This window comes from Rhodnius prolixus, unplaced genomic scaffold, assembly GCF_049639745.1.
Source record: "Rhodnius prolixus isolate KJV_2025 unplaced genomic scaffold, Rpr scaffold_8, whole genome shotgun sequence".
NCBI lineage: Eukaryota > Metazoa > Arthropoda > Insecta > Hemiptera > Reduviidae > Rhodnius > Rhodnius prolixus.
Window position 1 is genome coordinate 39,642,787 of NW_027411593.1, and position 144,179 is coordinate 39,786,965.

The following is a 144,179-nucleotide window of genomic DNA, read 5'->3' on the forward strand; positions in this document are numbered from 1 at the left end:
CTTATATTAACCATTAAATAAAATACAAGGCCTAAGACCGGGAATCGAACTCACATTATATGTATTCTTGATATGTGTTGTAAATATGAATCAAGTTTTATCTTTAATACAGATTAAAAAAAAAGAATAAAATATAATTATGAAGGAATTTTTTGGTGATAATGCCCTCTTCTTTCGCTATGTACAATTCGGGTTCCTGACTAGAACGAACATTTTAACTTGCACTTCAAAATGCCAAATACGAACAGATTCCTGATACAATGTAGCAGCATTAAGGGTACTTACTATTAGACCACATCCAAAAAAACTTACCTTTATTCGCAACAGTCCATCAACCATTGTCCACTGGATTGCCTTGGAGTATTATTGATCACAGAAGTGATTAAGGAAATTAAAATTCACTATCTTTGGATAAATCACTATTGTATTTTTGCTATAAGAAGTTCAGATTGCAATAAAAAGAAGAGTTGTTGAATCGTCCGCTTCAAACAGAATTGAAGAAATATTGTTTAATTTTAATATAGCTATTTCTAGGCCAGTCATACTTAAACTCGAAACTGTCAGTAATATTCGTTTATTTATTTAAAGTAATAGTAATAATAAAATTAAAGTTAAATTTACATACATATACATCGCTTGTATTAGATTATTTCATATTTTCATCTTCCTTTATATTACATGTTTGTTAAAGTAATATTAATATGTTAATATGTTTAGTTTACAAGAGGTGTATCCATTAACCTTCATTAAGAAGAGGCCACAGCCTTACCGGCTGATTTGAGCTAATTAATTAAAACTGTATTATTTGCTAAAAACTTTAAATTTTTTAGTAGCCAAATAAATGGTTTATTTATTTATATTACATTACTTTAAATTTCATTTAAATTACTTGGCTGTAAATTACCTTTTTCTCGAGGTTCATTAATGCTACTGAAAACCAGGGCTAAAAATCCAGCTCTAATTGTACAAAATTATGTCAACAGAAAATAATGTTTAATTCGTTAATGTTTTTGGGACTCGCTTATATCTTAATTAGCTAAATTAATAACTAGAGGATTTATGCTGCGTAACATTTTGAAAGAAATTGATACAAATTTCATTCAATAAGTCTCTCATATTTTTCACGTCAGTAATTTCTTGCAAGTTAACAATAGGTGTAACATCTTGGAGCATCAATGGCACATCTTAAGAACTTTTTTGCATTCTTTACAATTTCTTTAAGTTGGTCCCACATGGATCTCTCCAACATCGAGCTAAATTAGTCAATACAGGATCTTGTAAAATAACATTAGCAAAACTCGGAGAGGAGTTTCTATTTAGAAGGGAAACAATTGAATTATTTGGCTTTTATTGTTAATGTGGGAAATGAATACGAGAGTTCTGTTAGTGTGACTCCTTCACTTAACCGTGGGAGCCCATATGACAGTATTGTATGTAATGATTATTTTGTGGCGAACATTGGGGTCTGCTTTTTGTAAACAGTATTGCTTGCGTTTTTTTTTTTATATTCATTCTAATTTTCCTTCCCTTACCAGGAGGAATAAATTTTTCACCTCTGGAGGACAGGCCCCTCGCGTTTTGCAACTGTTTTATTTTTTAGGTGTTTGGATTTTAATTTAACATTCAAAAATGATACACAAATTTTTGACAAATAGAAAACAGAGTGTAAAATGAATCAATAATTTACAAATCAATGAAGGTATAATTTATCCTACGTTTCTTAAATGTACATAGGATACTACTATGTATACTTAAATTTTGATTATAAAATAAAATACAGAAGCAAAATCTATACATATACAATATCTTTGTACATATTATATACAAAACTATAGTTATATATACGCATAAAACTGCGAAAAATGAATAGACGTAAATTATACTCTTCTTTAAATAAATACTGTTTAGGTTATTAAAATGATCGATATTAAGCCAATGAGGCCTTATAAATATGTAATGTTCATAACTTTGGAGTGGGTATTCACCATGAAGGGGGTACAGAGTTCGTTACAGTTAATCATTGAAAAGTACAGTCAAACCTCCAGCGAACTTATTGGCCAAGAATTTCACTTTCTAGACAATACTGCAACACTCCACAGAGAAAGAAACGTTATTCAAAGGCTAGGAAATTGAGCAATTCCAAATCTTTCTCTAATCTCTCACCAAAGTTCTTAACACTGGTGAGCAATTTAAGTGAATTGCAAACAAAGCTAATGAAGCACCATTCTCATCCTTTAAAACCAAGAGGATATGTTTGAAAAATAAATTTAAAAAAAAATCTTGCAGACAATATAATGCAAACGCTATCTTGCTCACTTTAATTTAATAAATCAAATTTAATTAAAGCAATCATTAGTAAACTAAAAATGGGCTTACTTTATTTGCACAAATCTTATTACAGGCTTATGGATTAAAACTGTCCGGTAGGACAGTTGTATAAGGGTTGATCGTCAAAAACTGCACGAAAATGCGTAACGTTGAAAAACACCCAACTTTGACAATTTTTTTTCTTTTTATTGTCTTCATAGCTAATCATTAACCTTTTACAAAATATTTGGCTATTTCGGCTAAAGTTTTACCAAACGTTTCCGGTAAATAGAAATATGTAAAAATAATAGTTAAAACTGACATTAATGAATAACTACCAAAAACCATTGGTAAAGTTATACGGTCAGTTAAAAATGGAAATGTTTTAATCATAATAAATAAAATGATTGCAGTAAAGGCTCTAACTAGTCCATTGCCGGAAGCTCTTATCTTGGTCGGTAGCAATTCGCCAATCATTGCCCACGGAATTACCATTTGACCTAGAGCACTGCCGCACAAAAAAGTGAGCATAGAAATTAAAATCCACCAGCTGCCTACAGCTATTTCAGCAGGAGCTACATTTTCACCTATAATAGTTGCTTCTTCTGACTGCTTTAAATGCTGAGAAGTTGAATTGGTTGCTTCAAACAGAACTGTAGAAATATGGTTTAATTTTAAAAATAAGGCAGTTGCAAGAGCTGATAAAGCCATTATTGCGCTGGAAATTATGAGTAATATTCGTCTACCTAATTTCTTGGACAGCACAAGAGTTATGAAACTCATGATAAACCTCAATATTCCTAAAGTGGTTGTTGCGTTGTATTCATTAAATCCCATACCAAAATCACCTCCAATAGATTTAAAAATGTTAACCGTATAAAAGATGACTACATAAGTACCGCTAGTTTGTTGTAGAAAAAATAATACTCCCAATATTGACATTGGTATGTAAGAGGTCCTTTCTAAAAAGCCTTTAATGAATCTTAAAGGATTTGATGCACTTTCTTCTTGATTTAAACCTTTTTTTCTAACACTGATATCATCTTGAATACGAGTCCATTCTTCTTCTATCAACTGAAATAATAAATTTCTTGTTATTTTAAAACTTGGTCAAGGCATAAATTTCCTACACAATGTCGAATTAAGGAGCATCTAATAGTTTGGCCACCTTAAGAGAATTTTGGAAGAGGGACGGCCTAAGAAATAGAGGTAGAGTACAAGCCAGAAGAAATGAGAACGAGTGGGCGTCCGAGGAGAGTTTTGGATGGATGATGTCCCAGGACCCGCGTTTGGCCACCACAAAAAAGGCAGCGACAGAAGAAAATTGATTTTGGGAATTGCTACATGAACGTAGTTCACCAACAGCGAAAAAACAATGGTTTCGCAGTGATCCAGAATATATTGAAATACCAGGCTCTGACCTTCGCTTTTTTTGGTGTTGATATGCCGTACACACTATTTCAGTACTTTGGAATGAAAAGTCGTAGTAAAAGTGAAAAACTAAATGAAAATAATGCAAGGATGGCCGCTGCAGAGAAGATTTTCTCCGCAAAAAACAAATTTCTGAGGAAAAAGAAGTGGCCAAAAAGAGAAAATGGCAATTTACCGCTCCACTTTTTCCTCATTTTCATATATTAAAAGAAAGGAAAGTCCTACTCACTTTGGAAATGAAGTTGTTAAGAAGGTTGATAGGTAAAATTAGGAGAGACCAGACTCACAATTCGATGATATAGGCCGCGCTCAAAAGCGAATCTCTTCTTCAAACAACTGAGAAGGGGCAGTTTCGATGGTGATGTGAACCCAATCGATGATATCTGGCAACCCAAAAGAGTCAAGCAGATAAGGGTGCGTGGGAAACTACCTTGAATATATATAATAATTTAGAAGGAAAACTTCCAAAGTATTACAAAAAAGAAGACGCTTCCATGGCAGACGGTGCGACTTATGTAGGATTTACATAACACCCCTACACCGGATGTTAGATGAATTAAAGTTCCGATTAAAGCAAATGAATTGTGTCACATCTGTTTTTTAAAAAAAATCATTAATACAAATCTGCACGGACTTCTGAAAACAATAAATAATCTACAAAATTACAAGAATATAATTCAAGTAAGATAACTACTTGTTGTATATGCTAGTTATTCTTACCCATTCAGCACTGTAGAGATATTTCATTTGAGCTTTAATTTTTGTATTAGAAGCATCAGTAAAATTAGCTAACCAATGTGGACTTTCTGGTACAAAAAATGACAATATCAAACTTATTAAAGCAAGAAATCCGTAAGTTACGGCAGCCGTATGCCATTCAAGATAGACGCCCACAATGGTAACAATTAATATACCAAGTGACGCGTCAACAGTACCTAATGTCAGAAGCATTGATCTAAATTGGGCATGAGAAATTTCTGACGTATAAATCATACCCACTGCTGCCATACCTGCAAAGTTATAGAAATACTAAATAAAAAATATTTCAAATAAAAATAAATGCTCTCGCATTTACTATTTTCTAATAAGGCATCGTATATCTCTAATCGAATTGAATTTACCGGAAGATAAACCAGCTAGAATCCTTGCTATATAAATTGGCCACAAAGAGTATTCAGTAAAGTAAATCATCATCCAACTAACCAGCATTGGAATATTTGTAATTATGCCAGCTTTCTTTCGTCCCAGATAATCCATTAAGGGTCCAGCAAGTAAGGCACCAATTGGTTGGGAAATTATAACCAAACTTGCTATAAAATATAATGTCATCAATTACAAATTTTAGATATAATAACTAATAATTGAATAACTCTTCTATTCTTAAGAACAAATGCTATTCTACAATAAAACTTTATCATGGCTGTATTTTGGGGAATACTAGAAAAAGGTGTATCACCTACTTACAGAGATTATCTTAATTCATTGTATTAGGAATATGAAGCGATAATGACGAAAGTTGGTGATGGGATTCCCTCTCAAATTACACAATTTGAGAGCATTACGAGGAGGTAAAATGTATTTATATAAGTTCTTAGGCTCTTTTAATTAATTAAATAATTACTTATCTTAATAAAATTAGACGCACAAAATTAAACATTTTATATTTATGTTTTTTATTTATAAGTTCATTATCTTTCTATATGTTTCGTTTCTCTTTGGAAGTACCTCAAACTTTCGTTTTTGTCATAAAAAGTCGAAAGAGAAATGCGACCAATTACTCCAAATAGCATATTTTTTCACGCATGACATAACGGAACCAAATTAGTTGTCTTGAATGGGGGCGGAATCTCACACTTTACTTTCTACTTTATTCCAAGGGACATAACACCCGTGAAATACGATCTGGGGCCCCACACTCACTATCCCGCGCTTAAATCAAGAGCACAAAAACAACCCCATTATTCAATGTATATTAATGCACCAAAGAGAACAGTTTGACTTGTAAATGTGACTAGATTTGTTATCCCTTTGTTTATTATTTTCTTGGGATAAAACTGTACCACAGCCACTTTCTAAACGTCACAATAAGGTTAAGTCCAAAGAGTGTTGAAACGGTGCTGACATTGTAAAAAAGTAAAAGTTAATTTTGGTCTAAGACTGCTTTTAACCTGCTTTGATATAATAAGTATTTCTTCAAGAGATTCTGGATTTTATAAAAGCAACCACTTTGAACAAAGCGGTTTTGAATTTTCAGGGACTTGCTATTAAACCAGAATTTCTAATTAAGAGTAAGTTTGCCTTTATCGATAGAGGTATGGATTTGAGAAATGGTCTAAAATGGGTCCCAATACTTCTTTCCATAATAGACAGGATCACGAAACGGTGTTTCCATAAAAACAATCAAGGATGCAAAACTGATATAATACACCAAACCGAATTCTTACCAATCCATGATGCCTGATGTTTTGTAAATTCTTCAATATTTGGGTCGTCGGCTAATTGTGGTATTAATACACCTGAATATCCCATGTGGACGCCAACTTGTATAAATATACTTAATGATATTGCACTAGCCAGAATCTGTAAAGAGATTAAACTAATAAAGTAAAAGAGATTTAAAACTTTAAGTCTTAGGCAGCTGATTCTAATCTTGCTAAGAGGAGGATGTATTGAAAACTTGGATATGATAACATTGCTGTTTTCTTAATTTGGATTAAATTTAGTTTCTGTAAAGTAGATACTGAATTTGTTGTTTTCTCTAATTTTTTTTTGGAGCAAGAGAAATTTTTAGAGTTTACTGGTACACAAAAAGGTATTAACATTCGTACTTTTATATGAAGAATAAGCAGCTGTTTTAGCCAAAACACTGAAAAATATATGATTTTCGTACTTTTGGAGATCGCTTAAATACATCATTCTACGTGTAAATAATAAAAAAATACAGCAAATTTGGCAGTTGTAAATTTAAAACATGTCGATCAGTAGATATCTGCCAGTACAGAATGCTTTAATGAATTGAAAGGTACTGGAAAAAAGTCCATTTACTAAAGTATTCTCGCAAAAACAATTCTTTAGAACTTGATATCTTTATTGTAGATTTTATCATTCGTAGCCCGCACGTTATTCGTAATACTGACCGTTGTTGGATTTTTATCCATTATTTGAGATAGATTCATAAATTTTGGTAAAGATTCTTAAAAACCACATTGTTTTTATCATAGGACATTTTCTGAATTAGAAACAATTACATTTTCAAATCCTCTGCACCAAACTAATGAACTAACTTACAATGAAGGATGAAAATCCGAAATAGATAAGAAACAGGAAAAACATTCATGCTACGCCGAATAAATCAACGAAATTTTCAGCACAACGATCTCAATCACATTTTGAAATATTTATGTCGTATGATACATTTTTTTTTTTGAAAAAAATCTCTACTTCAACTTATACGATATGGTTTTATAAACAGAGAGGCCTTTAAGAGCAATCTCAATATTGACAATGGGACACGAATGCAACAATATATTCTTCTGATAGATATCGAGTGTCCGGGTATTTATATAGATATATATTTTCAAGTAATCTTATCATATTTACTAGATGCTTATTGAGCAGTTGTAAATATCTCAAAAAATGTTTATTTTTAAAACAAGTGTAATAATTAAAAAAATTAAACTCCAAATTGAAGTGACTGACCTTGAGAAAGTGATAAGATACAAATGCAAATATCTTAATAAAAAGTGAACCAATTATCTATACTCAGAGAATCCGAAAGTATTATAAGTCAAAAAGATGTGAGACAAATTTAATTCTTAATTCTTATAGTACAGTAAAAGATTAACTCTTTCTGTAACATGCAACTTTGTATAAATACAGAAATAAATAAATAATAATAATAATAATTTAAGTACTTCGTTGGGTTCCATGAAAATTACGGTTGATTATAATGACTAAAAGTTGCAAAGGTGTTGTTATATTTGAAAACTCAATAGCAAAAAGTGAAATGATTTATAAAAAAAAATTACCTGTGGCGAGACTTCCAACCAAGTAGGGTTTCGACGTACCTCAGTTAGTAAATGTTGTTCTGGATCAGATCGACACCTGCGCAAATATAAAGAACAGGTAAGATAAAAAAATACATATTTTTTTTAAAAAATACATAATATTCATAGACTACATACTTATATTTAACACTAGATTCACCCTCTAATTTTCTGTTTAGAGGATCTGTTAATGTGGCAGGCATTAATTTAGTTGCTTCCATTTTTTTTGTTTTTTTTTTTTGTTTAGGTGTTAACACTAAATTCTTGATTTTCTTAAATATTATTCAGAAACCTAGAATTAGAAAACAAATTAAAATTAAAGTGATTTAATAACATTTGAGAAGACACTGTTTAAATAAGTAATGAAAATAAAATTACAAAAGTGTTCGATAAAAATTGTAAAAAAAAAAGGAGTTAAGTACCACACCGCCAGCAATCATCATCAAAATATCACACTGAAATGGCAACTAATGTCGCCAAGATGTTGAGGGTTCATCCCTACCAGGTGCTGTTAAACAATAATAAAATTATTTTCATTTTTGTCCGTTTTTAAATGGCTCTACAACATAAAATCGAAGGAGTTCTATCATACCGTCTTTCTCTCTAAATGATTCTCGAAATTCTAACTTATTTTTTTTAAGTTCCGAATTTTAAGACAAACAACATTTTTACCGGTATCTAAATTTTAAAGCTGCACTTAATTGAAATGATTCTTCAAACCAAATTCTATCCCTCTCAGAATGCCATAAAACAAATAGCTCAAGAAAAATTATTCTGATAAAACTTATAGATTTTCATGTAAGATGAACGTAAAAATTTTAGAGAAAATCGTAAGAGGCATTTTCCAAAAAAAATCTTTCTATAAAATAGAACTTTCGTTAAGAGAGTTTGATCGCTAAGTTACAGTAGGGCTTCCCTGGCGAGATATACCCACGATAGGGTATACCCACAGGGAAGTGTGTAACAAAGGTTGTGGTTTGTTGTTAATTTTTATTTAACACTGATATTTTATTGGACACTATCGAGGAGTGTTGCACTGTTTTACATTATCTCTTAAATAATAACATGTGTGCTAGTTTGAGAGTTCGTAGGTCAATAGCTTTAATTTATTGAAGCGTACCAAAACTTGTTTGTGGCGAAATGCTATAAAATGTGCAATACTAATACCCAAGAATATAAATAGGTCATTTAGAAACACTTTTCCAAGAAAATTCACTTTTGAAGAGAAAGATGTATTTTCTAAAGTTTAATGCTTAGATTACATTATTCCATGTAAATTGGCAGAAATCATACGTCACCGCGACTTAGGAGGTCTGTTGTGGTACTCGCTAATTAGAGAACCCCCACCAGTCCTGTCTGTATAACTAGACTTGGAAGTCTGATGAATATGATGATGTTGAGTTAAATTTCAAATTTGAAGTAAATTTTTTTCACCAGAAGTGCAAGTTTCTGAAAAGATTTTTTTTTATTCGAAATGATTTCCATTAGTGTACATGCAGTTCTGTAACTTCGAAACATTTTTCAGAAAACGTTTTTTCATGGAGTTGGAACGGTGAAGTTAAGCTCTCTTCTACAGTGCCGTTTCAGTGTATTGTACGATTGTATCACCTGTATAGAGTGTGAAATTTCTAAGCAAATTTTGGAATTGAAAGAATAAATTCAACTTCACAATCCGCTTTACAAGTTTTCTATAATTTTCAAAGCGGTTATGTAAACTTAATTTAAACTTGGAATTTACATTAGGTCTATTTTTTAAAAAATTAAAATTTTAAATCCCTTTCCTAGAGCGTACTGATTTTTAGTGGGGTTCAGTAGAGCTATGACGCTTCCTTCAACATCATTTTATAAACTAAATGTTTGCAATATGAAAAATTTGAAATAAACTATTTTTTTTTAGTAAAAATACTAAATTTCAAAAAATTTAAGTAAAATTGCTACAAAAGAATGTGGTCAGTATACTTGCCAGATGTCTAACGCTCCAACTAATGTCACCTAACATCTGCTTAGCTCATGTCTCAGAACAAAAATTTAATGCATTTTTTATTATTACTTCGTGCTATACAATAAATATGCATAGTTCCTAATGATAATGCTGTAATTAGACCCTACAAATGCATTATAACAACCTTATCTCCAAGAAACCATTCAGCACATCTTCGCTCAAGAAATTCAAACTTATTAAATTTCTTCAAATACTAATCCAGTTTAAAACACTGTTTTCCAATAAATTTTATACTGCCAGCTTGGCAGAGAATCGTATTTAATAAGAATTTCAACTATAGTCTGCATTGCAATGATAAATTGTTACATTTGAATTACCGATAATGAAAATTTTTGCAGTTTTAGCTGTCGTTAACCTTTTTATTCTTATTCAAAGCACTAACTCTTTTTCTTCATTTTTAAATAAGTAATTAATTAATTACTAATTAATATAATCTACTTTTATGTACTTAAACGAAATGCCATTAATGCAAGGATTAATCTCGTTCCCGAAGAATTACTTTTTTTAAAAAAATTGATATTTCAAAATAAATTCAAATTAAAAAAAAAGGGAAAGGCAGATGCAAATCTAGCATAACGTGCAATGCCAATTGCTTTGAAAAGTATACCAACAAAGTCTTCTGAATATAAATCTAGCGCCTGAGCCGTTGTAAGTTAGCACAGCTGCTGCAGTTCATCTTGTCATAGGAAACTCATTAGTTTATATATCCCCCTTCAAGAGTAAATCTTCCATTCCATAAAGAGTTTACCATCACCACACTTTACTGCCCAACACTTAATTGGAAATGAGATCACAGAGGTTGCTGGATGTGAGGAAATTATTTTATTAGCAAACCTTCAATAAAGTAATAGACCTTCCATAAAATACTTCCAACAGTCTTTTAATTATTCAATTATCATTTAACGTCAATCACATCACAAAAAGACTATAGAAAATGAAAATAATAAGAATTTTTTTTCGTATTGAATAAGTAAAATTATTGTTAAGATTTGGGGGAGAAAAATCAGATTAAAGACATTTTCTAAATAAATTAGCTAAATCTAAAGAGCATTTACGAATGGAATAATTGTATAATTTACGAATCTCTTATGAACAAGATCTAATCTCTGCTGCTTGCCACGACCAAGTCTTCATTCTCAACATTCATGTGATGAAATGTGAAGTTAAAATAAATAATAAATAGAAACAAAATAAATATTTTTCTTCCAAGTAAAAAATAAAGCTAACAAAGTTTTCAAAAACATTTAAATATTTAAGAAAATATGTGAAAATTGTTTGCGCAAATTCGCAAAAACATTCTGCGAATAACTTGAACTATATATTTAAATGTCAGGTGGATAGCCACATTTTATTCGGGTGCTTGTATACTCACTAATTTTGTATATTCGTACATTTTCTTATTGAGATTTCTATTCATATGATTTAAACATTTAGATATCTATGATCTGAAAATCTAAGACGTTCAATTTAATACTGCAATGTGACTTCAATTTAAACTTCAACTAAATAAAAGTTTACGTTTTTACTACAATAAAAAAATAATGTGTAATGGCATTAACTAAATAAAAAAAAGTAACCACAGTATAAAAAAAAAATCAGTAGCTTAGAAATGTATGAAAACTGTACACCATAACTTATTGTATAAATCAAATAACACTTCCTAAGAAATTATTTTAAATAATTAAAATTTGGACTTAACGGAAATGAATAATTCGGATAATTCACTGGCTTTAGAATAAGTTAAATGAGTATCAACTTTTTTCAAAATATTTCGCTATCTCGGCTAAATTTTTACCCAAGGTTTCCGGTAAATAGAAATATGTGAAAATAATCGCTAAAACTGATATCACAGAATAACTAACAAACACAAATGGCATAGTTATTAAGTCTGTAAGATATGGAAACGTCTTAATCACAATAAACAGTATAACTGAGGTACAGGCTACAATTAGTCCACTGCCTGAAGCTCTTATATTAGTCGGAAGTAATTCACCAATCATTGTCCATGGAATTACCATTTGCCCTAAAGCACTAGCGCTCACAAAAATCAGTACAGAAATTAAAATCCACCGACTGTCTACCAATAAATCAGTATTAACTACTTCTTTTACAATAATGGTTGCATTTCCGGATTGTGATAAAAGATAAGTAGACGAATTGTCCGATTCAAATGGAATTCTAGAAATATTATTTAATTTTAAAAATATGGCGGTTGCAAAAGCTGATACTGCCATACCTGCACTGGAAGATATTAGCAACACTCGTCTACCCAACATTTTAGAAAGTACAGCAGATATTAAACTCATGATGAACCTCAGAACACCTAAGGTAATTGTTGCACTGTATTCGTCGAAGCCAGTACCGAAATCTCCACCAATAGTTTTGAATATGTTTACAGTATAGAATATCACTACATAAGTACCACTGGTCTGTTGCAGAAGGAACAACATCATCAATAGTAAAAATGGTACATAAGAAGTCCTCACACAAAATTTTTTAATGAATCCTAAAGGATTCTCTTTCCTTTCTGATGCTCTTTCCTCTTGAATAACACCTTTCTTTCTTTCATCAATAATGCCTTGAATAACTGCCCATTCTTCATCAAATAACTGGAATAAAGAAGTTTAATTTATCATACGAAAATTTAATGGTACTGTGTGAGCATAATTTTGAACCGTTAATCTATTGATATATGTATATTTTTTTTCTTAATATCATTTTTATATATCATCTTAAATAACTACCTATAGCTTTTATTTGAAATTCATTCTGTGAAAATAGATTTTAAGAAAAAGGTATTTTGTTTCAGAGAACCTACAATGAAGCAATAGGACATTTATTAAAAATATAATGTAAGTAAAAATTGTATTTGTGATGTGACCTTTGGAAATATAAGTTATTTTTTCCAATGCAATAACTACAGGTTTGCAGGCTAGATTCGGCTTAAGAAAAAGATTACCTACACGAGAATGTTTCCTACTGGGAATGCCTACCAGAAATTATATAATTTATCTTTATTAACCTAAATTCTTACCCATTTATTTCTGTTGAGATATTGTACTTGATTCTTTACTTTTTTACTGGGAGTGTCCGTTAAACTGGCTAGCCAATAAGGACTTTCTGGCAAAAAGAATGATAACCAAAAACTTATTAACGCAAGTAATCCATAAATTAAAGCTGACAAATGCCATTCGACATAAACACCACAAATTGTAGCAAGCAGTATGCCAAATGCTGTGTTAACACTATTAACTGATAAAAGCATTGGCCTGAATTGGGCATTAGCTATTTCTGCAGTATATACCGTTCCTACCGTTGCCATGCCTGTAATTTAATAGATATTAAAATAAATAAATAAATTAAAGTATTGTATTTTTTATTATTTGAAGAAGTAGATTAACTCATTTATTAATGTCAAATAATTTGTTATAAATAAGTAACTAACTGCACCTCACCTCCAGCTATACCAGCTAGCATTCTAGCTACATAAACTGGCCACAAAGAGTGTTTGGTAAAATAAATCATGGTCCAACAAACCACCAAGGGAACGTTTGACATTATACACGTTTTCTTCCTTCCAAAATAGTCCATCAATAATCCAACAATAAAGGCACCAATTGGTTGACAGATTGCTACCAAACTTGCTGAAAAATTGTAACAATTTTCTTTCTTTTAGCCCACAAAAGAAGAAAGTATTAAAATAGAACAGGTTTTAGTTTTTTGAAATTTGTATTTTAACGCAGTTTTATGGGATGGGTGGATCTACTAAGCGAAGTATGGAATTTGATCTTTTGGCTTTCATTTTTGATTCGGTAGGTACACAAACATATACACAGATCAAGTTGTTAAATCTACTTTTCGTTATCAGAGGAGATCTGTATTTTCTGGGATAAAAATAATGTTTGGATACAATGATAAGGCTTTATAACTTATTTAAAATTCATAATGCAGTTTTAATTGCAAGTTATAAATCTACCTCTGTGGAATGAATGTACGATGCTTCAAGCAAATCATGAAAACTAATATATATTTTTTTTTTAATCTTAATATTCGAAATATACTATATATTGAGTGTGATTTACGGCGCGTCCCGAGCGAATTAGAAATTCAGTTTACAAATTACGTATGTTGAACAGACGTGTAAACGCACATATCTTACACAAATATAGACCAACACATAAAAACTACTTTTTCGTTATCAAGGCATACCTAATCTTAGATTTCGTTAATATTAGGGATTTCACTGATACATCGATTTCCTATTATTATTCTTATGTTGTAAAAGCCGTACATGACACTTTTGGGAGCCCAGCCCTTCTCTAAAAAACAGCCTTTCCGGAGAAAATACTTTTAAAAAGTTCTAAATATGCAATTAGCTAACAAAGTTAAAAAAAACTGTAATAATTTTCGGAAAAATCCCTAAATATACTCAAACAGATTCAGTCAAGTGACACTTCGGATTGCAGAATTTATCCAAAAATCCTGTATGTTATTAGCTAGTCGATATATAAAATTTGAATTTTCAGCGAATTTTAAAATGTCAGATTGAAACGAAGTGAAAGTCCCTAAACTCCTTGAAATAATTAAATTACTCCCCAAAAATAAAGTCTGAAAGATCACTTATTATTTATTTTATACATATTACTAAATATGACGCAGTTACGTATTTGAACTAAGTTGATTTAGTTTGCTGGAAAAGTACACAAATCATCGCAAACAGAAGATTAGAAAACAAAGACTATTATCATGAAACAAACACACAGGACTGTAACCAAACTAATGTCATAATCATTGATAGAATAACATTCTTACCAATCCAAGATGCCTGTTTTTTTGTAAATTCTTTAATATCTGGATCTTCAGCTAATTGTGGTATTAATACACCAGAATAAGCCATATTAATTCCTACTTGAATTAATGTGCCCAACGCAATGAAACTTGCCAGTACCTGTAATGAGAATAAATTAAATTTATGGATCTAAGAATAAACCGAAGTACACAGAAACGTTGTACAGACCAAATAAATTATTCAAGTTCTTTAAAGATATCTCTATCAACACAAAGTGTCATTAACGATTTCGCAAAATATAACTCATAAACCTTAATTTATTGGGAGGAGAAGAAATTACGTGCACTGGAGTCCAGCAAAATTCCAGATTCAAGCCACCTGCCTGCCCTTAGATTTTCTCTTCCCAGGAAACTCCAGAATGTTCCAGATTTCAAACACATGTTGACATGCTTCAATACATACGAAGAATCTACACCCCTCTCGTTAAATAAACTTACTTTATCTACCAGTTTAAGACATATATAAAATGTAGTGCGTATAATGAAATAAAAAATCATTTACATATCGTAATTCAAAGGCCGCAGATATGGTTGTTAGATATTCCCACAGGTCACATAATAATTAAATATCAGGTTGGCCAGTACCGATTAGTCAATACTGCCCAGGTCAATTATCCATTGCATTTTCATCGGAACTCGCACCAGCTACAGAAAACTCTTTTTTACCAAACTTTTCCCGGAAAAAATGAATACACTTTTTCTAAATTATGGTCTTCTTGCATTCGACCTATATTGCTTATTTTATGTTGATACATTTCGTACCAAATTATGGAATCTATAGTCAAAGCAATTTTTCCATAGTTATCAAAAGCAATTTTATGAGAAGCGAGGCTTGTCAGAATACCTCCTCTCATTTTTCATGTGAAGAATTTCAGACACAAGCTAACTTGAGAGAACGGTCAAGATATTCGATCTTCCTTCAAGCGGTTCTCTTCAAACTCAGAATTTTAGTAACGTATCGATTTCAATTCAAACTAATGCTACATCCTGAAAAAGTATGCTTTAGAGAGATGCTTACTATTCCCTAGAATTTTCGCTAAATTGAATTTTAAACTAGAATAGTTTAAATTCGTGGAAAACTTTTTAGGGCATAAGCACTTGTAGACCAAGTAATTTTTTTTTAAGTTTGGGATTCTAACATGGCACTTTATCGGAAAAAATAACCAGCTACCTTCCCTCAGAACTAGCCTAAACTGACTTTTATTATGGAAAAGTATTTAAAATTAAATGTATACATATACATATTTGCAATCAGTACATAATTTAAAGAAAATGTCTACATACCAAAAAGTTTATTTTAAAATGGTTCTTAAGGTTGAAGGATTTCGATCGCTAATCTCCTGTCAAGTGCCATGAAAATACTCAAATATAAAGAAGTATTTGTTTTCACTTATAAATAGAAACTTGTATATTTATAGTTGAAAATCTAATGTAATACGTAATACAAAAATTTACTTGAGGCCAGACGTCAATCCAAGAAGGACTTTTTGGTGCCAGCGTGATTGCATCTGGTTCTGGATCTAATTGGGATCTATGAAAAGGTAAATACAAGCATAAAAAAAAATATATATATATATTTTATTCGCATAACATATTCTAAGAAGTCATACCTATATTTAAAACTAGTTCCAACTTCTGCTTTTGACTTTAACACTAGAGGAGTATTCACGGTCATTAACTTTGATGATTCCATTTTTTATGATTAATCTAAATTTATTCTTAAAAAAATATTATATAAAAACTTAAATAACTTATAAAATACATATACTGTTTTAAAAACGTTTTTAGATGCATTTCAAATGATAAACTAAATAAATAATAAAATTCATTGGTCGTAAAAAGAATTACCAGCAACAGTAGCAAAATCTAAAGCTGTACATTGGTAGCAATACGTAGTGAGAGATGATAACATTCTCAAGATAAAAGACATCCAGAGAATATATCCCCACCTAATACTAATCACAATAAAATTTATGTTCAAAATTCATTTGCGTGAAAAAAAAAAATCATTAAAGCTAAAGCCTTTGTTTCAATTTCAAATTGATTAAGGAGGTTAATCTTTATGTTTAGCTAAATACTTAAAATTACTCCTAGCTGAATACTTAAATGAATTAATGTAAAGAAGATCTTTTACAAGTTACGTACTAATTTGGTGTATACGAAAATGAAAACAGAAATATAGGATGGATAGAGGTAAGTCAGGACAATTAAGAGTTTATTATATTGGGCTAAGCTTAATTTTGGCAAGAAACGAATTCATCGACGATTCTGTCCATCACTGACCAAATTTTCAAATGAAGACATGTTTCAAGATTGATTGGCAGTTAGATCAACATTCATAGGAAGTGCTTCGGGGCAATCCCGTTCAAGATACGCCTTCGTAGATTCATTAAACGCACAATATCGACCCTCTTCTCACACAGCGTTTTGACACAACCGGAATTGACTTTTTGTTACAATCAAACAATTGACAACTCTCAATATGAGGCCAGAAAATCCATTCTTCACATTACTATTTTACGAAACACAAGTGAGGTAGCATTTTAAGAAAGAAGTGCAAGATCTATTCCGCATTTGGCCAGTTGAGGTCTTAGTTCTTGAGCTATATAAACATATTTTTATCTTTTCCATTGTAAGATTGTAGTCCAGAAAACAGTGTCTTAAGACGGTCTGACTTTTGCAGCAAGAGCATCTTGTTTGGTTAATCAGTTTCCTTTAAATTCTCTGATTAATATAATTAATCATTTTAAAATTTTAATATAATAATTAATCAATTGTAATTAAAATAAAATCAGATTTTGGGCTCATTACATGCCTTTGATTCCAAGGTCCTAAAGCCATTATTTACATTTCGAACCCCAAAGACATCTTTGCATACGATTTGACAAGGAGCGAGCATAACTTCAGTTTTTTCTTTCTTACTACTGTTAAGAAAAGTATTGCAAACATTTTCGTGACCGAAATATCCATTTGACGGTTCCTTGAGGCAGAAAAAATTGACTCATCAATTGTCAGACACTATCTTGTTTCTTAAACTAGTTAACACCTGATCTCGACTATATGATGATAATATAGTGCACAGGAACTCATTAAAGTGTCTAAAAAGATTAATATAATATCATGTTTGTAAATATTAACCATATCTGAAAGGTTTTACACTCTGCAGAAATTTCTTAAGTAGTTCCTTTCTTATACATCTGATTATTATTATTTTTGTTTAATGTTTTTAGATTTTAGATTCCTGACTAAATTGTTAGGTTTGAATTTTAGAGTTAAATTTACGACGCAACTACCAACTCACAATTATTCTTTAATGAAAAATATTTTAATATTTATTGTAAATTTAAGTTTGAAGAATGCAGCTTTTTTCTAGGAAATTTCGATAACTCAAAATAATTTCAGTTAATTTGCACTTTCGGTGCAAACCGATTTTCTTACAAATCTAACTAAAGTGTTAATTAGACTTTGATACAACATAAGTTTCAAATCTGTGCAATGGTGCAATGTAGTGGCACGTTAGACAGAAGTTTAAGCATTTAGAAAACGTTATTAATAAAACTGTTCACTATCGTTAAAAATAGGTTGTTGTTTTTTTTTCAAAAACCGCAATGGTTACTAAAAAAAAAAGATAGTTACTTTTATTTCTTTTTAAATTGATAACTGAACAAAAGTTTTACTTTTATATATTAAAGAACTATTTTTTCAACGCTCAAAAACTTCCATTTTTATTGCTTGTTATCTTTGTATTTTGAAAAATAAATAAATTATGAAAAGAAATTAATGAGTTGGTTGTGGATATATGTGTATCTTATCAAATGTGCCTATTTTGTAAATGCTTTTTTCTTAGTTGAAGTTTTATTCTGCAAAGTTGCGAGTGATGCTGCAATTGTTTATTTCTTTCGAAATACACTTATTATCCATATTTGGCTTTAAGAGCGGCCTTGTCTATCGGTTCGCTAAACTCAAATAGTTGAACAAATCTACAGATTCCATATTTTTTGTGTTGTTTGGTACGAAAACCCCGGTATACGCCAAATCCCTCAAGAAGTGGCTAAAAAACTTAATTAAAAAAAAAGAAAGAAAGAAAAAAAGATCTCTCAAAACGATAATAACTAAATGTATAGAAAGGGATGATCGGCATTAGATTATCTAGGCTTCAGATTGGGAGGAAATCCAACCCTCCCTACATCTTCGCATATCTCGGCGGAGTTTTGTGCTCGGTAAGAATGACAAAGAAAAACGTTCGGCCAAATGTTTTTTTTTTCATACAATTTTTATTACAAAAGAGCTAATTTTGTATTGAACTAATACATTTTTCTAAATAAAAAAAAAATATTAAAAAAACAATAAAAATAAAATATATACAACTCAGAAATCAATTGGACATCAGTTATAAAAATTCGCAAAAAAAAAAGTATAAAATCTCATATATTTGAATGTCCATTATTACTTAATTATTCGTTGACTTAATTTAAAGGATTTGTACATTTTCCGTATTAATTATTGAACACAAATTCGCTTAAACACTGCGTAGTACATTTGAAAAATCAATCCAATGGAGAGTAGTGATGTGATTGCTTTGTTATGTGAAATATATCATTTTTTATTGTTATTTAACTTCAAGAATGTGATGTTAGCAAAGTTGATGCAATTTATTGCTTTTTCATGCGTTTTTATTTTAACTTCCGTTCAACAGTAGTGGACGGAAGCGGTTCACAATACAAGCGAATGCTTTGTCATATATTTTTCCACAATCAATCCTTATATAAATTTTGAAGCCAAGAAAAGGAGTCAAAAACATAGAATTCCAACACGTTTAATCAAAATATTTCGCTATTTCGGCAAAATTTTTACCAAACGTTTCCGGTAAGAAGAAATATATAAAAATAATCGCTATAACAGACATCACAGAATAACTAATAAAAACAAAAGGTAAAGTTATAAAATCTGTAAAAAAGGGAAATGTTTTTATCACAATAAATAGTATTATTGAAGAATAGGCCACAACTAGTCCACTTCCTGAAGCTCTAACCTTAGTAGGTAGTAATTCACCAATCATAGTCCATGGAATTACCATTTGTCCCAAAGCACCAGTACAAACAAACGCAAGCACAGAAATTAAAATCCACCAACTGTCAACGGCTAAATCAACATTTTCTACGATACTAGTTGCGTTTTCTGATTGCTTTAAAAGAAGTGCCGTTGAATTGTCCGCTTCAAATGGAATTGTAGATATATTATTTAAAGTTAAAAATATGGCAGTTGCAAGAGCTGATACTGCCATTCCTCCACTGGAAATTATTAGTAATATTCGTCTACCCATTTTTTTGGATAGTACGGCCGATATTAAACTCATTATAAACCTCAGCACTCCTAGGGCGGTTGTTGCGTGGTATTCATCAAATCCCATACCAAAATCACCACCAATTGTTTTAAAAATGTTTACAGTATAAAAAATCACAACGTATGTACCGCTAGTCTGCTGTAGAAAAAATAATATCACAAGTAACAACAAAGGTAAGTAAGAGGCCTTCTCACAGAATGCTTTAAGGAATCCTAGAGTAGTTGATGAATTTTCTTCTTGATTAACACCCTTGTTTCTTTCATCCATAACACCTTGAATCACTATCCATTCTTCGTCGAATAACTGAAAATAAATAAATAATTAAACTAGTAGAAAATATTTTTAATTTTTTTAGCCCATAAATAAAGCAATCTTCAAATAACTCACTTAAAAACCATTCAGGATTTCTTGGTGTTCAATTTAATAACTTCTAATTATTGTAAGTACTTAGGAATTGTTTTATTTCTAATTGAAATCAACCTGGAATTTGTAACTGAATTGTAGAGCCCAAGTGTTGTTGAGTTCTTAAGAGAAAACTTTTTTCATCTTAATTGTCTTAATCCCAATTATTTTTATTTTCCCGTTTTTAAAAAACTTTTTTAGAAATATTACTATTCTTTTTTAATTATTTATTTTATTAATTTTTTGCAAATAATTAATGGTTTATCGTACTATTAATACAATACAGAAACAGTAGAATTATTTCTATGTTTTAAATGCAAAATAATATCAGTTATCCTTCATTAAACTATGCAGAACTCCTTTTGCCGTTATATGTAATTCCTAAGAAAACACAAGTAAAAGAGAAATTGCTTCTCTTTCCAGTCAGCACTTCAAATAATGGTTGATATTAGGATTAACTTTCTCAATAAATACTGTCCTTATTTGGAAAAATTGTTGACTACATTTCACATGAAAGGTATGAGTAGTTTACATAAAGTTAAGAGAAAATCGTAGAGAACATTTTTAAATTTTAAAGAACATGAAGAATTAATTGAATTAAAATGTGGTTAGTTCTGGATAATACCTTTGATTTTATTCATCACAGCACTTTTTTTTTTTGTAACCACGATCATTTTTGGATTTTTATTTATCACTAGAGGTAGATGTAACCTGCAACATACAGTTAGCAAGTGTAGTGCGAAACGGTAACGTAAGTAAAGTCGAAATCTCTACATCAAACTGATCAATCTACCTCTGATGATGCAATAAATATGTGTACTATGACGGATAGAATCAAAGAGACTGACTAATAAGTTTACTTGGTTGAGAGAGATTATACTTTTGAAAATCTGACCACATCATTTCTCCCTCCGTTATTCTCAGATATTTGACTAGGTGTAATATTCAACTAGTATTTTATCATTGAATTTGCTGAATAATGATGCTGTTTTTCCCTAAACTAGCTCATCAAATCTTTCGAGATGTTTTTATAACCCCATTAACGGAATATGGGTGCAATCACGTAAGTTTTCCTATAGCTGCATTCTCTGTTCTCAGAATTCATAAAAGGATAATTGTTGAATATTTTATCTACGTATTTAAATTATTCTTACCCATTTAGTTCTGTTCAGGTACTCAACTTGACTTTTAATTTGTTTAGTTGAAGCATCAGTAAAATTAGCTAACCAATAAGGACTTTCTGGTATAAAAAATGACAATATCAAACTTATTAAAGCAAGCAAGCCATAAATTATAGCTGCAACATGCCATTCAATATAAACGCCAAGAATGGTAGCAATCAATATGCCAAGCGCTACGTTAACACTGTTCAATGACAGGAGCATTGGCCGAAACTGGGCATGAGATATTTCTGCTGTGTAAACTACACCAACTGTTGACATACCTGAAATTTAACGAATATTATAAAATAAATAGCAAGAAAGTGGATAAACATATATTTGGTAAGTTCACTTCTTTCTCAAAATTCTATCTCTACATCTACAAAAATCGAGTATAAAACGTATAAATTATGCATGAATACCTGCAGATATACCAGCCAGAATTCTTGCTACATAAATTGGCCATAGTGAATGTGTAGTGAAATAAATCATGATCCAACCAATCACAATTGGGCTATTCGTAATTATGCTAGTTTTCCTCCGTCCAATGTAATCCATTATTGGTCCAACAAAAAAGGCACCAATTGGTTGAGCAATGACAACCAAACTTGCTAAAAATTATTATTAATTTTAATTACATAAAACTAAAATAAAAAAACTTTATTTTAGATTTTATTTGTACATAATTTTATTTCAAGCGTTCAGAAAATTTTCAAAGGAAAGATTATGCTTCTAATCTAAACTGCAAGCCGAAAAAGTTGCAACATCTAAACGGAATAAAATTACAGTCATGAAACTTTGATAGTTTATTTAAGGTAACAAAATTAAGTTTAATAATACATAATACCACCGTGGACAACAATGGATCCTTAACACGACAAGGATTCTGATCTAAATGAGTTTATCGATCACACCAAATTTTATCATCTCCAGTCTTTCTGAAGGAGGCGATGTTCCTCCACTGTTTGCTGAGTGGTCTTAAGTGCCGACCCATCTATCCCTCAAATGTTCAGAAGATTAGGTTAAACAGATTGTGTCCTCGAAGTTTCGAAGTTTCTGAAGTAGGTAAATTGAGAAAGGACGGTAGAGAACCAAACTGAGGTGGAGATGTGATTCCAACAATTCTAGAATTCCCTTGGGTATTCAAAATTGGAGAGAGCTTCATCAACTAGGATTGCTGAAAGAACTATCTAAAAAGGCTATTTCTAAAAAAATCTATGTGGTTGAATCTAGGAGCTATGAAAGAATTGTAGGTTATTGATTTCGGTTCCAAGTCTAGAACTTTATTTACCTAATTTATTTACACAACATTTATTTTTAGAATTTTTGTTTCTATTTTTCCAGAAAACTATGCTACTCTCAATATTTTCGACTTAGTACCATACTGCCACTCCAGTAGGGTAAGAGACAAAAAACAAAAAATTTCTGGACGCTAATTGCAAGTTTTATCGCTCCTAACAAAAGTGCCAGCTGGACTTTGGTCCAGGATTTATGGAGGCAATCCTTAAATGACTCCTTCCAAAAAACATTTTAAATTTTCTTTGTTCTATACAGTGAACGTTCATGAAGGAACAGGTGAGCTGTGAAGACCAGTATTGTAAGCAAAATTTACACAATGCAACTTTATTATGTGCTTAAATAAAGTGAACGAACTTTTGAGAATAAATTAGAAAAGAAACGTCCTAAGGATCATCTTAAAAAGAAATAAAGTATGACAAATAAAAGTTTAACAATTACCTATCCATGATGCCTGAGCTTTTGTAAATTCTTTTATGTTGGGATCTTCTGCTAATTGTGGTATCAGAACACCTGAATAGGCCATATTGATCCCAACTTGAATTACCGTACTTAATGATATTACACTTGACAAAATCTGCAACAAGATAAGTTACAATATAATTAGTTACAATTGATAATCTCTTTTTTTTTTTTTTGGCGCATCAACAGCTGAGGTCATTAGCGCCCGGAGCTTTTTCCAGTGCACTGCCGGCCTCCGGACAGTGTTCTCTCGTTACAGACAACACTGTCCATCACCGGACAGTGAGCTGTAAGAAGCTCCTAGGAAGAGAAAATCTAAGGGTCAGCTGCTGGATTCGAACCCGGGACCTCCGCGTGGGAGTCCAGTATGCTAACCTCATAGCTAATCCCTTCCCTTGATAATCTCTCTTGGCAGTCGAAGAATTGAAACTTTTGTGAAATCTCTTGTCTTACTCCTATTGTTGTAATTATGCTTTAAATAAGCACTTAAAAATGCCATTCGGAGATACTCTTGAATGTATCATTGTACTAGGAGCTTCTACGAAGAAATGGTTGAAGTGTAGTTGTTAGATTGAGAAGGAAATGTCACAAGAATGTAAGTAAGCGGGATATCAAAAGGTTGGAAAAAATTAGTTGATAGAAAGATCAGTTGGCTTGTATTGTTTGGAACGTCTTGAATGAAAGATAATTATTACTTATTGTCAAACGTTTTGAATATGTAAAACTTAAGAGAGGCCATAGAAACGTTTGGAGTCAAAGTAAATGACGTCATGGTACATGAAAAAGAAGAACTTACAAATTTTCATTTTTTATTGCCTTGGGAAGAACCTTAGACTTTGTACTAAATTTTTCAAATTTATAAAACTTAATAGTGATAAATAGAAATTTACCTGCGGCCAGACATCAAACCAAGAAGGGTTTCGACGCGACGGCGTTGAGACAGCTGCTTCTGGATCCGATGGAAATCTATGACCACAAAATTATACAAAAGAAAGAAGCTAAATATTATAATACAAAATATTTCAAGGTCTAAGTGTACCTATATTTAACACTAGATTCACCATCTTCCTTTGGTTTTACTAGCATTGTAGTATTGGTAGTCATTAACTTTGTCGTTTCCATCTTTAGTCATTAAAATTCTGCTTTATAAGATTTAACTGTGATTAGAAAACAAATAACATTAAAATGATTAAACGACGTTTCAATGAATTTAAAATGGTCAACAATCAAATATATTGTAAATCGCTAAAAAGCAGTAAACTTTTCAAACAGCATATCTGAAGACGGCTGATACTAACAGCATTCCACACCAAACTGAAATGACAACTGTCAGCGTCAAGGTAATCGGAATATATCCCCACCATATTTGAGTTAAAATTCATATTAATTTATCTCAAACTACTAGCTAAAAGTACTAGTATTTAGCAATGGTAATATAATGTTCTTATCATACGTTTTTCGTTCTCAGCAGAGTTTTGTTATATTTGTGTGTGATAAAAGTTGTTCCACAAAATATATTTTCATCGAAATAGCCCAAAAACGAAATTTCCTAGGAAAATTAATTTCAATAAAACTGATGGAACACTCACATGCTTTCTCTGATAACAATTTTTGAGCTGTTGACTTAACATACCTTCAAATGCCCAAAACGATTTTACCAAAACAGATTCAAAAAATAATTATTCAAATTAAAAATTTTGATCTGAATACGAAGTTGAAAGAAAATTTAAGAGGCACTTAAAAAAAAAAATCTTAGTAAAGAGAAAAATCCATTCACAGTAATGTGGCACCTTCGGACACTTCAGTGGTACTTTCGGAAGTTCCTTCTAACTCTGAATTTTATAATATAAAATACGCATAGTCATACTATTCTGAAATAATACTGGAAATAAAAAAATAACCATCCCTCTACAAAGATCATATTATCCTGTGACAATTTCTGAAAAAAATAGTTGTGGGCCAACATTAGTGCAATGAGGTTTATAGAAAATAGCTTGTAACCTTTGAGTAAATAAATGAAAAAATAAAAAATCCATGAAGTCGAAATAGTGTTCATTCCAGTTGAGGAATTATCTTCAAACACAAATTTTGGAAAGGATCAATTCTTTTTCACCGCAGCGCTCGAACTCAAGCCTGACATTTAAAAAATGATCCGGGAGTTCGGATATGAGACTCTGTGTCACCCATCCTACTCTCCAGACCTCTCGACCACAGACTACCACTTTTTTAGACATTTGAACCACCTCCCAGCAAAAAAATAAAAATAAAAACGGAGGAAAAGGCTGTTTTAGAATTCGTAAATTCTAAGGACATCAATTTTTCTTCAGAGGGTTTACAAAAGTATATTAAGTGTAATGGAGACTATTTTCATTAATTAAATATTATTTAAATTAGAAATTTTTGTTTTTTAGTTTTTGCCCGTAACGTGCATTATTTTCCAGGCAACCCAATATTAATTTATAGATGTCAAGGTAATAATATTGACAGCGACATAGTAACATTTTAGTTTTTGAATTTTTTTAATAAATTATAAAAATGTTAAAATATTTTGAACATAATCAAAAAGGCCTATAGAAATTATTAAAATCTAACTGTAATAAAGAGAGGAACGGAATACATATCATTGTTTTTCTTATTAAAACAAGACATTCAATTAAATCTGTCAGATTTTGCTATTTACCCTAGGCTCAGGATACATTGACCTCTTTTGCTTTTCAGCGTTATGACGGAAATGTCAAAATGATATTTCATTGAATGTTTGCATACTATATGGCTGACCTTTGACGAATACCATGAATCATCTGTTTTGTTTAATAATAATAATAAAAAAATTATTTGTGAGTTGAATTTTATCTTATCAACTCTAGATTTGTTCATTCTTTCGTAGCTAGCAATCAGTACTTCTAAAATTAAATAGAATATCACAAAAAAAAAAATCTGCCTGCAAGGCACAATTGCACTCGTTGAAAAGATTTACTAAAGAATGAATTACACATGGTCCGAAAAATGGTTGAATAAAGCTCTTGAAATTTTCTCGGTTCGATAAAAAAAATATGGTGAGTTTATAAAAACTGAAATACGGATGCCATAAATAAAGAAGACAGAAAAGAAGTAGGTGTTCTAACTAATCTTCGGGTCATGGTGTGGACGCTACCTGCATAACCGGCGTGAAACCTGATATAGTCTGTCTACTGGATAACACTAGTTTATAACGCACGTATACAAATATAACAAAAACAAAACTTCATTGATAGCTGCGCGAATATTGTGCACAATCTTGCTCCTGGACATTTAACGCATTGCCAATGTTTCAAATTTATCGAAAATCAGTTAGCCGTAAATACGACTTTAAATGCAATAAAGCAGGCTTTCTGACCAACACTACCTGAGTCTATTAAAACCTCATGAATCTAAGCAGAAAAAAAAGAACGTACAATCATAGGGCAAATACATAAGAGATTAGATAATTTCTCGAAAATGGATTATGAAAAAATTTCTTTTATGAGAAAATTCACAAATAGAAAAATGTTTCATTTAAGTCCTTCCGGGCTTCTTATTTTCTTAAAATTCTACATTTTTGCCAGATTTCTACTTTTCCCAGTGGCCGTGGTGTGGTGTTAGAAAACAACCATCGTAAGTGATGCGGATTGTTAAATACGACTAAAAAGTTTTCGCTAACTAATGGATAGGAGTGGAAGTTAAGGGGGAAACCCTGAAAGATAAACAGGTTCTACAGGTTGGAGATAGGTGCAGCTTGCTAGATTCTCGCTCAGCAGAACAAAAAAAAAAGAAATAAAAAAAAAAAATAAATAAATAAAATGGTAAAAGATCAAACGAAACACTATTTGGGGAGAAAATGAAAAGGAAGACCAAGAAATTTCTTGTTAAAAAAATTATTATATTTCTATTTTTACCTCACTGTAAACCTTACTGGTTACCTTACTGTAAACTGAAACGGCACTTTAAAATATTAATACAGAAATGTCTGCAATTTTGAATCGAGTTTACGCTGACAAGCAATATACATATATGTAGTAGATTAATGAGAAGAATTATAATAGAGAATGACAAATTAATCGCTTTTTAAGGCATACGTAAACTTTATCACGTATACCTTTACTTTACTTACGACTTTGAAAGCAAAAGAACTTTATTAGGAATAAAATAGTCTTCCCCCCTCCCAGTCACCTTGTCACACAATAACGCAGGAAAATTATGAACTGGACACATCGAACAATAATAAGTCAAATTAACCAGTACCAAGCAACATCATATTTACTATGCCAAAGAAGTAGAAAATTCAACCAAAAGTTATCCAAATTGTTCGAAAAATAAATAAATCAAAAAAGAGATCACAATAAAACTATTCCTAAAGCTTTAGGAAGAACATTTATATTTCTAATGATTTTAAAGATTATAAATTTAAAATAAAATGTATATTACTCATTCAGTTGGTAAGTTGAACAACTTTCTTCACCAATGATTTCTCGATGAAGATTGTGATCTTAATTGTACTTAAGAAATGTTGCAAAAAAAAAAATTAAAAAATATTACTCACTGTAGTGGTTATAATATAATCTGTAATGTAGATTACGAAACATACAATGGCTTAAATTCACTAATTACTAAACTAAATAAAAATAAATGTGTGACGTGCAAGCAAAAAGCACGAAGGGGCACTTGGAGCTCATGCACCATTGTCGAGGCACACTGTTAAACAGAAAAGGTTATGATAGTTAAAAGGTTATTGTTTCAGTAAATTAGTTGCATGGTGTGACGGTTAAAAAGTATTGATTTGGAAGAAATAAAGTCTTTAATAATCATTTCAATATGTCTATGCTAGCCGAGAAACGACGAAAGCAGACTTGGATTTTAAACCCAAGATCCACGGCTTGGAGTGAAGGTAAATAATAAAAACTTGAATTAATTTTTTTGGGTTTTAAATTGTATGTTATAATTTTGTATCATTATAAATAAAAATAACTATAAGTTAATTAACGTACAAGGAACTAATTCTTGGTGACTTGTTTAATTTGGTTTGATATTTTGTATTTGATCTTTACAATAAATGATGTTTTGTAGATTCTAGTAAATATGGTCAAAGAATACTTGAAAAAATGGGTTGGAAGCCTGGAAAAGGTTTAGGTGTTAATGAACAAGGAATTGTAAATGCTTTACGAGTAAAGTACAAAAGCGATTTGAGAGGTAATTATAAAATATATTTCCATATTACTTTTAGTGACTCAGAAATAAGTTGGATTAAAAGTAACTTTCCGTAATTCTTGTATATAGGCAAGAGATTAGGTTAGTGATGCCCCAGCCTTATCCTTGAAAACTTAACTATAATTTGCAATAAATTGTATTGTTTGAGATAATCAATCTGCGTGGATGAGCCAGATAGTAATCAAGACTACGAAAAGGTTTTCAGATTTATCTTAACTTTAAAGTTTTTATTACCAATTAAATTATAAGAAGCTTTAGTTCTTGCATTTATATCTAAATCAAGTGATTTTAGTAGGGAATGAAAAATTTGTGTCATCTCGGAAAGTTAATTATATGTGCTTACTAGTTCAAAGAATTTCAGTAACTACTTGAATCGAAAATTGAGCCGAAAGGAAGTTTGGCAGGCCAGATTCTCGGATTTGCCGATGATATCGCAATTCTCGTAAGAGAAGAGTTTTCTGTCCTTGAGAGAAAAATCAACAATATTGGGCTGCAATAAGGAGTCGAAGACCAAGTACTTGGCGGTATCAACATCCGAAACAAGAAGACCGCGTATTTGGCCATGAATAATTATACTTTTGGAGCCCTCGAATGTTACTGTGGAACCGAAATAAACAGTCAAAACAAAATTAATGATGAGGTAAGAAAAGAATTATGGCTGGTAACAAAGTATATTACGGCGTCGTCTTAAAGTTGTTCAAATCAACTCTTATCAAACAAGTATCATATGAGACAAGCATAGAATATACTCGTAGTACATTAAAGCCGAAAGAGTTGCACAAATATGCTCTTGATGTTTTATGTAAATACTTGATGTCAGGACAAGGGAAATTCCTGTTCTTAGATCACTTAGAGACTAATGTCCCTGAAGAAGAAAGGAGTTTTTTCTTCTAAACTAGCTCAACGATCCATGGTGCACTTTGGCCTCCCTTAGAATTCCTCTCCTAGTATCACTACTTTTTGTCTCTATTCGGTCACTCCGATTTTATACGGATAATCTATAAATGATGAGTTTATTTGAAGAAGTTTAAGACGCTGTAATATGCTTTGTTACCAGCCATTATTCTTTTCTTACCTTATCACTACCTTTGTTTTCGCTGTTTAAAAACTAAAAACAAAAACCGTCACTTAAGGACATCCGTGGAAGAACTTATTCGAACTTATTATGTACTTTGACTGAAGAGACCTACAGATGAGGTTTCATTCGATTTTAGCGTCATTCGCTGTTCTTTCTTTATGTCCAAGTTAGTGAATATTGTAACGTTCATAATTTGGCTTTAATTAGTTCTGAAAAATATTCTTAAAGAGTGAAAAACTCAATGAATTAATCTAGAAACAGAAAGATTATTTCATGTTCTTCATAACCACAAGATTAAACATCCTAAGTTTAATTTGATTCGCAAAGTTTTAAAATGTATTGAAAAAATATCCATTAAAACTGAGACTATATTAATTAGTATTTAATATTATGTTAAAATGTGTAAAGTAATAAAGTGACGGTGCTATAACTATAATACTAATCCTGTTAGGATGCCAAAGATGATAAGCACAGGCAAAAATTTTCAAATTACGTTTATTTGAAATCAGAGGCAACAACCTGACAACTTGCACCATAATTGATTTTTTTCTTTCTGTTAAAGGTTTAGGATGTGATAAAAGAGTAGAAGAATGGACAAAGACCCAACAGGAATTTAATTCACTTTTAGGGGAACTTACTGGAGGTGAAAAAAATAGTACAGTAGGTTCTCTTGAGAAAACTTCGAAAAAAGTAAAAAATAGAGTGCAGTAAGTAATATATTTATATTCTATGCTTTGTTTTAGTAAGTTGGCAGCAGCTTCAAAATATTTTATTGTTAATATTATAAATTTTTTTGGTAATTAGTACCTAAGTAAGTAAGAGATGTAAGTGGTGCATGAGGAAACAATGGTCCAGCTATAAATCTCAAAACAAGTGTTGATGTTCAGCTCCAAAGAAGTCTGAGAGCCACTGGTGATTGGGTCAGCACGGTGGACTGTCAAACATTGTTATGGAGACGAGAGAATGTTAAAGGAACAGCGCAATATGTAATTTGTTGTCTTGGAGAGTTGATGAACATGTTAGGTTTGTCACGAACAAAAGGAGCATCCACTATCTACCGGAAAAGTTTTGATTGCAGTGTCTGAATGGTTCGTACGTTTGGCTGATCGCTAAAGCTCCAGCTCGTGAGTTTAAATTGGTTTGGGGCAGTAGATTAATATCAGTTATGCTTTTTGAGCAATAGAGAGTTATCCAAGTGTCACGTAAAGCAGTTTTGTATGTTGTTTTTTTAATGTTGAGCGTGGGTTTTGTGGCATTTTATATATAAAAAGCCCCTTGAAACATCTCCAGGTCAGTAAGAGGAAGATTGCTATTCAAGAAGACAGGACTCCTGGAATGTAAGTGACGCATTTCTGTGGGTTCATTTTAATTCAGAATTTCTTACTTCGCTCCAAATTCTGTCTTATTATAGAGAGTCATTGGCTTAAATGAAACTGGTCTTAAACGTGTGGCTACTCAAAAGAAGTATTGAGTATGTGTAGTGAGTAAATATCAAATAAAATTATTATGTTTATTGTAACTGTATTTTTTTTTTTTTTAGTTATCACAAATTCACTCGGGGAAAAGATCTAAGCAGATATTCAGCTAAGGATCTAGAATGCGTTTTGGGATTAAATAGTTTAATTAGTTCAAAAGATACCGCTGAAGAGTCAGTTAATGATTTGAATAGTGAAACTCAAAATTTAGCGAGTTGTGATAGAGACTTTTTAAATAATCAAGAAAAAGATGAGACTGTATTAAATGAAAGCAGTCAAAATAACTTTGAATCGACTAAAAAAAAAAAACAAAAGAAAAAAACGTAAATTAGTGGAGAATGGACCATCATTCACAGAATTCTCGTTGGAAGAAGTAACAGAAAATTATGAGTGTATCAACGTCGATGCGTAAGAAAAAAAAAAAAAAAGAATGATGTATTTTTATTAAAATTAATTGAAATTATGAAATTTATACATAAAAGAGCGTTTCAATTTGAACCTTGCTCCCTCTCACTATTAATCAATTTATTTATAGAAAAAATAATACAAGAAAAGCCCCTACATAAATCGAAATGTAACTTTTTTGAATGCTTTCATTACTATCGCAATGACAGGGCCCTTAATTTAATAATATGATTTGTGTCGACCATTACTTTAAAGCTGTTCCCCATAATATTTAAAAAAAAGTAAAATATTTAATAAACATTTTTATAAAGACTAACAGCCATGTATTTGTTGACAGTTAGGCAATATTATCATAAATATTTACAATATCTGGATGTTCTTCTAATTTATCAATTAATTTACTTATTCCTTCTAATTGTTCATCGGTTAAAACAACTTTCAGCTTTGGTACAAACTCAAATTCTGCAGATTTTATGTTATATTTTAAAGATTGCAGTCTTCCTTTAACTATATGCATTTGATCTACATTACAAACAAACTGAAACAAAAATGTATATTTTAAAACAAAAATGATTGTTTAAAGTATTTCAACTTAATCTAATTGAAACCACACCTTAACTTATTATATTTTGTTCAAATTTGTAACAGTGCATTGAAGAGGATTTCATACCAGGTTGATTAACTGACTATATTATCCCCAAAAGTCTGTTTAATTATACCTAATAGACAGCAGAATAGCTTCTTGAATTTGCTATTACTTTTCAAAATAGTCGCCTGGGAGTTTCAATTAATTGCAAAATATATGCTACGTGCCAACAATTTTAAGTGAACCTTTTTTCAGAGAATATAAATGTTGGTGGGTTTTAGGGAAACTATGACCACATTCTTAAAAAAAATCTCTTATTAGATCAGATAATTCAGAAAACGCGGCAAGCCACTTGTCTTTCCCATTGACTTCAGGCCCTTGGCGTACCTTGAAAGAAGGTCTGAAGGATTGATTTGTATAACTAATAAATGTACAATAAATGTAATTTATTGTGGTTTAAAAAAAACCACATTTCTCGCCGAAGTAGATACAGGAATATAGAGTTATTTGAATGGAAAACATTTTTTTTTATTCATCTTAATACATACTTAAGACAAGACGCGATATGAATGTGAGATAGAGCACTGAACATAATGAGTGCGTTTTTCGAAAAGGCTTGCTGGGTCAACCCCATTTTTCAGGATTTACTAGTATTTGGCTAAGCAAAGGCCGCAAACTTTCATTTTCAAATTGCACCTGAAATAATGATTACGTTGAACATACGACAATATTGCAATATACCTTAAAAACACCATCTTGTATTTCACAGGGTGAAACCTCTTCGGCTCCGCATTCAATCGCATGGTCCTCAATTATTTCAGCAGAGTTTGTAATATATTCAGGGGGTTTTGCACTGATTATCCCTTTATGATGGAAATTATGTTTGAGACTACTATTTGCAAAAATAGCACTGAAACGACGATAATATTTAGGGTTAAAATTCATACATTTATTATGACTTACAAAACAACTATTCTTAAAGTTAAGTCTTAAATCAATACTTATCAAACTTTATAAATTAAATAGGAAAATTAAGTTCTACACTAGTCATAAGTACTTGTTTTTACGCAGAATTGGAGCTATGGAGTCTTTTGTTCTCTTTAGATTTTCAGTCCAGGCAAGAGCAATAATTAAACTGCCATTTGGTCCACGAATTTCATACCAGACACTCTGTGCTTTAGATTTATCTTGCTGAAACGAATTAAATACAATTAAAACTTTTTCTGTAGGTAGCAAAAAAGAGCTTGTTTTAATTTACTTAAGTATTCTCTTACCTGAACGGATTTGATACAATTATTTATTGATGTTACCGGCATTGATTGTTTTTTAGCGACTTCTATAGCTTGTGCTAGATGTAAATTACGATCTGGATTTGAGCTTCCTCCTTCTACAGTTATTATAGATACTTATACATTTGATACAAAATAAGTCACGTCTCAATAAGCTACTTTACTTCATACCTTGAATAGCAACTTTTATTCTTTGGCACAGTTTCATAAATAACTTCGATTTCTGACCATCTTTGGCTGCTTTTATGTGTTTAATGTTAGCCCATTTACTATGCCCGGCGTTTCTTTTGATTAATAATAAACTGCTAATTTCGATTGTACAGTTCTGAAGTGACCTTATAGTGCAAAACATCTTTTTTCTCGTAAACTTAACAAAACTACTTGATACATTAGTAGGAAGCTAACCTATCAATTGCCAATACAAATTTTGAATTGCTAATTTTATTATAGTTTAAAATTAAAAATTTTAATTTTATTAAAAATTAATTAGCTTATACCTCTATCTTTCTTTTCTTAAAAGTAGATACAAAGATAAAATGGATAAAAAGACATTTACTCAAATCTATAACAATTTTTTACAGTGAGGGGGACATTTTATTTCCACTGTGGTTCACATATGAAGAATACTGAATACTTGAAAGATGACGGTAGGATGTTCCATCATTTCATCAGGATAAAAAGAGTACGGATTCGTTTTCATTTTAAATAATTATTCTGATATCTTTTCTAACCTTGAGGATTTCAGATGTTTTTTTTTCGTTTTGATAACAAAAAACTTCTTCAAAAAAACAAAAAAAAGTAGGTGAGCAGTTTCAATAATTTTCTGTTCTGGCTGTTTAAAAAAAAAAAAAAATGCACTCATTGATCTGATGGCATTTTCAATTTATAAAACCCAGCTAGAATGAAAAAAAAAATTAAAGAAAATAGGCTGGTTACTGTAAAATATGACAGAATGTATGTGAAACGACTGTTAAAAAGTATTGCAGTTGACAGAATACCAGATCCCAACGCTAAACCAAAAAGATGAAACGCTCGAGTCATCGCTCTCAAGTCTGGAGGTGACTGCGTGTAAACCAATGCATGCATGGGTACCCAAGCAAATGTATCTCCCAGTGCGCTAAAAAAAAATTGAAGTACTATCCAATGAAGGGTAACAGAATATGCACTCACCACTTCATACTCTCTCAGTGAAACACCTGATTCGTTGAAATAGATTAAAATACTGTAAATCCCTCCATTTTTTAATTTCTTGGTAAGTTCTTTACTATTATTGAGATATATATTATATCTTCCTGGATATTTAACCTTGAACACTGTTCTTTTAAACACTTTGGGTGATTGTTTTGTTGCATTCCAGTAATGTTGTGTAGTATTAATCTTAATGACGGTATCATAGCATAATTCATCGCCACATAAGAAGACTACTATAGGATGAACATGAAACGGTTTTCTTTCTGGAGCATCATCTTGAATTTGGACAAGTTTGTCCCTCATAATTATATAACTTACTGTTTTACCTCTTACAGCTTTAATATGAGATGTCCAATTTGGACAACCCTGTGTTGCTAGGTAAATAAGTTGCTGGTCGTTAATTGTTTCCAAATAATAAAAGGTTTTCATTTCATAGGCACTCATTGTAATTTTACCGGTCCAATCGCTGTCAAGAACTGTTGGAACAGGAAGAGAATTATAAAATCGAATAGATGAAGTGCCAAAGTGGTAATAAGATTCTCCTTGTTCAACGGCTACCTGTAGAAACGTAGATATGCTTGAAGCTATAAACATGAATACGAAACCAGCGCCAATCCACTTTAAATAATCATTCCATATTTTTTTGAGCGGGACTATAAACATATATACAATCGGTATTAATATTAAATTAAAAAACGTATTTAAAAGAATAATATCTTGTGGAGGAAGATCAGTGAAATAATCTGCTTGCAGGTATATGGCCTGCATGACCCAAATTGTATTTATCTGAGCTCTAGTTATCCAATACGCTATGAATGACAATATTAAAGGCACTAGATCGTGCATTCTTTTAGCTGTTTTTATAGAAATTCGATCATAGTGATCATCAGCGTAGTCAAGAATCTGTCGTCTTCTTTCATCATGATATCTTTTTCTATTGCATATATATTGCCCATAGGCAAGAAAATTTAGATGGATTTGCTGCTCCACTACTTTGTATTTAATGTTTCTAAACTGAAATTTCTTTCTAAATATTATTATTAAGAATAAATATATTGAATCAGTAAACACGGATGCGATAAAAGGTACTGCAATGATTTTATCTTCGATACTCGACACCCTTCCTAGTTGCAATGAGAAAAGCAAAGTACCGATTAAAAAAGAAAAATTTTTTAACCAAAAAACAATTATATAAAAATCTCTCAATTCTGTCTCTTCTTCGGGTAAAAAAAATTGTTCTGAATAAAGTGGAATTGCACATCCCATGCCAAACGAAGCCATACTGTCCATAAAGATTGCTACTATAAGCAATAATCTTTTCTGTTCAATTGTAATCGATGTAAGAAGCACTGCTGAACATTGGATTGGATTTATGATGCAGCAAATAAGCGTGAAACTCGCTATATAAACATAATACTTACCGATATATGAATCGGCTAACCAACCTCCCAGTAAGTAGAAAAATCCTCTACTAAATATTGATCCATGTATAATAAAAATAAAATGGATAAAATGAAGCTCGAACACTTCCATTGCTAAACTTAATACGGTGGTAGAAATGCCGGCCAACACTGTATTGCGTAAAAATTCCATTGGCAGCACAATCCATATTATTGTCGGAAAGTTTGGACATTTAGAAAATAATCTGTGTACAGGTTGTATCGCTCTTGCTAACATGGTTAAAGCAGTACAGTTAACTAATCTTACTATTTTTGTCGTTTTTATCCCGATTTTAAGCAAACAGAAAAAAAAAAACTAGTTCGTATGGTTCTTTTTCTTCACTTAGCAATTGCCAATCTAAATAAATAAGTGAAGTTCCAGATATTTCATAAACAGCTGAGATATTTTATGAATTTTAACTTTTTCTTACTGTAGATTTCTTAAGGGAAGTTTTATTTCTTGATAGTATAGCGACTTTTCAATCATTTAAATTAATTTTTAGTTAAAAATCGATTCGAATATTCCATTTTTTGAACTTTCTGCGATTTGTTTCTTTTTAAATTATGTTTACCAAACGCTCATAGTCAGTTAAACTTTCTCTCCTTTGCGCGCTCTTTTACTCTCTTAAATTTACAAACCAACTTGTGAAAATCACTTTATTGGACCCTGAAGACCTCAGAACGGATATTTCCAATAAAAACTCGTATTTTGAAAAAAACTTCACTATTGCAAAACTTTCTCTTAATACTTACTACTAAAGAAATAAGAAAGAAACATCTTGGATGAACAAATGACTTAAGAAAATTTTACAAACTTATAACTTTTAACAAAAGTTAGTTTTTTTTTTTTTTTTTTTTTTTTTTTTTTTTTTTTTTTGTTTGTTTGTTGGCTTCCTGTCTGTGCAGATTAGCCAGGCAAAAGTTAGTTGAGAACAATGTTAAAGAGATTACTACAACCACGTGGTTTTTTCCACGTTACCGGTGTTACAGGTGGTTTTCGATAACCACCCACTGGAGTGTCTCATAAGAAAAATTACTGTACCGTTCCTCCATCTCAAATTTCAGGAAAATTGGTTAACCAGAAAAGTGATTTTACGGAAAAGAATTAATGTTATTTTGAATTTTCTTTGAAAAGTTTTAATCGAATTCGATTTCTCTTAAAATTGGTATGGTAGTATCACTCTTTAATAACATATGAATCTCTGAAAACTTTGATATTCTATAGGACTCCAGTGGGTTAGATTGTATTTTAAAAATTTGATTAAAAGTTTTAAAATAATGGGGACTGGCAGTAAAAAATAATCCATAAAAGATAAAATACCTTACAATCCCGTACGCCAGGTAATTATGCAAAAGTGGCAAAGTTTAAATATGGAGTTCACCCAGGAAACATCCGATTGTGTGACTGGTGGTGTACACTAAAAATCAAACAAATTAAAAGTGTTTATTTCGGTTGATTTTCACCAGCGGACCTAATTTCGCGATTCAATCCCCTTAACTGGAATAGAATTTTCAGTTTTTCTCAAAAGTGGCTCCTATGAATTTCTTTAAACTTTGTACACACATTGTGCTTACGTAAATACACAACTTTCATTCGAAATAAACCAATATATAATAAATAAAATATTATATTATTATTGGTAATTTCCGACAATACTTAATTTACAATTTTGCTAATGTTCGTAAAAACTGAGATTTTTTTTTTTAAATTGGCAGTGTGAAAATAATATTTAAGTTAGAATCTTGATAATTGCAGTAAGAGTAAGTCGTGTGCATGTTTAATTAAAATCTTTATTAATTTTATTATAGTCATATTAGTAAGTTTAAGATTACAAAAAATCATAGAAAACAACAAATCATTAGTTCACTAAGCCGCCGATAGATGGCACAAGCATTCACTGGTATTCCCTTTTCGTTTGGCCAAGTTTTGTGATTAATGTGTCCAGAGCTGAGTTTAATTTTTTATTATTTCTTAATTTGAGCCAAACACTCCTATTTTGCTTTCACTTCTAATAAAATACTTTTGGGCGTGAGAATTTATTTTTTATGGTGTTCACTATGACCAACATGCAGGACTTAAGGGTATCATGACCTCAGAAATGTGTCCCCAAAACAATACTTCTATGTCTACTGTAATTAGTTTCCTCCTCGGTTATTGGAAGTTATTCTGGCGTTAACACTGGCACAACTACCTCTTACCTCAATTAGTAACGAAATTACAATTTTCTTAAAAATTACAAATACGTACTTCTTTTTTTTACAGATACCTCTTTAAGACTTGTGTTAATAGTAGACAACGTCCGGCAGGGGCAACGAATACTCCAGCAAACTCAGGATAATCTTTCAGAATGGTCTTTACAAACTGGTTTGGGATTTTCTCCAGGAAAAACTAAATGAAAATAGATCCGTGTTACATTTATGAATTAAGAACAAGCCTAAACACTATTATTTTGGACTTATTCAGATTAATTTTCAAATTCCAAATCGCTGAGTATTCCCTAAGCCTATCATTAATTGAAGCACACCGGGATTAGAACTAAGGAGCACCATGTCATCTGCATATAATAGACATCTGATTTTATCAATACTTATTCCTCCACCAATGTATTCGGGCAACTTATTGTCACACAGAGAGAATATGACAGGTGAAAGCAGACATCCCTATTTAAAGGCCTTGTTTAGTTTTGAAGCTTGGTGTAACCCCATCTCTAACCCTTACCGATAAAATATAAGTATAATATTTATAATCATATTTAATCGAAATCTAATATTCAATACAAATTCACACATAATTTCTATTTGTATTTTGGTTAATACATATGCAAAAAATAAATAAACAAATAAAAGCCTTTGTTTTTGTAATCAATTAAGATTTGAAAAAAAATGGAAACAATAGTAGAAACAGATAAAAATCTAACTGATAGTGATACCAAAGAGGTCAAATCGATAAGTAAAACAAAAAAACAACCTACCAAAAAAAAGAAAGTACAAGATAGTAATAAACCAAAACGTCCATCATCTACCTATATTCTATGGTTGAAAGAATCTAGAGCAAAGATTAAAGCTGAAAATCCTGGTATCTCGTTCAGCGCTCTAGCCGCAAAAGCTGGTGAACTGTGGAAGACAATAAAAGATAGAAGTGAATGGGAGGCGAAAGCGTTCAAATTAAAAGAAGAATATTTCGAGGCTATGACTAAATTCAAAGCGACCGACAGTTTATCAGGGGACGCTACGAGCAGTGTTGAAACTGTATCTGCAGCTGAGGTACCAGTGAATGCGGAGATAATCAGTACCCAGCAGCACACTAGTACTTTAGGTAATAATAACCTGCAAAAGAGTTACCTAAAAAACCAGGATCTGGTAAAAAGAGAAGAAAGAAAGAAATACACTGATCAATAGATCAGTAAACAATATTCACATAAATTTTAGAGAAAGATTCAAATATGTGCATAGAAAATTTACAATTCGGTGAAGAAATAAAAAATAAATAATAACTCTTTATTTCTTTTTAAATTAAATTAAACTCAGGCTGAAATTCAGGGTTAATGTAGGGGTTAAATGTAGAGTAGGGTGTTTCAAAAAATGATGACTTTTAAATTTTAAAGAGCGCCGGGCGGAAAATCAAAGTTCATTTAAAAACAAAAAGTTTCGTCCATATTAGAGCGAAATCGATTAATATTTAGAGGTCGCTACCATCGATCAAAAAATTTTTGTTTTGCTTTTTTTCATAAAAAATCCTTATTAAATGTTTTGTATCTTCTAAAATTATTAGCAAAACATTTAATTGATCAAAGTTTATTTAAATATAATTTACTATAAAGGACAATGCAGTTTGGAATCATTTTGATGGCCTTTTTATTTTCAAAGTTATGAATAATTAAAGAACCTGTATTTTTGAAAAACAAAATATTAAGAAAAATATACATTTTTGAAAAATTTCGATTAAATAACGTTAAAATCACTTCATTTTTTATGTATTTCGTACAGAATTTAAAAAACAAATAATTTTGGTTACTGAAACGTCTAAATTAGGGAATATTTTGCATTTATTGTTATAATTTGAAATTGATTGATTGATAGTAAATTAAATGCAAAATATTCCCTAATTTAGAAGTTTCAGAAACCAAAAAAGGCCATCAAAATGATTCCAAACTGCATTGCCTTTATAGCAAATTATATTTAAATAAACTTTGTTCAATTAAATGTTTTGCTAATAATTTTAGAAGATACAAAACATTTAATAAGGATTTTTTATGAAAAAAAGCAAAACAAAAATTTTTTGATCGATGGTAGCGACCTCTAAATATTAATCGATTTCGCTCTAATACGGACGAAACTTTTTGTTTTTAAATGAACTTTGATTTTCCGCCCGGCGCTCTTTAAAATTTAAAAGTCATCATTTTTTGAAACAGCCTAATGTAGAGGTTAAAGAGAACCCAAAGAAAGTTGTCTACCAAAATAATATTGCAGGGGCCAAGCCATTCTAAGCACTACAGAGCACAGTAAGCTCTCGACATCTAGCATCAGCACTATCTATCAACACGACAGTCAAAACAATAAGGTAGTCTTTCAATAACTTTACAAATAATACTTATTTCCACTTTTTTTTTTGAAATCCTTCCATAATAAAATTATAAACGTTTCCTAGAGTTTATTGATATTCACAAATCATACTTCTCTCAATTGTACATTTGAAGAATGCAGTGGAAATAAGGTAATAATTGGAAGTTTTGAGATAAGCTTTATAGTTTTCACGTCTCGTTCATATCAGCAATGAGGAAGTGCAGAGGAACTCCAGTAATACGAAGCCCAAGGAAACAAGAAGCGAAGGCCGTCTAAGTAAGGGTTGATCACTAAAATGCAAGATAGGCACATAGCGGAGAGCTGTTAAAATCTAGGCGAATGATCCTTGGAAATTCGAGCAAAAAGCAATTTAATAAGCAAAGCTTGTGTAATTTACACATTTTAATTTCAGCGGGGTATAAAAAGCACCAGCGGTAAATGATCCGACTGTGCTGATAACGGGTATGTTTCATTAATTGCACTGTAATGTAATGCTAAAAAAAGTTAAATCATTTTAAATTTGTCGGAAGGGTACAAATCAGCATCGTATGTTTTAGAGTTGTTGTTGGAAATGTTGATGCACATTGGCAAATTGTGTTTCTAACGTCGAAGTTGTATTTATGCTACGGACGTTTCGGCACAGAGCAATTGACTCATGCCACATTGTTTGCGCTAAGTTACAGCTGATCACAAACGAATATGAAGTTTGTGCTGGAGTGTTTTCATTACATACACATTCCTAACATGCACATAAACACAATGGAATATTTTCTAAAAATATTTTTATTGACCATTGGATTTTTTTATTTCGAGCTTATGTAAAAAATGCCAGTGAAAATAAACATTCAGTAACCAATCAAAATGTTTAGTTTCTTGTCTTCTTGTCTATGCAAATAAGAGGAAGTTGGTAAGTAAGAGTTGTGTACAGTCAGTTCTGAAAAGAACAAAGTTAAAAGTAAATAGGAACACAATACCAGATGTTAGCCTATGTACAATACCCCATTTATGGTCACTAAAATGGAGACATCATTAGGGAGGTATTGTAGTCCAGTCACTTGTCGATTTAATGATTTGTAAATATGTACTACCGTCCGGCTTCAACAATTTAAGTAATAATCTCTGGTTAAATAAATTATACATTTTTAATACGAATAATGGGGGCATGCTTACCCGTAAATTCTGGTTGATACTGCTTCACGGAAGAATGACAAAGTTTATTAATCCGCACATCAGAAATGCATAAATCTCATCCTGGAAGATAGTTGTCCATCGCTACGAGATCCTGTAATGAGTATTTATTCATTTAAGCATTTGTTAAATACAACAATTAAGTTAAATGCCTTGAACGAAACCGTCAGGTGAGTTTTGGAAAAAAACTAAATTCAATTAAGTAGTAAACAAACATGCACAGAACTACTAGAAAACGGGAAACAGCAGTGAACAAAAAGAACTAACTACCAACAAAATGATTGATTGTAATATTAATACAGGGTGGGGGGCAAAAGGTATGAACCGGTTTTAAAGGGATGTAAAACAAAAACAATTCAACTTACAGAAATTATGTTCATATTGTTTAATTCAGTACAGAATCTAGTTTTTTTACATTAAGTTTGAAAGATGATATCACGTAGCCGCGATGCACTCTTGAAGGCGAATTCTGAAGTTTTCAACCGCTCTTCTGCACATTTCGATGGGCATTGCCGTAACTTCCTCTCTGATTCTGCCCTTAGTGACTGTATGGTGTGCAGTATCCCAATTTGGGATTATTGGTCCTTACTTTTTCGAGAATAATGGGCGAACCGTCACAGTCACCGCTGAGCGCTATGTGACAATGTTGGAAGAGTTTTTTGAACGTGAGCTGGAAGAATTGAGGGAAGCAACTAATCTGGGAGACATCTGGTTCCAACAGGACGGGGCTACATCCCACTCTGCTAGGATTTCAACGGCGAGATTGAGGCAAGTGTTCCCCCAGCGCCTCGTCTCTTTAAGGGGTGATGTGGAGTGGCCTGCGCGCTCACCAGATTTGAGCATTTGTGATTTTTTTTCTTTGGAGGTACATAAAGGAAAAAGTTTTTAAACATCGTCCACATGCCCAGGAAGAACTTAAGGACAGAATCAGAGAGGAAGTTACGGCAATACCCATCGAAATGTGCAGAAGAGCGGTTGAAAACTTCAGAATTCGCCTTCAAGAGTGCATCGCGGCTGACGGCCGCCACCTACGTGATATCATCTTTTTAAACTTAATGTAAAAAACTAGATTCTGTACTGAATTAAACAATATAAACATAATTTCTGTAAGTTGAATTGTTTTTGTTTCACATCCCTTTAAAACCGGTTCATACCTTTTGCCCCATCCTGTATAAGACTGGAAAAAGAAGATATATTTGGAGTAGGCGTTGAGCTAACAGACGCCCATAATGTTTTAATTAAGATGCTAATAATTTATTTGATAAGTGGGTATACAAATATTTATGTCGAGTTATGATTCATTTTTTTGCCACTGCGATGGTCATTAGCTCCTTTATTTGGTTAATATTTCCTTTTAAGTGTTTTTATAAAACAGAAATTGAAAATAACATTCCAAAAGAATGAATTAGTTCAGAGGTAAGCGTATATTCAAATCCCCACGCGGAGATTCTGGCTTCGAATCCACCTGGTTGTCTTTAGATTTTCTCTTCCTAGAAGCTTCTCACTGCCCGGTGATGGATAGTGTTGTCTGTGATGAGACAACATGAAGGCCGACAGTACACTGTAAACAACTCCGGGCCGCCAATGGCCTCAGATATTGACGCTTCTTATATATATAAAGAAATAATTTAGAAAAGAAAATATTTGAAGGAAAAAAAAGGGCGATTTATTTTTCAGAAAGAGTTACCCCCAAACATACGATTAGCGTGTTCTCTCATTGAAGATTCAATTAGTATTGTTAAGAGATTCATGGCGATAGTTTTTAACTTTTTAGTTATGACTGTTCTATAATGTTTCGTAAAGAAAATGTTTCTATAAATACTACAATTTATGAATATTTCATTTTCATTTAATTTTAAGTTAGCTGAGAATTGCTTTAGGTCATCCTATCAAAGTGGATAGGATGACAGAGCGCTCTCTCTGGTAATGGCGGCAGTAATGTAGATTTAATGCTCCACTGCTTTCTGACGAGTTTTTTCAAAAGGTAATTTAAAAAGTAAGGGTAAATCTCCTCACTTCATCCTGTCGGAAATTTTATATACCATTCCAAGGTGCTGCTGCACGTTTTTCACTTATTAAATTCAGTCCCACTTAAAAAAAAAGAAGAAAAAATGGTCTGATATTTAGGTTATCCGTATTTTTTCAGGGGTTACAAGCGGAAGGAGTTACTAAGCTATGAAACCTTATGTAAACAAGAACATTAATTTCTTTTAGACTGAGCGATCATCTTTTGTTTAAGTTTACTGTAGTAAATCGCAGCTTGAAACAATTATTGTATTTTGTTTTAAAACTGTTCTTTGTTGAATACGTAGTTAAAACAAAATAATCATCAAGATGCTACAGAATAATGCTATTTACTCAAGGATTCTGTTTCCTGTTGGAGGAGAAATGAAGGGAGATAAACAAAATTACATTTTCTGTCAGTCAGGCTATGCCAAAGAATTTAACATAAATACGTACAAATAACTGGGAGATTGCTGGAGAAAACATAATGCTCTCGGAGGAATCAAGTCAAGATGGGGAACACGAAACTATTTCGAGAGCTCGAGCTGGCGGTTGCATTCACAATGCAGTTTTGTGACCAAGAAATTAGAGGCATAGAGACGATTACGGTAGTTGGGTCAAATGTGTTTAAACATACTAAAACTCTTATATAACATCTCTGGTATTATAAGAATCGTTTGAGGTCTAGTGACAGTTCTGATCTGTAGTCTAATTGTCAATACTTTTTTTTAATGTTTAAAGCAAAAAGCATATTTTTTTCAGGAGGGACCTAACGTCCAACTAGCAATTAGATGTCGTGGACTGGAGTGGAAGCACATACTTTACTAAAAACAATTTTTTCTAACAAATAAAAAGTAGTCATACATTGGGATTCGAACTGGGGATCTCCCAATTACAAAGCCATGCTTCATAACCACTAGACTAACACCCGCCCCATTTATCTAGTATTTACGAGGGTCGTTTGAAAAGTCCGTGCAAAAATAAAAACTACTTAATTTTTGGGGGTAAACCTTTTTTATTTTTCAACATAGTCTCCTTTTAGGCTTATACACTTCGTCCAACGCTACTCTAGTTTGTTGATCCCTTCCGAATAATAGGATTTGTCCAAGTCTGAAAAATAGCCATTCGTTTCTGCAATCACCTCCTCGTTTGAATAAAATCTTTTTCCCGCCAGCCATTTCTTCATATTGGGGAACAAATAGTAGTCCGAGGGAGCCAAGTCTGGAGAATAGGGGGGATGTGAAACGAGTTGGAACCCTATTTCCATTAATTTTGCGACCACAACTGCTGAGGTGTGAGCTGGTGCGTTGTCGTGATGGAAAAGGACTTTTTTGTGAGCCAATCGTGGGCGTTTTTCTTGCAGCTCGGTTTTCAAACGGTCCAATAACGATGAATAATATGCACCTGTAATAGTTTTACCCTTTTCCAGATAGTCGATGAGGATTATTCCTTGCGAATCCCAAAAGACAGTCGCCATAAACTTTCCGGCCGAAGGAACGGTCTTCGCCTTTTTTGGCGCAGATTCCCCCTTGGTAACCCATTGTTTAGATTGTTCTTTGGTCTCAGGATGTATCCATGTTTCATCCACAGTGACGAAACGACGCTTAAAGTCCTGCGGATTCTTCTGGAACAGCTGCAAACCGTCCTTGCAACACTTCACACGATTTCGTTTTTGGTCAAGCGTGAGCAATCGCGGCACCCATCTTGCGGATAGCTTTGTCATGTCCAAATGTTGATGCAAAATATTATGTACCCGTTCATTCGAGATGCCCATAGCACTAGCAATCTCACGCACCTTCACTCTTATGTCATCCATCACCATATCATGGATTTTATCAATGATTTCGCTCAACAGGGCGTCCAGAACGTTCAGCGTCACTTGTGCCCATATGGCCACTCCGAAAATTTTGAAACCACTTATAAACTGTTCTAATCGAAGATGCAGAGTCACCATAATGTTTATCAAGCTTCTCTTTAGTCTCCTCAGGCGTTTTGCCTTTCATAAAGTAGTGTTTAATCAACACACGAAATTCTTTTTCGTCCATTTTTTGAAAATCACTCGACTTCCTCGATTCAAACGAATGCCAAACACAAAGAAATAGACCGATCTGGCTGAAACTTGGTGTGTGTTCTTCCAAGAGATGCTACTAACTAAACATAACCTCGATACGCGCCAGTAGTGCTATCTCTCTGACTTTGCACGGACTTTTCAAACGACCCTCGTATTTCTTGACCCTTAAGATGGATGTAACGGTTGCTTGTTAGTTTTCTATAGAGGCATGCCCAATGCAGCTGTTGTCGTAAAAATTGAGCGAGAAATTTTATTATAATTCAGAAGGAAGAGTTATTTTTCCAAGGCATGAAAGTACCAAGCTGATATTTTTAGGTATTTTTCTGAAAGTCAAAATTATATCTTTAAAATCATTTAAACTAGTGCCGTCATGAAAGAATTTTGTGCCAGGAAGATTCAGGATTGAAAGGATGAAGAGTTTGGAGAAGCAATGGAGATGGACTATCCCTCCAGGCTTAAAAGTTTATAAAAAGAATTCAGCAGGGAACTTGCTAGTTTTTTCCCTACCTAAATAGGATACTATTGAGAATTCTAGAATGTGTGAGGATTAAGACTAATCAGTAATCAGTCAGTGATGATTGTTAAAATAGTAAAGTGGGAGTAAGTAGGTAAAACAGTTCATCACGACCGTTTAAAGACGACTATGGAGAGGTCACGGCGTGTAATTTCATAATGGAATATGGATGTTTAAAAACAAACAGTTCAGATGAAAAAATAAAGCTCACGACAACTGCAAGAAAATTGTCTCCTTTCAGTGGTTCTGAACTTCTTATTCAGTACCAACCAACCAATCTTCTCTTATTTTTTTGTCTTCATTCATTCTGCAATCAGATGCGAAAGAGTATTGTTTGGTCTTTGCAAACAAACGTGGTAAGTGGATTGTATAGAATAGAGAGTAGTTCTTAATGCGGGCAATCAAATGAGATTATACAAATGAAATGAAATAATAAAGCTTACCTTCCAAGATGTGGACACTGGCGTGACAAAGCTCTAAGGAAATGGAAACCCCAAAGGGAAAAGAGAGTCGACTCCCCCACCCCCTGGCCACAGATACCTTTATGAGCGTAGATTATGTCCTCTTGACTAAAGGCGAGCTGATTGAAGGCCAAATAGGCGTTAATATTCTTTATAGCGGTGAACATGCGGTGTAGCGAGAATAGCGGAAAACTGCGTACCCGTGAACATGCGGTGTAACGAATAGAAGTGAACACGGGATAACACTTGAAATTGCGGTGTAACAGAAAGAGTAGAAAACTGGACACTCGTACAGTTGCGGTGAACGTGCGGTGTAGCGAGAATAGCGGAAAACGGAAAACACTTCCGTACGAGTGCCAGAGAACAAACGTTACGAACAGACTGCGGTAAACGACGAAGAGAGACTCCGAGAGGGGACTGAACAGAGCAATGAGCAGTCGGAAGTTGCCGTAAGCACGACAACTGCCGAGGTCGATGCGTGCGATGCGGTTAGCATACATTGAGGGACAGAAAGGAGTTAGAATGAGCCGAAACAAGTATATTGAAGTTTAAAGAAAGGAGAGGTACTCATTCTGCTCGAGGTGGCCGGTGGCCCTGTTTAGACTTAGCGACTAAACTAAAGCCGCGGAAATAGGCTGATAATTAAACCTTAACAAAAACTTACAGTTTAAAATGTTAAGTATAAGGGTTGATTAAACGCCAAAAGGTACACAAATCAGCAAGTACCCATCATTTCATTTATACTTCATTGATATTATTTAAGTAATTTTACTGCATTAACTTTTCCTTCACATTTTTAGAATTTATTAGATGTCACAGACCCTCATGCTGGCCATTTTCGTCTACAAAATATATGTTCAAGTAGCACTTTAGATTGACTGTAATATCTAGTTATTTATAATAATCAAACTGTTAAATACAGGTTAAAATTACTTAAATAATATCAATGAAGTATAAATGAAATGATGGGTACTTGCTGATTTGTGTACCTTTTGGCGTTTAATCAACCCTTATACTTAACATTTTAAACTGTAAGTTTTTGTTAAGGAGATTTTTGTACCTTTTGGATAGATTTTTCTTTTTGTCTATTTTGCAAAGTTACATATCTGCTTTACAGATTTTTTTAAAATTTGGAATAGGCCATTCTATCATTATAACCTGATACGCCGTTAAGTCGGAACCGTAACTACTGGAGAGATCTTTTTAAAGAATGATTATAATTGCGGTCCCATCCTCAATAACAATTTTTTTGAGAAAGCGTTTTTAATAAAATAGGAAGGTATTTGTGCGTAAATAGCAAAATTAAACTGCGATTTCAGTACTTCCTTTTAAGAGGAGCAAGAAAAATAAACTGCGATTGCAGTACTTCTCCCTAAATGGCAAAGATTTTGAATCGAACGACAATTCATTGATGAAAATCGGTTCACTCATTGATAATTTTAACGAGTGCAGTACTTCCTCTTAGTAGGCGTAAGAGCATGATGGCACTTCACAGCCACGTAGAGGAGCTTTAATCACTTCGTGCTAAATTTTATCAAAATCGGAATAAGCTTTATAGAAATATTGGTAATAATAGTTTTAGAAAGGGCCTTATTTAGGTAGGGCCAACTCCCCTCCTTATGAGGCATGGCGTCGAGACTTTTAAAGCACAAATCTGCACAAAATTTCGATTCGAATGACACTTCATTCATGAAAATCGGTTCACGTCTCGATAATTTGAAACGATTGCTATACTTCCTCTTAACAAGTGTAAGAGCTGGTCGCCGCTTTATTGTTACGTAGGGGAGCCTTACCCCATCATCCTACCAAATTTTATCAAAATCGGGCCAAGATTTACAGAGTAATTAGTAATAATAATTTTGGAGGGGGCCTTACATAAAGGGGGCTTATTCCTCTCCCATTCGATGTACAGCGTGGAGACCCCCAAAAAGCACATCTACATAAAATTCCGAATCGAATGACACCTCATTCATGAAAATCGGTTCCCGCGTTTAGGCGCTACGTTGTTTACAAAAAAGGTAACAAACAACAAGAACAACAACAACAAGAACAACAACATTTTTTGAAAAAGCCGTTTTTGCTCATTTTCGGCAACTTTTTTCTCAAAACCCATTAGATCTGGGTTGTTGCAAAAAAATTACAGTCATAAAGGAGGGTTTGCCCTTTATTTTAAAGAAAATTTGGGAATTTTATCTTTTATAGAAAAAGAGAAAAAAATGGTCAAAGTTGGGTGTTTTTCAACGTTACGCTTTTTCGTGCAGTTTTTGACGATCAACCCTTATACAACTGTCCTAGCGGACAGTTTTAATAGTACAAACAGTACAGCAAGTTCTGATATGGAAACCATAGTGAATGTCACAGGGGCAGAACCCTCTTTCTGGGAACGGAAGCAAAAGTAGGATAAATGTATTATCCTACTATGGCAGAAGCAGCTCAAACAGGAGATGGAAGACTAATAACGAAGTCCTAGAGCCTCTATGTTAGGTGACGCAGTGTGAAAGGTTCCATTTCCTGATTAGATATTACATCACAAAACCTGTTCTCAAACTAAAACCTGAATGGTTTGGAAGTGTGGTGTATTCAAGAGCATCCAAAAGCTACTTGGATGAAAAGGATAAAAGTGCTCGAAAGCAGTAGTTGGCTTTGGGAAGAGCTAGAACGATGAGAAGGTCCGCGACTTTAAGACCTTCCGAGGAATGCACAGAACAAGGGTTGCAAACAAAGACCACTCCAGCCGCCTTTTAGTACAAGACATTAAATTAATTCTATAGAAAATAAACACCATGAATAATGCTAGTAAAAGAGAAAGAGAAGGTTAAATTAAATTTAAACTGGGATCAGCTGTTTACAACCAACTAGTTTCAAATGATTTTACACACAAGTGACTAACCACATAGAAACCGCGCAAATTATCAAGAACATATTTTACCACTTTTAGTAAACAAAATAAAATAATTTGCCCTAAAACATACAAAATCCATAACTACCAATAATCTATTATGTTGGTAGATTTTATTAATGCAATACCATACCTCACGGTATAAATAATTACCAAACCCATTTTACCAGTTTAATTACGGTATGAATTTGATTTTAATGGTTGGGTTTTCTATTCACTAATTGTTCTAAGGATTATTAGTCCCAGTGATTAAGTGTTTAGTCTCTAAATTAGAGGTCGAACTACAAACTCTAACTAGCACTTTGTCGATTATCGAACCCAGTTTCATTTTAAATTACTTCACTTCATGTTTACGTGAAAAAAAGTAATAAATGATAAGCTAGTGATTGATACTTTCAATTAATAAATTGGGTTCAACATCTATACCCAATATGATTATAGGAATCGAACTTCCTAAATTTTGTGAGGTGGAACTAAAACTATTAAAATCACTGCCCGTGTTTTGTTGAATATAAATTTTTTTTAGAAAGCTCTTAAAGTCTACAACATCCTGTTAAATTATAAAAGTAAAATAAGAAAATCTTCCCTACAAAGAAAAACGTATATCCATTCCATATAACAGTGTATAAGAGAATAACTTATTCCCTTTGGTGTACGTTACTGTCCCACATCTTTCGCCACACTATGTGTTATATATCCCATAATGTTATTTTGCGGCCTGTTTATACAGAGGATGAAATGTATGTTGTGCTATCCAGGGCAGTGAATTTGGACTTTGGCCAGATACATAATATCACTTCCTCCTGGTAAATAAATTCTCCCAGTTTTCATAATGGCTGCGTAAGTAGAATTATTTGTCTAAACAAGTTACAAGTAGAACATTTTCAGGCAGTACTTACTGTCAAGGGAGCTTAAAAACAAAACCCCTTCTGTATGTACTTAACCAGTACAACCTCCATTAATACGCCTTTAAAGCTTAACTTTTTTTATTCATTTTTTTTTTATCTGTAAAATGAAAAAACATTCTTACAAACCAAAATGAACACTTCACTCAATGAAATTGGGGAAAATATTTCCACTCCTCCAAAGCTAAGTGCTTAAGCATGTTCATTGCTTTTTACTAACTAATCAGTGCTGTCTGTGTTGAGACAAATGAAACTACTCTTTGTGGAGAATACCTGTTCGAATCTCACGTGTAGCTACTTTTTATTTGTTTGAAAAAATATTAATAGTAAAGTAGAAAGAATAATGCTAATTTGAGTCATTTTTATTTTGCCGAGCTTTCGACCTAGAGACTATTTCATCTTCAGGACTGTGGAACATATTTTACAGTAAAATTATAATAATTGTGTTACAATAAATTTGTATAAAGTTACATAGTTTACAAAAATTATTTACCTTATTGACAATATAAGATTTTTACATTGTTATTATAATGTTCGTCAAGCTTCTATCCTTTATACTTATGAACTGAGTGGGAAGGTTTCATACGTTTGGTTTGTGACGAGGTCAGAGTTGCCAACTGTCTAAAGATGATTTTAAATGTTTGGTATTAACTTCGCGTAGGTATATTTAGATTGTTCGTATCAGTTTTTGAAATTTAGAATGTTTTCAGTCTTTGATATGTAAATCATTTCTAGTACCTTTCTTTTTTGTGTGTTTATCACTGATTTCTTTATTTTTCTGAAATCGAAAGTGTGATGATTTTCCTTTATGAATGCCGTCCATATGTACAATCTAATCTAAATATAAAAGCTCAAACCCAACACTTACTAAGGGAGCTGCAATAGATCACTTAGATCACAGTGGATTTGGATTTTGTTGTCATTCTACTAGGTAACCAAATTCATTCTCAGGAAAAGCGAAAGATTTGTAAATGTAGCCTTTAACAAGACGAAAAATATCCTTTACATATATATTCAACTCAAGTAACATGGACAAACGTATCTGAAGAGTAAGAGTGAACAAACAGGAAGTAGTGGGATAAAAGGGAAGAAGAAATCTGATAGTGGAGGTGAAAGAAATGTGTGTACACTTCCTGACGACAAGCACTACTGATGGTTACTAGGCAGATAATAGAGTTGTGGCAGGTATTATCTGAGGATCCACTCCATTCAACTTCATGTGAGCCGGAGTGTCGTCCTTACTTTCAGTGTTGACCGACACAATCAAGACCAATCACCTCAAGCCTTTCACATCACCTACAATCTCCTACTTATACTACACCTGAGGGAGTATACAGCCTCCAGTTTGATATTATTATTCAATGTTGGGTTTTAACTGGGTTAATTGAAAATTTCTACCAACTATGGAAATAATTATAATCATATTAGTTATAAATAATAAGAATTTATTCGATTCTTAACGTTTCACCACTTCCGGAGTGCGCAAAATTAGGTTTTCTTGTACAAAATAATTAGAAATAAGTAAGAAAATCCTCAAGGCGCAAGTCTCTGACCTCGACAAGTGACGAGGACACAATAGGGGCATCTTAGAATACCTAACTTCACTAATGGTGATGCCAGATCGGATAACCAGCGGATTTTCATTAGCTAATCTCCTATTTGTTGGCCATCACAGGGAAGCAAATGGAAGCCAGAAAAGGAAGTCAGCTAGGGCGCTGGAGTCCATTAGACACATTGTATTCATATGCCTGTACCGTACGCTCTGCCATAGAGGCTTTTAGTAATAAGGAATCTAGACGGAATTTTCTGAAAAGATAATAATAGGAGCTTTAAATATTCACTTTTAAAATTTGTTGAGGGAGTTATTTGCTCGAAGTAGGCTCAAAAACTGAGACAATTTACTTTTGAGCTATGCACAATTTTCACAAAAAAGCAGATGGAAAGCATGGAAGTATATCGAGTTTTTCTAATGAATTTGAATTCATGATCTTTTAGAAAAATCACTTGTGAAATATTTTCTAGAACCCTAATACCATTACAAAAACGAATACATAAAAAAGTTTTATGAACAGTTATTCGAGTGATATCAGTGAAATAAAAATAGCATTATCTCGGATAATATTACAAAATATTAGGATTGCCTAGGGAAACTGTGTTGACAATAAAGGTACTAAAGGGCTATAAGGATGGTAAGAACTGAAAGGAGTGTATAGCACTTTGCCGTTTAGCTCATAACAATTTAAGGGATATATTCTATACGGTTATGGGATTGGTAAATATGGAGATAATGTAAAACCGAAAAATGCTCTCAACAGAATATTTAAGTGCTAAATTACAATATTGGACCGGAAAATCATTATAACTGGAAAACTTGAAAACAAGCTTTTGCTAATTAAAGACTAATCAATCGATTTATTCAGAATTTTTTTTTACTAATCGATGAAAGCATGTGTTGTTGAAGGAGCTTTGATCTACATAGATATTAATAAACCCAAGTGAGACGGAAAATTAATTAATTTCTCTCTCCTCTTTCTCTACTACAGCTATACTCAATTATTGTTATTATTATTTTTAATTTAAGGCCCGGCCAACATCTGAGGTCATTGGCGTCCGCCTCATCCTTTATTATTATGCATTTTGTTTTACTTTGTGTTTATATTTTGTTGTCTCCTGACAGTTTTCTCTCGTTACAGACAATTCTGTCCATCACCAGAGCTGTAAGAAGTTTCTAGAAAAAGGAAGTCTAACGACCAGCAGCCCAGGATCTCCGCGATGGAATCCCTTATACGCTAAAGACAAAGCTAATCTCTTTCCTATGTACTCGTAACTTTTATTCCAAAGCACGAGAACTTTCTCGCATCAATAGAAAAAAGTTCGTATTTTCTTTGACACCTCCAACTGACAGTAAGAGCCTGTTTTCATTTTCAACCCCTCCCTTTCAGCAAACAACTTTAGAGGCGCTGCAGCCTCACCTTCAGCATACCTGGGATGAGATTCTACACAAGATCAATGATCACCACAATCAAAGCTTCGAGAATAGTTACAGAATGTACTATTCACCATCATATCACGATAAATTAATTTTATTCTTTTACAGTTGTACAAATACATATATATACCTTAATTTTACTTCTAGGAGATAAAAGTTTTGTTTATGTTACAGTTTATGAAACTATTAATAGACGGAAAGTCCTATCTCCCATCTTCATCAGCCAAACTTCTATACTCACTGTGGACGAAGTACGCTATCATGGACTGTACCTAGACAAACAGTTGACATGGTGTCGCCACTGAAAAGACAAGAAACTAACCAACGCTACAAATTTCTAGCCAGACTACTTGACAAACGATCGAAATTTGACCTACATGAAGTTTGGGGATCGACTAAACTCTCTACGCCTCATTACAGTCAAAAATACGACGAAAACTTCTTAACGCTCCATTCTATATTTCTAACCTCACCATCCATAATGATCTCAAAATCCCTTTCATTACAGATCTTGCTAAAACTCGTATTCTACAAATTCATTCCTCCACAGCAGCTCATCCTAACCATCAAATCGAACAACTATCTTCTTCCACATTACCAGGTAATCCTCGAAGAAAATTGAAGACAAGACGGCCTTGCGATCTACTGTCATACTAATATATATCCAAGATAATGGGGTGACACTACTGGGTGCCTTCTCAACTCGTATGTCTTGATAATTTTTTTAATAATGTACCACATTTGCTGGTTGCAACAATTGTTGCAGTTGTAAATTTCAATAAAAGATATAAAAAAAATTATTATATTTAAAGGGTTGCTAGGATCCCACTTCTGAAAGAAATCGTTAAACCAAAATCAAGTCTTTGTGGATTAAGTTTCTAATCTGTATTTCCTTAGAAGAAAACTACTTCTTTAGTATGCAGTAAAGGAGGAAGCATTGCTTGAATGTCGCCAGTTCGATTTATGGTTTGGTTCTAAATTATTTAATAAAAGGAAAAGTTGTTAATAGTTAAATTAAATTAGGTGACATTTTCTTGATGAATTTTCCATAGGTTATTTATTTGGGAAAACTTCATTAATTATTCATATGACCTGCTGCCGCTCGATGGCGCTTAAAGAACTTATTACCAAGAGAATATGTCGATGAAGTTTTTATGGAACGGGGGTGAGGAGTGTACTACTAGCTAATTCAGTTCAATTCATGTTCGGCACAACCGAACCCTACCGCCCTGCCACCTTTCACCAGAACAGCTAGTTAGATGGAACCAGAAATGTTTGTATATATCACGAATGTATAAATTATAAACCAAGTCTAAACCAAGGAAAATGTTTACCAAGCTCAGAATTTGGGTTTGAAATGGAAAAGAAATTATAGCTAATTTCAGTCATTTTTTTATTAAACTTTTCAAACTTGGGATTGGTTCACCTTAAGCCATGTGTAAAATATTTTTCAGAACAGTTTACATTCTGTACAATTTTATGGTATCCAAAAATTTAAATGCCTGTTTCTACAGATCAAATCAGATGTTACAGAAGAAGGCAGCAACTAACAAACACGTACTTTAATATTCTCATATTAAACATTAAATAAAATCCCAAGGCCTTGAGAACAATCGAACCCATTACCACAATACATCTCTGCATGGCGGTCCTCGCGCCTCTGAACGCTTGGCTATCAACTTTAGTATAAGACTATATCGTGCAGTTGAATTGCACCAAATTATGTAAAATGTAACCTTTTCTGACAAATACTATTCTCAGAATTAATGATTACAAATAATATTGATAGAAAAGACTGAAATTGGCAATAGATCCCTCTTCAATCTATTGTGGTTATGCGTAAAATAAGAACCACAAATATGTATCTTAAAAGCTGTATTTCTTGTACCTTAGTACATACAATCTATTTTTTTGCTTTGTAACAGGTCCTAGTCTTTTATGAAAAACTCACATGTGTCATATTAACAAAAAACATGTGTATAATATTTAAATGAATAAAAATAGAAATAAATTAAATAAAACACATTTTCGCCTCGGAGGAGCCCGAGGCAGTCTCGTGCCAACAGTGGGTCGCCACAGCACCCCCCTTCCTAGCAGCGCTGCGTACCATAGCGCTGCGGGGTTTTGCTGATTCGCCCGGATCGTGTAGCGTGATTCTGTGTGGTGTCGATCGGGTGTGCTCCCAGTTGTTTCTCTTGGACCTGGGTAGGCTCTGGCGCCGCTGGTGTTATGACAAGGCCTGGTGTGGCCAGTCCATAGGCCGCCTTGACCCGGTCGATGGTGACCGTTTTACTTTTGCCCCGTCGGTCGATACATAGGGTCTTGTCAGTTCGTGAGAGTACGGGATATGGACCTTCATAAGGCGGCGCCAGCGGGGACCTGTGCGCGTCGATCCTAAGGAAAACATGCGAACAGGTTCCCAATTGTTGATGAACAAATGGTTTTTGGCGGGCGTGCCAGACCGTCGGTGCCGGGCGCAGGGCACTCATAGACCTTTTAAGTTGTTGAACCACTTCCGTCTGCGTCTGGTTAGTGAATTCCTCCCCAACGAATTCGCCTGGTAACCGTAGCGTGGTTCCATACACATACTCTGCAGGGGACAGTCCCGTATCCTCACGCACGGCTGCTCGTAAACCCAGCAAAACGGTGGGCAGTCTGTCCATCCAGCTATCTGTTCCATGGCAGCGTAGCGCTGTCTTCAGAGTCCTGTGCCATCGCTCTATAACACCATTAGCCTGCGGGTGATATGCGGTTGTTCGTTTGAGCTGAGTTCCTGTGAGCGCCGCCAGTTCATGATACACTCTTGACGTAAACTGCGTCCCCTGGTCGCTGGTGATTGAGGCTGGGCAGCCGAACCTTGCGATCCAGCCGGCGTACAGAGCAGAAGCGACGGCGGGCGCAGTAGCGCTTTGTAGCGGTATCGCCTCTGCCCACCGAGTGTACCTGTCTATACATGTCAGGCAGTACCTATAGCCTTGCGAGGGCGGGAGCGGTCCCACGAGATCAATGTGCAAATGCGCAAATCTTTCCCCGGGTTGGGAGAAAGCTGTTAACGGCGCTTTCGTGTGTCTCCCGATTTTACCCCTCTGGCAATCTTCACAGTCGCGTGCCCACTCACGGCAGTCCCGCTGCATGCGCGGCCAGACGAACCGTTGGGCTACCGCCCGTGCGGTCGCCTTAGGACCTCCATGAGCCAGGCTGTGTACTAATAGAAAGACTTGTTTGCGTTGGCTGCGTGGGATAAAGGGGCGTGGTCGGCCTGTAGCTAAATCACAAATAACATTTGGCCCTCCTCCTTGCATCGACAGTCGCTTCAATCGTAGGCCAGTGCTGAGGGGGTGGGTATCCGAGCTGGGCTGAAAGAGCTGTTGTAGCTTTTCTCCTTTTCGGCATGCTTGTTATTGTTGGGGTCACCACTTGTGGTTATGCGTAAAATAAGAACCACAAATATGTATCTTAAAAGCTGTATTTCTTGTACCTTAGTACATACAATCTATTTTTTTGCTTTGTAACAGGTCCTAGTCTTTTATGAAAAACTCACATGTGTCATATTAACAAAAAACATGTGTATAATATTTAAATGAATAAAAATAGAAATAAATTAAATAAAACACATTTTCGCCTCGGAGGAGCCCGAGGCAGTCTCGTGCCAACAGTGGGTCGCCACACTATCAGTAACCAAAAAAGATGAATAATATTCTTAAAAAAAATAAAATAAAATTCTATTAGATTGGTGATGTGATTTTAGGTTTATTATGGAACTGAATGAGCTTTCTTGAGGTCAACTTGAGATCACTACGCTTTTCGTTTTGGAGATAATTTAATTACACACTCAATCACTCGAGAACTTTCTTTTCATCATTGAACCTTATTTTATTCTAGACGTTAGAGAATAAAACTGTAAATTAAATTTCTGGAATAGTCCCTCTAACTACTCGTACACAATTTTTTTCCCCCTTTAGACTAGTTCTTTTCCAGTTTGAAGGTCCAATCTCTATATCCTTAATTCGTCTTCTTACTGTAATCTTTTTTCTTTTTTTTTCATACAGTCAGCACCACTCCGTCAAATTTTATTTTTAGCAACATCAGCTGTTTTTAGTCCGTGTCCTTAGTGCCATTTCTCTGTGCCTTTCTACTAAATTATATTTTCTTTCTTTAGATGTCTTTACAAGTCGATTTTGGAAGTATACTTTTCTTTCAGCTACTTTTTCAGAATGATAAGAGAGTAAAAGTAATCGTTCCTTTTTGCAAGATGCTAACACTTTTTTTTTGTCAAAATCTACTAAGAGGAGAGTTGATTTGTATTCGACAAATATTTTTAATCGTTTAAAAACTGCAAACAAGACCATGAAAACGCGTAGACGTAAGTTACTATAAAAGAAATTGGGACAACGTGGTCGAGGAGCAGTTGTAATAACAAATTCCTTCAGAAGTTAAGGTTAGCGAGCAATCAGAGAAGGGGACTCTTAAATAAATTACCAATAATCCAAGTCAGTAGCAGGGCTGTGTTAGAGGCAGTGGAATTTAAGCGATGAAATAACCACCACCGCAGAAAAGATTTCAGCTATAGTTAAAATGTTTTCTAAGAGTAGGGTACCAGCTTCCCCTGTCTTCATTACTGAGATAAGATTTTCTAGAATTTCGTACAGTCAACATACTTAAGGGTCAAATTTTTATGAAGTTTTCAACAGCAATCCATGGGTTTGCGGTCTGTGAGAAAACACTTGTTTTTAGCTAAATTGCTTTGGTTGAGTTTTATTTATCCCATTACTAAACAAAGTCATTCACGCTATTGTGCCGTCTTAGAGAAAATTAAAACGAATTTAAATTTACATTTAATAGCCGTTATAAGTTGTATTTATCACGTTAAATTAAGCCGCATTATTCTTCATCAAGCTTAATATTAAGGGAGTACTTAAAGATGCATATCCACTCGAACAATCTAAAAATTAAACTATTTTCTCTTAGGAAAAACTTGCAGTAAATGATAACCTTATTGATTAATAAAAGATTGATTTTCGATTTAAAATACAAAGTTGAAGCATATAAGGTAGCCGAATTGTTGATATAGTTTCCTGTCAAAGTTATGACTTAGCGAACGTGCCATATCTACCAATAAGGTTGTCAGGCAGAGGTATTTGAGGAAGTAACGTTAAGTAAACCAGTTCTAAATGGCAGCTTCTCTTATAAAAGGAATGCGGCTGTTTCTAACTCTCCAGGCCAATTAACTTGGGGGAAAAAATATAAAATATACAATATTAAAAAATTCAGAAGTTATTGCTCAGAAATTAGTGTATTGGTACCCCTGGTGGATATTCCGGGTACGAGTCAAGCTTGTTCTTAAATTTTACCTCTTTATTGCAGCCTCTTACAGCAGTATTGTCTGTAGCGAAAAAACAAATGATATCCGGTGGCCGTCCGTATGCATCCTGAGGAGGATGTTCCGAAATAAGGAGTACCAGATATTCCTAGAAAGTTCCTGGTAGAGGGTAGAGCAGTCAGTCAAAAATAACAACTCCTTTGTGCTGCTAGATATTTTCCTTTCCTCTCAAAATTTTGAGTATGGTTCAAATTCTCAGTCTCTATTAGCCTGGGTTTTTTGGGACAGTTGCTTGGGGATACTTCAGGTAGGAATTAAGATTTTATTACCTCCAAATCTGCATTTCAATTAAAACCGGACGTACAGGAAAGCTTTAGTGAAACGACTACTAAAAACGTAGGCGTTAATGTAAATTCTATTCCGGTTCATTCTAATAGTTATTTAGTCGACGATAACATTTTTAAACAAGCTCAAGTTTTTAGTAAGACAATTTCTTCACAGTACTGCAGAAGATTGAAAAGGAAATGAGTTTGATGAAATAGCTCTAATATAATGAAGAAGTATTTTATATGCAGTCTGTCTATCTTCCATTTCCTGGGCCCACCCAAATAGATGGTGAGTATGGCAGAAGCGACAGAAGTACTTCATCTAAAGATCAGGATGAGACAAGGAAAACAGAGCTCTTTTAGCATATTAATCATAAAAGTATCAGGGATATTAATGACAACAGTTTTGTAATGAGAGAGAGAGAGAGAGAGAGAGAGAGAGCGCGGAGTGGCTTTTATCGTTAATTTTGAGTGCCTTTACAATGTTTGAATAAATGTAAGAGTGGCCGCTAAGGCGCTCTCTTCAGAGAAATGATTAATGAATTTCGATAATCAAGTATTGAACTTTTAGCAATTTGTCAACTTTATGAAGCCACCATTTTGATAAGAGACCAGTCTAAACAAGCAGGAGCGGATTAAGAGCTAAAGACTTTTAAGGTAATCAATATTGTCTTCTATAATTGTTTTATGAACTTCAACATAACTGGCTTTAAAGTTCAGCTTCTTCCAACCATAAACTTACACATATGAAACTAGCAAAGGGCTCATTTCATGAATTTTGAACTTCCTTACAATACAGTTTTCATGCTTAGATTAATCTTCATAATTTCCAGGCGGATAAAACAGTTTTTATCAGAAATGTCTATTTTCTAAGATTTCATATTTTCTGTACTATTTTTGAAATAGTAGTAAAATAGAAGTCAAACTTAATCTAAATAATTTCAAGCTGAAACTTTCCTATTCATTAAACTTATGCGCAATCCTTTTTTAAAGATAATATTTGGCCATATTTTCCATCGAATTCGAAGACCTTGAAGAAGGAATTCGCTCTGAAATTATAGTTTACTTTCCAGCAGCATCATTTGCATACTTTTAAGACCCATGGAAATGAAAGCTATGTAAATTTTCTGTTAAAAGTTGACCACTAAAAGATCTTCCTAACTCTTTTGAACATTCTACAGAGTTTCACAAACCAATGGACCCTACAGAACGAAACAAGGAACTCGCCGAGACATGGCAATGTTTATGGAACTTTTCAAAAAGCTTCTAATAACAGCACGAATTGGGTTATCTCACATAGATAATATAGAAATGGGGGGGCGGCCCTCTTTTTCCTCTTTCAGATGAGCCATGACTGTACCTCAAAGACAAAAAAGATATTGTTAAAATTTCAAGTTGAGAGAAAAATTTTACAATCGGAAGTACAACTCTAAAGTACTTTGTTAATCGATTTTCACCATGAAGCTCAGAAACTTTCAATGTAGTAATCTTAATTTCATTTAAACCTTTGAAACATTTCTACAAAATTAAAAAGACAAATATTTGAAGGTTTTCCATTCAACTGATTTAATTTTATTATCAGTTTTCCACATGGATTCAATTAAAGGAAATTAAAAAGAAAAAAGCGTTCTTTTAATAAAAAGCTTGTTCCCCCCTCTCAATAAAATCAAAATAAATCACCACAAACCAAGGTAGTAGAGTACTGGCTCTATTGAAAGGGAATTTCATTGGGCAGTATGGCATTCATTCACTATGAACTCTCTACGAGAATATTTCTGGTAGAAAAGAGAAAAATGAAAAAGGGAAAGTATAATCATATTAAGACGATCCGATTTATAACGAACTTTAAGGGGAAAAGTAGAAAATGGAGATGAAAGAAGGGGGGAAGAAGCCCCCCAAGGTCTTCCTCTGTGATGGTCGTCAGTACTGTGCTTTTTCATATTGCTGAGATGGAACTTTTTCTACGTAAATTTAGCACAATAAGTGGGCGGATAGATTTTCTCTATTAATTTAATTTGATACATATTGGCTACAAATTGCAAGTCTAACCAAAATTCCGACTTAGAACAGCATCAATCACCGATAGTGCGACTGAATAAAAAAGGTTTTCCTAGTTTCCTTCTCATTACCCAGGTTCTAGTTCAGTGTTAGCAAACCTATGACCCGCGGGTCAGTGTCTGACCCGCGCAAGCTTTTTCACTGATTCAAAATTTCTAGGCAACCATTTGTTTGTTTACGCGGGTTGATTTAGATTTTCTAATTGTGTCGATAATTTATATTCTATTTGTATTTTTTTTCTATCACGCAATGACACAAATGCAATTTAAATGCTGCTATCCTATAACCTTTAGATTGATCATTACAGTTCTAAAACGCAAATGGCGACAAATGCTTTTATAGTATTTGAAATAAAGCAAAAGTGTTTACAAAATATCATATAAAATGTATAATTTTACTCATATTTTGTTTGTTAAAAAAATAGACAACCCAAAGCAAATAACCATGTTTAGATTTTTCTTCACCCTCACACTAGACTTAAAAGAACAGAACTGAACAGACGCTATCGACTACTTAAAAGACTCTTAGACAACAGATCAAAACTCTCTCTGGACAACAAAAGACTAATTTATACAGCTATTTTAAAACCCATCTGGGCGTATGGAATAGAGCTGTGGGGTTCAACCAAACGCTCCAATCTTCAAAGGATTCAATCTCTACAATCTAAAATTCTTCGAACTATTGTAAACGCTCCTTTTTATGTCTCCAACCTGACTATACACACTGACCTTAACATTCCTTTTGTCACACATGTCGCTAAAACAAGATACAGAAAACTCCACTTCAGCCTGCAATCTCATATAAATCCTCTAGCTAAAAATCTTTCTTCTAGAACTATTCCTGACAACCCGACAAGACGCCTTAAGAGACAGTGGCCTCGTGATCTCCTCTCAAGTGAAGAGAGCGACTAATAGCCTGTTTTGGAGTGTTACCACTGGGTAACTTCTCCACTCGTATTCTTCTGTTATTTGTTGTTACCCTGTTATCACTGTTACTTATAGCGCTAACGCGCTGATTGGAGCAAAAATAAACGCAAAAAAAAAAAGAAAAAAAAAGAAGATTTTTCTTCAGATAAAACACACTTTTGTAGGGTTTTGTTCAGTTATGTTTGTAAAAAGAGACTTCCATAGCCAATTGTTTCGTCCCGTTTTACCCGTTAAGCCAACTGAATTTTAAAGATGTTTTAGTTTTGAAAATATTCAGTTTAAAATTTTTAAACTTAACTCTTGCGCAAATGGGCATTAGTGACCCAATAGGTAGTACTAAAAGAAAAAAATGAATAAAATTTGACCCACGTCTCAAAAAGGTTTGCCATCCCTGTTCTAGCCAATCGACGAAATGATTCATTTGCAGATGAACTTATATGCTTAGCCCCACTACTTTGGTTCGAAACGATTTCCCCGGAAATACCGAATGGGGTTCTGGTGAGCTGTGACGTCACTTCCTTTAACATTACAACGAGAAATACGAAACTATCTTCTTAAAACAAAAATTGTAGGTTCTAAGAAAAATTTAAGTAAGAAAATTACGGTAAAAGAAATTCATGAGTTTTTCTCGCCTAATTTTTTTAAAATAATAATTTAGGTCAGGGATGATCTGATTTAATGGTTTTCATCCTCCAAAACAATCTCCCCATACCACTCGAAATATATAGGTTAATGTCAACTTCCTCCGCACACACAACTAGCCGATACTAAGTAAGGCTTTAGTGTTTATAATTAAAGTGTACTCATGTGAGTGGCGTAGATATTACAGATTCATGAAGGTACTTCAATGTGATCCCTGAAAATAGCCATGAATATTTAGTTTGAAAGTCGACTGGAGATCCTCACGCCCGATCATCTCGCTTTATCAGTATAATTACCATCTTGACGAGTTGGATGCTGCACACAATAGATTAAAATGACAAGACTATTCAACTGAAAAAGCTCTGCCCATTCAAGATACTTAATGAAGAATATTGTTTTGATTAATAATATTACGTCGGGAGCGTACGGAAGGTCGGAGCGATGATATTAAATGGAAAAACAATTATACTAGGGGGTTATTTCCGCTTTTCTTTCTAGTTTAATTTTCTTTTTATAATTTAGGCTAACTATAGATCCTCTTAATTTAGATTAAAACACATTCATGAGGACTAGATAGAGAAAATGGAAAATCTTATAAGGGGGCGTAATTTTTTTCTATTAGCGCATCAACAGCTGAGGTTATTAGCGCCTGGAGCTTTTTTCAGTGCACTGCCGGCCTCCGGACAGTGTTCTCTCGTTACAGACAACACTGTCCATCACCGGACAGTGAGCTGTAAGAAGCTCCTAGGGAGAGAAAATCTAAGGGTTAGCAGCTGGATTCGAACCCGGGAGACCTCCGCGTGGGAATCGAGTACGCTAACCACATAGCTAATCCCACCCCTAAGGGGGCGTAATATCTCTTTTTTTAATAAATTATTGATTAACATTTTTAAATTAGCTGAATTTTTCTCCACCGTGTCGAAAGAAAAAACTACGCGTGACAAAATTAGAAATAAGAACAATAAGGAGCAGCTTAGAGATTCAACCCTTCGTAACCAAGTTGAAGAATCGGCATTTAGGGTGGTTTGGCCATGTCTGCAGGAGAAGTGGAGAGGAGAAGATTAGATGCTTGATGGAGGCCAAATCAGAAAGGCTGCAGACCAAGATTTGGGCTATTTGGACTTTACATCGAACGATTGGCACAAAAGCCAATCTATCCGAAGATTGGCAAGAGAAGGGTTCGTTCGATGGTTTAAGGCCTAAGTTATCTAAAGCTCGACGCTGAAAGACGTAAGAGCTAAGGACAAAGATGAAGAAATTAGCTGAATTTATTAATTTATTTTTTTTGTTTAAGTTTTCTTGGGTTATTGGCCCAAAGATGGAAAACCTCCGATGTCAAATGGTTCCTAAATCGGCCAGTCCTGGGAATTAATTACATATTGCTGCTGATAAGCATTTGACTGAATCGACGAAAGTGGCAAATCACAAATATTAACTTGTAGAAAAATGCTTAGATGAAAATGAATTAATATTAAAAAGAAAGGGATATTAAGAAAAATGTTCATTCTCACAAAGACACCGATAAGGAGCCTGTAATCTTCTTCGACAGGAGATCACATGTTGAAGAAGAAGACAGGAAGTGGTACCCTTGGAATGGCGTAATTCGGGTTTTAACTCGTAGTTTATTTTAAGTAGCATTTTTTTCAGTAATGGGCGGAAGTTGAATTTACAGTTATTCACGGATATTAAAACTTAATGAAAACTTTTTATTGTTAATCTATAAATATATTCTGCCAAGACTCCAAGTTACCATGTTCCTTGGAAAATTAACTTTTTTTTTGAACTGGCTGGCTGTCACTCAAAGAGTTTTATTAGATTCTGTAAGTCAGACCATTCGCCAACTCGTACAAGAAGACAGTTTAAGCAGTTAGTATTGTTAAAATTCTTATCTACGTCATTTGATGATGATAGAAAGTTTATCTTCAAAATTCTAAGTCCCACCCTCACCAAATTCAAGGTTAATATTCTTGCTGACACATTATCAATAATAGTTGGAATTCATTTTAATATTATTACCAATATATTTTCAACAATATTGATCGTGTAGGGTTCGCATATCGTCTCACCGGTCAGCCCGGTAACTTGGTGCATTCTCCCAAACTGACGTTCTTGAATCGCCAATGAGTTTCCGGCTAAGATGTTTATCGATTTAAAATCGTTTAACCGAAAATAAAAATTAATAGAATAGAATAAATGGTTTTTCATTTATTTTCTTATGAAAAAGTATCAAAGAAGACTCTTATCAAAAGCGGATACCATTTTAATCAAAATGTTCTTGATTTGATCGCATAGATTGATCCTTCAATTATTTAAAGGATCGGATAAGCTAATTGGGATAATGAGGTCATGGCTACAATCAATTTTCCTTATTTATTATTACCTTACTTTATATTATTTTTGGCATAAATAAGGGAGCGGAAATAAATCAGGAAGCTGGGGCACAGTCCCTGTTTTGATAGTAAAGAAATAAAATATGGTACAATACTACCAGGTACTTCAATAAATGTTGAATTACGCTTACCTATTCATAAAATCTGTTCCTTGGTATATTCTTTTATAATTGGGCCATTAGCTAACAGTGGTATCAGTACTCCAGAGTCTTGTCTTATTGCATTTAATGATGCTGCTTAACAAAATCTGTAACAAAATGAAATAGAATAAGTACCAATTTATAAGGGTAAATCTTCCTTTGAGAACAAAATATTGAAATCTTTAGCTAAGAATTCCAATGCTATATAATAAAGGTTAAGTTTCTAAAACTTTTTCCTTATATTAATGGATGTTTTGGAAAAGAGCTTAAAGAAATTCGTATTCTCATTAGAGAGCCAAAATATCTGCTTTATTTAGATTTCCACTCTCATTAAAATTTAAAGCGGTTGGTGAATGAATCTTTGCAATGTGGAAATCAAATTCAATATCAATAAGAATATAATGGAAAAGATCCTGAAAAGGGATGTATAGATCCAAAATTGGACCGTCTAATAGAAAATAAAATAGCTTGAAAGCTCCAAGAGGTGTAGAAGAAAGAGTATCTAAGCATCCGGACTTGCTGAAACTTAGAAAACAGGTCATACATACTAGAAATCAGGCTGAAAAAAAAAAACTAGTCCTTGCTTTGTCTTCATGATATAACCCGTGAAAAAATGAAGGGCAAAGATAGGATGACTAACTGCAACAACCGCAACGTAGAAATTAGTTCAAGAAAGAAAAGAAAAATCTTGAAAATATCAGTAAGTTCCCCCCCCCACCCCAGTTACCCTACAATTGAAAAGAAATCATGCAAATATTCGATTTAAGACTTTACTAACAATATCTATTTCAAGAACTCTTTAAGAATCAAATGTGGGACTGATTTTTTTAATTAGAAAAAAAAGTGTAAACATAACTTTTAATTGAACTAGCTTTCCCGGAAAACTTAGACCACATATACTTTTGAACAACGTAGTGGGTTTCTCTCTAAAGAACCACTTTTCTAAGATTAACTATAATTTGGGAGAATGCACCAAGATACCGGGCTGACCGGTGAGACGATATGCGAACCCTACACGATCAATATTGTTGAAAATATATTGGCAACAATATTAAAATGAATTCTAACTGATTATTGATATTGTGACAGCAGTATTGTTTAAGATCGAGTTACGTACAAGAAAATTTCTGTACCAGATGAACCTCTTTTACTCACTTGCTCGAAAATGATACCTACGCATAAATATATTTATTTTACAGACTCAGAATTACTTAACTTTTAATAATTTTTCTAAAAAAATGTGTATTAATACAGTTCTCGAGGAGGGGTTGAATTAGACTTCCTTGAAAGGTTACATTTCAGTACAAAGTACGGCCAATAACAGAATAATGTTGGTGAGATAATTTTCCATGTTTGAAGTATGTTTTTCAATGAGTATCTAAAGAAAAGTCGTGCAGCGTTTTCACACCAGATTTATATAATAAATATTTTTTCTTAGGACTTTATACAATTTTCTTTTAAGCTGTAAAGTTTTTGACGTAACAGTTTTAAACTTCTATTAAGATTAATGTTCATTTCCAGGAGAAGGGAAACAAGTTGTCAAGTTTAATTTTCTTTTCCGCTAGAAACAAAAGAGGGCAGACTTCCTTTTTATAAGTACGAGTGAACAAAAAATAAAAAAAGGTGAGATAAACTCAAGACTTCCACCTCACTCACATATCTTAAGTACCAACTCATTATCACGTTATCTTTAAACATTAAAATTTTAACTAAATATTAGTTGAGTTCTGTATGAGTTCATTGTAGAATGCAGGACGTCCCATCTTTCCAGAACTCCTCTCAAAATCAATTTTAATGAACAAGAATTAGTGGAAAAAAAGCCAATATATGTCCTATATCTGAGAATTCAGTAAGAAAACTGAAAATAAATTATTTTAGAGTACCCTCCGAATGATTCAACGAAACGACGATTTGAAAACATGTTTATGTCCCGTCACCACATAAATTTATTGTAACTTACGCTAACTAAATCTTTACATATAAATAGTAATCATTTCTGTGAGTCTGAGAATTTCTGTTCCTGAGGTTTATTTTCCGTAAGGATATCTGGAACAATAATTCCAAGAAGAACAATTGCGAAAGTCTCTACTGAATATTTATCTCATCCTATTGCAGGTATGGATTATTATAACACTCTAAGAAAGTAGTTATTGTTACAAAAACAATAATTATAGATGTATAAAATCCTTATAAAAGATTCCTACCTAAAAGATTTAATATAAATATCTCCTTAACAAAAACTTACAGTTTAAAAATTAAGTATAAGGGTTGATTAAACGCCAAAAAGTTCAAAAATCAGCTAGTACCCAACATTTCATTAATACCATTTAAGTAAAATTACTTAGATGTCATAAACCCTTATGCTGTCCATTTTCATCTACAAAATATTTGTTTAGTAAAAAGTAGCCTATTATAAAGATGAAGTCCATATATTCCAGCAAACTGGGGCATTCTACTGGACTGCCTGACCATTCCCCATTGAAGCTGAGGGTCAATATTTCAGTTAGATAAAATATATAAAAACTTTAATCAGATGTTTTTCCAGTAATAGGAGGCCTATTATTATTTTAATCATTTATTTAAATATTATGGATAACTCCCTCTTTTTTTCTTCTTACCAATCAGGAAACAGTATTTGTTCAAAGGAAATTGCTATTTCGGAGCGTCATTGTCTCATGTTCAAAACCATTCGGCTTGATTATAATGATCTTACCATATGTTTTCACAGAGTACTGTTCTACTAATCCAGTAAGTCTGTTCCAATTCAGCGCTGTGTATATCGTTAACTAGTCACTACTAATCTGCATAACTGTAAAGCTATTTGTGGTTTTAACTTCCTGGAGATGTTTTCAGCTGATATAAAAGGCCTAATACAGTTAATACCCTCAAATAAATAAATAAATGTATTTCTATAATTATTCACTTTCTCTTATCTTCTTCTGCACGATGAAGAATTTAAAATCGATAAACCAAAACTTCCTCGCCGAATGTATCTGAATCGTGTGAATGTATCTGAGCAACATTACAAGAAAAATCAAATATCAAGTGAGTGAATACCATGCCAGATACCTTCAGACCCTGAACATGATTGCAGCATGCCTTTAAATGTGACTATTTTGAAGAATGATTAACACGAAAAGCATTCTCTCTCTGTTGAAGAGATTGGGATAGTGATGAGGTAATCCAAAATTTTTGCTGGAAGATACCTTATAAAAACCCCGCTAAAATTACCTCCTCCTTGGCAGAGGAAAGGGAGAAGTGAAAGACTTTTAGAAGTTTTAGTCCGACTTCTTTAAGAGGATACATTTCTTATTTATTATGTAGATTTCTTTTACTCTAATTTTGTCTATTATTTCATATAAATATTCATTGTACTTCATTTAATATTTAATTGTCATCCTTAGTCTAACTATAACAAATATATAATCCTAGGATTAGCTAAGTTTAATAACTATTTCTTAGTATACAATTGTAGAATGTTTTCAATTTAGTAAGAAGTTTATAATGAATTCACAAGAACGTTTGACTCACTTTTCTTTATTGCTAGAAAATGAAGTATTCAAGAAAAGAGATTCAAACTTGCTTGAATTCATTAAAAAGTAATTAATTTTAAATTTAAATAATTTGGATGGGACTTCTTTGTATTTTATTGTTAAAAGGTAAAAAATATCTGAAGTCCAATAAAATCTTATTATAACTGGAAACTCTTATTGGACAAGAGTTTATTTCTAGTTTTCACCCAGATCCAAACTTATATGTAGTAAAACTTCGAATTTGGTAGACAAATTTTAATAATTATAGTGAGAGAAAATTTTGTGAATTCAAACAAGAATTCTTGTTTTTTCCATGAAAGTTATTCAGTGGAAAATTCAAGGAAAGCTGGGAAATTACAGCGCTTTTCTGAAATTTCCATTTAGTAAAATTATTTCTTTCCTTTACCGAGGAAAGGAATTTTTCTCTTTTAAAATGTTGACGTGTAACAGAAAATTAACGAAAATGTTAAAAAGGAATGTTTAGAAAAATAAAATAACGTCGCTTATTAAAACTGAAGAGTTGTACGAGGGTTGATCGTCAAAAAAAAAAGCGTAATCTTGAAAAACACCCAACTTTGACAAAAAATTTTTTCTCCTTTTCTATAAAAGATAAAACCTCAAATTCTTTTTAAAATAAAGGAAATTACCTGGTTGGTTTAATAAACCACTTTACTGTTACAACGCTGAGATAATATAGGATAGAGAAGGGATTAAGAGTATTCTGGATCCTGGAATCTAGTTGCTGTCCAGAGGCCGGCATTGCACTGGAAAAAAAGCACCGGGCCCCAATTAATTACCTTAGATGTTGACATGCCTTGAATAAAAAAAGAAAGAAACAGTTTTTCCTCCAAGAAAAACGCACATGAAGCCTAAAAGAAAAGCTAAAAGAGTGATTATGATAAAACAGGATTTGCTGGCAGACAGTCATCACATTTACAAAATTCCAAACATACAAGCTTATACATGATATCAGGCGAGATACAAGTAAAGTTAATGTTAAATTGGACAAGACAATTACGATTGTATAGCATAGATCTATTCTACTATCCTGTAAACCAAAGAGGAGCTTTCCAACTAAACATAGGAACAAACTTTAGCAAAACTCTGTTGGTGTTTATGTACTTATCGTATGGCAACTTCATCTTTTACATTTGTTGAAAAAGTTTAGCCGACGAACAACTGGGAACTTTTTACTGTATGTTAATTTTGTTATGTTCAACCAGATGGTGATTTCATTTTAATAAGCTAACTTTGTAATAAAATTTACATCTAGGTAAGTAGGACGCAATAGTAAAATTAATACGAAACTATAAAGAATGGAGGTGGTACCTTTCTTATAACTGGAAACTCTTATTGGACAAGATCCAAAGAGCCAATTGGCTTCACTAATATTTATTAATAATTTCACTTCTTTATGTAAACCAATGATTACTTTTGTTTAACTCTTTGAGGCACACGATTTTAAAGAAACTAAGCCCTAGTTGCCCAGAATTTCTTTTGTTATAAAAACATGGAAATAAACATTCATTTCGATTATCTTACATCTGTAATCATCCCTTTCAAATAATCATTACTCTCGAAATAAGAAAAAAAAAGAAAAGAAAAAATTAATACCATTTCAATAGTCCTTTTTTAGTGTGGGCCACTGGTATTGTATAATACCACTATGCAACTAATGCTTTATATGGTGTTCATTCAAACACAACTTTTTACCAAAACAAAGCGGAACTTTGCAGACAGTACAGCACTGTCCTTCAGCGCACTCTTCCTTGAAATGTTTAAGTTCCATGTTTTGACCCAATTGTTTATAAACAATATATGAATTAACAACAGCTGCATCCAAATAATAGAACAGTATGCGGTGCCACCATTTTTTACTATTGGTCAAGTTTATAATTGATATACAATTTGTTTTTCACTTATTTACGCATTTACCATTGGTGCATAGCACTGCCAACTGAATGAAAAACTTTAAATAACATATTAAGCTGTATGTATGAATAACTTCAACTTTTCGAGGTGGGTTAAAATATATCCCACCTAGCCGCAAAGAGTTAAAACAGTTTGGCGCAAAAAATGGGTTTACGGAGATCTAAAATTGAAACCTTATCAGGGATGGTGAATCTAACTATCTTCTTTATCTTATTATCTGAACAATTTGTGACAGATTCTTTTTCTTTCATGAACTTTTGAATAACATAATCTAAGCGCTGAATATATTTTTGAAAATTAATAAAAAAATATTTAAATTACCACAGCAGAAATAAACATGACACGGTTCTCCAGATGTTACACACAAATAACAACTTATTATGTTGGCCTGCCAGATCAAGTATAAGAAACCTTCCCTTTTCGGGAAATATAGGAGTTTTCCCATTATTTCTCATTTTTTGCATCGTTATCCCATCTGGTCTCCATGTTTGCTAAAGGTCTCGCAAACTACCGAACCAATGCAATCAAATAGGGTAGATAGGCCATCTTTTTGGTGTCCCACTCTAAGGGTCCCCCCCCCCCAGAGTGTACACTTCACTACAGGTATACCACTTTGATTTCCCTTTCAGAGATTGGCTTACCTTCTTCGCTCTTTGATTCATAAGTTTCCCTCAGATTGCCAACTTACAGAATGTCAGTAGGAGAAATGTTATAGTGAAAGTACCATTGTGGAAACGTCTAGACTATGTTCATCAGTTAGTTGAACAGTTTAAAATTCTTTTAATAATTTAAAAAAATATTATTTAATATCTCAGTAGAACAATGGAGAAGAAGAAGAAGTGATATAGTAAAAACGAACATAAAATATTCATAAAACTAAAGCTGTGGCCAAAAAATTCTGAATTATAAACTTTAACCATTCAATTTACATAAAGTTTGACAAAAAAAAGACCCTTCTTTCCAATTTTAGACAATAAATTGAAAATATAGTGAAATAGGAAATTAGCATCATAAATTGAAACTGAAATTTACTGGATAACGTAAAAGGAAAATTTACTGCAGGGAATATCTGGTTTAAATTGATTTCTTTCTTCCTTTTTTTTTTAATTACAGTGAAATTCTAATAAACAATTTATAGATATTGAAAATGTGGTCGAGCAGGGCTGGCTAATATCGTTTATTTTATCCTTATGATAGATGAAAAGTCGAAAAGGGTCAGAAATATTTTTTAAAAAAATGCTTACCACATAGAATACAATCAACGAAATCACATTTACTTACTGCAAATCGACGAATGTTACCATATAGTTTTCAATCTATCACTAACCCACCACAAAAATGTTTGTATTCATTCTCAAATTTTTACGTACAACATAATACCACCAGATGTGCAAATTTTCTCTGATTGTTATAAAAATTCCATAGAATTACGATGTCTGTAAATTAAGTAATGAGACTGATTTTTTTAAATTTTTTTTATTCAAAAAGAATTACAATTCTATATTGTCACCTTCAAAATAACTTCCTTCTGAAGCCAGACAGCTCTGGAGACGTTTCTTCCACTCCTCATAGCAGGGCTCGAACTCCAATACTGGAATAGCCTTCAGCTGGTCGGTTACAGTCGTTTGAATGTTTTCGACTGTCCCAAAATGAGTTCCCTTGAGGTGATTTTTCAACTTCGGGAAGAGAAAAAAGTCACAAGGACTCAAGTCAGGCGAATAAGGAGGCTGAGGAGCCACAGGAATGTTTTTACAGGGCCAAAAACTCGTTTATTGAAATTGCTGTGTGACAAGGAGCATTATCGTGATGCAACACCCACTTGTTCTTGACGTTTGGTTTCACACGAATAACCCTTTTTCGAAGTTTTTCAAAAACCTCTCGGTAAAAGTGTTGATTGACCGTTTGACCTTGAGATAGAAACTCTTTGTGGACGATTCCGTGGATATCATCATGCATTTAATCTTCTACTTCGCCATCCTTGCTTTTTTGGGCCTTGGAGAGGTTAAAGTGTGCACTCCATGCTGTAGCGCTTGGTTTCTGGGACGTACTCAAACACCCAAGACTCGTCACCAGTAATGACACGTTCACCTCAAGGGAACTCATTTTGGGATAGTCGAAAACATACGGCTGTAACCGAGACCAGCTGAAGGCTATTCCCAGTATCGGAGTTCGAGCACTGCTATGAGGAGTGGAAGAAACGTCTCCAGCGTTGTGTGGCTTCAGAAGGAAGTTATTTTGAAGGTGACAATATAGAATTGTAATTCTTTTTTAATAATTTTTTTTTTTTAAAAATCAGTCTCATTACTTAATTTACAGACCTCGTATGAAAGAATAATTGGAAATCACTGACAATGTTAAGGCTCTAATTGTGTAGTGAGTTTGTGTTGGAGATATTTTTTTCTTTTTGCTCAATAATGAGGTGATTATTTTGGCTTTGTGAGCTAAATCTTACTGTTTGCTTACCATTAGCACAATGGCATGAGCGCTTTTCTTGCTTCCGAGCCCTATTTTGGTCTCTCAATTAATTATTAACAAACTAGCGACCAAAGAAAAATAGAAAATTTATATTAAACATTCAGTTGAAGACGCGATTTACTGTCTACAGACTGAACTATAATCAAGTTCATTAATTTTGTTTGATATATTATTCCAATGGATTATGGAAGAGGGAAGAAGTTACAATTATTTTTTGAAATAACGCCTTTGTTTTCCGGAAAAGCCTTACTTATTCTTAATATTATTAACAAGGAACTAATTTATCACTAAAAATCCCTGACCGGAAATAGAAAGTGCTACCTTTCCGCTTTTTGAAAAGATTTTCTTTGCTTCTTGCGTATATTTAGTAAGCAAACAGTTACTTTATACAGATGGGTTCCGCCTCGGCAGATAGCGATTAAACAATAGGCTAGGGGAGTTTGGTTCTTAGTCATAAATAATTGGAAACTTTTCAACTATGCAGATTAGCATTTATTTATGTTTAAGCATTAGTGCTTTTTATCCAAAATCTATTTTAATTCGTTTTCATAATAATATAATTTTATAAACGCTATTTATAAAATAGCTTTATTTTTACATTTCCAAGGTATTACCGAACTCAATAACTTATGCCCCTTCCACTAAAGAATTTGTCCATTCAATAACTTGGTCCAGTACTGTCGTCGGCAGACCAGTACTGTTTTAATTAAAAAATAAATTTTCATTTAGTAAATCCAAAGGGAATTGAATTCCTTTTTCATTTACAGGATTAAAGTTTCGAAATTGAGTTTTCATCACAATAATGTTTAATAAAGTACCTTAAATACAGACAAAAAAAAAGTTTACTGGATCTAAATCTGACGTCATTCCAAAGTGGTTAACATCGGATGATTTTCTGTGGATATAATGCTATAATTGTAAATTACGCTTTTGTAAATCCTTGGAAAGCGATAATAAAATAAAAGATTTTTGCTGAAAAGATAAACCCTTAACAGAACCGTGAATAGTATTTAAAGAACCTTGCTACTTTCTTAAAGAACTAGTTTCCTGTCAACTCTGAACCGTTAAATTTTCATCCACATTATACAATTTCAGGCGGGCTTTAGGTCCAACTACCGAACAGGTGTTCAGTATTAGCAAACATACTTTACGATAAATTCCTTTTATAAACCATTATAATCAAACAGCGTCTATACCGCTCGGCTAACGTGGTGCCTTCTCATTATACAGTTTGTAACCAAACATTGTACTAAAATTAAACCTTACAGGGGGGAAGCCTTCCCCGAGAATAGCCTTAAAAATGAATATCCCTGTAAAAAGCTGTTTACAGAAAAGCCCAAGATACAGTTTTCCAAACTTTTTTCCCAAGAGGGGAAAGAATAGAAAGTCAGACATGTGATTTTTGATTTTTCAGTATTGGAAATTATTGCTTTATTGGGAAATATAGCGTAAGTTTATTATTAATTTCTCATGTTTCTATAACGTGAAGGCACGTTCGATTAGCGGATTTGGAGTGACCTTCTGGGAAGAAATAAAACGTTTTTTTTTTTTCCAGACAGTGGATGTAGGAAGATTTCGAGGTTATTATGAACGGTAGAGGGTTAGACACGTACTAGGAGAGCCTTTTCTAAGAATTTTGGGAAAGAAAGGACGGGATTCGCCGACAATTAGAACTATTGGTACCAAGTCCCCCATCTTTTCAGTTCGTAAATCCAGATCGGGTATAATAGTGAGCATTAATAATGCAAAACTGCTGAGCATGTGGATACCAGGTTTGTCTTTTGTCCAGTAATAGGCTAATTTTTGTGTTTTTAAAGAAAATTTAGTTATTTTTTTAGCATTATTGGCCAAGTATTTGCATAATTAAATAAAAAAATTCAAGGTGAGTGGGGGAAAATCACTAACCCAATATTCAAAACACGAGAGAATTTCCTTATAATTACCTCCAAAGCAACTGTTAAATATTCAGGACGTTCACTAAACATTCCAAGGCTCAAGATAATACCTGTGGTTTCAAGAGGGAGAATGAGTGAGAAAGAGAATGAAATATTTCTTTTGTTTCAACAATTACTAATTTTTTTTTTTAAGTAATTAAATAAACTTAAATCATGTTGCCCTTATCTTATCAACGCGCTTAAATGAAATATAACAGTACATAAATTTAAAACTGGAATTATTTAAGCAGTAAAATTATTTAAACTTTTATTTCAAACAGAGCTTAAATAAGGCATTGAGATTTTGCCGTACCTTTGTGTGCTACTGCTCATAATTCCCTGGTCTGCTCTAAATAACTTTCAAGTTCTTCCTCATTCCAGTTGGGACCTCCTGGAATGTACTCATTATCACTCTAGTTTATGTCTCCTAAGGGAATATGTAAACCTGGATTTTCATTCTGCCCTTCTCTCTCACTTCCTTATGCTTTTAAGTTTCTCCGTTCTTACAGGATTGCATAACATAGTTGTTAATGTTTTATGGAATTCTTCTTTTGATACAGAATTAATTAGTAATTAGTTAATGGATTAGTCATGTATTATTCTTTGGTAGTTATGAGGTTTCCAATTGGCTTATTTTTATGAATGCCTGAAGTCGTTGAATTTAACAGAAAACGGAAAAACTGAAAGCCGTTTGCTTTCATTCACTAAAGATGTAATGAAAAGTGAAAATTAAAGTTATAATCTTACATCTCTTACAAAGGAAACTTGTTAGGGAATTTAAGACATTTCCAAAAATAGATCCTAGTATTTCAGCAAGATATTTAGATGTTAAGAGACGTCCAATGGAAGAAGAAGAGTTACTGAACAACATCTGGGAGCCAACCAAACAACAAAAACCAAAAAAGAAGTTATGCTGTAGCAATTTATCTATAGGGTTCCAATTCACGATGTGCTCTTTAATATGTAGAAAGCCAACTGAAGATTTAGTACAAATTTCCATTTCTAAGAAACAATTAGAAGAATGAGATTGCAGGATGTTCATAAATGTTAATAGTTAAATTGGGATTCACTTGAGATGAAGAGATTTTCGCAGTGTTGTAGCGCGAGTTAAACTTTCTGGTTTACTTAATTTCCCAAGAGAAAAGATTTTCTAAGACAACAAAACTACCCATCCGTTTTGTCGTTTACATTAACAATATATTTGTAAATACGAGTACACACCCTTAGTCAACATACGTAACAATTACCAACAAATTTAATTAAGTTAATTATACTTGAAATTGAATTGGTTAAGTTATTTAATGGCGTACGAATATTTAATAATAACATTGTGTCTATTTTGATTGATATCTTCTTAAGAAAAAGTAGAAAATCGAAGTTAAGTACTGATTACCTACAAACAATTACAACTCTGAGACTAAGACCACCAATAAATCGACAAATGTATCGAGTACTATAACACTGTAGGTAGTAACTCGAATTCACGATTTTCTGGTATGTATTGAAGAGAAAATAGAAAATAATAAAGAGAATAGTTTTCTTATTTGAGTGCTACGATAAAGAGAAGCATTCCTTAGAACTAGGAAATTGTAAAAACGAGATCCTTTCCTTAGACCACTGAAAATATCCCAAGGGAAAAGTAAAATACTTACTTCTACCCCATTCAGTTCAATCCCAATGTGCTATTTATAAGGTGGACACGTAATTCTGGATTTCTTTGTTATACCTTGCAACTCCTATTCTTACAAAAATTGGCTTAAAAAGACCTTTTCAGACTTCCTTAAGATTCTATGGCGTTTAATTACTTAATTAAATTGCAATATTAAGTAGTTGAATAAGTTGGTGTTTAATTTAAATAATTCATTCAACAAGTGCAAGTCGTTAGTTTAGTGATAAGGGGACAAGTGGACCGTCACATTTTACGCACATCTTCTGCTTCACTATAATGCTTAAATCTTCTAAAGTTTTTCAAGGCTGAAGAAGTAACTAAAGAAAATAACCGTTAGATATCGTAGTTCCAGTTCAAGAGAATTACGCTCTCACTAACTATCAATTTGGTAACTATCAGTTACTATCCCCTCTTTTTTAAAACAGACATGTGTCTATGGAAATGATAGTTTTTGGAACTATTTCTGAAGTTAAACTTACCTAGGAACAGAAGACTTAGCCAGTTCACCTATTTTGCTAATAACTTTAAGCAAAAGACATCATTTTGCCAATTACACTATCACTTCTCACTCAAAATCATCAATCCGTCTTGCAAATGGATAATTATGTATATCGTTGGGTTATTAAATAATGCATCAAAGAATTTTAATTTCACTAACTTCTACTCATCTTGTTTTTTTTTTTGACATCCCAACCATTTTACCACTAAACCTCTCGCTAAAGTATCTGACTGAATACATTCCCCCACATACTAATAAGGCTGAACGGTCCAGGTACAGGTAGTTATGCAATGCTTATAATCAATAACAAATCCAAGCTAAGGAAGGAATGAGGACAGTGTAGTGACCTGGATTAAGGATACGAGTTAGCATCCACCTCACAATCCTCAGTTTTCTTTCTTTTTTTTCAGCAGCCATTTGCAGCTGACGCTCCGGAGGGGAAGTAATATCATTAACGACAGAATAATGTCCGGAAAATGAGAAGATTCTGGGCGCCAACGTCTACAGATGTTAAAGTAAAAATCTGGAAATTATTATTTATAAAAAAGAAGTATACATCTAAGATTTTATGGGCAGAAGATTTCCCTAATATACCTAACTACTACTTACATAAAGTAAGCAACTTTATGATATAATTAATCTTAAAAAATATCGACCAGAAATCAATACTACAGGACTTTTAAAATTATCTGAAGCGATAATGGGGACTATCTCTCCTGAGATTGACAAAAGTCTAAAGAAGATCAAAAAGTTGCGACTAGAAGTATAAAAAGCAAATGAAAGATCTTCAAAAAGCACGAAGACATTCCTTATTTATCTTGGTACTCTCCCGAGGGAAATTGAAACCTTTTATTTAAATACCCAACTTCCACTTGTGGCTCTGTCTTTGACTTTTTTTGCAATTCATTCTCTATTGTTTTATTTTTTGTCGATAGTTCACTTTGTCTATTTTTTCCCCCTTTATTCAAGGCGCGTCAACAGCTCAGGTTATTGGCGCCCCGGAGCTTTTACGAGAGATTGTAAATAATCATTATTGAGTTGAAAATATGAAACAAATAATCGAAGTTAAATGAAACTCGAGCGGAAGTGTACGAGGGTCGTTTGAAAAGTCCGTGCAAAGTCAGAGAGATAGCACCACTGGCGCGTATCGAGGTTATGTTTAGTTAGTAGCATCTCTTGGAAGAACACACACCAAGTTTCAGCCAGATCGGTCTATTTCTTTGTGTTTGGCATTCATTTGAATCGAGGAAGTCGAGTGATTTTCAAAAAATGGACGAAAAAGAATTTCGTGTGTTGATTAAACACTACTTTATGAAAGGCAAAACGCCTCAGGAGACTAAAGAGAAGCTTGATAAACATTATGGTGACTCTGCACCTTCGATTAGAACTGTTTATAAGTGGTTTCAAAATTTTCGGAGTGGCCATATGGGCACAAGTGACGCTGAACGTTCTGGACGCCCTGTTGAGGTTACTACTCCAGAAATCTTTGATAAAATCCATGATATGGTGATGGATGACAGAAGAGTGAAGGTGCGTGAGATTGCTAGTGCTGTGGGCATCTCGAATGAACGGGAACATAATATTTTGCATCAACATTTGGACATGACAAAGCTATCCGCAAGATGGGTGCCGCGATTTCTCACGCTTGACCAAAAACGAAATCGTGTGAAGTGTTGCAAGAGACGGTTTGCAGCTGTTCCAGAAGAATCCGCAGGACTTTAAGCGTCGTTTCGTCACTGTGGATGAAACATGGATACATCACTACACTCCTGAGACCAAAGAACAATCTAAACAATGGGTTACCAAGGGGGAATCTGCGCCAAAAAAGGCAAAGACCGTTCCTTCGGCCGGAAAGATTATGGCGACTGTCTTTTGGGATTCGCAAGGAATAATCCTCATCGACTATCTGGAAAAGGGTAAAACTATTACAGGTGCATATTATTCATCGTTATTGGACCGTTTGAAAACCGAGCTGCAAGAAAAACGCCCACGATTGGCCCACAAAAAAGTCCTTTTCCATCACGACAACGCACCAGCTCACACCTCAGCAGTTGTGGTCGCAAAATTAATGGAAATAGGGTTCCAACTCGTTTCACATCCCCCCCTATTCTCCAGACTTGGCTCCCTCGGACTACTATTTGTTCCCCAATATGAAGAAATGGCTGGCGGGAAAAAGATTTTATTCAAACGAGGAGGTGATTGCAGAAACGAATGGCTATTTTTCAGACTAGGAGAAATCCTATTATTCGGAAGGGATCAACAAACTAGAGCAGCGTTGGACGAAGTGTATAAGCCTAAAAGGAGACTATGTTGAAAAATAAAAAAGGTTTACCCCAAAAAATTAAGTAGTTTTTATTTTTGCACGGACTTTTCAAACGACCCTTGTACATAACTTAAAAGATTTTTGTTTAGCATTCGACTTCTTTTTTAGACCATCTACATTAGAGAAAATCCTGCCGCTCTTGTAATTATTTTTTCATAGAAATTGATTTTAAAGGAAGATGAGATCTTAAAAGTCTTTTTTTCTAGTAAACGAATGAAGAAGCCAGCTAACATTTAGAAAAAAATCGAAATTAAAAACAAAATTGAGAACTGAAGTATGTAAGTAGTTGTTATGGATACAAAAGAATAATTATTTATTTATTGTACAGCCAGATTTTTAATATTGGAATACTTCGTCAGATATAATTGTTGGAATTCAAAATTAAACGAATCAATTCTTGTTCAGCCGCAGGACAATTACAATATTAAAGCGAGGTATTTTAAGGTAGTATGGCGAAACTAGACTTTGTTATGAAATATTCCAGAATTTAATAATAATGATAGGGCCTTTAGTTTAAAATGCCAGCAATGCTTTAAACAAGGATAGAGGATATATTGTTTTCACATCCCTTATCCTTTCTCGCTGAAAATTATACTGAATCTCCTCCCTATCGATGAATTGCGTGCATTAATTATCATCACTCTTTTGAGCTTCTTTCTGTTTCTTTTTTTTGAATTAATTTTGTGGTTTTGGATTTTTTTCCCCCCAGATCGTGGGTTGGAATAATTTGTTGGTTTAAATTGAGATTTTAATTTATTAATTTTTTTTATTCGTTTCTTTTTTTAATCACTGAGTTGTTTACTGTTGCATTCTGTTATTACAGTTACCACCCTAGGTTCTGTTTGGCTGTTCCCGTTGTTACTAGTTCGTATGAATGAAACAAAAAGCTGGGTTACCCAATGGCCGTACCTACATCAATTTGTGGTGGTGTGTTTGTGTAAATGTGTTGGGCTAGAGATTACGATTCTTTTTGTCAAGCACAAGTAATATCATTGCACGCACATCCATCTATCTCTGCTGCAAAGTTAATGCTTATTATGTGAATAGACCGTATACGATAACAGTGCCGAAGAAATGACGAATGAAATAGAAGGTACAACAAAGCCCTAAGGGGGTTTAAAAACTTTGCCCCAGACGGCCCCATGATATTCTAGATAAGTAGCCTCATACTCGAACCACTTTTATGAAAAAAATATCTGTGGTAAATAAAACGCACATAGACATTCTTTCTCTCTATGGGTTGATCGAAGGGCCGGGCTTTTTCTTAGTAGTTCCCCTGGATAGCCTGGGTGGTTACAAAGTGTTGAAAGGCTAACATTCTTCCAGTTTCTTTAGGAGATCTTCTTCAGAATATCTTGCGAGGGCATTTGAGTGGAAGGGTTTGATGATGGCACAGTAGGGAACCCTGGCGCCACTCTTCCTACTTACCAAGAGTATCTGCTGGGAGGTTCATCAATTTGGGGCTGCTAAAGGACTTAGGATGGGTGGTGTAATGAGTGTAGGGCTCAATAAATCTATTTTGGACTGGTGCAGCACCCCTGTTGTTTAAAAAAAACCATGGACAGCACTCCAGAACTAGGGCGCTGCTTTCAGCTTTACCAAAACAGAAGAGAATTCCACGACAATAGAAATAACTGTAGTAATGCACAAACATATGTCAATAAATTTTTAAAAATGCATTTTCTTTAATTGGAAAAAGTTAGCTCTAATTGACTCTGGCTTAGCCAACTTAGTTCAACGACTGAAACTGCGATGGCCACGCGTTTCCTCGGCGAAGTAAGTTACCCACGTGTAAACCATATTAGAACTTGATGAAAAAACAAAATGTTTTTGATAAATTGTTGATACGTATTTTCGTTTTGCCAAACCATATTAAAAGATGCTACAATATTAATATAAATTGTATTAACTAAAGTTAAATACTAATTAGCATCGCCATTTGCTATTTGCGAGATTAATGGTACTAAACCTCCAGAATCTTCAATCCCCCCACTTCAGATAATTACCAATTTCTAGTCTGCGTTTAACCACAATGTCAAGCCGCTTATTAAATCCATTTCTGTCACTATAGGTTACCAATGATTAATAGCCAATTCATTGTAGAAAGGGGGTAATATCGTCTTGTTAACTGGTTACCCTATGGTTACCACGGCAAGGCTATTACAACCTATGAGGATGTCATCATTGTAAACAGTAATGATTTCTTAGTAAAAATGATATTTTCAAAAGCTTTTAAACAACAAGAATAATATAGAAAGTCCACAATATACTCAGAAGTTACCTAGTGATAACCCTCCAATAACACTTCACGTCTATTGATTCTTACTGCCAGAAAGGAGATAGAGAGGAACCCATTTTTACACGTCTAGTAGTGTTTATCTGGAAGAGTTCTGGCAGAAAGAGGGTATCTTATCAATGGATTGTGAATAAGATGGCATTTTCAGTAACTTGTGTGACGAAAGGAATGTTCAAGTCCTGTGTGAATGGTTTGATTGGTGACGTAGAAAGGAAGCGTCTAACTATAGAGCAAAGAATTTTAGACTGAAAGGCCTGGATTCTTTGGAGAGATTTGAGCGTTTGGTTGAACCTGCACAGTCATGGACCAAAAACGGCTTTAATACATACAGTATGTTGTTAAATATAAAAAGTTTTCTTGTTTACAACATTTGATATTAATATATTTTAATTTTATTTGTGTTGCGGTAGCAGAAAGTCTATCTTAATCAATTAATAGTATTTTTAGTTAAATAATTGTGAGGATAAATTAGTACCTGAGATAACCACTTTTCAGCTAACCAATTGGTAAAATGATTAGCAGCACTTTATGGTTACTTTATGTCAGCTTTAGCCCTAAAATGTTTCTTTTTTTTAAATTCTGTAAATACCGTTTAGTGTATTTAGATTTAATAAATTGACTAAATGTACGTTCTAATGGCGGAACCTCAAAACATGTTTTCAAAACAGTACTACTAATGATTTTGTTGAATTTATTTTTTAAAAAAAAACTTGTAAACTGGCGCCTCTTTTCTAAGTTTTTCTTATGACTTCGTGCAATAAAAGAAAAGCTAATAAAGAATAGAATTAGTTTAAAACTATGATTCCTTTTTCCAGTTTTGGATTCCTAGTCGGGGTTACTTTGGTCCATTTCATCAATCATCTCCTTTTAAAGTACATCTATTTCTTATGTTGGGCTAATGAAATCCCATAAATAGGTTACTTTAATAAAATGACTACTAATTGTTGAAAACATCTTTGCATAATCCCATGTAACCGGGAAGAAATACTTCCCTCTATAATATCTAGTTTCTGATAAAATTATGTAAAACGAACTTAAATTAGAACTCATAATTGGACATCTCCTGAACGGTGAAGTGTGCCGAAATTGGGCTAAGATTTACGGTGTTTATCAAATAACAAATAATTGTAGAGGGGCCCTTATATACAAGAGGTTAACTCTTCTCCCATTGAATGTACAGCATAGAGACTTCAAAAAAGCGTATCTACATGAAATTCCAAATCGAATGACACTTTATTCATGCAACAAATCCGGTTCACGCATTTAGCCACACAACAAAAAAAAAGGTAACAAGAAGAAATGCCGTTGTTCTCTGAAAATGCCGTTTTTGTCCATTTTCGGCAATGTTTTTTCTCAAAATCTATTTGATCTACGTTGTTGCAAAAAAATTACTGTTATACCATCACATTTGCTTCACCATACAGCAACCGGAGTTAAATTTTGCTGTACGGTTAACTAATTTTTAACCTATGATGGACTTGTACCATTTTCAAAAATATTTACAATATTGTTAAGAGCTAAAACTTCAATCTCCCAAATATTAGGATTCTGAATTTTTTTGACTCTAAATTGTTTACTGATACAAAGTTCATACTAAGTTTTATCTATAATTACCATTATCTTCATTTCTTTCAAAAATGGACTTGCCCCACTTTCAATATAAACAGCTCATATATTGAAAAACAGTAAAAAATTGTCAAATTTGGGTGTTTTTCAACGTTACGCTTTTTCATGCACCTAAATCTCCTAAAAAAAAAGAAAAAGTAACTTCGCAACTGGCAACTGAAAATTTCTCTAATACTTTTTACTGTGCTTGAAAATTATATTAAGTGAGCAACAACGTAACAATCCAGTGTGCACAGGTGTGCTTTGTGAGTTTGTACCATTGCCGACACGTTACTACAATTTTACGCTCCGAGAAGAAACGTAATTAATTGTTTGTAATTTTCCACCTTAACTAAGAAAGGCGAAAACAAAATTAAAACCATTCTCAACACGTCATAGAGTTTCCAGAGAGAAGAAGTTAGTGAAGAATTGAATTTGTCTTTTTTTTCTGCTGAAATAGCATAAAGAGGAAGTTGAGAATCAACAGCATCCTTTCTTTGATAAGATGAGAAAGTCATCGTTAATTAAAACTTTTCAAATAATACATTTTTTTTTTTCCTGAAATATTGTTGAGTTCACTTCCTGCAATAAAAATAAGTCTTGATAAGGAGGACTTTGTGCAGTCTGAGTAAGCACGAAGATTATCTAAGTAATAATCCTTTATAATGCTGGAGGTAAGTTTAAGTTGTGCTATGTTTCTGGAGGCACGCCATAAAGTTCTTTTGGGGGCTAACGTGACGATCAATATAATAAGAATTTATGCAGAATTTTGCAGCCCCTCACAATGATATAATTACTGAACGATTATTTACTCGTAACGTCTCCAGTTACTAACTAGACGAATCTATTTAAATATAATATCAAGTAATTTTTACTTTAATACTTATATCTGATTTTTGTAGCAAACTTAAACATAAAGAAAATAAATAGTCTACTCCCGTCCTTTTATGCCAAACCCTTTTTGAAATTTCGGAAAAGACATAATAAAAGGAAGAAGAATAATTCTTTGCAATAAATAACTAGGTGATATTATAAGCCATAAACCAGATTCAGGTACATAATAAATTATGTATTGAATTCGTGAATGGAATTATGATCAAGTTGTAAATCAATTTGTATGAAAGGAAATTAACCGAAGCCACAACAACCTGTTATTGGCCATAAGCCCAAAATAATCCAGCAATTCAATGAGTCAACTGATCAGAACAAAAATCTAAGCCAACATTCAAAATTTTTTCATTTATTGTAATGAATAGTTGTCCAAAAATTCTTTTCCATTTACCGTTTTATATTTGATGAAAATCAGCTCCTAAAGTGATTTATATCTATTTGGATTGCTCAGGATGGGCATAAACCTTTAAATTATTGAGTCTTTACCTTGAAATTGTAAGTGCTACCCATGCACTTGCTGATACTGCTACTGCAATTGCTGTTGTTACACTTCCCTGCCACGGCTTCTACTGCTGCAGCTATTGCAAATGGTTCTGCTGTTACTACAACTGCTCTTGCAGCTACAGCTACCGCTGCTACTGCTACTGTTGCTACGCTTCGTTGCTACTCCTATTGCTGCTGCAGCTACTGTAATTACTATTTTCAAAATTAGTATAATTAAATTAGAATGATAGAAAAAAAAAAGCGGCTACAGTTACTGAGACTGCTTCTGCTACTTCAGCTACTGCTCCTGATGAACTGCTGCTACTCCCACCGCAGCGGCCTCTTATACTGCAACTGCAGCAGCTACAGCTACTGCAACTGCTTCAACAGCTACTGCTCCTACTGCAACTGCTGCTGCCACTTCTTCTGCTACTGGTGGTGCAGCTGCCGCTACAACTACTGCAACTGTTTCCGCTGTAACTGCTACTGTTGCAACTGCTACTCTGGCGGCTGCTACTACTTCTTCTGCAACTGTTTCTGCGGCTGCTAGAGCTACTGCTACTGCTACTTAACCGCAACTCCTGCGGCTCCACTTCTTCTGCTGCAGCTACTGCAACTGCTTCAACAGCTACTGCTCCTACTGCAACTGCTGCTGCCACTTCTTCTGCTACTGGTGGTGCAGCTGCCGCTACAACCACTGCAACTGTTTCCGCTGTAACTGCTACTGTTGCAACTGCTACTCTGGCGGCTGCTACTACTTCTTCTGCAACTGTTTCTGCGGCTGCTAGAGCTACTGCTACTGCTACTTAACCGCAACTCCTGCGGCTCCACTTCTTCTGCTGCTACTGTTGCTGCTGCTACAACTACTGCCATTGCTTCTACTGTTTCTGCTACTGCGGCTACTACTACTCCTTCTACTGTAATTATTATTTTCAAAATTAGTATATTTAAATTAGAACTGTTGCTACGCTTCGCAGCTACTGCTATTGCTGATGCAGGTACTGTAATTATTATTTTTAAAATTAGTATAATTAAATTGGAACTGTTCGAAAAAATAGCGGCTACAGCTACTGCTCCTGAACTGCTGTTACTGCCACCGCAGCGGCCTCTTCTAATGCGACTGCTGCAGCTACAGCTACTGCAACTGCTTCCACAGCTACGGCTTCTACTGCAACTTCTGCTACCGCTGTTGCCTCTTCTGCTACTGGTGCTGGTGCTGGTGCTGCTGCTACAACTAATGCAACTGCTCCTGCTGTAACTGTTACTGTTGCAACTGCTACTCTGGCGGCTGCTACTACTTCTTCTGCAACTGTTTCTGCGGCTGCTAGAGCTACTGCTACTGCTACTTAACCGCAACTCCTGCGGCTCCACTTCTTCTGCTGCTACTGTTGCTGCTGCTACAACTACTGCCATTGCTTCTACTGTTTCTGCTACTGCGGCTACTACTACTCCTTCTACTGTAATTATTATTTTCAAAATTAGTATATTTAAATTAGAACTGTTGCTACGCTTCGCAGCTACTGCTATTGCTGATGCAGGTACTGTAATTATTATTTTTAAAATTAGTATAATTAAATTGGAACTGTTCGAAAAAATAGCGGCTACAGCTACTGCTCCTGAACTGCTGTTACTGCCACCGCAGCGGCCTCTTCTAATGCGACTGCTGCAGCTACAGCTACTGCAACTGCTTCCACAGCTACGGCTTCTACTGCAACTTCTGCTACCGCTGTTGCCTCTTCTGCTACTGGTGCTGGTGCTGGTGCTGCTGCTACAACTAATGCAACTGCTCCTGCTGTAACTGTTACTGTTGCAACTGCTACTGCAGCAGCTGCTTCTCCTTCTACTGCAACTGGTTCTTCTGCTGCTGCTTCAGCTACTACAACTGCTTCGACTGCTACTGCTCCTACTGCAACTGCTGCCACTTTTTCTGCTACTGATGCTGCTGCTGCTACAACTACTGCAACTGCTTCTGCTGTAACTGCTGCTGTTACTACAGCTTCGACTGCTACTGCTCCTACTGCAAATTGTTCTGCTGCTACAGCTACTGCTACTTAACTGCTGCTCTCGCTGCTCCACATCTTCTGCTACTGCTGCTGCTACAACTACTGTCATTGCTTCTACTGTTTCTGCTACTGCGGCTACTGCTACTGCTTCTACTGCAACTGTAGCTACGCTTCGCTTGCTACTACTGTTGCTGCTGCAGCTACTGTAATTATTAATTTCAAAATTAGTATAATTAAATTAAAATTGATAAAAAAAAAAGAGCGGCTACAGTTACTGAGACTGCTTCTGCTAGAGCTACTGAACTGCTGCTACTACCACCGCAGCGTTCTCTTCTACTGCACCTGCTACTGCCACTGCAACTGCTTCGACTGCTACGCTCCTACTGCAACTGCAATTGCTGCTACCGCTGCTGCATCTTCTTCTGTTACCGATGCTGCTGCTGCTGGTACAACTACTGCAACTGCTCCTGCAACCTGCTTCTGCTTCAACTGCAACTGGTTCTGCTGCTGCTACAGCTACTGCAACTGCTTCGACTGCTACTGCTCCTACTGCAACTGCTGCCACTTCTTCTGCTACTGGTGCTGCTGCTGCTACAACTGCTGTAACTGCTACTGCTCCTACTGCAACTGGTTCTGCTGCTGCTACAACTAATGCCATTGCTTATCCTGTTTCTGCTACTGTAGCTGCTGCTACTGCTTCTACTGCAACTGTTGCTTCGCTTCGCTTCTACTGCTATTGCTGCTGCAGCTACTGCCGCTTAACTGCGGCTCCCGCTGCTCCACTTCCTCTGCTACTACAACTAATGCCATTGCTTATCCTGTTTCTGCTACTGCAGCTGCTGCTACTGCAACTGTTGCTTCGCTTCGCTGCTACTGCTATTGTTGCTGCAGCTACTGCCACTTAACTGCGGCTACCGCTGCTCCACTTCTTCTGCTTCTGCTGCTGCTACAAGTAATGCTATTGCTGCTGCAGCTATTGTAATCACTATTTTCAAAATTAGTATAATTAAATTAGAACTGATAGAAAAAAAAACGGCTACAGTTACTGAGACTGCTTCTGCTGCTACAGCTACTGCTACCGCAGCTGCCACTTCTACTGCTACTGTTGCAGCTAAAGCTACTGTTCTTTCTGCAACTGCTGCTCCAATTACAGCTACTGCAACTGGTTCTGGGTCTGCTACAGCTATTGTTACGGAACTGATGTTATCGCTGCTGCTATTTCTTCTGCTACAACTACTGCAACTGCAGATACGCTTTACTGCTAGTGCTATTGCTGCTACAGCTACTTACTGGTTACGCTGCTACTGCAACAACTATTTTTAAAATTATTATGCAATAAATCTGTTTACAATCTCTACAATAAATCTTTTAACATAAATGTGGTAAATCTAAATCAGATGGAAAACTTCAACAACTTTAACGATTTTCAGATTTCCTTAAAACTTTGTACACTTCCTGGCATTCTCATGTACATTCTATCACTTTTATTTGGATCAGTTTGGGGGGGGGGGATAATAGAAATGTTATTAAACCCCATTCTCCTAGTATGCTATTTTCAAATAAGTGTAGCCCATTTTCTGTTCCTATTTTTTGAAGGGAAAAATAAAAAGGAAAACAACGTAGGAAATCCTTTCCTTAAAATAGAAAAACCCTCGTTTCTATAGAAGCCAAGCATCACGTACGTAGTGTAGAGGCAGGCAGTCGAACTGCCCACTAAGGCTACTCTTCTAACTCTGCAATAGAGAAAGATAATTTAATTTCTACAAAGTTTCGTTGTTCCCTTCCTGTTTACACGTACCATTAATTTAGCTTATTAATTTTACGTAACTGAATTTTCACCGGAAATAAATAAACGGTGTGAAAGGAAACTCACACGACTTTCTCTAGCTGTAATTGTTAAAGGTTCCTTTGAACGCCATTTTTTTTTTTTTAACAAAATATTTTACAAAAATAGTTTTAGATAAATAAGTTCGCAAAAAACAAAAGCATGAAGTCTTCCATTTCGCATCCAATGGAATTTCTAACAAAACCAAAGTTACTTTACATCATAATTACGTAACACTTTTGCTTTCAGTTAGTAATAAGAGTTTCAATTAGAAGGTAATTTAAAAATGAGAATAAAAATTTAACAGTTTAATCAGAGAAGCAAAATAAAAAGCCAAATTTAAGAGGACAAAGCAGAAGAGGAAAAACAGAAAACTTCCTAACGAATGCAATAAGTTCTTTGCTCTAGCAGTAATAAAGAACACTTAGTTACCGAAATAAGGAAGAGAAAATATCCCAGCCACACATACAACCAGAATCTATGAAACTAATTCACAGTGAGTGAGTGGGGTGGGGGTGGGGGGGATATGAGACAGGAAGTGTACATAAATAGTAGAGAGCTTAAGTGAATGAATAAAAGTACATTAAAGACAGGAAATAAAGGAAAAAAAATCTAAAGTGAAAAAAAGAAGAAAAAATTCCCGCCTTCACAACTTTTCCTTCCTCATTTCCTCGTCGCATTTCTCATCTGAGGATACGAGGAATATTTCGCCTTTACCTCTAGTGATTTAAAAGTAAGCGTGGGGATACGATTAAAGAGTTTTTCCTTCTTGTCTTCTACTCGGGGAAAATGCATTTAAAATGAGGGAAACAGTGATAGTATTGAGGACTAGTTCATCGCAGTCGGGTTTGAGATATTCCTGAAGGATGAAATCTCTCTATCTTGGTGAGAAGTGCCCAAAGATACTGAACATATGGAAAAAATATATATGTTAGGGGGAAGGCCTAAAATAACCATAAAAAGAAATATTTATTGCGTTTTAAAAAAAATAATGATATTTTTAAAAGATCCCTTATAAATAACTACTTAACTAAACTCCAAAACACCAATTATAAAAAAGAGAAAAATAATGACTACTTACAATTTTATGTACATAGCCTCAAGTTATTTTATAGATGCTACCGTAAACTCTAATTATATACATATAGCATTATCGTACTCTATAAAAATTTATTAAATATTTGTTCTTCACTATTTATGCAATAGATGAATATCACTTCTTTAATTTAGTTGGGCATTCGGTACTTAAAAAATCAGGCCATTTTTATGACGTCATTAATCCAAGACTAGTTTAGAAGCAAAGAGATTAAACTATTATGAGATTAATTATTATTATAATTATTTTTTTTTTTTTAAGGAAAAGATAAACACAATTATTTTTAAATAAGTATTAAAGGCAAAACAATTTAAAAGAAAGATTAACTAAAGATTTTTCATTCACAATGTTTTTTTAAATTGAAAATTAAAGTTATTTCTTTATTATTATTTATAATTTTAATTAAAATTAAAAATAAATGTTGTTCAACATCATTTTTAATAAATATTAAGATATATGTATACTTTAGTTCATCATTACCGGTGATGACACCATTTGTTACGTCAGTTCCTTGGAATCTGCACTTGGAGATTTATATGTAAGTTGATTTAATTTAAAAAATTTCTGAATTAAATTTAAGTTATCTACAACAATTTACTTTTCAATATACTAAATAAGTTAGAAGTAATTAAATGAATATAAAATTTGTTAATTATCTACAATGGATTGCTTTAAAAACGAGATAATTAGAAAATGCAAAATTGGGCAACTGGATCTTTCTGAAATTCAAAATGGCTTCGTAAAAAAGTTAATTACTGATAATTTCAACTCAATTTTTTATTATTTCTTACATTATTGATGTAATCTTACTTTAATTTTTGACAAACTCTGTTAATGATTCAAGTACAACTCTTTCTTAATACAAAATCAAAGCCATTACTACTTAAAATTAAGATTAAAAATTAGTTCTGAATTCTATATTATATATAAGAAGCTATACAATTTCAATGGTAAGGGATGAATTACAATTTAATTAATTAACTTAAAAATATATATATCTTTTTATTTATTGAATTAAGTGATTTTTTGTTAATAAACTAATGAAAGTTCTGGTTAATCTGGGTATTCCTAAAAAGTTAGTACGACTTATAAGGATGACGCTAAATAATAGTCAGTGCAAAGTTAAGATACAAGGGAGGCTGTCTGAGAAGTTCGCCGTTGATAGTGGCCTAAGACAAGGAGATCCACTGTCACCTATACTTTTCAATCTTGTATTGGAGACTGCGGTAAGAGCCATTCGTACCAATCCGAATGGTACGATTCTAAATAGATTGACACAACATTTAGCCTACGCGGATGATGTTGTGATCTCAGCAAGGAATCCTGCGCTAGCAGGATCCTTTCAGGAATTTGAAAGAGCAGTCAAAAAACTGGGACTTCGAATTAATTTCGAAAAAACTTTGTATATGAAGTCGTCTAGATCCCCATTCAATAGGGAGAATATCCAACTGGGAGATTATTCCTTTAGAGCAGCAACTCAGTTCAAATATTTGGGGACCATTTTGACTGAGAAAAATGAAATAGAACAAGATAAAAAGGCTAGAAATGCTGCAGGAAATAGGTGTTATTTCTCCCTACGGAAAACCATCTTGTCCAAAATGATGTCACGAAGAGCTAAATTGCTAGTTTACAAGACCATTATCCGACCGGTAGTTACCTATGGCTGTGAAGCATGGGTATTGACCAAGGATAATGAGCGTCTTCTAAATATTTGGGAAAGGAAGATTTTAAGAAGAATATTTGGTCCCGTAAAAGTAAATAATATTTGGAAGATCAGGTCTAACAATGAGCTTCGTGACATATATGGCGAACCAGATCTGGTTTGTTTCATTAAAGCCGCCAGATTAAGATGGTTAGGGCACGTAGAAAGGATGCCCGAAACAAGAATGCCCAAAAAATTGTTATATGGTAATCCAAGGGGCAGAAGAAAAAGAGCACGTCCTCGCTTAAGATGGCTGGACGATGTCGAAACCGACATCAGAAGGCTAGGAGTCAGAAGATGGAGACTCCGTGCTTTGGATAGGGACGAGTGGAATGCTGTGCTGAAGGAGGCCAAGGTCCTTACAGGACCGTAGCGCCCTATAGTAAGTAAGTAAGTAAGTAAACCCTTTTAAATGCTTTTCACGAAAATTTGGTAAGCACTTTCTTCATTTTCATGGGTACTTCTTTAATTATGGGTTATTTTACATCCTTTTCTTGATGGGAGGCATATTTTAGGAAAGCTTTAATTGGAGAAAATTAAGTCTTTAAATTAATAATTTTATGATGACTTCTCTTTGGAGTTAAATGGATAAGTATTTTTTACTTATAGTTTTTAAGTCTAGCTTATACTTTAAATTTTTTGATCATTACAAGTTTTTTTGAGACGCCCTAGATAAGGGAAAAATGTTTCTAGTGCATTGACTTCATGGATGTAAGTTTATCAGAATTCCTTTTTCTTTTTTTTTAAAGTACCAAAAAGCTTTTAAGTCAGTTGCTAAGAAAATAATTTTCCAGTATCAGAAAATTTTGTAATTAGAATTTAGAGAGTCGTAAATGTTTTCACCTAGACTTTTTTTGTTTGTTTCTGAAAAACAAATAGAACTTTCTTCGGTGCTTTAAGCTTTCTTTTTAATAAAGTAAAGCTTAAAAAATAACCTCTTTTATTAGTTAGAAATGTGTAAAACAAAAACCCCAATACCATTGGGTAGGATCTAATCCTGAGGGAAAGCATGGGGAAACTAAACCATAGTTCTCACTACATTACACATTAAAAATGATAATAATGCTGTTAAATTGTCAAGATTACCTACCTTATATTATGTGCCCCTTAATTTTGCCTAATCCTTTATTCTTCACAGGATGAAAACGATGTTTTACTCCAATAGTTTAAACTAATTTTTACTTCTTTCTACTTCCAGGCATCCCTTGCGGTGTTATACGAGTTATGTGCCGTTGTTCCAAGCCAGTGTCCAGTGTTTTGGATGTTTAAGCCAGTGTCCAGTGTTTAGGATGTTCCAGCAAGCTTTCCCTGAAGTCTCCAAAAGGTGAGAGAGAACTGCACAAACTTAACTCACTAATCACTAATTTTTTGATATATTAATAATGCTTTAGGCTTTTTATTTGCACGTTTTATTTATTTAAATAAATAAATTAATGGCTAACCTAAAATTTCTACAAATTATCACTTAACCTTTAATTGACTTTGCCGTAATAATTCAAAACGAAATTAAACCAAGAAAATTGAAGTAAAAATTGAATATATGAAACAAAATAATATGGACAAAGTTAACATTACACCACATTTCACTATAGACCTATCAAATAACGCAACTTTAGACAAAAGCAATTCTAAACACTCAGAAATCTGTTGTACCAATCCCCCTCCACAAGAACTCGAAGTATCCATGTTAATTCAATCAGGATATCACGTGATTATTTTTTTCCAGTAAGTCAGCCTTCTCAGCTGGCTTATTTTGTCTTTTCAACTTCTTGCATTTGGAATAAATACCATATATTCTAATTATGCTGTTACTTTCAAGATGAAAAATATTTTAATTAATAATGATTTCATCAGCATTTGGTTGATTTGATTGAATAATTTTGAATGATTCAAGGATAATGTTTGGGTTTTTTGAAGGTTAATATTTTTCCTTTTCAAAAATTGTTCTCCAATTAATTGGAGTTGACTTAAAATCAGGAACATGTACTTAAAACATGAAATTTGTTTAGGTGAGGGATAAAAAGGGAGTTCACTACGGCCTAACTGAGGTAGCTATTATAGTTATCTTCAGTTGATGTAAATAGTGATATTAAAAATGGTTTAAGAGATATTCCTGGAGACTCCAAAAAATGAAACCATTGTTCCCGGGTAGTTAGTATGGCGGTGTTGTTGCTTGGGTTATGTCAAACCAATCACTTCCACACAAAACTAATTTTTGGTCTGGACCTACGTACCAACCAATCAAACTGCTTCAGATTATTAAGAAATGAACTTCAGCAAAAATTTAATAACACAAAATATTGTTAAGTGTTAACACTGACAGAGAGAAAGAAATGTTTCTTTAAGAATATTTTAAAAAGGCTTTTCCTTCCCTTTTCTTTTCTTATTAAAATTGAGAAGAAAACTTCTTTATAAAGGAAAATACTCATTAAAAGAAAATTTAATCTACTATTGACAGAAAGAACGTCCTGAGGGCTTCTATTTTAAGTTACATTTTTTTTAAATTGAAAACATTGTTTTATTTGTTTTTTAAAGATAATTCAATGGAATAATCTGAAGATTATTTTAATCCTGCAATTGTCATTTTGTCAGTCGTCAAATTTATTTCTTTATTAATGAAAGGATTTTGTATATAAAGGAGATGGAGTCGTTCATTTATTCATACGAAAGAAAGCAACACTTATAAAAACGTAGAACAATAGAGGAGAATAAGCAAAGCTCACAGTGACATGACCTAAAAGAATCCATTGAATCTCCTGGATTAACTTGAACTTCAACACTGGCTTGGAGTATTTAGCTTGAGACTGGAACTGACAAGTGGACTTAAGAGTCGCATACAGCTACTTTAGGGGGAACGTGTTACAATTAACGACTCAATCCCAGTTAGAGGAGTTCTGCTTTTGCTAGGCCTTCCACATGACCATTATATTATCAGAGACTTTAGTGTTTGATTAACTGACTTATCTATAATATTTGAATGGGTCATGCGCATAGTATGGGGGAGACCTAGGTTCCGATTAGTCCGCCACCAACCAAAAATTAAGGGAAGAAAAAAAATCTTTTTTCTATATTTCTTAGCCAAATCCATATGTCTGTAAGGGTAGTGAAACCCCACCACTCATCCACTCTAGCGTAGGGGTAGTGAAACCCCACCACTCACCCACTCTAGCCAGAGAGAGAGAGAGAGACAGCCCCTTCGGCACACAGAGAAGGGAGGCTCGGCGAATGTATATAAAAACGAGAGGAAAGTCAAAGAAGATTCTGTTCAAAGTCTTGCACTTTAATTGTACACATCGTTTTAGCCACGTCAGTCAGTCTGTTCTGTTCTTGTAGTGTAAAGTATACAGTCCTTGGCAGTCAGTCAAATACATATATAATATCTTATACCAATACAAGGTGTTATTTATCCATCAACATCTACAACCAACATCTCCTCAAACACCATTACATGTCTCTTTCTAAATCCATCCATTTCGATAGTTCTCGAGCCTGTTGAAAATTGTGGTTGGATTCACAGTTCTGGAAAACATCGTAGATTTTATCTGTCGTAGAATACTTTCCTTTAATTTTTCCTGTAACTACTGTTTTCAGATTTTCTTCCATTATCAGAAGTTGTTCAGTTAGTTTGTTATACTAAATTTGACTTCCATTGAGTTTCTGTCGTATACTACACTCAAGAAATATTCTAGAGTTTCGCTGTAGAATGTTCATTGGTTCTTTGGCCTAGAGTAAAACATACGAGAATCAGTAGTGTTCTAGAGTTACGTCCTAGAGCAGTGATGGAGAACCTATGACCCGCGGGTCAGACACTGGCCCGCGCAAGCTTTCTCACTGACCCACAATTGCTGGGCAACCATCAGTTTGTTTACGCGGGTTCATTTAGATTTTCTAATTGTGTGGATAATTGTATATTCTATCTGTATTTTTTTCAATCACGCATTGACATAAAAGCAATTTAACTGCTATCTATAACCTTTAGTTTGATCATTACAGTTCTAAAACTCAAATAACGACAAATGATTTTGTAGTATTTGAAAAAAAAGCAAAAGTGTTTACAAAATATCAAATAAAATGTTTAATTTTACTCATATTTTGTTTGTTCAAAAAAATCGACAACCCAAAGCAAATAACCATATTTAGATTTTTCTTCAGATAAAACACACTTTTGTAAGGTTGCAGTTCAGTTATGTTTGCAAAAAGAGACTTCCATAGCCACTTATTTCGTCCCGTTTTACCCAGTTAAGCCAACTGAATTTTAAAGATGTTTAGTTTTGAAAATATTCAGTTTAAAATTTTTAAACTTAACTCTTGTTGAAATGGGCATTAGTGACCCAAGAGCTAGTACTAAAAACAAAATTTGACCCACTTCTCAAAAAGGTTCGCACTGTCCTAGAGTGTTGCTTAGCTCTTTGGCATACAACTTCTTGTTTGCTCCATTGTTACATCTCCCTCCAAATACTGAACTGCATCCTAAGGAGACCACCCAAAATTTTGTTAATAAGAAATTGATCATTGAAATTGCTTAGCCAATGATTGTATTTCTCTCATTGCTTTACCTGGAACGAATTCATAGGGATAGGGATAGGGATACTGTACTATATATGATTAATGCCCCTACAATGACGTGTAAAAACGATTCGCAACCGAAAAAACTTCCTGCAAATCTAAAGCTTCTAACATCCGGATTACCAGCAGAGCACTCTTTCATTTTAGGATATGATTTGGATTAAACATACCTTTCGTTTTATATACATATATAACCTAATGGATTATGTTCCAGTTCCAAGTAATCCTGCATCCATTTGCACTGATCTCCCCTCTGCCAAATCCAGGCATTTTTCGTTTTTGTTTTTGTTTTTTTTGAACTTTGTTTAAATTCAACACAAATGGAAATCATGCATTGGAGTTTCTGTTTTCTAAATAATTTCATTTGTATGGAAGAAATTATTTAAAAAGATAAATGAAGTGATTAATATAATTTTATTTCATGTTCGTTAAATTAATAATTTCCACATAAAATAATTACAAAGCAATTTAATTAGCCGCCTATTCAATAAATCTATTAATATTACATTCATTCGTAAAATGCTTATAAAGCATGTATTGTTTTAGTAAACATATGGCCGTTTATTTAGTGTAAAACTGATTTGATTAAATGTGAAATCTAATTAGAATGGGTTCATGACTTTATTGTTTCTTTGTTTTAATTGTTTTACATAATGAACCTATTTATCTAATAAAAATTCAATTTTTATTAGATAGCCGAGGTTATTAGGTATCGAGGTTAGTAGTTATTAGGTAGCCGAGCGGTTAGAGGCGAGATCTGCGAAGCTAATATGCATTGTTGTACTGGGTTCGATTCCCCGGTCTCAGGCCTTGGATTTTATTTAATGGTTAATAAAAGGAAATTTATAGTAAAGTATGTTTGCTAATCGGTTATAGGCTAGACCCGCAAAGCTAAGATGTATTGCGGTACTAGTCTATATTCCCAATGGTTAATATGAGAAATTTATAGTAAAGTACGTTAGGTGGTTATAGGCTAGACCTGCAAAGCTAAGATGTATTGCGGTACTAGTCTATATTCCCAATGGTTAATATGAGAAATTTATAGTAAAGTACGTTAGGCGGTTATAGGCTAGACCTGCAAAGCTAAGATGTATTGCGGTACTAGTCTATATTCCCAATGGTTAATATGAGAAATTTATAGTAAAGTACGTTAGGCGGTTATAGGCTAGACCTGCAAAGCTATGATGTATTGCGGTACTAGTCTATATTCCCAATGGTTAATATGAGAAATTTACAGTAAAGTATGTTAGGCGGTTATAGGCTAGACCCGCAAAGCTAAGATGTATTGCGGTACTAGTCTATATTCCCAATGGTTAATATGAGAAATTTATAGTAAAGTACGTTAGGCGGTAATAGACTAGACCCGCAAAGCTAAGATGTATTGTTGGTTAGTGGGTTCGATTCCCGGGGTCTAGGCCTTGAATTTTATTTAATAGTTAATAAAAAAAATTTACCGTAAAATATTTTTGCTCCGTCCACGACACCTAATTGGTAGTTGGAAGTTAAGCCTGCCTGAAAAAATAGGCAATTACTTTACTATACTTTTTAATTTCTTTAAGGGCTCATAAAATGCTTTAAAATTAAATCTAGTTTTCTCACTTCCGATTACTTATCACTTCTCAACCGGATGTGAACGACCATTTTTTTTTTTTTGTAAAGTTGAATCATGGCTGGGTGATAAATTCTCCATTGGGCACTCCCTTTAATTGTACATAATGGTTACGGAGTCAAAGCTTTAAAATTAAAAATAAACTGTTAATTGAGAATGTGTAAACGTTTGGTAGTAACAATATATTTTAATTGCATTGAGGAAAATGGCCAGAAAATTGTGATGAATGAAGCGTTACTTGTTTTCCAGTGGAAAAACTCTGAAACTCTGAGTTTGTCATTTTTATTTCCTTATTTTCACTGGTTGTTTTTATTTTTATAATTGGTAAGGAGGGGGGGGGGAAATTAGATTTTCATCAGACGACTTTTTACTTAAATATAATGAACTTAAAAAGGTAACTGTGGGCTTGCTGAAGGGATTTGGTGGTACGCTGTGGTAAAGTGGTTGGTGGACTTTTCTCTTTAAAGCCCTTAAATAAAACCCCACAGACTTCCTTTTGGGTATATAACTCATTTAAAAATTGTAATTACAAAAAAAGAAAATCTGGTAACAACTTGCCCAACACTTCCCTCTTATTATCCCTGGCCCTAAGGGTTGTTTTCCTTCAAACACTCTTGAAGGGAAACTTTTCCTTTAAAATTCAAGACACATTTAATTATGAACTATTGTATATTTTAAAATTTTGTAATATCGTCCAGGACACTGAAATTACTTTTTAGAGGTAAGCCTTTGCCTCTTCAGGGATCCTAGAGAAGGAATATGCTGTTGAGGCGTTTCAAAAGGGCGTTTCGTTTGTCTCAATGACTTCTCAACCTCTTATTCCTGTATACTACCGACAGTGGTGGAGCAGTAGGTCTTAAAAGTACTTTAGAAAAGAAGGAGATCTCATGTATATTTGTCGGCATGTCAGGGAAGCTCTTGGTCTAGGATAGATTTTGCTTAATTTAAGGAAGTCCCGGATCTACCAGTTAGTTACTCCAGGTATTAAGCGGACAAACTATCTTTGCTCACCATTTCCTAGACTGAGGTCACGCTGTCACCTATTTGTGTTGAGTTTAACCACATTCTTTGACTTCGGGGAGATGAAAGTCTCCCTTCCCCGTGATTACTGCGTCCATTAAGTCAAACGAACTCTAATATGAAGCATTGGAAGACTGAACTTGGTCTTCTAATCCGCTGTTGTTAACTTCTAGTATGATCATCTAGCACTTCCCGGTTGGAGGTTTCTGGCTTGTTACTCTCTGAATTCCACCCTGGGCGATGGTGAAGAGAACAATAGGCAGCTTTTTTGCCTGCACTCCTTTTTTGACTAGTGACGTCCTTAGGTGCAATCAAATCATTAACTGGCCTCAACGTAAGTCTCAGTACACTTTCACACACCAACTTACGTTTGAGCGGCCTTGTTTCCGAGATATATTTAAAGAATATCTTCATTAGGGAAGTCATGAAATTTGAATTTATTGCAGCGACTGACCAATTCGCTTTTCGAAAGCAAAGGAGGCTCTATTCCCACTTTCATTCTTTCATCCAGACCCTAAAAAATGGAGATGAAGTTCCGGAAACTTTTTGCGCAGCTTCAAAATTGTGGTTACCGACTAAATAATCTCTGAGGGGGCGTACTGGCACTCTTCTTCTAAGTACAAGAATCTTAATCTTGTTTCCATTCACTTCATGGCTTCGTTCTGCATGCTTCAGAACTTCTGCCGCTTAAAAGTTACTGATTGTAATAGTAGAGAGTTATTGTAGAGAGGAAGTAATTTTAGTCAAGTGCAGAATGTATCCGTGGGCTTCCATTTTAGCTTAAACTGATGCTTCCGTTTGTGTTCAATTGTATGGTAAAGTAAAGTCTGTATATCGAATAGAAGATATGTGATTCACATTCACCTCTCTCAACTCCATTTTGGTTGGGGGGCGTGAGAGAAATGGAAAATAGAGAACTAAATCTCTAAGTTTAAATTCACATCTCTTTCACCCACGCAACTTAACCTTATCATATAAGTTTATTGTACGTCGAATAGTTAACATGACTTCTTCTAGTGTATAAAATTGATCTGTTAGATGTATCCTTGATCAATAATTCCACATTTAATTGACTTTATCAAATAAATATATATACGAGTATATCTCGTAATTGTTGTTCATTCTTTTTGGTGACTGATTCATAGTTTCAATATGATGAAAAAATAATTGCCATTTCAGTCGTGATACATTTATTCTGCCGAGCTTTCGACCAAGGGACTAGGTCAACTTCAGGGATAATTTACAATATACTGTTTTACATCATTAGAGGGTTGAAGATGACCTAGTCCCTAGGTTGAAAGCTCAGCAGAATAAATGTATCACGACTGAAATGGCAATTATTTTTTCATCCTATATATCTCTCCTTAACTTTTAAATTTAAGTATAAGGGTTGATTAAACGTACTGATTTATTATTTTCTCCTTCCTTTTGTAAAAAGGCTTCCTTTCAGAAATTTGAAAGGAAGTTAAAAGTTAAAAATGTGATTGGGATCCGCAGTGCTGCGTAATATCTTAGATTCCTGCATATATTCCTTCATATTACTTTTATCCGTGACTAGTTCCGGACTTTTATCCTTCCATTTAATCAGTTTGCTTGTAGAGATTTCGACTTCACTCTCGTCACAGCCTCTTACTACACTTTGGCTGACTAGTATGAAATGGGTCAAGCATACAATGAACATGCCTGCCGCCCTAGATGAATTCAAAGGAATCAGAAGTTTGTTTTAAGGAACTGAATTCCGAAAAAAAATGATTCTTACGAAAAAACTGGTCTCTATATTTTCTATAATTACAATAATCTGAGACATCCGGATTTAGATTGCAAATTTGAAGAGACTTCTCATTTTAAACACAAGAATCTTGCTAATTTTTCCCAATTTTCAAAGCATTCCACTAGGAAAACCTTTTTTAAAAGTATTGCAATCATTTGTTGGACTTTCTATATTTAGTTTTTACAAGGAATTTCCTTCTTTTTTTTTGTTGCCTTTAAAGAAAAAGACCAAAGTAATCTATGAAAAAAAATAGGAAAACGGATTAAATTCTGGAATAGAATAAAACTTCCGCATTTCTTGGATTTTTCTTCAAATAATAATGATTTTAAATGGTGGGTGTAAAATGACAGGCGTATATCTTCCATGATACTAATCTTAAAAAGTTATTTAAACATGTTTTAATTAATCTAATTTTATCTCTATTGTTAATTAAAATTAAATATAACAATTACAGGATAAATTTTTATTATTTACTATTTAAAATTAATTATTTATTCCATCAATTAAACAGAAATAAAATATAATAATATTAGACGTTAGTATTAACTTTTACATCTGTAATTTATTTCTGTAATTAATTATTAGTGGAAAGTTTTTCTCATTACATTTTCTCGAGCTAATTATAACTCGAAAAAGGAGTGTTGAATCTTTCTCCAGGTATAGCTTTTCCTTGTAAAGGTGTTCATTATCTTTCTTCCAATAATTATTTTTCCTTCCGCACCAATTGGCTTCAATTAAGTTATTGTAATAGAAATTTTCCACCTCAATAAGGTGAACTACTGTGAAATGTCTGAAGCATTAAATATAATAAGTAATAAATAAATAAGTAAATATTATTAAAGATGTTTAGTGGTCTTTCTGGTTTCTTTAAAAGAAAGAAGAAGATTTCTTCAGGGTTTGTTGTAGCTTTGTTGCAGAATCCCCTTTGCCCTTCTACACTTAACACTGATAAGCCGTTTCATAGGGAACATTGCTTTGCCCTGAGTTCTTATCCGCCCTAATAAAGGGAAGGAAATGCCAAAGCCAAACATGCATATACAAAGGGATGGTACTTTAGGAAAAAACCTTTTCAGTAAAGGGGTATTTTCAGTTAATTTTTTGTTTTTTATTTACGAATTTAGATTTAAATTTAATTCTTATAAATATACACACAAGTATACACATCAGACATACCTTTACACTATTCTGTACATATGCAGACGACACATACTAGCCACAAGTACACATCCTTCATACAAGTTACAGGACACACTTACGTAAAATAGAATCCTGGGCCAAGAAGTGGCGGATTGAAATGAACTCATAGAAATGCCAGCATGCCACGTTTACTCTCCGGCGGGGCTCCTGTCCATCTGTTTTCTTCAACAGCAATCCTCTTCCTCATACAGATCTGGTGCGCTACCTTGGGCTCTACATAGACAAAAGACTCACGTGGAACTCACACACTAGACTTAAAAGACAAGCAATGAGAAAACGTGCGAAACTGCTCTACAGATTTCTTGGGACGACGCTCTAAATTGCCCACTGAACTCAAACGTTTAATATACAACACTATCCTCAAACCTATGTGGTCTTACGGACTAGAGCTGTGGGGTTCAGCCAAACCTACAAACATACGGACTGTACAAGACATTTCAGTCAAAACTACTGCCGACAGATAGCTGGCTCTCCTTTCTACGGTGACTAACCTTACTCTTCACAACGATCTCAACATTCCCTTCATAGACCAACTTGCCAAGATTAAATATCAAAAATTCCATACTACTCTTTCGACTAGCTCTAATCCTCTTGTACTGTCCCTCGCCTCCTCTGACATCCCTAATACTCCTCGCCGACTGAATCGCCAGTGGCCCCGCGACTTCCTTGTAGTCTGAAGACCTAAACGCCATTATTCTCCTAACTCTCCTCTCTCCTCCTCACATTCTCCTCTCTCCTATAGAGAGTGCTACCGCTGGGGAGTTTCTCTCCTCCTGCTCTCCTCCCGCACCAGTTCATCATAGTCTTCATATTTACTTATTGTATACAATGTATACAGATTGTAAATTACAAAATAAATTAAAAAAAAAAAAATTATAAATATAAAATAAATTTTAAGAAAGGGCGAAGTACAGAAATGACCCTTTAAAGGGCAGCCTAACGACCTCTTTCTTTCTCTCTCCAAGAATACCCTAATCGAGTTCTTAGTTCACCGAGTTTAAGGAAAATCGAAGTCGCTATTTTGAAGAAAAATCTTGCAAAACTGGAAAATTGATCCAATAACTTAGTACTTTGCATTGATCGTTCTTAGCCAAGATCTTTTTGTGGCAATCTCTCTATTGGTGGGTACCTAAGTGAAATCTCTAATTTGAACCTAGAATATTATCACATACCCCGACGGACAGGGCGACCAAAAAATGGATATTTTCGGTGAAACACAAAATTGACAAATCTGCTCGATTACAATGAGCTTTTTCATTTCTATGCGGAGTGTGAGAAAGTAGGATGCACATAAAAGCGAGTGAGACAGAGAATGGGAGGTAATTCTCTTGGACACCCAGCTGGTTAGGTTGTTGGGTTTATTACTGGATATATATATCTAGGAGAACCACCATATTGGCTAGCCACTCTGTGTCCACTGTGGCCCTTACAAAAGTTCACTTCTTTTTCAATGTATCTATTCTCTTGTTAAAATTGTGTTCACTGGCACTTTTCTAAACTGACTTCTTTTTTTGCACTTTCATCGTAACTCATTGTATTGATCGAAATCTTGCGAGTGTTGAGAGAATATTGTAAGTGTAATGTTATATCTTTCATCTTGCAATATATAGCTTTGGCGAAAAAATAAATAAAATAAAATAAATGAAATCCCAAGTGAAATAATGAATTTCCTAAAGCGCTAGACAGGACCGTGCGAAGCGCCCGAGATCCTAAATCTGTTTAAAGATACTTAAATCGATAACAATATTCAGGCTTTAAACTCCTTAAATAGATCGTCCCTTGAGAGAAGATCTATTCTATGTCCAAAAAATTGAAATTACATTTTTTTTTTTATGCTATGCAAATATCAATTTATTGCAGAAATATTCTACATCTTATCCGCCTGGGAACCCCTCAAAAATGCATGCTAGAACAAATCTATGTACTCGTATATAGGGGGTAGCCTTACTTCAATGCAGATCCATTCTACTACACAAGTAGTGCGCATCATTCTTATTTAGAATATCTTAGAATAGTAACTTCTAAATATAAAATAGATTATTAGACTATAGTAGATAGTAAAAAAGGAAGTTACATGTTTATTCCATTTAGAAATACTTCTAATAGAAATTGAAAAATGACAAAAATGTCTCTCTTGTAAAAAGTTTGCTTTTTGCGACTTAGCATAGTTCTGTTCGCTAGGGACGATGATTATATTTGAAATTATTTACTTTATATTTGAAATTTTAGTTATATATTTAATGCTTAATAATATTTTATAAGTAAAAAGGTCCATGGATTAATCTAGAATAGTACTTTAAAGGAAAATCCAACCACCCTTAATGCCTTTATCGGATTTTTCTGAGAAATTATTTCAAAGAAAAGTTGTAGGGTAATTAATGCGTAATAGGTACACCAAGATTAAAGGAAATCCTAGGATTAGTTTTCGAGGAAATCTCACTTCACTGTAAACAGGAAATTCCTACGAATTTTCTTTTTTGAAATAAGCTGACCCACAAACTCTACGTACAAACAGACTGACAAAGACATGCAAGACCAACTTTTAAAAAGTTAACCTTTTTTTTGTTAGAATTAGGTGACCTTAAAACGGTTATTTTCCGCGACTACTTGATATGAAAAATTTTACACGAAGCGTAATACTTGCTTTTACGTAGTAAAGTTACAGTAACATAAGTTATAGTAATCACTAAATAAAGAAATTTTACCAATTCTGTTTAAAAAAGAGCTTACTTTAAATATTAGAGAAGAACCCATCGTTACTGAAAATCAAACTTTCCCGGAAAATTACTTTCAATTGAAGTAATTAGCTATACAAAATAGTAACCATATGGTTTGAAAACTTTTGAATAACAGTTCTCGGCATTAAATTCGGACGACAAAACCTAAAGTTGTAAATAAATTTCTAATATTTTCATTAACGTTGACTTCAAGTTGACACAATTGGCGGAAGTGGTATGTGCAACGATCTAAACTACGTAAATTAAAATTTACTGAGAATGGATTGGGAAAGGGGGGGGTTTATGCCGCCATAGGATATTGTGTTGTAACAATAACTGCAATTTGACCTTTAACCCATTAATTAAAAATTTTGCTTAAAAAACAAATCACCTAAATTTTATCATCCACACAAAGTGACGCCGTGTTGGTAATTAAAAAAGATGGAGTTATCAATTTTCGTTACGGAAAGAGGGAAAACATTTTAACATTTTTATAATTAATTGGTGCATTGGGGTTTTTGTTTTTGTTTTTTTTAATTGGTCAGAATCAATTTAATTTCCTGTAATACAAACGTAGTTTCTCCATTACAGGAAGTATTATAAAAAAAATTTAAATTTAGTTATAATCAAATTACTCGTTTAGAGATCACTTGAATACAAATTTGAATAATGAAAATTCAAATGACTTTTTCTTACGTTAATCATTAGTTACAATAGACAAATTCTCGATGGTACTGTTGGCTCTTGGTACTGTTGGTACTGTTGTAGCAAAGGGTGGGGCTGGGATTACTTAAATAACTCTTTTGTTATCGGGAGAGAAAGAAAGAGAGAAAGAGAGAGAGAAAAAAGAGATAGTTGATCTGTTTATCACTTTTTAAACTTAAAAAATAAATTATACCGAAAGTTTGATAACATCTTCATCTAACGACGCGGAAAATTGGTACCATTTAGAAGAATCTGCACCCGAAATATTGATTTTAGGTAGAACTGTGATTTTATACGTGAAATCTCTTAATCTTATATCATCATTATTTAAAATAAAAACATTTTTTGAACAATTTAGTGGACTTAGCGAACGTAAAATTTTGCTTCATTTTATCCCAAAATTTATTTATTTTTTTTTATATATATTTATTTATTTTGCAACTGTATGCAGTACAATAAGCAAAAGAGATGAGTGATAAGGGATAGCACAAATACACATGCACGCATATATACTATATCCATACATATACGCGCACATGCATATGCGCCAAGGGCGTGATTGGAGTGAACGACGACCATCCAGTGATGGAAGCCGTTAGTTAGCCAGATTGGCAAGCTTACGCAGCAACCATCCTAGGAGGTCGGGCGTTATATGTTGAGATGATAGCGTGGCCACCGCCGCTTTAGTCTGCGTTGAGGATTAGAAGGAAGCGTTGTGGTGGACATGTTGTGGATCAGAGGGTTGTAATGGCTGTGTAGATTTGAGTGCAGTTTTGTGTAACGAGATTGGGCTATTTTCAGAAACGAGAGGAATATTTAGATCAGAGTGTATAGTATGATTGGAGACGTAGAAGGGAGCGTTAACTATTGTTCTTAGAATTTTTGATTGTAAGGTCTGAAGTCGGTTGATGTTCGATTATTTAGCGCTTCCGTAGAGTTGTATTCCGTACGTCCATATTGGGGCAAGTAGAGCGGTATATAGTGTTCGTTTGTTCGTCAGGGTCAGTTTTGAACGTTTTTCGAGTAGTCTTTTCAACATTTTATACCTCAGATTGAGGTCAGTTCGTTTGAGTCTCGTATGGGGGTTCCAAGTTAGTCGTTTGTCAAGATGTAGTCCGAGATATCGTACTTTTATTTATTTAATTTATTGTATTGTATTTATTTAATAATTTTTTTTTAATTTTTTTAAAATGGAGGATAAGAAAATGGCCCAATACTAAGAGAATACACAAAAAAAGTTTAGTCATTTTTATTGATTTTTTTTTGTGTATTCATTCAATGTGTTTTTCAAAAACCATTAAGATTTCCTTCCGTTCTAGAATTTCTATTTTTAGTGGACAGCCTTTTTCATCCATTGCAGCGTTTTCCAACCAGAGGAGCGTGAACATTTACTAAATAAAATAAAAGAAAATTATTCTGAAAAGTTTTTCTCCGGAACTATCTAGCATAAATTTAAACTTGGCGGTAGAACAGTTGTTAACGGGAAGGGTTGATAGACAGTTGACATTTTACTCAGTAACCGGAACTTCATAGAACGGAAGCATGAAAAAAACAGAATGGTATAAGATCGCCAGCAAAAACTTTGATTGTCCATTTCGTTAAATTAAGAAGGTTCTCGATTTCTTCCACCCAAAACTACTCGCTGCCATATAACCTAGTTTTTCTTGACCCATGGTAGCCTCCTTATAGTCACATTCTTATTTCTCTCCCCCCTCCATTTATCGAGGCTTCTACTAGATCTGTATCATTAATTTTTCGCAAAATAGAGCACTATGATTTGAGGATATAAACCGTATTGTTTAAAACCACTTTAAATAATATTTAGATTCTGTATAATCATTTGACTACTGAAATTGTCAAGACGTCACTGTTGAACTATTTTTTTTCCATTTCCCATTGGTGGAGCGGAAAACTGCTACCTCCATAAGCCCAATATGAGTGGCATCAGGATGGAAGGCAAATCAGGACGCTGCAACCTCTTTCCTTCCATCACGAAAATAATGATGGTGTGTTGAAACTACACGAACTGGCTGGAGTCGATTTGAGGGAATTTGTTTCTTTACTGCTAAAAAACTCTCTTCCCAAGGACTACTTCCAGAGGCTTCGCTCACTGCCTGCCCAGTTACCAGTTTCAACCAAGCCCTCTGTTCAATTCTGAGAAAGGTCTGTCTGCAGGAAACTCACTTCGGTGCATCAAGAGAATTCTTTTTCTGGATTTAAGTTTTTGTCATATAATATTGCAGGTTTGAGAAGTAAAGTTTCTAATAATTTTTTTCTTGATTTTGTTTTTGAGTATGATATATTTTTTCTTTATGAAACTTTTGTATTAAAGGACAAATTTGCACTTTTTTCAAATTACTTTTCTGGCTACAAGTTGTTCTGGGTACCAGCCACTAGGGTTTCTAAATTTGGACGTCCTAGTGGCGGTATGTTATACGGTATTAGGTTAAGTATTTCAGATAAATATGTTGATTTTGTTGATATGAATGGTGGAACTATGGTTTTGGTTAATACGAACAATTCAGCTCTTCTGGTTATACCAGTTTACTTGAATCCTGGTCGTTGGTCAGAAGACTTTAACAACTTAATTAAACTCATACAGGATTTACCATCTAACAATATTGTTATAGTGGGTGACGTTAATGCGAGGATTGGAACTGCACAGTCTCTTCCGGCTGGTCTTTTGTTGGATTCTGCTCTTTGCTCTTCCGATAGACAATCTAAGGATGAGGTATTAAACTGTAATGGTTCTAAATTTCTAGACTTTTGTGACGATTTCGGCTTAATTATATTAAATGGTAGATTCGCGGGAGACAGGGGAGGTGAATTTACTTTTCTCGGGGGGCCAGGGAGTTCTGTGATTGATCTGTGTTGCGCTTCTTTTAGTTGTATCTCTTCATTCGGTGTATTTAAAGTTCTCTCACAGACGTTCTCTGATCACTTACCTGTATTTTTTTCATTAGATTCCTATGGGTTTAAAGGCTCGTCAGACGTAGCTACCCTTCCGTTATTGCCTCAGTTAGTCTGGAAAGATAGTGACGCTGAAGAGTACACACAATCATTGTTGGCGCTTATCGGTAGTGCTCCTTCACTTCCTGAGGATCCGCAGGCGTGTGTTGATTATTTCGCAAATCTAATCAAGTCTTCCTCTCATCCTTCTGCCTCAGGCCACTCCGCTTCTTTTATTAAACTACATCAAAAAAAGCCATGGTTCGACTATTCTTGCTTTCATGCGAGAAGAAGATCCTTTAGCCTGCTCAACCTGTTTCGGAAAACTAGTTCTTGCTTTGTGCTTGCTGCATATCACGATGCGATTAACTCATACAAACTGCTCTGTAGAAACAAGAAAAAGAGTTTTTTTGCTTCAATTTACTCGCAGCTTCGAGTGGTTAAGGATACAAAACAGTTCTGGCACCTAATTAATAAATTCAAACATAGGGGTTTCGTTTGTAGTAACGAGATCTGCATGAGTGCTTGGGTTAATCATTTCCGCAACCTGCTTAATCCGCGGGGGGGAGCTGCACTCACTCTGTACGCGGAACCTAGTATCGTTGATCCGCTAATAGATTCGCCTTTTACTATGGAGGAACTTCTTGTTGTCATCAATAACTCCAAGAACAATAAAGCCCCTGGTCACGACCGTATAACATTTGAATACTATAAAAATGCTCCTTCTATGTTTTTAGATATGCTCCTGTCACTGTTTAATTATATATACAGTTCAGGTATAACTCCAGACTCATTTAGTAAGTCAATAATTTTTCCCATTTTTAAAAAGGGTGGCATTAATGATCCCTCTAATTATAGAGGCATTTCGTGTTTAGACACTATATCTAAACTCTTTTCAGGACTTCTCTTAAACCGTTTAGAGTTATTTGTTAAAGATAATAACATTCTGTGCGAAAACCAGGCGGGTTTTAGGCGCGGTTACTCGACTCTGGATAATTTATTCATTTTAACCAATCTGGTACAGTTGACTTTTCAAAGACCCAGGCAGAAACTTTATAGCTTCTTTATAGACTTCAAATCGGCATTTGACTGCGTTGATCGTGATTCACTAATGTATAAACTTTTTAACGTAGGTATTTCTTCTAAATTTATTCAGGTGCTCAGGTCATTATACTCTGTCGCGAGGTCGGCAGTTCGAGGCAGAAATGAGATTTCAGATTTTTTCCAAGTTGCTTGTGGAGTCAGACAGGGGTGTGTCCTTAGCCCTATTCTGTTTTGTCTGTTCCTTAATGACCTACCGCTGCTTTTGGAGGGCGGTGTACGTGTTGGCTGCGCCAAAATCAACATCCTCCTATACGCAGATGACGTTGTGTTGCTGGCAGATAGTCCTGTTTTACTTCAAAGGAATATTAACCTTCTTGAGCAGTATTGCGACCGCTGGAACCTTAATCTCAATCTTACTAAATCTAAAGTACTGGTTTTTAAGAAAGGAGGCCGTCCAGCTGCCCGTGAGCGTTGGTATTACAAAGGCTCACGCTTGGAGAATGTAAATCAGTATAAATACTTGGGAGTAACATTAACTCCACGACTCTCTTTTAAGCCTCACTTTGATGATAAAATTTCATCCGCTAAAGCGGGAATTAATAGTATCTGGTCTCGCTTTATCTCTGAGAATGAGGTTCCATTAAGTGCCAAGCTTCAAGTCTTTAATGCAGCTTCACGTGCGGTTGTCTGTTATGGATGTCAAGTTTGGGGATGGGAAAAATTTGACGCTCTCGAACAATTTCAGCGGTATTTTATTAAAAAACTATTTGCACTCCCTTCCTGTACTCCTAATTACATTCTCCATATCGAAACCGCCATGGACCCTTTATTCCTCTTTACTTTACACCTGCATTTTAAATATTGCCTTAAAGTATTAGCCCTACCCTCGTTTCGACTGTCTCGTATTGTAGCTCTCGAAGTAATTAAGAGAAACACAGCTTTCTTTGGACGTTGGAAGAATCTTGCCGAAAAACACTCTGTGGAGTTTGACACTTCATTGGCCAGTCACGATCAATGGCAGTCACAACTATCGTTGTTAAGAGCAAAAATCCTCGCAACCTCTAGGGACGAATCTGTTAGAAGAGCTGAAAATACGGAACGTTTCCTCCTCTACAGGGAACTGACTACTATTAAAGTGGAATTTGGGGCCTATTTTGGTAAGAATCTGGATAACAAAAGTAAGTTGATTGATTTGAGATGGTTCTTCCGATTGAGAGGCGAGTTAGTAAATTTGGGTAGTGTGCCGTGGTTAGACAGCGTGGAGGATGAGAGACTTTGTACATTATGTACGTTTGGAGTGAGAGAGGATCTGTTCCATTTTTTGGCAGAGTGTCCGAGATTAAATGAACTTCGCATTAAATATATGGGATGCTCTAATATTTCCGGACCCCAGATTGTTCAGTTGCTATCCTCTCTAGACTATCACCCACTTGTAAAATTTTCCAGAAAAGCATGGAGTCTTAGAATTAAAATTCTTAAGGGAGACGATTCTTCCATTCAAAACTTTTAAATCCATAGTTATTTTAGTTAGAAGTGGTCAGTTTATTTTTTTTCAATTATGAAATCAACACAATCATAACTTTGCATTTCATTGTCAGAGTTTGCTTGTTTCTTCTTTTAATTATCTTTATGTCTGTATTATTACCTATATTGCTCCTTCTATTTTTTACTTTACATTATAAAATTTGGTGAATATATTATTTAATGTTTCTTTCACTGTTACATGACATCATTTTTCTTTTATTATTACTATTATTATTATTAATTATTATTTTCTTCTAATGAATGTACCAACTCCTGCAGACGGCTATTAGCCATGCAATATTTCCTTATATTATAATTTATGATTTATGTATGTATATTTTGTATAACAAATAAAGGTTTATTATTATTATTATTTAATAATTTTTTTTTAATTTTTTTAAAATGGAGGATAAGAAAATGGCCCAATACTAAGAGAATACACAAAAAAAGTTTAGTCATTTTTATTGATTTTTTTTTGTGTATTCATTCAATGTGTTTTTCAAAAACCATTAAGATTTCCTTCCGTTCTAGAATTTCTATTTTTAGTGGACAGCCTTTTTCATCCATTGCAGCGTTTTCCAACCAGAGGAGCGTGAACATTTACTAAATAAAATAAAAGAAAATTATTCTGAAAAGTTTTTCTCCGGAACTATCTAGCATAAATTTAAACTTGGCGGTAGAACAGTTGTTAACGGGAAGGGTTGATAGACAGTTGACATTTTACTCAGTAACCGGAACTTGATAGAACGGAAGCATGAAAAAAACAGAATGGTATAAGATCGCCAGCAAAAACTTTGATTGTCCATTTCGTTAAATTAAGAAGGTTCTCGATTTCTTCCACCCAAAACTACTCGCTGCCATATAACCTAGTTTTTCTTGACCCATGGTAGCCTCCTTATAGTCACATTCTTATTTCTCTCCCCCCTCCATTTATCGAGGCTTCTACTAGATCTGTATCATTAATTTTTCGCAAAATAGAGCACTATGATTTGAGGATATAAACCGTATTGTTTAAAACCACTTTAAATAATATTTAGATTCTGTATAATCATTTGACTACTGAAATTGTCAAGACGTCACTGTTGAACTATTTTTTTTCCATTTCCCATTGGTGGAGCGGAAAACTGCTACCTCCATAAGCCCAATATGAGTGGCATCAGGATGGAAGGCAAATCAGGACGCTGCAACCTCTTTCCTAACAAAAAAAATGAATCAGATGGTACGCGTGGTCCTCGAAAAAACAACAATACTGCCAACGTTACCTTTGTTCCTAACCATCATGGGTAAAAAAAGTCAGCAATGAACTCCATAAAATGGTGCTCCAGTAGAGAGAGATAACTCAGATAACTGTGATTTTCAAATTGGAATATTTTTTTTTGTCTACCGTTTGCTTCCCTTAATATTACATTTAGACGAATGTATCTAGCGGCCAGTTTTAGTATTAGCCAAAGGATATGAAGAAAAGCAGAGTGGTTGTAGGCCTTGGGAGGAAGTTAACTCACGGGATATTGTTTTAGTAGTATGAATAGCAACAGGGATCGTGGGTGTAGTTCCATGGGTAGTGGGGAAAAACTCAGAACCCACCGGCATGTTCAGTCCGCCTCCAGCTCTAGTCCAGAAAACATACCACGGACAGCCCTGTTTTTTTTAGCTCCATCAGGTTTGTACTCTCGTAAATCAAACAAAAATAAAAAATTATAAAAAGCAATAAACTATATTATTATCCATTTTTGGTTTGTTTTCTTATAAAACAATTTCTTATAAAAAATTAAATTCGTAAACTATTACAATTAATTTTTTTTAATTTTTAATAATTAATCTGTAAAGGAGCTCTCCAATTTCGGGTCTTATTCTTAAATCTTTAAATATTTACTTAACTTTTAGTTTTCCTTTAAAAAATAGCTGGCTGAAACCTTGCACAGCATTCGGATGATACAAACAGCATAACCGCTGAACTTCCGCTGAAAAATTCCCCTTTGTCACCTAAATTTTCCAGAAAATTAAAGATATAATTAAAATTGAAAGATCTAGTTTGTATGCGATGATTAAAGAAGTTGAGTTTTTCTAAATAATAATACAAAAATTTAATGAAAGATATTGATCAATTAAATATGTGGCAGGAGGTTTCCAATTTTTTTGGTAATTAAATGCAACTCGCCCAAAATTACCAAATAATTATTAAACCTTCTTGTTTGTAACAGATGTAAAATTAATTTTTAGCCATTTTGTGCATGCTTGAGAACATCTAAAGCTCTTAACATTTGATTTTTCTTAGGAAAATCACTCGGAAAACGACTTATTTCCCGACATTAAGAAAAATACTAGCTTTACTGCCTTGGCAATATTTTTAGTAGAAAGGGGATGAAAAAATACATAAAAATGAGTTATCGCGTACTCTTCTTTCTCTTTGATAACCAGTTAAAAAATTGAAATATGATTAATAAATATGAGATTTTGAAATGGCCTAGCACCTTTAATTTTGAAGATAACGAATTGCGTTTTCCGGTTTCATTCATAACTTTAAAATTTTGTTCATGAAAATGGGGGTCAACTGCAAACCCTCACTTTTGGTCGCGCATCATCCGTGTATGCGAGCAGGAATCTAAAATCAAGTCACATATTCTGAAACTAGAGGTGACGGGCAACAAATTTTACCTCTACTATTTCTTGATCAGGTCAACCGTTTAAGCATGAAATGCATTTGAGCCGTCTTAAAATGAACACCCGGATATGAGAAATAGTAAATTTAAATGTTATTGTAATTTTCTTCGATCTCGGATTGTTAGCTGCTCATTTTAAACTTAATTAAATTATAGAAACGACAGGAGCATGTACCACATGAAATAATAGCACTTTAGAGGTGAATCTATAAACTTCCTTCCCCTAGTTCCAAAAAACTTGCTGCAGAACTTCCAAGCGCGAAATGAGAACGTCCGGTTTAAAAAGTAGTTCCATTAAAAGAACACCAACATCCGTCTGACTCACACATCACAGGTTGTCCTCAATCTGTTTCAAAACTCATTTGATCTTTAATTTAATTATAACTTAATGATCAATTATTATTTTTATTAAATATTTACTAATAACTTTGGCTAGACTAAAAAGTCACCCCCTAAAAGACTAAAATTTAAAAAATACTTTTACGCAATACAAAGACGTCAAGATGGTTTGCCTAATCACAAAAGCATAAAAAAAAATAACACATATCTACAGACATAAAATATGTCACCAATGTTATATTATTGACTTTTTTATTTAATGTAAAATAGATTTCTCCACACTTTTATGATATTATTGATGTATGGAGCACATAAAATACGGTTATAAATGCTATCTTCACTTAAATCTTCATAATATCGTTGTCTATATAGCGCAAACGTGATAGCAGAATTAAATTATATCGCCTGTAACTAGTAGTAGGTATATCGAGTTGTTTGCCAGCATGACATTTCTGCAAGGCTGGTCTAGTATAACCATTTCCTTCTGTGTATTTCTCATTCTGACATTTGAAATACTGATGTAAAATTTTCTTTTACCATAAAATTACGTAATTTCGTTTTCTATTAATTTAAAAATTTTCACTAAGAATTCAATTTGTATTTATTTATTTACGATTTTGAAAACTATCGGTATGCCACCCTCATACTTCCGAAAATCTATTGGTTCACTTTCTTTATGGAGTGAAACAATATAATAAGAAAATAGATTAACAACAATCGCTTTATTAAATTTTGTATTTTAGAGTGCTTGTAAATTGATTCATTCGAGTACAATAATGATTCAACAACATTGTCTTGTCAAATTTTACTTCCTCAATAGTAGTTTAGGAACATAGACAAGTGTAAGTGGCAAGTCAAACAAGGAGTCAAAGCGCGTTGTCGGGTTGGAATTAGTGAAATCTAGAACTAATTATCAAAAATTGACACTTCCTGCATCAACATCTTTCTTGAATTATACTGATCACATACTCTACAGATAGACAGACATTTCAAATACTCACTCACTGGTTTTTAGAAATTTTTCTGATCTAGTCAGCACAATTTCAAATCGGAAATCGGATTACTTCTATCGTTTCTGCTTACCGATATTCTGAGCTAATTTACCTTCCGACATTTTTCTCGCGTTCTCTTCCTCGTGGTCCAGCCACCTGAGTATGGCATCGAGATCTCCAGGCTCCTCTCCTGTGGCATTTTCTCCGATTTGGCTATCTTTTTTTTTTTTTAATGAAACAAATAATTTAAAGTTTACAAAATTACGGGACGTCAATGAATTAATATCCGCTATTTTACGAGTATTTCTTTTTTTCTTTTTATTTTTTCTTAAATTTCTATTCTTACGACTGTGATAAGTCTATTAGTCTTTGTTTTAAGTTGTTTTCTTTTCTTTAGTCAGTTTTGCATTCCATTTGCTAAATGTTTTACATTCAGGCGCTTTTAAATTGATTTATTTCCTAGCGTAGCGTCTATAAATGTAAAAATCACTTTAACTATCGTCTATGTTTATGTGATTCACAGAATGATGCTAGAGAGCGCTAAAATCTCATTTTAACTGTTCCATTATAGAGTTTTATAAGTATGCATACTTATACTAAAATCTGCAAATGTGCAAGAAAGTAATTCTTCTTAATACAGCCTCTTTTTATAGTTTGCTAAAATTCTTTAAATAATTTTTTTTTTTCAATTATTAAAATTAATTTATCGCTACTTACTTCCTCTTTGAGACTTATTTCTCTTAATGGTTAATAAAAGAAATTTGTAGTAAAGTATGTTAGGCGGATATAGGCTAGACCCGCAAAGCTAAGATGTATTGCGGTACTAGTCTATATTCCCAATGGTTAATACGAGAACTTTATAGTAATGTATGTTATTGGCTAAATCCGCAAAGCTAAGATGTATTGTTGGTTTAGTGAGTTCGATTCCCCCGGTCTTAGGCCTTGGATTTGATTTAATGGTTAATAAAAGAAATTTACAGTTAAGTATGTTTGCTAGTCGCCTCCGTCCACGACACCTAATTGGTAATTGGACGTTAAGCCCCACCTGAAAAAATAGGCGATTACTTTTACTTTCTCTTTTAAGACGATTGCTAAAATTGTTTTCACCGGTTAACTATCTACTAACACTTTGGCTCAAAGTATTTCTCTTTAGACTCAACAGGATTGAGGCTCGACTAAATCTTAGCGGCCAAAAAAATCTATTAACCGGAAGTTTGCTAAAAATTAAAAAAAAAAGTCTAAAAATTGTGGGGCTTAACGTCCAACGACCAAATTATAGGTGTTGTGAACAGAGACGACTAGCCAGGGTACTTTACTATTTAATTCTCATATTAACCATTAATTATAATCCAAATTATAGTCCTAGTTACGTGAGTAACAGACTATTTTTTGAATAAGATAAAGAAAATGTTCAAAACTAAATTTTTACTTTCTCTCACTAGTTTAAAAACAAAATTTATTCAGATGACTTTAAGACAGTAGCTTTAGGCAAATGTAACAAGATGGAAACTGTGACAAGATGGCGTCACAGTTCTTGTGTGACGAGCATTATAGCTAAGAAATTGATTTCCAGGTAAAAATGAAAGATGACAAAAACGAGAGCAAGATATCCTTTTTTTTTTTATCCTGTTCAATAAGATATTCCAGGAAATTAAATTTTTAGGGGGCGCTTCTTTTTTTAAAAAAATACTAAGCGAAGGAAGTATACAAGGGAAGCGTATACATATATTTTTTTAATACTTATAACATTCGTAAAGTACAATAAATAATTTTTTTTTTTGGATGTTGGCAAAATTTTTATTATATCAATAAACTGTCTTTGATCTTGAAGGAAGTATTTGTGTTTTGGTGTTTGACTCGGAAGGAAATAATGAGGCGCCCCAATAGGCAAGGTGAATGAAGTATAGTCTTTTAAAAAGCATCTTTGGCAAGAAGATGTTATTAATAATTCAAAATTGCTTTTCAGATTTTTTTATTTTAAATTTGGTGTATATGTCAAGTTGTGTATAATAACAGCTTCCGTTTAAAAAGTAATTAGTTCCGTTTCACTGAACTTCCGTCAGATTCGATATTCATCAAAAACTGGATCAAAGAGCCAAAAAAATTGGTTCTGCTCTTCCTTTTCTAGGCAATTAAATATGAACAGCTTTGTGGTAATTTTATTATTAAAAAAACGGTTCCGTAATTTAATTAAAATCACTTATTGCTTTAATTTAATTGTAATTAATAAAAAAGAAAAGAAAAGGAGAATCAAAAGAAGTTAAAAGATTATTTCTCGCTTTAAGTATGAAGGACCCAAGTCTACGACTAGCACAAAACATTTCCCGATGGCCGAGAGTCAGTGCAAAATGACATCCTTGCACGCCGACCTCGGATAAACACTAGTGACGCGAATATTCGGGCGATCCGTGAGATGATTGAAGGAGACCACCGGCTTTACAATATGGGAAATTGGTGCACACGTTGGAACATCGTATAGGGAGTGCCTAATCAATCATTTCCGATGATTTGGGTTACCAAAAAGTGTCGGCAAGGTGGGTTCCACCGCCTCTTGACGAAGAGCAGAAAGCAAACCGTCTTCCCAGTCTGTGAAAGACTTTTGACACGATATCGAACAGAGGTGGGATGCTTTCTTGAGGCACATTCTCTCCTGTGATGAGACGTGGGTGCATCATTACACCCCTGGGAGGTCTACACTTTGACGACGACGATGGTGGAGAAACGTTCGTGCGCAATTGGCTACTGACACGACTAGATTCATTCTTTGATGATGGAATTAAACAACGTCCGATTTGGTGGGGAAAATGTGTAAATAAAAGAGGAGATTATTTAGAAAAATAAGATGTATTCAAAATTTTATTTACTGTACCAATAAATGTTCTAACGCAAAAGTCCGGTTCATATTTGATTCATCCACGTATCAAGAGATCGAAAAGTAGGATTTCGTTTCTACGAAAAATTTCTGATACAAAATTTAGGAAACTTCATTAGGGTGGGGGTAAAATTGAGCTGTTCTCTATTTGTTATCAGTTAAATAAGATTTTGTTTTGAGTACAAAGTGTCAGACCAAAATTCCGAATTCGGGAAGTCTTTGTTAGTTCGTACCTAACGTCTTGAACTAGGCCTATCAATTTGTACTATACCTTTTCTTTTTTTTTCAAAGTACAATTATTTTGGTGGGGTTCTACGGGAAGTTGTGACGTCTCTTTTCTTACAACTTATTGGTTTTATTATAGCAAACATGTATTATATTAAAGCCAACTACTTTTTCATACAAATTGTTTCAAAATAATTTAATGAAGAAAATTATTGTAATAAAAAGCCGTGTGAGATTTTTTCCATTGTCATTTTCTCAAAATCAGTGCCTTCTATATTCTTCAAATTGTCATAGCAAATGAATATATAATGCTATCAATTTAATCTGAAACATTTATTGTGAAATATCTTCTACCAATCAAGCATGATCATGTATGTGAACACCATGAGAGCATAATCAAACTTTCAAGTTTGGTAAATCTGTCGAAAGAATGGCGCGGTAAGTGTTTAGACAGGTGAATGTTTCTTGCCAGATTTATTCAATTTACTTTAGATACATCTTCCGGTTACCTTGAGCACCTGTATAATTAATCAGGCTTTGTGAGGCCAGCCGTGTTGCTTAAGTCCTTAGAATTATGTCGGCTCGCTTCCATTCTGGGGTATACTCAACATTCTCATCATGTATAATAAATTGGTTACCGATTTCATCTTAATGGTGCCTTAATAAACTTTACCATGGAAGGGATATCGGGAGCCGAACGGTCTGTAAGGTAATTAATAGTATAACTATCAAATTGTTTTCATTTAAATTATTTGTGAATTATCCCTTGTGAAAAAGATAACGGCCCTTCCTGTCTATGTCCTGTTATTCTCAGCCAGCCGATAAGTCCAACTACCAGAATTTTAGTCCGATTTCGTAGCTTCAAGTGAATTACATGAATTACTGTAAAATTCTTATTGATTTTCGTATTATTTCAAACATTTTTTATTTTACTGAAGTGTTCGTGATTAAACTGCATTGCCAATGCTCGAACTTAATCAGTTATTGCCAATGTGGAGTCATATTGGTCAATATATCTTTTTTATATTGATTTCCAATTTTAATAATAAAATTTGCATTAAAGGATGAGAAAGAATAGGAATTAAGAACGAAAAAACAAATTTTGCCCATAAATCGGCTTTAACATTTCACGCAGAAGGAATTAACTTCAACTTAGGATCGCAGTAATTTCAGTATTTTCTAGAACCCCTGATTAACTGCCTTCTGATCAGAGGCTTTTTCATTTTTTTAAAAATTACATTCACTATTTTTTCAATTACTGTGCGCTGTTGACACAATCGGAAATTACCCAATTCGCTACAAGTTTTTGCTGTAATTTGGACAGAAAATCAATTCTAGAAAGAGGCTTTTTTTTTGCCTTTTTTTTGGCATTAGCTTCCGCCATACAGCCAGCATCGTCTAGGTGCTTATCACTAGAATATCACTTACTCTCCATTCTTACTTATAAATACATTCGCTTCACACATTCATCCCTCTACTATATACAACTATTTACATACAAACTTAGAATCTGTAGTTAATGCAGACTTATCATCAATGTTTAATAATTTTAATGATAATCAAATTCCAATGTTTAATAAGTCAAGTAATAATTTAAAGGAGTTTAACGCTCTTATGAAGCAGTCTAATCTGGTTTTCTATGAGAATGCCTCTGCTGAAGAGCTTTATCTAAATTTTTGTGACGCTGTGTTAAACTCTATGTTTGACTCAAATATCTTGAGCCTAAAAAAGATTACATCTGCTAAGACAAACTCTAGCAAACCATGGTTCACAGAGCAGTGTTATATTCAAAAAAAATTAACTCGAAAATTGTATAAGGAATGTAGACAGTCTCATTACAATTATGAAGTAATTCAAAGATATATTGGGGCTAAAAAAGCCTATAAACTGTTAATAAAAAACTCTAAACTCCAGTATTTTGAAAAAATGAAGAATATGTTAAGAAATGTTAAAAACCCATCGGACTTTTGGTCGACTGTAAACTTATATAAATTTAAGATCTTTAAACTATGCCCTATCACTGTGCAGCAGTGGGAAAATTTTTATAGAGATATTCTCCCTCCAAAGCTTAATATTGAATTATCGTTCTTTAATTTTTATCACCCTGATCTTGATCGTGAAATCTCTTTTGAGGAATTAATGCAAAGCATTAATAGTTGTAAAAATAATAAAGCGACTGGTTTCGATTTGATCCCCAATGAGTGCTACAAGCAGTTAGATGAAAAATGGTTAAATTATCTGTTAAACATGTTTAACAATATTCTGTCAAATGAAAATATTCCTGTTCAATGGGCAAAAATAAAATTAAAAATGTTACATAAAAAAGGGGATACGTCAAACCCATATAATTATAGGGGGATTGCAGTGTTTAATTCTATCACAAAGTTATTTACCTCGATTATTTATAGAAGGTTGTCTGACTGGGTGGAATCCAGGGATTTGATACCAGAAGAACAGATGGGGTTTAGAAAAAACCGAGGGTGCAGGGACAACATTTTTGTGCTTTCTACTGCTATTAATGTCCACCTTAGACTGAAAAAAAGAAAAGTATTCTTGATTTTCCTAGACTTTCAAAGAGCTTTTGACTCGGTACCTCACTTAAGACTGTGGCATAAATTGTATAATCTTGGAATAAGCGGCAAATGTTTAAGACTTATAATGAATCTTTATAATAATGCTGCTTTTAAAATTGTAGAGGGAACCGCTGACTCAAATTGTATACCCGTCTCAGAGGGCGTTCTTCAGGGAGAAGTGTTGTCCTCTTTGCTATTTTCCCTGTATGTCTCAGATGTGGTGGCCTTTTTTGATGATCGAAACATTGCCGGAATTAATATTAAGGGTGGCAGAGATCTCAGTTTTCTGCTTTACGCCGATGACATGACTATTCTGTGTCACTCTTGGCATGATACGCAGCGTAAATTAAATATACTGGCAGAATATTGTAAATTAAATGGTTTAACATTAAATACAAAAAAGACACTTATTTTGGTTTGTCATAAAGGTGGTCGAACTAGAAAGATCAAGGATTTTTACTTTGAGAACACGATTGTCCAGCGCTGCAGCTGTTTTAACTATCTGGGGGTCACCATATCTTCATACCCTAGTTTTAGGCAGGCTAGTTTGGCTTTCGTTGCTAAAAATGCTATTGCCAACGCATCAGTTATGCAGTTACTTAGAAAAAGCAAATCGGACGCATGGAACACTAAGTGCTATTTATTTGACGCGATGTCGGAGAGTATTCTTTTGTACATGTCCGAAATTTGGGGTTGTCAGTATCCAGATCTAATTGAGATCGGTCAATTGAGGTTTTTCAAACTACTACTGCAATTACCACCCAATACTCCTAATGCTTATGTTCGCTTGGAAGCCAACCGCACTCATGTTTTGTGCAAAATTTTCAATAGAATGTATGGTTGGTGGATTAAACTGCTAAGTATGGCTGATTGGCAGTTGCAAAAATTATGCTATCTAAGATTAGTAGAGACAGTCGATACTCTTGCAATGCCGTTTAATTGGGCTCGTGAACTTAGGAAGTTTCTCTGTGCAATAGGAGCCAAAGATGTTTGGACGAGTCAAAATTTAGAATTAATAATAAAAAATAGAAAGAGCTCTGTAGAAAAGTTAAAAAATCATTTAATAAGTATGGACGTACAAAAAGTCATTAATTCCAATTTTAACCTATACTATAGAAATGTAAGCAGTTTAGGTCTGCCGGAGAAATATTTAGAATTCAATGTACACATAAATAAAATAAGATTATTAGCTCAGCTGCGACTGGCTAGTAAGAAAATCTCCAAGATTAGTATTAATAATGATGCCCTTAAATTCAATAGCGAAGAGCCTTGTAATTTATGCGATTTGAATCAGACAAATGACATTATACATTTTATACTGGAGTGCCCTTTATTCTCAATGTTTAGAAATGATCATATCAGTAAATATTTATCTGTGAACGACACCAAATTGGGAAGTATTGAACGGTTGCTTGTAATAGAGGATGAGCGCAAAATTAATGATTTATATTTTTTCTTAAAAAAATCATTTAAGTTAAGAAAATTTATTTTAAATCTGTAAGCAAACTCACTGTTATAACTTTGTGTTTATAAACAATAAAATACATACATACATACATACATACAAACTTACAACTAATGGATGGATCAGTACTCTATATTCCTGCCATCCTTACAGCTTAACCGAAATTAAAATCACCGTAATCCTTCTCTAATCATTTTCTTCCATTCATTCTAATCGGCTATAACTTTTAAATACATTCATATTTCTTTGCTAGCTCTGCTACAGATTTAAGCACATAGATGATGGTGGAGAATATTATGTCTTCGTAGCGAAAGGGTGCATATCTAAATACCTGTATATGTCGTCAAACATTCGTTTCCTTTCTACTACGTGGGCATATCATTATTATATGTTTGAATTCCTCCTCCTCATTGCAATCAACGCAAAGAGGAGGAGGACCTTTTGTTGATCCTGTGAAGATACGATTCGTACTCAGCGTGGTTCCTTCTCAGCCTGCTTATTGTCGTAACAACCCATTTATTAGTGACAGTGCCCTTAAACCATGATTGTCTAGGTAACTGATCTGCCTTGAACTGATTGTGCCTTGATACTTTCAATGAAAATTATGTAAATTTATCAAATAAGCATTTAGGCAATAATCTGGAGTCAAGTTAATAACAGAAAATCTACTTATTTTACCAATCAGGAGTAGAAATGACTCTGATATATTTACGTGTAATGCCAATCTGGAGTCAATATGACTCTTATGATTCAAGTAAACTAATCTGCAAAAACAAAACTAAGAATTCCACGGTCTTCAGCTCGTGACAGCTCGAATGGTGATAGAGTGGGGATAGCATATCTAAGAGCATTTCGGGATAGCTATGAGATGTGGGGAAACAGAGACCATTCCTATATTTTTTTGGAGTCAAATTGACTTCGAATTGGCAATGCAGTGTTAAGTCACCACATTTAAATCGAAAAAAATAAAAAAAAGAACAAACAGTTTGAAATAGTCAGCTGTAAAGATGGTATAAATTAAATGAGTAGTTACAGCAAGTGTTGCTCTGCTATTCCATCATTGTCAACTTTAAATAGAAGAGAGCCTCTCTCCCTTGCTCTTTCTCACTAATTCTCTCTCCCTTGGGTACATAATGCAACGCTTGAATAGATTAAAATATTAGCAACAGTAATGTACTAACGCTCCTCTGAGGAGGAATTATGTAAATTTCAAAACAAAGTTATAATGTTTTTTTTTAAACGATATACACGATTTTCTCATAATGCATTTATTGTTTAATTGCAATCGATATGTATTCTACAATTACAAAATATTGTTTAAAAAAAATCCTACAAAAAACTGGTTAAGGCTTATAAATTTAGGATTATAATTTGGGTTAAAGATTGACCTTAAATGGGGGCACCTTTCTGTCTATGAGCACTTTTCACGGCAGTTAACCCCTTTTATCGGAACTAAGGATTCAATTCCTCGCTAAATTGAATCCTTAATATAAATATTTCACGGCCACTAAAAGCTAGTACAAAATTTATATCAGAACTTATTGTTCATAGCGTAACATTCAGCTTCTTCTAAATGTATGCCTTTCTTGGTATGATTTCTTGACTTGATGATCCCAGGCAATGTATGCTGAAGTTTTGTTCCCTTGATTCCATTGGTGGAATACCCTTCATCCTTAATAAGTCCAGAATTTTCCAACAGTCGTTTTCCCGCAGTAAGGCAATAAATTGATTTTATTTTGCAACCAGAAAGGATAAAAGGGTATTGAAGATATCGACTCCTCTTCTTCTGTCACAGTCTGCATCCGGTGGACTGCATGAGATGTTTGTTTAAGAGAAAGAGAACTAACTATTTACTTCAGGTGTTTGTAGTGCTCTTCTTCTTTTGGTAGATGATAGTCCTAGCTGGAACTCTAATCTATGATTCTTTTTCATTTCAAGTTCTGTTTGCCCAGTTCGTAGAGTATTTTGCCACATAGTTATCTAATCAACAATTCCTCGACAATATCTCATCTGCTTTCAAATATCATACTCGTAAAAATGCCTACACTGACTTGATCCACTTCAGCTTCCAGATGCCGTGAAATTCGGGCAGTTATAATACATAGAGTTAAAACCTCCCAAAAAGGAGATTATTTAAAGACAGTGGAGAGGGGGAGATTTTGTTTTTTGCATCTCCCGTTTCACACGGCTGGCTCGCATTATCCTCTTTGATTTTACTGGCCATGCTGTTCACGTTGTTTTTTTTTACAGACTAACAAACTTTTTCCATTTACCAAAAAAAGAATTTCATGTTTTTGCAAAGTGTTCAGCCTAATATTATAATATGGGTTGATAATCTAGCAAATAATATTTTAAAATGTACCAACCTTCCATTTTGAGCGGGAGTGTACGGGGTGAAGCCGAAATGTGGGTTTTCGGTTAGCCTAGGGAAACTAGCTACAGTTTTTCAGGCTGCTCTGCGAGCTATTAGTTCCTACCAGGTCAACTGGTTTGGGACTGTTTGGGTGCCCTGAAGGTAATTAGTGACCATAATAAGGTCTTTCTGGTTTGGGTACCTGGGCATTCAGGTCATAAGGGAAACGAAGCGGGACACTTCGTTGGCCCGGAGCCCTGTTTTGGGGTTCTGAAGTGTGTGAAGACTGCGGCCATTAACTTATGAGTAGGTCTCAACAGTGGTGGCTTGCTACCACGGGGCAGAGACAACCGAAGGAGTTCATTAAAGGCTATACGCCGAGGCTGACTACAAAATTAATCCGTCAAGGCCGTGGAGTTGTAAGGATGATTGTAGGCCTATTAACTGGGCCACTGCAGGCTCAGAAAACACATGCATCGCATGGGCCTGGCAGATGATAGCCTTTGCAGGTTCTGTCAGGAAGAGGAGGAAACGGCACTGCACGTGTTGTGTCAGTGCGAGGGGCTTGTCTGGGCTAAGGATGTTACTTCTCGGGGAGAAAAAACCAAGGCCTGTGAGCTTTACCCAAGAGTCGCTCTCCAGAATTAAGAGTCTGATTATACGGACAGTTCTGGAGGGTGAGCTTTAGAGTGATCGGAGCCACAATAGATCCAAAGGGGTCGCAGTGGCGTAGGCTTTGAGGCCGCCCTAGTTTAATCTAATCTAATCTAACCTTCCATTTTTCTAGAAATTCACAACAAGCCCTTAACGATTGCTGAACATCTTTCCCACGATTCCCTAATCTTTTCTCCAAGCCATGTGTCTGGAAATCACTAACTGGTATCTTCCTACTACCTACCTCTTCAACCCTCCTATCATGTTTCCTAACTTTTAGTTGAAACTTTCAAGTTTTCCATCGCATTCGGGGCTGGTTTTAATATTAGATAAATTATCTGAATTTAGTGCAGTGACTAACTATCAAACGTCTTAAGGAAAGAAATTGGTTTAGTGGCTACTGCACTGCAATCGTAAGCGGAGATCCCGGGTTTGAGTTCAGCTGATTTGCCCTTACGATCATTTTACGGCCTACTATTGGGTAACGGGCAATGTTGTGCGTAACTAGAGAACTGTGTCTGGAGATGCACTGAAGAAGGTTACGCAGGGTTCTTAGATGTTGACGCACCATACTTTAGAAAAAATAAAAAAAAGTAATTAACGTCTTAACAAAAATAATATCAGTTTCCCGGAACTAAAAAGAAAATCATTAATTTTTGTATCGGTGGTTTTCCTTCAATATTACAGTTTTCTTTAACAAAATTAAACAATATTAAAGTCAATTTAACTTTTTAGCGCTTGTGATAGATCTTTTAAGAAGGCAACAGTAAAGTTTTGAGTGAATTAAATAACCTCCATTAACTTGAAACTAATTTGGGAAACTGAAAACTAGACAGGCAAGAAGTCCAAGAGACTAGCAAAAAGTATCTGGATAAGAGCCTAGTAATTCATCTTTAGAAGACTTAAACCTTTCAAGTATTTTTTGGGGGGTAAGGGAAGTTTCCACCTTTTTTCTAAAAGTATTAGTCAAGTCATTTAAAGAACTGAAAAAGCTTGATTTTAAGCGACAAATTTGACTACCAGCCTTTCTGCCTTCACCATTTCTATTTAAATCCAATTTAAATAGTTTTAGAAGTTCATTGGTGCAATTTAACTTTACATTTAAAACATTTACATTACTTTATAACTTTCTACTTACTTAAATTGAAGTTTTCTGAAATTGTGTTGAAGTATTCTAATTACTTAACACCAATTTCTGGCTCAACGAAATAACTATATGACTTTCTTACTCCCTTTTGTATGTCAGTCAGTTTGTTTGGAATGCCCTCCTTCCATCCTGCAGGCAAACAAAACTCACTCCAGGAAATTATTATATCCTATGATGCTTTAATAATAGTTTAAATATGTTAAAGCATTTATTCTCGCTTTTATGCTTCTCTACTATAATCACAGCGCTTTCCTTCCTCTGCATAAAGCTAATCAACATCAAAACTTTTAGTAAAACTTTTCGATTATTAGCCTCAAGTCATTTATATAAATTATGGTGATATCCGTTTTATTTATATTAAATAATTGAGCATAAAACTGGAAGATTTTTGACTAGTTTTTTATTTTTAGGCAGCTGTGGGCGGGGTTTAGATTAGAGTCCATTATCGGGACGGGACCCATGCCTCACGGCACCGCAGCCACAAGAGGCTTATTGTGCCTTCCCCTTTAAGTCTAGTAGATGAAACCTCCCCTTCTAAAAAGGTTGAGGACTTTCCCTACTAGTTCCTTCTGCGCTATAATCTCCTTTGGCCTCGAGGTACCGGTTAGAGGCCGTTTCCTCCTTCTTCTTGACACAATCTGCACAACGGTTCCGAGCTAATAAGCCCTCATCTTGTGCAGGTGCTTCCTGAACCTGCCGTGCCCCTGTGAATAGGCCTGTAATCAGAGTAATCTGATTTCTGCCCAAGCACAGAGTCTGTTTGGTCCTTTGTTTACACAGCCAAGGCATCATAGTCTTGCCGTGTTTGACCTCCAGGACACATCATCCAGTTCTTTTCATGTTCTCTCTTCAGATCCAATCTCTGAGAGCCTCACGAACTGCACCCTTGGTGTGCCCAGTGGTCGGGGTTTAGTTTTATTTTATTTTGAATTTCTTTCTCCAGTAAGACTTAACATTTTTTAAGAACTACGTTTTCTCTTCAAAGGTTACAACTTTTTTTTTTTCTATGAAAAATCATTTTAGAAGGGTTTTCTTGGTGGAACCTAGATACTTTAAACTTCTTTCTATAGTTTGAACTATCTTTGTTCAATTTTAGAGAGATTCAAATTGGCTCCTAGCTAATTACTAATAATTTTGTTAAAATTTGTGAAAAAAAAGAATATCAAAGAAATTGCTACAACTTTTTTCGTTTGAGTCTCAGTTAACAATAACTTTGACGACAAACATATGAAATGGATTTCATTCATATGGTTTTTGGAGAAACGCTCAAGATGTTGAAAACATTCTCTTACAATTTATCCTCTCAACAATCGATCATGTGGGAGACAACATGAGAAAAAGATTTCCCTATTTTCCTGGGTAGCCAAGCAATCAACTTTTCATCTTTATCTTTATCCTTCATCTGTCGCAACAAATGCCTTGATTCCTTTCATTTTGATTTTCGCAAAAATTTGATTCTTACGCATTTAACCCTTTTTTTTCTGATATCGCTATCACACTTATAATAAATTCATAATACATTGGGATTAGGGAAAGTTTATTTTAATAAAACTGATGATTGGAGATGGTAGGCGCCACGGTAGCCGAGCGGTTAGAGGCGAGACCAGTAAAGCTAATATGTATTGTGGTAATGGGTTCGATTCCCGGTCTTAGGCCTTGGATTTTATTTAATGGTTAATAAAAGAAATTTACAGTAAAGTATGTTTGCTAGTCGCCTCCGTCCACGACACCTAATTGGTAGTTGGACGTTAAGCCCCGCCTGAAAAAATAGGCGATTACTAGTCTAGTCTAGTCTAGTCTGGAGATGATTACAGAACTTTGGCAGATCTGGGAAAAGTGTTCTACCTGAACACAAAAATCTGAAACATACAATGTTCTCTTATTTCAGTAAACCTATTTTCATGAAATCTCACGTTGATTTTTTTTTGGACCAGTCATAAATTACAGAAAGTAATGTAGCTTCCATATCGGAACTATTATTTTATCATTTAATATCTAAATCATTATCTGTATACTATCTTTTCTGGATGTACTAACACAGACTCCATAAAAAGAGGTCCAGGAACCCCGATGTTGTTGGACGTTCTTGAGTCTTGAGCGTGTTCATATCAGATATTTTTAGTCTTTGATTTTGATTTCAAGCGTTATGGAGGTTTAACTAGCATCCTAGATTAGGGGTCGGCAACCTGTTTTAAGTAGAGAGCCATTTCTTCTTAAATAATTTCAATAAATCTTACCAAGAGCCGTAAGGATGATAATGTACAAAATTCTGTAGATCATTTGTATTCACAAATTATTATTTTATGATATACAATAACATTTAAATGTTTTATATATTTATTTTCACATATTGCAAAGTAAATAAACAAATAAATAATAACTTAAGGAATGAAAAGGCGGCAGTCCTACAATATTAATCAAGTACTTTATTTTGATATTGTATAATTCTATTCAATTTCGAACCTATCACATTTGAAATTATTTTTGAAAAAATGCCTTTAATAAACGGAATTTTCATTCGTTTCAATAAAATTGAAATATACATTGTATTTTGGGCAGGCTGAAGAGCTACACAATTTGGATAAAAGAGCCGCATGCGGCTCGCGAGCCGCGGGTTGCCGACCCCTGTCCTAGATTATAGTCCATTTTTTTTTGTACCTGCGGGAAAAACAGCTGTTTTTAATTTCCATCTTATTTCATTTGGGAAAACTAAATCGTCTGAAGAAAATTTATTTTACTTTTTTAATAATAATTGTCGCAACAGGATGTTGGGTGAAGTTTTCTCAGCGGATTTATGTAAATTTGAATTCGAGGATATTGAGCAGTAAAGTGAGACAATTTAAAATTATTAAAATCATAGTAAATATTGAATAATAATTTGTAAATTATAAATATTTTGTATTATTATTAACTTGAATGACCAAACATTTAATTTAATAAACAGATCTTCTTACATTTGAGCGGAAGGAAGTTAATTCAACGAATATTTTATTAAATTCATACCCACTTGGTGATTAATTATTTACTTGGTTCATGTAATTTCCTTTATTGCTTTAATGTGGCTTCCAGCTATTTGGTTTAATCTCAGTCATTTTCGTCATTGTAAAACTAATAATTTAATTTCTCATTTCTAATTCTGTTTTAATTTCTCTTCACTCTTGTAAGGTTGAAGTATTAGTATTGCGATCGTGGCGAATATTATGGAATTGAGTTTATTAACCGGAAATTATGTGAAATCTCTGGAAAAAAATAGCGTCAGTTGCCGAGATGTAAGGGAAAATTTAATATTTTCCTTTATCCTAGCTTTTCATTATTATCCTTACATTAGCTCTAATTAAAAGGGAAGGGGGAAGGAAATATTAAGTACCATTGGCCTCTCGGATACCATAAAGTTTACAACTACGATTATAAATTCTTTACAAAGCTCTTTAGTAACAGCGACAATAGAGTTTCCAACGTCACAAGATTGTACTCTAGACTCTCTATTTATTGGCGTCCGACAACATACTTGAAAACTAAGGAAAACAGAGTGCATTTATTTTCCACAATCCGGAAAATGGTCACTAAAAAGTGACAGCTAGTTACAAGCGGAAAATTTTAAAGAAAGAAATGGCCGCACAATTTAATAAAAAAGTATCTCTAAAAGGGAGGGGAAACTGATTTTTCCGATAAGAAAAACGTCTTGGACATGCAGCGTATTTTTTTGTTGCCATTGGCTTTCGCCATTCAGCCAGCATCGTCTAGGTGCTTATCACTAGAATATCACTCACTCTCCATTCTTACTTATAAATACATTCGCTTCACACATTCATCCCTCTACTATATACAACTATTTACATATAAACTTACAGCTAATGGATGGATCAGTACTCTATATTCCTGCCATCCTTATAGCTTAACCGAAATTAAAATCACCGTAATCCTTCTCTAATCATTTTCTTCCATTCATTCTATAACTTTTAAATACATTCATATTTCTTTGCTAGCTCTGCTATAGACTTAAACAGATAGATGTTGGTGGAGAATATTATGTCTTCGTAGCGAGATGGTGCATCTAAATACCTGTATATGTCGTCAAACATTCGTTTCCTTTCTACTACATAACGTGGACATGTCATTGTTATATGTTTGAAATCCTCTTCCTCCTCATTGCAATTTGCGCAAAGAGAAGAGGACCTTTTGTTGATCCTGTGAAGATACGATCCGCACACCGCGTGGTTCGCTCTCAGCCTGTTTATTGTCGTAACAACCCATTTATTTGTGACAGCTCACTTAAACCATGGTTGTCTAGGTAACTGATCTGCCATAGTTTTATAGAATCTCTCTTTATTACCATTACTGTAATCTGTCTGCCATTAAATTAACTCAAGAAAGAGATAAAAGCTTAACTATAATTGATTTGACTTCAAAAAGTAATTGTGGGTAAAGTTTCTAGGGTTTTTCTCTAAAAATAGTGTGGCGAGATAAATTCAGATAAAATTATGGGAAAGCTAATTTTCTGAGTTTTCCTTTTGTTAAAAAACAGCAGGATCTTTATTAATTGTAGGTATTAAGTCTATTAATTCAGAAGGGCTATAAAAGATGGTACACTCTAAATTTAGTATTCCTGCAAAGTTCGTTTATTTATATAAATTTAAGAAGTTTAATTAAACTAAAAAAAAAAATCTAAAATCTAAATTTGCAAAATAACTACTTTAATATTAATGAATTATTCATTTAATACGTAAGCAGCATTTTTATTAAAATATATTTTGAACACTTTTATTATAGTTACTCTTAATAATAAAAAGGTATTCTTATTAATACTTGATACTTGATACTTGAGAGTTAAGTTAAAATGAATACTTAAAATGCAGAAAAGTTCCAAATACAACAGATATACTTGGCGTTCATTTAATTTTAATTTTATTTTTAGTAACTTTAAACCACTGATTTACACTTCTATACTAAAAACCCTCCTGTACGTTCAGGTACTGAATTGTGGGGTTCCACAAAACGCTCCAATCTTCAAGGAATTCAATCTCTTTAGTAACGCTCCAACTTCTATTTCAAGTCTAATCATCCTCACAGAGACTTACGAGTTTGTAAATCCTGGTTGCTCAAAGTCTATCATCAAAACTTACAGTCTCATCCCAAAATAAAACTTTTGTTCGCCATTTATCATCTCATCAACTTCCAGATCATTCTCCCGGGAGATTAAAATTTTCTGGCGATTTTCTCTCTTCTGAAGAGTTAATAGTTAATCCTGGGAGACGACTTAAGGAGTATTACCTCTGGGTAACTTCTCCCCCTCAATTAGTGAGTTCGTCAGTTATTGTCAAAAATAAAATAATAGCGCTGGTGTAACTTAACAAATAAATAATAATTTTCTTACTTAAGGCACCTCACAACATACGTACCTTTTAAAACTCTTAAACAGGAAATCTGCCCGTTTGCTATATTTCCGTTTTTCTTTCTAGAAGAAAGAGTAAAAGAACGCAGTTTGATTTACAGAAGTACATACTATATAGTACGAGCATTACAATGTTCTTATTAAAATACAAATATTGCCTTTACTGTTTTCCTTCTATTCCCTACACTTTTCCATTTCAATCTATTTTTTTTTGTCCTTTGACCTTTTCCTTGACTTTAACAAGATCTCAAAGGGTGATATCTTAATAGCATTCTTACTTTCCATTTCCTTCTCCAACAAATGGCTCTCATAACCTACTTCTTTTGGCTTTCTTTGATGTCTTCTTTTTTTTATGTAAGAAACAATTTGCAATGGAATAACACTAGGAATTTTCCTAATGGCACATAAGTTTTAAAGCTTTTTCTTGGTTATCTCATTACATAGTTGAACATATCTTTTGAAAATAATATCATCCTGGTTATATGATATATTCCAGAAGAACCTTCCTTGAAAACGAATTGGTAGGGAATGGTTTATGTTTCATTCTTTAATGGTTTTGTATATTATATTTATTTCTTTCTCTTCGAAAGTGGAAGTAAAAGTAAAAAGTAAAGTAATCGCCTATTATTTCAGGCGGGGCTTAACGTCCAACTACCATTTACTAGGAGGTGTCGCGGACGGAGGCGATAGCAAACGTAATATACTATTTCTCATTTAACCATTAAATAAAATCCAAGGCCAAGACCGGGAATCGAACCCAGTACCGCAATGCATATTAGCTTTGCAGGTCTCGCCTCTTAACCAGCTCGGCTGGAAGTATTGCAATCATTTTCAAAGGAAGTTCGCTGATTCACGAACAAAAAAGTTGATTTTAAAAAGTGGTCCATTTGTCTGTCCGTCTTTGGGCGTGGATGTCACAAATTTTAACTCAAAAACGAGTATTCAAAGTTTATATTTGACAATGGGAAGTAAAGGTCAAAAATCTGTCCACCGGAAATGCTATTTCACTGTAACGACTTCCTGCAAACTTGATGCACTAAAATTATTACCTGGAAAATTCGTTTTAAGGCAGATTCTGGGAGAGTAATTGGATTAGACTTTTTCTTTTAACGCAAAAATTTCAATGTGAAGTACGAACTCTCCTTTTTGAGATCGGTGGAAATGATTTGGGCGAGTTCTGTCGTGGAATAAATTTAACCTGCTTCATCTTATTTGGCACCAGATCACTCTACCCACCCACGCAAGTAGCGGCAAGATTTTCTTCCTTCTAAGAATGAGAGATCTTCTGGTACGATTCTGGTAAAATGCCTTCGAAATAAAAACAAGTGGCTTCCATGGCTGCATCGTTATTTCTTACAAAGATCGCTACATAAATATTTTTATTAACTTGAGAATTCAGTTCCCTTTATTATAAATTTTGTATTAACTTGATCTAGATACATTTCTCTCTAAAAATTATCCACAGAAAATCATTTTTATTAATAATAATATACCAACAGAAATTAAAACTGTCCGGGAGGGCAGTTGTATCAGGGTGGTACTAACCACAGAAAGCATAACAGTTTTAGCGGTTTAATGAACAAAACAGTTTTAATTAGTTGGCTTTTTTATTATTTTATTTTAATTTCTATTAATTAAAAGAATTGTCAGAGTTGGATCATTCTTTTTTGTTTTGGTTGATTTACTTTAAGTCCAACTCATTTTTTAATTTCTAAAATGATCTCTAAATTTTATAATTATTCTTTTTAAAGCATAATAATTAAAGGTTAAATTAAACAACTAAAACGACAAATATTCCTCTAGCTTTTGTTTTTTTTGATAACAATTTAATCAAAGCCTACTTTTCTGTAACATTTCACCGTTAATTAATTTTGCAATAGGAGCCCAGTTTTCCTGAAAAACGAGCATCACTGAAAAATTTTAACTCTTAATTTCCTTAACCAGTTCAGCGTGTTGGACGTGTATACACGTCAAACCAAATCTCTATTAAAGTGCTTTCGACGTGTATACTCGTGAAAAATATAAAATTGTCATTAACTATAAAAACTTGAAATTTTAATAAAATACAATAAGAATATTATTTGGTGGGATGTTTCCTTTATCTTACCAATAGAACTGCGGTGGGAGTCAGCCAAATGATAAGTGGTTGGTACATGTTTGGTCTCCGCATCAGAGATTGGGAATTACTTCACACAAATAGAAGAAGCTCTCAACCCTTGTGCAATGCCTTTTTACCTTAGATAGAGATTCAGACCTCAGTATGATTTCATTTTGCACAAAATTCAAAGCTCTGTTCTTTCTTGTAAAAGCACTTGCGTCCCTAGTTAACTAGAGTAATGCATACGTAAAGCGGTGCAAGATTTTGAAAGAGCACAGAATGCTCTGGTAATCTCAAGCCCCAGAGAGATTGCAGAAAAAGTCGCTTGCTGTGACTGTTACTGACGTTGTAAACTTTTGGTTGTTTTGCCCTGCGATCGACGTGTATTTACGTCATTGTCTGATTTTAATTCCGCACACTGTGGGTTTTTTTTTTTAAACTAAATCCCACGCTTAACTGTTTTTTTCTGTACCTAAATACGAGGGTCGTTTGAAAAGTCCGTGCAAAGTCAGAGAGATAGCACTACTGGCGCGTATCGAGGTTATGTTTAGTTAGTAGCATCTCTTGGAAGAACACACACCAAGTTTCAGCCAGATCGGTCTATTTCTTTGTGTTTGGCATTCGTTTGAATCGAGGAAGTCGAGTGATTTTCAAAAAATGGACGAAAAAGAATTTCGTGTGTTGATTAAACACTACTTTATGAAAGGCAAAACGCCTCAGGGGACTAAAGAGAAGCTTGATAAACATTATGGTGACTCTGCACCTTCGATTAGAACAGTTTATAAGTGGTTTCAAAATTTTCGGAGTGGCCATATGGGCACAAGTGACGCTGAACGTTCTGGACGCCCTGTTGAGGTTACTACTCCAGAAATCATTGATAAAATCCATGATATGGTGATGGATGACAGAAGAGTGAAGGTGCGTGAGATTGCTAATGTTGTGGGCATCTCGAATGAACGGGTACATAATATTTTGCATCAACATTTGGACATGACAAAGCTATCCGCAAGATGGGTGCCGCGATTGCTCACGCTTGACCAAAAACGAAATCGTGTGAAGTGTTGCAAGGACGGTTTGCAGCTGTTCCAGAAGAATCCGCAGGACTTTAAGCGTCGTTTCGTCACTGTGGATGAAACATGGATACATCACTACACTCCTGAGACCAAAGAACAATCTAAACAATGGGTTACCAAGGGGGAATCTGCGCCAAAAAAGGCGAAGACCGTTCCTTCGGCCGGAAAGATTATGGCGACTGTCTTTTGGGATTCGCAAGGAATAATCCTCATCGACTATCTGAAAAAGGGTAAAACTTTTACAGGTGCATATTATTCATCGTTATTGGACCGTTTGAAAACCGAGCTGCAAGAAAAACGCCCACGATTGGCCCACAAAAAAGTCCTTTTCCATCACGACAACGCACCAGCTCACACCTCAGCAGTTGTGGTCGCAAAATTAATGGAAATAGGGTTCCAACTCGTTTCATATCCCCCCTATTCTCCAGACTTGGCTCCCTCGGACTACTATTTGTTCCCCAATATGAAGAAATGGCTGGAGGGAAAAAGATTTTATTCAAACGAGGAGGTGATTGCAGAAACGAATGGCTATTTTTCAGACTTGGACAAATCCTATTATTCGGAAGGGATCAACAAACTAGAGCAGCGTTGGACGAAGTGTATAAGCCTAAAAGGAGACTATGTTGAAAAATAAAAAAGGTTTACCCCCAAAAATTAAGTAGTTTTTATTTTTGCACGGACTTTTCAAACGACCCTCGTAGAAATCTTAATCAATTGGTTAAAATTTTAAAAAATTTCGGTTAAACTCTTGGTCATGTTATTTTATTTTAGTCAAATATTAAATAAGTGATTTTTAAGTTTAAATAAACAGAAACAGTGATATTAAAATAGTTTTAGATACCCTTTTAAATAAGGAACAGAACTATTTGCTCTTAGAATATAAAAGAGAACACGTGCGTGATTATCAGCTCAGTACGTGATCAATTCAAAGTCCTACTACGGATACATGCACATACAAGAAAGGACTATCTTGTTGCTTCCTGCCCAGAACCCCTGACAAAACTGTCCGTCCGACATAAGAAAAAGGGTAGCCAATGGTCGTGATTTATCTAAAAGGGAAGATGGCCACTGTTTCTTTCCGGACAGTTACTCATAGCCATGGACTCTGGATGGAATTACTCGTACTAGTGAATCTTGGACATGTGATTCTAAAACTTAAAATGAGCATTCCGTTGCAAATGGATTTGTAATTGATTGTGATTAATTTAAAGTACAAAACAAAATTATATGATGTGAAAACTAACGTTATTCTTTTTTAAACTTCCTTTTTAAGCATTTGTGTGTATATTGTATATTCATGTATGTATATTCTCACTCATTCAGTATCTTTGCTAGTTGCATTATTGAATGCTGTTGCGAAATTCTTAAATAAAAAAAATAATTGATCATGTCCGAGAATCGAACCAATACATCTGTGCTTTGCGGCACTCAGATTACATCCTTCTCAGCTTGCTTTATCAATGATATATTCTCTTTTCTTTTGATTTGCCTATAAGAAGTAAATAGAAGTAGTTTCTTTTGTTGTTTCAGATTGACTTCAACTATCGATTACGTGTTATGAACAGATGTAAGTACCAATATACTATTGTTTGTATATTTTATGTTACACCATTTAAATGAAAGACAAAATAAATTCAATCGAAAAAGAGGATATTGTGGGAGATGAATCGATACAAATCTCCTAGAAGAGGTTAACGGCTCTGCCGTTAATCTCTTTATAATTTTATAAAGAGTGAATTTTATAAGGGTTTGGGTGCTGTTAACTGTTTTGTTTTTATCAAATTTCTATTTATAATTTTATTTTTAGTTGTTCTTTACTTTGGTTTTCACAAATTAGGTATTTTAAGTAAAGTTTTGAGGTAAACCTTGACTTCCGCTTTGTTCTTGTGCAGAAACAGATGTCTAAATCCAATTTTTTTACTTAATGATCTCTCATTTTCAGTTCAAGTTTACGTGGATAGGCCAAACATTGTCTGGCATCGACTACTATCTACTTGGCTTAAAATAGAGAACTGATAACGACAATTTTTATCTTAAGCAGCGTAGAGAATCACACTATATTTTTCAATTAAAAATGAATAATTTGACTTAACTAATGAACACCATTTTGTTTTAACTTGTATTCAGTTTATGTTTAATTCAATTTATTCAGTTTTGTTCAAGTTAACGACTTCTATTCCAACCTTAATAGAGAAGGTAGAACCATTTACTCAATGGAATCTTCCTACTGAATAGTATCTACTTGTATTCTAGTTTCAAATTTAATTAATTTTCAATTGAAAAGTAATTAATTGGTTATTAATTGAATATTTTTAATTAGAATATTTAAATTATTAATTTTTTATTTAAATATTTAAGGGGATTTAGGATAAGTAACTTTTAATTATTAATTTTATTGAATTTTACATGAATATTCCTCATTTATTTATTAACTTTTAAATATTTTTCTTTTTATTTTTTACGTCATCTTATTTAATTTTTCAAATTGAAAGAGCAGAGATTTAATTAAAAAGAAAATGAGTGGAATCAAGGGACCATTTTAAATAAAAATCGCAGCCATTTCTCCGGTTTTTCAACCATTTGGATTGAAGATTAATCAAAAAAACTGCACACTTTCGTTTATTATTAATAATAATTAAAAAAAAGTTGCTGACAACTGCCAGACAGACCCGTCATCTCAAACTTTTTTCATACCTGACAACGGCAGGTAGTTAGTTATTAAGGGAAACAAAAAATTATTTAATTATTAACAAGGTTTTCAATAAAAAACTTTTCTGGATAATTTATTTTTTTTAAGTGCAAACAAATTGTATATATAAAAAAGAATTAAGCTTTTAATATTGTTTTTTAAGTTGTTTTAAGTTGTTCTTAGTAACTAAAAAAAATATGCTGTGAACTCTGCAACCATTTCCTTCCACTGGAATTAAGTTCTATGCTATATATTTAATGCCAAAAAAGACTTGGCATTAATGCTTACTTCCTTTGTAACGTTTTTTGAAACTGTATAGTATAATGTAAATGCCCTAGAGTAGCGTTTCCCAAAGTGTGGATCGCAGAAAAATTCAGCTGGGTCGTGGCAAAAATTGTAAAAACGCAAAAAAATCTATAACATTTTGCTCTAAATTTAATATTTTTCGAAACCTTTTCAAGTACTGCAGGTGGCAACCCTTTACCACCGTTTCCAACCGGACCGTTTAAATTCGGAGGCTCTGATTGGCTGATTTCGATTCATCATTCAGTGCCTTCTGTCGATATTGAAAAGGAAGAAATGCTTAATCTTAGTGAACAAGAAGTTGATAATTTAATTGAAATTTCATGCGACACCGATCTTAAAGAAGTGTTTGAAACTGTACCACTAATTAATTTTTGGTTGCGCTGTCAAAAGGAATATCCAAGCGTAAGTGAAAAAGCGATACAATTTTTAATGCCTTTTGTCACCAAAACGTGTGAAACTGCGTTCTCAGCCTTGGTGTACTTAAAAAATAAGTATCGAAACAGATTTGATGTCGAACCTAATTTGAGAATAAAATTAACATCATTAAGTCCTAATTTGAAATTACTATGTGATGGAAAACAACATCATCCTTCGCACTAAGGACAAAATATGTAAAACAAAATTTACTTTATTTACTTTGAGTTTTAAATGAAGATAATGGATTGTCTTTAATTATTTATGTATTTTGTAATTTGTTTTGTAAATAAATGTTTTTTTTATAAGGTGGGTCGCGAAAAAATTTAAAATCTCGTACCGGGCCTCGGTCAAAAAAGTTTGGAAAACGCTGGTCTAGGGAGAATTCTACTCATATCTCTCCATAGAACTGCTCTAAAACGGAAAAAGCCCTGAAAAAAATTGTTCAAATAGAAGTTTTAGATCGATTTGTACGCAATTAATATGATCTGAGGAAAAATCTAAGAGAATTTATTTTGAGAAAACCCCAAAATACTAAAATGAAATCGATTGCAGTAAATTGAAACATCCGGTTTGCTGCCGGATAGCACCGATACGAAATATCAAATCCAATAATTGGCGATTTTCCGTTTTTTAGGTTATGCTGATCACTCCCAACATAGCACTCAAATCGTGCACTCTGGCCATATTGCTAGAAAAAAATTGAGTGAGAAAAAGTAAAAATAGTGTAACGTGCTCAAATTTTAAATATGTTTGGGGGTTAACCCTTGTGAGAAACGTGAGGAAATTAGTGATCCCAAAAAGGGCCCTTAAATGAACTTTTTTGGGGGAATAGTTTTTCATTTTTTTCGTGTCAACTTTAGCTTTTTTTTGGAGCCCTTAAAGGTTTTCCAGGCCTCCAGAATTACACATATGCAATATCAGTAATACCAAGTTAAAAGAAAATCTACAGGAAGCATTTTCGAGAAAATGAGAAATGGAGTCAGTAAAATGACACTTCCTGTTTCCCCAATTTGTGAACCAAATCTCATTACGGTGCTCCCTGCTTCCTCTTAGAGGAAATTTGAACTTTCCCCAAGTTCCGTTTTGCCGATACTGACCGGCTGAGTGGATGGCTATCCCCCCTACCCACTTTGGCCACCCTCTTACTTGTGATAAAGGGAAGTTATTAAAAGACGAATTCCTTTTTTTTTTTGAAATAAGAAGCTTACTAAACTGCTGACCATTAAATTTAACTCGATAAATCAAAATTCCCTCATTCCACTAAGTAGTCCCTACAGGAGGATTTCTTGTTACTTAGAAGGGAAGCGATTAAGTCAGCTGGTAGCTTAGTGGATCAGCAAGCCGCCAGCCCTGAGTTTAAATCGAAGCACTCTACCCCAAGACACTAACTTTTCGGTGATGGTGTTATCCTTAGCTTAGTGAACAGAGGCGGCTATGTCTAAGGCTCCAGGCGATAATGACCTTAGGTAGTGATGTTCATTATCCCGCTATATTTAGGCATCCTCTTCTCAGAGTCATTCTTATATCTTAAATGGTTAAACCAACTTGAAAATTTCAAGTGCGAAGAAGTTTTTGCATTTTTTGGAAAAGTTTTGCTCAAAAATGATAACAAATAATTTAAAAAAAAAAAATTAATATCTTCATATTTCTTGCATTTATCGTAAAGTAAATAGTTAATAAATCATAGACATATCAATTCTCACAATGATATGTTGTTCTAAAGGCGAATAATTACAGGCTAGATGAGTAATAATTGAGGTTTGAAATGAAGTTAGCAATTAGTTGTAATGACAGTACTGTGCGCCACGTCACAATGACAATACATTCACCTAACAGTAATGTACACAGGTACTAATTTATACACTAAGGTACCTACATTAATAATACAATTTCAGATAGGGTCTTATCTTAAGTCCCTTTTTGATCTTCTATCTTATTTATTTATATCTCAATTTAAACTGTCAAGATATTCTCCTTTAGTCTTAAATTATATTCCTATATAAGGAGAATATATAAATATCTGAATATATATAAATCCTATTCTTTATTTATAAAGAAAGGATAAATAACGGAGAGAAGGTAAAATGTTCTCAGTCCGGAAGTAAGAGACTTTTTTTTCTTAAATACAAAAATCTGATATGAACATTCACTCGCAGTTACTGGTTCACTTCCGGTAGGACAGTTGTATGAGGTTTGATCGTGAAAATTTGCACGAAAAAGCGTAATCTTGAAAAACACCTAACTTTGGCAATTTTTTTCCTATAAAAGTTAAAATTTTGCTATTTTTTTTTTTAAAGTTAAAGTACATTACTCTTTATAAGTCATTTTGAAGTTTATAAGTTCTTTTTACATCTTTTGAGGAGAGCCAAGCTGCTCTGTAGGCCCTTACTTCCTTTAGAACTACCTCTTCTCTGGTTTGGGAATGCAAAAAGGCCCTGGAACAACTGGGTTTGGCACAATAAAGTTCGGCTGGAATGGGTGCCGGGTCTTGTGGGGAACATTAGGAATGAAACAGCCGATTAGCTGGCCAGGAACGGAGCTAACACACCTTTAATTGGCCCGGAGCCTGTCCTGGGGATCACCAGGGGTGCAGTTCGTGCGGCTCTCAGAGATTGGATCTGGAAAGAGAACATGAAAAGATCTGAGTGATGGGTCCTGGGGGTTAAACACGGCAAGACTATGATGCCTTGGCTGTGTAAACTAAGGGCCGAAGAGACTGTGTGCTTGGGCAGAAATCAGATTAGTCTGATTATAGACCTATTCACAGGGTACGGCAGGTTCAGAAAACACCTGCATAAGATAGGGCTTATCAGCTTGGAACCGTTGAGCAGATTATGTCAGGAGGAGGAGGAGATGGCCTCTCACCTGTTGTTCGATTGTGTTGCAATCTAGCGGTTGCGCTATGAAACCTTTGGAACTTTGAGACCAAAGGAGATAGTAGCGCAAAAAGAACTAGTAGGGAAAGTTCTCAACCTTCTTAGTAGGGGAGGTTTCGTCTACTAGATCCAAAGGGGAAGACACTATAAGCCTCTTGTGGCTGCGGTGCCCTGGGGTATAGGTCCTGTCTCTTTTCTAATTTTAATTCAAATTAAAAGTGCAAAAACGCAGATTAGTTTGATTTTGAGAAAAATGATGCCACAAATGGGCAAAAAACAGCATTTTCAAAAATAGTTCTTGTTCTTCTTTATTACTATGTACTTGCCATCAGTCAATTTTGTTACCAAATTTGTAATTTTGGGTAAATATCAAATCCTTATTTAATATTTGGTAGTTGATGTCTTCAGAGGATAGCCCAAAAACTCTTCTCGCCTCTTAATCGTGTAGAAGTTCTGTTGGCAGAAATTCAATGCAAGAATTCCCATCTAAAATTCTTTTGTTTTCCCTCTTTTTCTTTGTTTTGTTTTATCTTTTTCACACTGGTGACCCTGGGGGATACTGCGATGCGTGGACAGGAATTGGATGCTGGACAATGGTTGTCATGAGAGTAGTGTAAACGTACTCTACCTTTGTATTAAAAAGCACCTAACATTTTAAGAATTCCATGGGTGACCCAGAAAATCCAGGCTATGTTTTTTTTTATTGCTTTGTTCTCGTCTATTTCATTACAGAATTCCCTTTCACTCTCCCGTTCTCTTTAACAATCCTTTTTTTATTTACTTTATACCCAAATTTCATTAAATTTCTTTTTATAATTATTTTTACCATCTCCTAGTAGGTAAGGAAAGTATTGCATCCATGTCAAGTTTGTTATTGCCAAACATTTCCAGCAGAATGCCTCATAGTGTCCCTAAATTCAGGAATTCCCTTAATACACTTTTTCATTTGATTATTTAATTAATATTAACATCTAATTAATTTATATTAATCGTTGGAACTAAAGCCTAGTTTAGTCCGTTTCTCGGTTGTTTATGCCCAAATTAAAAATCAAGCTTTTTATTTTTAATCGTGCTTACCTCACTGAGTTTGATGATAAGCTTGGCACATTCTTAGAACCCAATTATATTTTTAAAAAAATATAATTACTGTCTAATTTTTTAGACTAACTTTACGTCTAACTAACAAATTAGGTGCCATGGACGGAGGCGACTAACAAACATACTTTACTATTAATTTCTCATATTAAACCATTGGGAATATAGACTAGTACCGCAATACATCTGAGCTTTGCGGGTTTAGTCTATAACCGCCTAACATACTTTACTATAAATTTCTCTTAGGCTGGAAACATAGTGGAACGGCGAGCAAAGCGGCGATGATAGCGAAGAGCAAAGCGGCGAAATCAAACACAAGTAAACATATGGGACCGCGCATAGTGAAGAGCAAAGCGAAGATAGAGCAACGCTATCTACTATAGAGAGTGGAGCAAAGCGTTATGACATGTTTGATTTCTTCGCTCTCATCGCGCTCAATTTGTAAAGGTTATTTTTCAAAGGTTACGGATATTGTTACATTTATTGGTTTAGTTTGTTTAAAGAAACCTCTGTGGGACCATAGTATTTGCGAAGCTACAATAGTTTTTAACAATTATTAGTTAAAATTAATTAGTTAAAATTGATATAGACATTCGAAAATACGCATGAAACTTGCCAGGATGCTCCCGAAATTGTTGGTACAAGTAATGAAATTCACCAAGTTCATTTCTAGACCTATTTATGTCATGTACACTGCAGCTCCTACTACTAAGCTGCTGCAAATACCAAATTTTCAAGGAAGAATTTTCATATAGAAATAGTTCCTCCATCTTGTTTTGTCAAAAGGAGAACGCGACTAAACTCGTCACTAGGTGCATGCGACTCTTTGCTCGCTGCTTGTCGCTCTCTTTGATCTGAAGCAGCTATCATCACCGCTTTGCTCGCCGCTCCACTATGTTTCCAACCTTACTAACCATTGGGAACATAGACTAATACCGCAATACATCTTAGCTTTGCGGGTCTAGCCTATAACCGCCTAACATACTTTACTATAAATTTTTCTTATTAACCATTGGGAATATAGACTAGTACCGCAATACATCTTAGCATTGTGGGTCTAGTCTATAACCGCTCGGTTATCATGGCGCCTCACTATTATATTAAATTTTCCCTTCAAAGTACATGTAATCAATTAAATTTAATATTAATTGGCAAGGTTAGGGGGGGGGGGTGGAGGTGTTAGATGACTGTAAGAATTGCAAGCAATTTTCATTACAAATCAACGTCATTGTGGTTTACCATTGTACGTGTATTACGCGGGGTATTCCACGAAAGACATTTCCAGAGAATTTGTTAATCTAAATTTCAACGCAATCTACAGAATGTAAATAGGGTTCTAGTTGAAGCATGTTGTGGTTTTATGTAAACGGAAATAAATCTACTCGGCGTTTCAGTTAATTTAAGAATTACTGTCTCCAATTTATCAGTTTGCAGATCAACGCTACAGTGTACGTTACTGGTGTTGATTTGACTAATAAAGATATTGGATGCAATTTCTATGAGATCTTTCGCAAAATAGATGAATTACGTAATAATTTTATTTACACATTGAATTATATTTAGTTATTTAAAGTTCGGTTATAGCATATATTTTAGTTAACGAGCTGAGAAAGAAGAAGAAAGACATTTCTGTCTTACCGGAAAGACACTCTATTTCTACTTTAAAAAATTACAAACCTTCAAAACGTTTTGCAATATATGCATATTACTTAAGTCGAAGAGTTAATGTAGCATAGTCTGCGGAAGTTTTGGTTTTAATCGTCGTCCAAATTGACGGTACTTCCTGCTTCTGTACTTTGTTGGTTACCTAGAACTTTGTCTGCTATCGGCGGAAGCAGTACCGTAGCATGATTATTTTATCTGGTCTGGCTGTAGCCAGAGTGAATCTTCAATTTGAAAAACAATAAATACTTCTCTTTGCGAACTCCTACTTACTTTAGGGCTTACTTGTATCGCCGTCTTAAAATACAGATCTTTGAGATCGTATGAGGTGCCTTCCATTATAATTTGAGTTTAACAGAGCAACCTAAATAACATTCTTTAAATTCTCGAAAGAACTACAGGAAATTGTGCTTAATGAAACTGTTTTCGGAAGTGACTTGTAAATTTTCCGTCATGCATCTTTAACGAGAGATTACGCGCTTATTAATACTTATAGTTTTATTTTCGATTAAAGCCAGGACATCGTCATTCACAAATAATATA

The 144,179-nt window shown here is 33.9% G+C and overlaps 7 protein-coding genes across 24 annotated transcripts in view; 2 read left to right on the top strand and 5 right to left on the bottom strand.

Moving 5' to 3' along the window:
* Positions 1–558: 558 nt before the first annotated feature.
* Positions 559–12,393, bottom strand: LOC141451482 (facilitated trehalose transporter Tret1-like). 6 transcript variants are annotated; one of them, XM_074122916.1, is made up of 8 exons: positions 8,163–10,512; positions 7,923–8,076; positions 7,767–7,842; positions 6,183–6,318; positions 4,860–5,048; positions 4,674–4,748; positions 4,459–4,544; positions 559–3,381 (listed from the first exon to the last, which is right to left on the bottom strand). In XM_074122916.1, exons 2-8 carry the CDS (start codon positions 8,003–8,005, stop codon positions 2,536–2,538), a joined length of 1,491 nt encoding a protein of 496 aa, XP_073979017.1. In that variant the 5' UTR covers positions 8,006–8,076; positions 8,163–10,512; the 3' UTR covers positions 559–2,535. The 6 variants fall into 6 exon arrangements, with proteins under 6 accessions (XP_073979017.1, XP_073979013.1, XP_073979015.1 ...); XM_074122912.1 differs by lacking the exon at positions 8,163–10,512 and adding an exon at positions 12,273–12,393 and having other exon boundaries at positions 4,459–4,748; XM_074122914.1 differs by lacking the exon at positions 8,163–10,512 and adding an exon at positions 12,209–12,345 and having other exon boundaries at positions 4,459–4,748.
* Positions 10,967–18,164, bottom strand: LOC141451481 (facilitated trehalose transporter Tret1-like). Of its 4 annotated transcripts, none has more exons than XM_074122909.1 (7): positions 16,483–17,055; positions 16,245–16,341; positions 16,090–16,165; positions 14,599–14,734; positions 13,242–13,430; positions 12,821–13,110; positions 10,967–12,395 (listed from the first exon to the last, which is right to left on the bottom strand). In XM_074122909.1, exons 2-7 carry the CDS (start codon positions 16,325–16,327, stop codon positions 11,538–11,540), a joined length of 1,632 nt encoding a protein of 543 aa, XP_073979010.1. In that variant the 5' UTR covers positions 16,328–16,341; positions 16,483–17,055; the 3' UTR covers positions 10,967–11,537. The 4 variants fall into 4 exon arrangements, with proteins under 4 accessions (XP_073979010.1, XP_073979009.1, XP_073979011.1 ...); XM_074122908.1 differs by having other exon boundaries at positions 16,245–16,352; XM_074122910.1 differs by lacking the exon at positions 16,483–17,055 and adding an exon at positions 15,919–15,974 and having other exon boundaries at positions 16,245–16,290.
* Positions 18,165–19,226: 1,062 nt separating this feature from the next.
* Positions 19,227–31,934, bottom strand: LOC141451484 (facilitated trehalose transporter Tret1-like). Of its 3 annotated transcripts, none has more exons than XM_074122919.1 (7): positions 31,797–31,934; positions 24,338–24,455; positions 24,189–24,264; positions 23,278–23,413; positions 21,963–22,151; positions 21,535–21,824; positions 19,227–20,281 (listed from the first exon to the last, which is right to left on the bottom strand). In XM_074122919.1, exons 2-7 carry the CDS (start codon positions 24,418–24,420, stop codon positions 19,451–19,453), a joined length of 1,605 nt encoding a protein of 534 aa, XP_073979020.1. In that variant the 5' UTR covers positions 24,421–24,455; positions 31,797–31,934; the 3' UTR covers positions 19,227–19,450. The 3 variants fall into 3 exon arrangements, with proteins under 3 accessions (XP_073979020.1, XP_073979018.1, XP_073979019.1); XM_074122917.1 differs by lacking the exon at positions 31,797–31,934 and adding an exon at positions 27,857–27,996; XM_074122918.1 differs by lacking the exon at positions 31,797–31,934 and adding an exon at positions 27,742–27,880.
* On the top strand, positions 28,060–31,555 carry LOC141451492 (PIN2/TERF1-interacting telomerase inhibitor 1-like). The gene is made up of 4 exons (XM_074122932.1): positions 28,060–28,201; positions 28,381–28,503; positions 30,162–30,306; positions 31,140–31,555. Exons 1-4 carry the CDS (start codon positions 28,129–28,131, stop codon positions 31,399–31,401), a joined length of 603 nt encoding a protein of 200 aa, XP_073979033.1. The 5' UTR covers positions 28,060–28,128; the 3' UTR covers positions 31,402–31,555.
* Positions 31,499–93,317, bottom strand: LOC141451489 (translational activator of cytochrome c oxidase 1-like). Of its 5 annotated transcripts, none has more exons than XR_012456837.1 (7): positions 92,737–93,317; positions 85,024–88,336; positions 65,372–65,487; positions 41,718–41,829; positions 38,252–38,373; positions 37,306–37,402; positions 33,123–33,256 (listed from the first exon to the last, which is right to left on the bottom strand). XR_012456837.1 is itself a non-coding variant. In XM_074122929.1 (5 exons), exons 1-5 carry the CDS (start codon positions 33,704–33,706, stop codon positions 31,817–31,819), a joined length of 798 nt encoding a protein of 265 aa, XP_073979030.1. In that variant the 5' UTR covers positions 33,707–33,759; the 3' UTR covers positions 31,499–31,816. The 5 variants fall into 5 exon arrangements, 1 of the variants encoding a protein (XP_073979030.1); XR_012456838.1 differs by lacking the exon at positions 33,123–33,256 and adding an exon at positions 33,409–33,452; XR_012456839.1 differs by lacking the exon at positions 38,252–38,373.
* LOC141451488 (uncharacterized) lies at positions 33,892–36,811 on the bottom strand. Of its 2 annotated transcripts, XM_074122928.1 has the most exons (3): positions 35,967–36,811; positions 35,104–35,198; positions 33,892–35,021 (listed from the first exon to the last, which is right to left on the bottom strand). In XM_074122928.1, exons 1-3 carry the CDS (start codon positions 36,220–36,222, stop codon positions 34,986–34,988), a joined length of 387 nt encoding a protein of 128 aa, XP_073979029.1. In that variant the 5' UTR covers positions 36,223–36,811; the 3' UTR covers positions 33,892–34,985. The 2 variants fall into 2 exon arrangements, with proteins under 2 accessions (XP_073979029.1, XP_073979028.1); XM_074122927.1 differs by having other exon boundaries at positions 33,892–35,198; positions 35,967–36,794.
* Positions 93,318–112,122: 18,805 nt separating the features above from the next.
* LOC141451497 (neuropeptide CCHamide-1 receptor-like) overlaps positions 112,123–144,179 on the top strand; it is a 130,754-nt gene continuing 98,697 nt past the window's right edge. For 2 of the 3 annotated variants that reach the window (XR_012456856.1, XR_012456858.1), the window contains exons 1-2: positions 112,123–112,408; positions 136,122–136,158. The gene's annotated coding sequence lies outside the window, so the exon portion shown is untranslated. The remainder of the gene's footprint in view (positions 112,409–136,121; positions 136,159–144,179) is intronic. The other variant, XR_012456862.1, reaches the window with a different exon arrangement.

Bases quoted from the DNA above. Each gene is read 5' to 3' on its own strand.
- LOC141451482 (XM_074122912.1), bottom strand. From the start codon at position 8,005: ATGGAAGCAACTAAATTAATGCCTGCCACATTAACAGATCCTCTAAAC. The intron at 7,843-7,922 runs GTATGTAGTCTA...ATATTTGCGCAG, and splicing joins GAATCTAGTGTTAAATATAA to GTGTCGATCTGATCCAGAAC. The intron at 6,319-7,766 runs GTAATTTTTTTT...ATCTCTTTACAG, and splicing joins GGTTGGAAGTCTCGCCACAG to ATTCTGGCTAGTGCAATATC.
- LOC141451481 (XM_074122907.1), bottom strand. From the start codon at position 16,327: ATGGAATCATCAAAGTTAATGACCGTGAATACTCCTCTAGTGTTAAAG. The intron at 16,166-16,244 runs GTATGACTTCTT...ACCTTTTCATAG, and splicing joins GGAACTAGTTTTAAATATAG to ATCCCAATTAGATCCAGAAC. The intron at 13,431-14,598 runs GTAAGAATGTTA...ACAATTTTTCAG, and splicing joins AAAACAGGCATCTTGGATTG to CAAGTTTGGTAGCAATCTGT.
- LOC141451484 (XM_074122919.1), bottom strand. From the start codon at position 24,420: ATGGAAACGACAAAGTTAATGACTACCAATACTACAATGCTAGTAAAA. The intron at 24,265-24,337 runs GTACACTTAGAC...TTGTGGTCATAG, and splicing joins GAATCTAGTGTTAAATATAG to ATTTCCATCGGATCCAGAAG. The intron at 22,152-23,277 runs GTAATTGTTAAA...AATAATTTTTAG, and splicing joins AGCTCAGGCATCATGGATAG to CAAGTTTGGTTGTCATTGCT.
- LOC141451492 (XM_074122932.1), top strand. From the start codon at position 28,129: ATGTCTATGCTAGCCGAGAAACGACGAAAGCAGACTTGGATTTTAAAC. The intron at 28,202-28,380 runs GTAAATAATAAA...GATGTTTTGTAG, and splicing joins ATCCACGGCTTGGAGTGAAG to ATTCTAGTAAATATGGTCAA. The intron at 30,307-31,139 runs GTAAGTAATATA...TTTTTTTTTTAG, and splicing joins AAAGTAAAAAATAGAGTGCA to TTATCACAAATTCACTCGGG.
- LOC141451489 (XM_074122929.1), bottom strand. From the start codon at position 33,706: ATGTTTTGCACTATAAGGTCACTTCAGAACTGTACAATCGAAATTAGC. The intron at 33,453-33,525 runs GTATGAAGTAAA...TAATAACTGTAG, and splicing joins AATAAAAGTTGCTATTCAAG to AAGGAGGAAGCTCAAATCCA. The intron at 32,018-32,806 runs GTATATTGCAAT...TTTTTGTTTCAG, and splicing joins TACAAGATGGTGTTTTTAAG to TTTGTTTGTAATGTAGATCA.
- LOC141451488 (XM_074122927.1), bottom strand. From the start codon at position 36,222: ATGTTAGCAAGAGCGATACAACCTGTACACAGATTATTTTCTAAATGT. The intron at 35,199-35,966 runs GTAAGTATTATG...ATATGTTTATAG, and splicing joins GTTAGCCGATTCATATATCG to TCCCGCTCAAAAAAATATGG.